The following is a 121,896-nucleotide window of genomic DNA, read 5'->3' on the forward strand; positions in this document are numbered from 1 at the left end:
AGTGGAGAGTTCTGTAGATGTCTATTAGGTCTGCTTGTTGCAGAGCTGAGTTCAGGTCCTGGATATCCTTGTTAACCTTCTGTCTTGTTTATCTGTCTAATATTGACAGTGGGGTGTTAAAGTCTCTTCTTCTTCTTCTTCTTCTTCTTCTTATTATTATTATTATTATTTCTTTGAGATGGAGTCTCACTCTGTGGCCCAGGCTGGAGTGCAGTGGTGTAATCTCGGCTCACTGCAAGCTCTGCCTCCCGGGTTTATGCCATTCTCCTGCCTCAGCCTCCTGAGTAGCTGGGACTACAGGTGCCTGCCACCACACACGGCTAATTTTTTGTATTTTTAGCAGAGATGGGGTTTCACCATGTTAGCCAGGATGGTCTTGATCTCTTGACCTCATGATCCACCTACCTGGGCCTCCCAAAGTACTGGGATTACAGGCGTGAGCCACTGTGCCTGGCCAAAGTCTCCCATTCTTATTGTTTGGGAGTCTAAGTCTCTTTGTAGGTCACTAAGGACTTGCTTTATGAAGCTGGGTGCTCCTGTATTGGGTGCATATATATTTAGGATAGTTAGCTCTTCTTGTTGCATTGATGCCTTTATGATTATGTGATGGCCTTTTTTGTCTCTTCTGATCTTTGTTGGTTTAAAGTCTGTTTTATCAGAGACTAGGATTGCAACCCCTGCTTTTTTTTGCTTTCCATTTGCTTGGTAGATCTTCTTCCATCTCTTTATTTTGAGCCTATGTGCATCTCTGCACTTGAGATGGGTCTTTTGAATACAGCACACTGATGGATCTTTCCTCTTTATCCAATTTGCCAGTTTGTGTCTTTTAACTGGGACACTTAGCTCATTTACATTTAAGGTTAATATTGTTATGTGCGAATTTGCTCCTGTCATTATGATGTTAGCTGGTGACTTTGCCCATCAATTAATGCAGTTTCTTCATAGTATTAATGTTGTTTACAATATGGCCTGTTTTTGCAATGGCTGGTACCAGTTGTTTCTTTCCATGTTTAGTGCTTCCTTCAGGAGCTCTTGTGAGGTAGGCCTGGTGGTGACAAAATCTCTCAGCATTTGCTTGTCTGTAAAGGATTTTATTTCTCCTTCACTTATGAAGCTTTGTTTGGCTGGATATGAAATTCTGGGTTGAAATTTATTTTCTTTTAGAATATTGAGGTCGGACGTGGTGGCTCACACCTGTAATCCCAGCACTTTGGGAGGCTAACGTGGATGGATCATGAGTTCAGGAGATCGAGACTGTCCTGGCTAACACAGCGAAACCCTGTCTCTACTAAAAATACAAAAAAAAAAAAAAAAAAAAAAATCACCAGGCATTTGGCAGGTGCCTGTAGTTCCAGCTACTCGGGAGGCTGAGGAAGGAGAATGGTGTGAACCCTGGAGGCAGAGCTTTCAGTGAGCCGAGATCATGCCACTGCACTCCAGCCTGGGTGATAGAGCAAGACTCTATCTCAAAAAAAAAAAAAAAAAAAAGAATGTTGAATATTGGCCACTTCTGTCTTCTGGTTTGTAGGATTTCTGCTGAGAGATCCACTGTTAGTCTGATGGGCTTCCCTTTGTGGGTAACTCAACCTTTCTCTCTGGCTGCCCTTAACACTATCCTTCATTTCAACCTTGGTGAATCTGGCAATTATGTGTCTTGGGGTTGCTCTTCTTGAGGAGTATCTTTGTGGTGTTCTCTGTATTTCCTGAATTTGAATGTTGGCCTGCCTTGCTAAGTTGGGGAAGTTCTCCTGGATAATATCCTGAAGAGTGTTTTCCAACTTGGTTCCATTCTCCCCATCACTCGCAGTTACAGTAATCAAATGTAGATTTGGTCTTTTCACATAGTCCCATATTTCTTGGAGGCTTTGTTTGCTTCTTTTTACTCTTTTTTCTCTAACCTTGTCTTCTCGCTGTATTTTATTAATTCGATCTTCAATCACTGATAGCCTTTCTTCCACTTAATCGAATCAGCTACTGAAGCTTATGCATGTGTCACGAAGTTCTCGTGCCATGGTTTTCAGCTCCATCAGGTCATTTATTGTCTTCTCTACACTGTTTATTCTAGTTAGCCATTCGTTTGATTTTTTTTTCAAGGTTTTTAGCTTCCTTGTGATAGGTTTGAACATCCTTCTTTAGCTGGGGGAAGTTTGTTATTACCGACCTTCTGAAGCCTACTTCTGCCACCTCATCAAAGTCATTCTCTGTCCAGCTTTGTTCTGTTGCTGGCGAGGAGCTGCAATCCTTTGGAGGAGAAGAGGCACTCTGAGTTTTAGAATTTTCAGCTTTTGTGCTCTGGTTTCTCCCCATCTTTGTGGTATTATCTACCTTTGGTCTTTGATGTTGGTATGTTGGTGACCTACAGATGGGGTTTTTGTGTAGATGACCTTTTTGTTGATGTTGATGCTATTCCTTTCTGTTTGTTAGTTTTCCTTCTTTTTTTTTTTTTTAAATGGAGTCTCGCTCTGTCACCCAGGCTGGAGTACCCTGGCGCGATCTTGGCTCACTGCAAGCTCCGCCTCCCAGGTTCATGCCATTCTCCTGCCTCAGCCTCCCTAGTAGCTGGGATTACAAGTACCTGCCACCACACCTGACTAATGTTTTGTATTTTTAGTAGAGACAGGGTTTCACTGTGTTAGCCAGGATGGTCTTGATCTCCTGACCTCGTGATCTGCCTGCCTTGGCCTCCGAAAGTGCTGGGATTATAGGCATGAGCCACCATGCCAGGCCCGAGCCACTGTGCCTGGCCAGTTTTCCTTCTAACAGTCAGGTCCCTCAGCTGCAGTTCTGTTGGAGTTTGCTGGAGTTCCACTCCAGACGCTGTTTGCCTGGATATCACCAGCGGAGGCTGCAGAACAGCAAATATTGCTGCCTGCTCCTTCCTCTGGAAGCTTCGTCCAAGATGGGCAGCCACCTAAATGAGGTGTCTGTTGGCCCTTACTGGGAGGTGTCTCCCATTTAGGCTACATGGGGGTCAGGGACCCACTTGAGGAGGCAATCTGTTCGTTCTCAGAGCTCAAACACCATGCTGGGAGAACCACTGCTCTCTTCAGAGCTGTCAGACAGGGACATTTAAGTCTGCAGAAGTTGTCTGCTGCCTTTAGTTCAGCTATGCCCTGCCCACAGAGGTGGAGGGAGTCTAGAGGCAGTAGGCCTTTTTGAGCTGTGGTGGGCTCCACCCAGTTCCAGCTTCCCGGCCACTTTGTTTACCTACTCAAGCCTCAGCAATGGCGGATGCCCCTCCCCCAGTCAGGCTGCCGTCCCGCAGATTGATCTCAGACTGCTGCACTAGCAGTGAGCAAGGCTCTGTGGGTGTGGGAGCTGCCAAGCCAGGCACATTAGAGAATCACCTTGTCTGCCGGTTGCTAAGACCTTGGGAAAAGCACAGTATTTGCGTGGGAATGTCCCGTCTTTCCAGGTAGCCTGTCACAGCTTCCCTTGGCTAGGAAAGGGAAATCCCCCAACCCCTTGTGCTTCCCGGGTGAGGCAATGCCCCTCCCTGCTTCAGCTCACCCTCCGTGGGCTGCACCCACTGTCCAACCTGTCCCAATTAGATGAACCAGCTACCTCAGTTGGAAATGCAGAAATCACCCATCTTCTGCGTTGATCACGCTGGGAGCTGCAGACCAGAGCTGTTCCTATTCGGCCATCTTGGAATGCCCCTCCTCCATAAGTGTATATCTTTTAGCTACTGAGCATCCATGAGTGAATTTTGACAGCTCAAGATACCTATAACAATCTTGCCAAGATTAGTGGTCTGAACATTTATGGTCTCGTGGTGAGGCAGTCCTAGGTTCCCAGGCATAAATTATTTAAAAATATGAAGAACACTTCTGACTCATCTACCTATTGAAGCCTACTGTCATTTTCTTCAAAGACATAATATCATTCCCTTTTTCCAAATTTCATTAGGTACCCACTGGGGTACTGAATAAAGTATATAACTTTATATTTACTATCCCAGCCTCACTGGAAGCCTCCCCTCCAGGCAAGATGGTTCACTCACTGTCTTCCAGATTTCAAGAGAGGCCTCAAGAATTCCCACTGCCATGCCTTTGCCAACAAACTTCTGCACTTGGTATGATCTATGCCCCTAGGCCCAGACAAATCCAGCATCTGTCAGGAATGCTCCCTTGGTACAGTCATGCTTCAATTCTGATCTTCTAGACATTTAATTTCTTGGAACATTCAGAATAATGAATTTGATACCAAGATCAAATTCCAAAAAAATTAAATGTCTAGAAGATCAGAAGTGAAGGAGTGAAATCTTGAGCAAGTGCAGTTTTCTTTTTTTTTTTTTTTCTTTTGAGACAGAGTCTCGCTCTGTCACCCAGGCTGGAGTGCAGTGGCATGATCTCGGCTCACTGCAACCTCTGCCTCCCAGGTTCAAGTGATTCTTGTGCCTCAGCCTCCTGAGTAGCTGGGATTACAGGCACCTGCCATCATGCCTGGCTAGTTTTTGTATTTTTGTAGAGACAGGGTTTCACCATGTTGGCCAGGCTTGTCTTGAACTCCTTACCTCAGGTGATCCGCCCACCTTGGCCTTCCAAAGTGCTGGAATTACAGGTGTGAGCCACCGCAACTGGCTTGTGCAGTTTTCTTAAATACCAATTTAGTCATCCATTGAATTGTGACAATAATGCCAAATTTGCAGAGCTGATGTGAATGTTAAACTTTGTAAACTCTAGAAAGTTATGGAAATATTAGGTGTATCATTATAATTCCTGTTCAATACCATGTATTATTTATATTACCTTATTTCTCCATCCATTATTCTAAAGTTTTTGAGAGTGCTGTATACTTCTTATAATTTGTTTGGCCAATATGCTTGGCCAAGTGTCCTTTCTATTCTATATGAACAAAAATATTTGTCAATTGATGACCTAGATTTGAAACAGTGATGAAATGCTTTCAGATTATTTCATATTTGACATCTTATTCATTGGTTAGTAATATGTGAAAATAGGGCTTGATTATTTTTGTTGTTGTTAATTACAGATTTTAGGTAATTTAAAACATAACCATTGTTACAAGAGCTATATATTCTGTATATGGATTTAAAAAAATGTGCAGTTCTCTTTTTCATCTCTCTGCTGTAAAACCAATGCTGAATTGGATCAAATGCCAGCTCTTATGCACTTTCAGCTTTGAAAGTAAGGACACAGCTTTGAGTCTCTCTGACCGCAGACCGACTTGTAATTTAACCTACCAGAGGCTGGGTGTGTATCAAAACACAGTGGCTTTACTCAGAGCTTTTAAACAGCTACAAAAGTGAAAAAGCTGAGGATGGAGTGGAAAAAGAGAAAGGATACTTTGTTTTAGGGACCTGTTTCGTTTATTTATTTTTTTGTATCCATTGATCACAGGACATCAGTGGCTGCTTCAGGGACCTGGGTTAGTAGTCTCCAGGGTTTACTTTACTCCGTAACTAGGGCAAACCTGACAGTCTGGAGTAGAGCAAGAAAAATATGTAATACAGTCAACTAGATTGTTTAAAAAGCCACCTTTCTGTTATTCTTATGGGGTTGAGCAAATTGTTTCTCTATATGAGTATAAAATTTATCACCCATGTTCAAGACTTTAAAGCAGAGTTGAAGGCAACCTGAGAATCACTCAGTATTCTTTCTTCCCTTATGTTTTATATGTGGTACTGAATTATTAGTGATGGCTCACTGTGCTTCCAGTGAGGGCAGAGGGTGTTGGGCTCCCCCTAAACAGGGAGAAAAAAGAACAACAAGGATATATATTTTTTTCATGCTGCCTACTGGTTTTGAATGTTTTAGGCTATTTAATTGGAAGAAGAAGGAATTGTTAGAGTTACTTTAAAACTCTACAATTGCTTGATTAACAAGGAGGAGAAAAACTATTGGATAAAACATAGAGTTATTTAAATAAGGTTTAGCAATTCAGCAACGTCTATCAAAATCTTTATTATTTTCATGTTTAAAAAATACTTTAGACTGGGCGTAGTGGCTCAGGCCTGTAATCCCAGAACTTGGGAGGCCGAGGCGAGCAGATCCCCTAAGGTTAGGAGTTCGAGACAAGCCTGACCAACATGGAGAAACCCCCTCTATACTAAAAATACAAAAATTAGCTGGGCATGGTGGCACACGCCTGTAATCCCAGCTACTCAGGAGGCTGAGGCAGGATAATTGCTTGAACCCAGGAGGCGGAGGTTGCGGTGGGCTGAGATCGCATCATTGCACTCCAGCCTGGGAAACGAGAGCGAAGCTCTGTCTCAAAATAAATAAATAAATAAATAACCAAACAAACCAACAAACAAACAAAAAAACAAAGCAAAACAAAAAAACTTTATATGGTAAAAAGACAGCAAAAATAGATTTTTGTTCAAAGAAGGAAAGATATACTGCCACTGTCGCGGTTCTGTAGATGATTTTAGTCTCTGGCTCCTCAACTGTGCACTGAAGTGTAGGTTGATTTCAACCATGGCTTCTCCAGCTTCAGTCATTTATCAAAGCTAAAACCATAGTTTAAAGATACGTGAAAAAACAGAGCGAGTGGAAATTAAGCTTGATTATGGTCTTTCATGTGTTACTTTTGCTGTCCTTGATTGTGTATTTCTGTTGGATCAAACACTCCTGTTACTGCTTGGCACCATAATGAATCAATATATATATTCCAAGTGGCAAGAGGTAAGTTGAGAAGGAAGATGAACCAGTGCAACAAAATGTGCATAATACAGTGACAATAGTATGGCCAATCAATCTTGGAATTACCCACGTGTTTAATTTTGAGCAACATGGTCTAGCATTAATGTAATCACACTCTAAATCAGACAATGTAATTATGAAGACTGAGAGAAAAATGAGCCTGCAACTGAGGAGAAAGAAGACAAAGACCATGTCTTCTTCCTCTACCTATCAAAAGCTTTAAAATGCTTATTTACTCAGAAATCCTATTCCTGATAATATTTCAAAAGAAAACAGTAGAAAAGGCTGGGCATTGTGGCTCACACCTGTAATCCCAGCACTTTGGGAGGCTGAGGTGGGCAAAACACGAGGTCAGGAGTTCAAGACCAGCCTGACCAGCATGGTGAAACCCTGTCTCTACTAAAAATACAAAAATTGGCCGTGCGTGGTGGCTCACGCCTGTAATCCCAGCACTTTGGGTGGCGGAGGCAGGCGGATCAGGAGGTCAGGAGATTGAGACCATCCTGGCAAACACTGTGAAACCCCGTCTCTACTAAAAATACAAAAAAAAAATTAGCCAGGTGTGGTGGCAGGTGCCTGTAGTCCCAGCTACTCGGGAGGCTGAGGCAGGAGAATGGCATGAACCCTGGGGGGCGGAGCTTGCAGTGAGCAGAGATCACGCCGCTGCATTCCAGCCTGGGCAACAAAGCAAGACTCCGTCTCAAAAAAAAGCAAAAAAACCACAAAAATTAGCCGGGTATGCTGGAACGCGCCTGTAGTTCCAGCTACTTGGGAGGCTGAGGCAGGAGAATCGCTTGAACTGGGGAGGTGGAGGACGCAATGAGCTGAGACCATGCCATTGCACTCCAAGCCTGGGTGACAGAGTGAGACTCCATCTCAAAAAAAAAAGAAAATATGTTATTTACCAAGATGTCATCTATCATATAACATGAAATATAACACAATCATTAAAATACTGCTGTTAAAGTGATATTAAACTAATAACATGGGGTAATGTTAAGAAAAAAAGTGAGACATAAAATTATGTGTATGTTGTATGTTGAAAGCTGTGAAAAACCAACATAATACATAAAATGTAAGAAAATATACAAAAATGCTAATCCAGATATAGGTAATATTGAATTTTCTCAACTTTTTTGTAGGTTTTGTAAGGACAATTAAAATTTTAAAATAAGAAGCATAATTATCCCTGCTGAAAGTAAGAGAAGAGATTTTCCTTCTCTTCTTTTTATCAGAGAATTTATTCTAGAAAGCTTGTAATTTTAAACATAATTATCCTCAGTATCTGTGAGTGGTTGGTTCCAGGCCCCCCATGACCCCCGGGATACCAAAATCCAAAGATGCTCAAGTTTATTCTATAAAATGGCATAGTATATGCATGTAACTTACACACATCCTCCTATAGACTTTAAAGCATCTCTAGATTACTTATAATACCTAATACAATGTCTACATATCACTTCTTTGCATGGACTGAATGTAGTACTTGGTATATGGCAAACTGAAGTTTTGCTTTTTGAAGCTTTGTGGAATGTTTTTTTTCCCCCCAAATATATTTGATCCATGGTTGATTGAATCCACAGATGAAAACTCCTGGATACAGAGGGCCCACTGTACTTTCTTGGTTCATTAAAATGTATATAAATCATTTTGAAGACTAGATAGGCCCTTTGTCAGCCCAGGAAGGTCTCTCTCAATAATCTAGGAACAATGCCATTGAAATGTACACAGCGAGGGAGATAGCATCCTTAATCTCCCAGTTTCTGTGGGAGGACAGGAATCTAACTTCAGTGGAAGCCAGGCTCCAGAACTACCTTCTGTCATAAAAATACGAGAAGTTTGTTTTTCCCCAGACAAGGTCAATTAGCTAACAGGAACGATCTCCTCAATTTCCAGGTAAAGTTAGGATGAATGATGTTTGCAAATGGGGCTGTCATGTTGTCTTACCTGAGAAATTGTTATTTATCTTGAAAACATGTATGTAATGAGTTGTATCTGCTGGGCGATATAAGGGGGTACGATTACTTTCTGCTTTTGGACTCTCTTAATGGATTACCTGTGATGCACCTCACATTCTGGCTTAATGTTTATTCAATAAAAAAAGTGCTTTCTTTACTACCTTTACGGAGAGAATTTCTGGGTTGGGAGAAGATTATCGTTCTAATTATATTTATAATCAAATAAGTTCACATTGATATAATGAGCTTTATTGTGTTTACAATGGGAAATATACTTTATAATTATTGCCTTTTTTCCTAGTTGATGATTTCTTTACCTTTTCATTGGCAATAACTATCACCACTTTATTGGTTTATTCTACTCTAAGCTGTAAGCTCCCTTCCACTTCCAATTCTTTTGACGTACAGACTGTCTGTTCCATTTTCTTCTCAGCTTCACAACATAGTTTTTAAGTCCGGGAAACACGTCTGTACTACCTTGTACAACTAGGAACCCTGCTAGTGTCCCATATAAGTCAACTGAAAGCCTTCCCTATTTTCTTTCTTTTTTTTGAGATGGAGTCTCGCAGTTGTCGCCCTAGCTGGAGTGCAATGGCGTGATCTTGGCTCACTGCAACCTCCGCCTCCCTGGTTCCAGCAATTCTCCTGTCTCAGCCTCCTGAGTAGCTGAGATTACAGGTGCACGCCACTATGCCTGGCTAATTTTTGTATATTTAGTAGAGACGGAGTTTCACCATGTTGGCCAGGCTGGTCTCGAACTCCTGACCTCAGGTGATCCACCCGCCTCGGCCTCCCAAAGTGCTGGGATTCCCGCTGTGAGTCATTGAACCCGGCCAGCCTTCCCTATTTTCAAAACAAGGACTTCATCACTAGTTCTAGTTAGCCCTTCCTTTGGTTTCTGCTTTCTGGTTTTAAACTATTCCTTTTTTTTCTTTTGTTTATCCTTTAATCCTCCTTTGAGTGCTTTGAGCTGCATTTTATACTTAATGTGCATAGATTTTTTTATATAATTTAATATTCAAACTGGGACACTTTTGAGAGTGAAAAGGTGGGGTAAATAATTACCGGGAAGTTATGCTGTAACCAAGACTGTCCTAGGCAAAACTGGATGTATATAGGCAAAAGAATCTGAGGTTGGGAGTACCTTTGACTCAAAGTAGTGATTTAGTGTAATAAATCAATCAAGTGGTTATGAACTGATTGTTAACACAAAGATAGGTAGGTAAAGAGATAGATAAATGCAATATTTGGAGTATGCTTATTTTAAAACATTTTTGTTGTTTATCTGAAATTAAAATTTAACTGGAGATTCCATATCCATATTTGTTAAATCTAGTAACCCCAGATGCACGGTCATCATAAATATGTTTATTGAAACTGTTTTCCTCAAGGATGGCAACTTCTTATTCATCAGTAGGGTGAATAGCTCAGCATTTACAGTATATTATTTAAAATAAGTTAATAGGATAAACACCATAAAACTAACAAATAAGGCTTATTAATTTAAATGACTAGAAAGAAATATATTTATACCATAAAAAACATAATTTCTTATTTTTAGGGGAAAATTAAGGTAGTCTAATTAGGAATCTAAAGGATAAACATAACTTGAATGGCTAAATAAAATAAATCATATTGTCTATATCTTTAAAATTTTGTGTTTCTCTTTTCATATATCTGTTCTCATAAACATTTTGAATAGAAAATACAAAAATATTATTACTATATAAAAGTGATCTCATTACTTTTTTGGCATTCTACAATATAGTAACTTTTTCCACTACAGTCAAAAGATGCGTATTTGCCAGTAAGTCTTCTAAAATTCTCAAAATTTTCTTTCTCTTTCTCTTGGCTGTAACAGTTCACAAGTACAATGAAAGACTAGGTCAGATGGCTGGTGTTGGTGACTCACTTCCTCCCTCTTTCGGTAGTTTAGCTAGACACCCATCTGAGTCAGCTTAACCAAAGAACAAACAAGCAGATACAGTGCCTGAGTTCTGGGGCTCCCCCTTTGTCACAAGGCTGTTTTCAGTGTCCCATGGCATTGTTAAAGAAAGCTCTCCTTGTTACATTGTCAAAATGAAGTAGCCTACCCCTCTTACTCTATCAATATGTAGAGTGTTAGTACCAGGTGAGGCATTCCTAGAACTCCTTCCAGGAAGCGTCTGGATCCCCCTTCTTCAGCATGTCTCTCTGCAAGATAACACAAGCCAATGGGATGGTATGTGCTTTGCTGTTTTCACTGCCGATATATTTGCTATATTCCCCAGGACACCTACTTTACTTTTATGCCTCTGATTGCTAATTTTGTGTGTGTGTTTGTGTCTGTGCTCTCATTACATGACATATACTGTCTGAATTAGGGGAAGATGGCAGTGGTGTAATTTCGGACCAGAGCTGCCTTTTAATTGGACTTTTATGAGACACAAAGGGCTTTTTACCCCATGTCCAGACTGAAATCAAAAAATTCAGTCACTTCATTACAATAATTTGTAAGTCATTCTTCTTTTCATTCTGAAAAATCTCCCTTTGCACTTTATAACATTTCAGAAAGTAGAACTGTTTTTGTTTGTTTATTTGTTTGTTTTTGAGATGGAGTCTTGCTCAGTAGCCCAGGCTGGAATGCAGTGGCATGATCTTGACTCACTGCAACCTCTGCCTCCCGGGTCCTGGTTCAAGTAATTCTCCTGCTTCAGCCTACCGAGTAGCTGGGATTACAGACGCATGCCACTATGCCCAGCTAATTTTTTGTATTTTTTAGTAGAGATGGGGTTTCACCATGTTGGCCAGGCTGGTCTTGAACTCCTGACCTCGGGATCTGCCCGCCTCGGCCTCCTAAAATCCTGGGATTATAGGTGTGAGCCACCAGGCCTGGCCCAGAAAGTTGAACTGTTAAGGAAAAACATACGTATTCATCTAAAATAGATATATATTTTTTACTTAATAATATATATATTTTGAGATAGGGTCTCACTTTGTCACCCAGGCTGGAGTGCAGTGGCATGATCACAGCTCATTGCAGCCTTGACCTACCAGGCTCAAGCGATCCTTTCATCTCAGCTTCCTGAGTAGCTGGGACTATATATAGGTGCATGTTCCCATACCCGGCTAAGTTAAAAAAAATTTTTTTTTTCTAGAGACAGGGTCTCTCTGTGTTGCCCAGGCTGATCTAAAATTCCTGGGCTGAAGCAATCCTCCCACCTGGGCCTTTCAAAGTGCTGGGATTACAGGTGTGATCCACTATGCTTGACCAAGGAAAATAATATGTATTTCCCTCTTAAAATGAATTCAAGAGATTTTTTGTTGTTGTTGTTGGAGTCTCACTCTATCACCCAGGCTGGAGTGCAGTGGTGTGATCTCGGCTCACCGCAACCTCTGTCTCCTGGGTTCAAGTGATTCTCCTGCCTCAGCCTCCCAAGCAGCTGGGATTACAGGCACATGCCACTACGCCCGGCTAATTTTTTTTTTTTTTTTTTTTTTGAGACAGAGTTTTGCTCTTATTGCCCAGGCTAGAGTGTAATGGCGAAATCTCAGCTCACTGCAACCTCTGCCTCCTGGGTTCAAGCGATTCTCCTGCCTCAGCCTCCCGAGTAGCTGGGATTGCAGGCCTGTGCCACCACATCTGGCTAATTTTGTATTTTTAATGGAGATGGGGTTTCTGCATGTTGGTCAGGCTGGTCTTGAACTCCCGACCTCACATGATCCGCTTGCCTCGGCCTCCCAAAGTGCTGGGATTACAGGTGTGAGCCACTGTGCCCGGCCTAATTTTTGGTATTTTTAGTAGAGATGGGGTTTCACCATGTTAGCCAGGATGGTCTCGATCCCCAAGGTGCTGGGATTACAGGCATGAGCCACCGAGCCTGGCCTATGATTTGAATAATTATGGAATCTTTGTTAAATAAGCATGAACATTTTAGAATGTAAATTTCAGAGTTAGAAAAGAAATATTAGGTAAGTGAACATATTTACTGGTTTTGTAAATTATTTCAGGATGACCTGGGTTACAGGTGCTTGCTTAAGGCACATATGTGAAATAAAACTTAAGGAATAGCCCTCAATGGTTTATGAATCTCCTATCCTTCCCCTTTCCTCTTTGGAATGGGTTGAGTACTTTTATGGTGAAAGTCTTATTCCTTGCTCTTTTCCTTCATATGACAAATTAATATCCTGAGCATAATACTAAAAAAAAGCAAACCAAACCTGTTTATTCTCTTCTCTGGCAGTTTGACATGTCTGTGTAGTACCGTCTGCCAAGTTAAGCTATAAATCCTCTTTGTTGATTTTACTGAGAGCTGTAAGTAAATGATACTTCTATATTTGGGGGATAATTTTATTTTGCTTTAAAATATTGAAATAAACAGAAAATCACCCAACAGACACTATCTTCTATCATTTTTCCTGTAGTTTAAGGCATTTTAAAATCAAATGTTGTTTTCGAATATGTTCTGCAGAAACACTTGGATTTTCCCCACTTGCCTTTACATACTTTGCTGTGTGTGATCAGGGCTGGGACATTGCAAATTATATTTCCTTGGCTCTTTTGGTACTGGCAGAAGATCAGAAGAATAAAGGAAAAGAGAAGCTTCTGGTTTCTAGCATATACCAGTGGGAAATGCTGGTAGTTGTTGTTATGGCATTGGAAGTCAGATGATTTCACACTTTTTTTTTTTTTTTTTTTTTTTTTTGAGACAGAGTCTTGCTCTCGCCCAGGCTGGAGTGCAATGGCGCGATCTCGGCTCACTGCAAGCTCTGCGTCCTGGGTTCATGCCATTTTCCTGCCTCAGCCTCTCAAGCAGCTGGGACTACAGGCGCCCGCTACCACGCCTGGCTAATTTTTTTGTATTTTTAGTAGAGACGGGGTTTCACCACGTTAGCCAGGATGGTCTCGATCTCCTGACCTCGTGATCTGCCCGCCTCGGCCTCTAAAAGTGCTGGGATTACAGGTGTGAGCCACTGCACCGGCCGATTTCACACTTTCAAATTGAAGCAGAACTTTTCCATGTGAATGATTCTTACTCCGTGTTCCAGAATCAGCCAACAGTGCAGCATCAGGTGTGTGTTCCAGGCCAGGATCATTAGCAGTTTCTAATCTCTAGGTATTATTTCCACTTCCTTCTTGCTCCCGTCTCCCATCATCATTTTGTTCTTCTAGATATTTTAGTACCTTTGTTTCCAATTTCCTGTTGTTATGTGTTTAAATTATTAGTGTTTCTCTGTTTTCCTAACTGGACTTTGACTGATAAAAGTACTGATAAAAAGCCACTAGAAATCCTACACTACAAATAGAACATATGTCTTTGACACCAGAAGAAAGAGGCACCTCAAAAATGATGCTCCTTTTCTAAGAAGGTATAGCGTTTCACAAAAGAATGAGGAACTACATTCATGTTTCTGAAATGAAAATGGGAGTGGTGTGTCATATTTTAAGCTTATCACGACTTCCTGGAACGTAAATTTTACTTGAAAATTTGTATTTAAAGGACAATATTTCTTTCAATCTTAAAATTTTGGGGGCAGATGATTTTACTAGTGAATTCTACCAAAGATTTAAAGAAAAGTTGATAATTTTACTAGTTTAAAATCCTTTACAAACTCTTCAAAAAATAGGAGGGGGGAACACTTCACATCTCATTCTGTGAGGTCAATATTACTCTCATAACAAAGCCAGACAAAGACATCACAAAAAATAAAACTAGAGACAGTACATATATATTCATATATATGTAAAAAATTTCAACAAAACATTATCAAACTGAAGCCATCAACATATACAAAGGATTATGCCATAACCAAGTGGGATTTATCACAGGAATGCAACATTGGTTTAATACATGAAATCATTCCATGTAATACACTGTATCAGTAGAATAAAAGACAAAATTAACATGATCACCTCAACAGATGCAAAAAAATATTTTGGTAAAATCCAACCCCCTTTTATGTTTAAAATACTCAACTAACTAGAAATACAAGGAAACATTTTCAAACTGATAAAGATCCATGAAAAACCTACAGTAAACTTCATAACTAATGGTGGAAGACTGAATTCTTCCCCCTAATATTAGGAATAAGACAAGGATATCCACTCTTGCTACTTCTATTCAACTTTGTGCTGGATGTTGTATGTCAATTAGTGCAGAAAGTGAAGAAAAGGTACCCAGATTAGATGGAAACTAGTAAAACTCTATTTGCAGATGTCATATTCTTGTATGTAAAAGATCTTAAGGAACCCTGCACAGAAAAATATTAGCACAAATGAGTTAATTCAGCAAGACTGCAGGCGACAAAGTCAATATACAAAATACATTGTAATATGAAATCAAGAAAAATATTCAGTTTATAATAGCATCAGCAAATTAAATACTTAGGATTTTCTTTTCTTTTCTTTTCTTTCTTTTTCTTTTCTTTTTTTTTTTTTTTTTTTTTTTTTGAGAGCATCACTCTGTCGCCCAAGCTCGAATGCAGTGGTGCAATCTTGGCTGACTGCAACCTCTGCCTCCTGGGTTCAAGCGATTCTCGTGCCTCGGCTTCCTCAGTAGCTGAGATTACTGGCACCCACCACCATGCCTAGCTAACTTTTGTGTTTTTAGTAGAGATGGGATTTCACCACATTGGCCAGGCTGGTCTCGAACTCCTGACCTCAAGTGATCTGCCCACCTCAGCCTCCCAAAGTGCTGGGATGACAGGCGTAAGCCACCACACCCAGCCAGATCAATTACTTTTTATCAGTGATTCTGGGGATATTGTGTATCCACATCCAAAATCATGTAGTTAGACCTGTACCTCACAGCATATGCAAAATTAACTAAAAATGGATCATAGGCCTAAATATAAGAGCTAAAACAACGAAATGCTTATAAGAAAGTATAGAAGTTATTCTTTATGACCTTGCTTTAGGAAATGGATTTTTTAAGATATGATATTAAATGCACAAGTGATAAAAGGAAAAAAAAAACATCAATTGCACTGCATCATAATTAAAAACTTTTTTTTAATTTTTTTTTTGAGATGGAGTCTTGCTCTGTCGCCCAGGCTGGAGTACAGTGACCCAATATTGGCTCACTGCAAGCTCCGCCTCCCAGGTTCACGCCATTTTCCTGCCTCAGCCTCCCAAGTAGCTGGGACTACAGGTGTCCACCACCATGCCCAGCTAATTTTTTGTATTTTAAGTAGAGATGGGGTTTCACTGTGTTAGCCAGGATGGTCTCGATCTCCTGACCTGGTGATCCACCCGCCTCGACCTCCCAACATAATTAAAAACTTTTGTGCTTCAAAGGACACAATAAAGAAAATGAAAAGAGAGCATACAGAATGAGAGAGAATATTTGCAAATTATATATCTGATATGGGATTTATGTCCAGCATATAAAATTTAAAAAGATAGGTTGGGCATGATGGCTCATGCCTGTATTCCCAGCACTTTGTTAGGCTGAGGCGGGCGGACATCAAGACAGGAGTTCGAGACCAGCCTGGCCAGCATGGTGAAACCCCATCTCTACTAAAAATACAAAAAATTAGCCAGGCATGGTGGTGCATGCCTGTAGTCCCAGCTACTCGGGAGGCTGAGGCAGGAGAATTGCTTGAGCCTGGCAGGCGGAGGTTGCAGTGAGCCAGGATAGCACCACTGTACTCCAGCCTGGGTGACAGAGCAAGAATGTGCCTCAAAAAAAAAAAAAAAAAAATTAAAAAAACAGACTTAAAGTACTAACATATCAATAATTACTTTAAATGTAAATGATGTAGTTACACCAATTAAAAGAGATTGGCAGTGTGGGTTTAAAAAATGAGCCAAGTTTATGTTGTCTACAACAAACTAACTTCAAATACAACAATGTAAGTAGGTTGAAAGTAAACAGATGGAAAAAGGTATGTACACATTAATTTAAAAAGAGCAGAAGTGGATATATTAATATGAGATAAACTAGAAGTCAGAGAAAAGAAAGTTACCAAGCACAAAGGGAGATTATATAATGATAAAAGGGTCAATACACAAAGGAGACATAGAAACTGACTTCAAAATACATGAAGCAAAAATTGATAGAACCTAATCCAAAATTATATTTGAGGATGTTAACACCACTCTCTCAACAGTTGATAGCAGGACTAGATAGAAGATCATCAAGGATATAGAAGACAGAACTACACAACCAATGAACAGGATCTAATAGAAATACACAGAACACTATACATCAAAAAGGAGAATACACATTCTTTTCAAGTGCTCATGAAACTTTCGTTGATATAGATTATATCCCAAGAAACTAGAAGAAAAATTAGCAAAATTGGCCCAAAGCAAATTGAAGAAATGAAATAATAAAGAGCAGAGATCATTGGAATTGAGAACAGAAAGTAGAGAAAATCAATGAAACAAAAAGCTGGTTATTTGAAAAGATCAACGAAATGAATAAACCTCTAGCAAGACTGATGAATATTAAAAAATAGACACAAATTAGCAGTATAAAAAACAAAACACGCAACATCTTTACACATTATGCAGTTGTTAAAATGGTATAAAGGAAGCACTATAAACAGCTCTGCATATACAAATACAGCAATTTAGATGAAATGGACCAAATCCTCTGAAAAGTCAAACTACCAAACATCCAACCTGAACATCATGATCTAATTAACCTAACAATTCCAAAAAAATTGAATCTATACTCTAAAAATATTTTTAAAAGACATCTCCAGGTTTATATTATTTCACTGGAGAATACTACCAAATATTTAAGTAAGAATTAGTATTAATTCCAATTCTACATAATCTCTTTGAGAAAACAGAAGTGGAGGAAACACTTCCCAACTCTTTTTTTTTTTTTTTGAGACAGGGTCTCACTCTGTTGCCCAGGCTGTAGTGCAGCGGCACGATTTGGGCTCACTACACCCTCTGCCTTCTGAGCTCAAGCAATCCTCCCATTTCAGCCTCCCAAGTAGCTGGGAATACAGGTGTGCCCCACCATGCCCGGCCAATTTTTGTATTTTTTTGTAGACATGGGGTTTTGCCATGTTGCCCAGGCTGGTCTCAAAGTCCTGGGCTCAAGAAATCCTCCTGCCTTAGCCTCCCAAGGTGCTGGGATTACAGGCATGAGCACTGCTTTCTGCCCCAACTCATTTTATGAGGCCAGTAGTATCCTAATGCCAAAACTACATAGCACAAAGAAGGAAAACAACCAACTGATCATTATCTCTCAACTTCTCAAGAATTTAGACACAATAATCCTCAACTACATACTAGCACACTGAATCTAGTGGTGTGTGTATATATATATATGATATTTTATACATATTAATATATAATAAATATATATGTAAAATGACCAAGAAGGATTTGTTCCAGAAATACAAGGCTGATTCAATATTAAAAGTTAATAAATATATCTATAAGATAATAACAAAAGATACATTTATATCACTATGTGTCCAGAATTGGCTCCTTCTGGTGGGTTCTTGGTCTCGCTGACTTCAAGAATGAAGCTGCGGACTCTTGCGGTGAGTGTTACAGTTCTTAAAGATGGTATGTCCAGAGTTTGTTCCTTCAGATGTTCAGATGTGTCTGGAGTTTCTTCCTTCTGGTGGGTTTGTGGTCTCGCTTGACTTCAGGACTGAAGCCGCAGGCCTTTGCAGCGAGTGTTACAGCTCTTAAAGATGGTGCGTCCGGAGTTGTTTGTTCCTCATGGTGGGTTCATGGTCTCCCTGACTTCAGGAGTGAAGCCGCAGACCTTAGCAGTGAGAGTTACAGCTTATAAAGGTGGTGTAGACCCAAACAGGGAGCAGCAGCAAGATTTATTGTGAAGAACGAAAGAACACAGTTTCCACAGCATGGAAGGTGACCCAACCAGGTTGTGGCTGCTGGCTCTGTGGCCAGCTTTTATTTACTTATTCGGCCCCGCCCACGTCCTGCTGATTGGTCCATTTTACAGAGTGCTGATTGGTCCGTTTTTACAGAGTGCTGATTGGTGTGTTTACAAACCTTTAGCTAGACACAGAGCACTGATTGGTGCGTTTTTACAGAGTGCTGGTTGGTGCGTTTACAAACCTTTAGCTAGACAAAGAGTGCTGATTGGTGCGTTTTTACAGAGTGCTGATTGGTGCATTTACAAACCTTTGGCTAGGCACAGAGTGCTGATTGGTGTGTTTACAATCCTTTAGCTAGACAGAAAAGTTCTCCAAGTCCCCACCCCATCCAGAAGCCCAGCCAACTTCACCTCTCAACTAGAGCCCTAGAAAATAAGCCTGGGTACTAAAGATTATTCAAAGAAATAATGGCTGAAAACTTCCCAAAGTTAGTGAAAGAAATAAACCTACCAGTTCAAAATATAGAGTGAAACTGAAACAAGATAAACTTATTAAAGAAATCTATGCCAAGACATATAATGAAACTTCTAAGAGCTAAATAAAAACAAAACAAAATGAAATAAAATCTTAGAACACACTGTAGAGAAGCACTACATTATCTATGGAGGGAAATTATTAAAGTGATTTTTTTATCTGAACCTATGAAAGCAAGGAGAAAGTGGTACAATGGTGTTCTGGTTTTAACCTCAGTAAAAATATCCACTGGAAGGAAGTAGAAGTAAAGACATTCTCAGATGAAAGTAACCTAAGAAAGTTTCTTGCCAGAAGAACTACCCTTAAAAAATGTCTAAAAGGGGCCAGGCGCGGTGGCTCACAGCTGTAATCCCAGCACTTTGGGAGGCTGAGGCGGGCAGATCACAAGGTCAGGATATCGAGACCATCCTGGCTAACACGGTGAAACTGGGTCTCTACTAAAAATTCAAAAAATTAGCCAGGTGTGGTAGTGGGTGCCTGTAGTCCCAGCTACTCGGGAGGCTGAGGCAGGAGAATGGAGTGAACCCGGGAGGCGGAGCTTGCAGTGAGCCGAAATCGCGCCACTGCACTCCAGCCTGGGGGACAGGGGGAGACTCCATCTCAAAAAAAAAAAAAAAAAAAAAATAGAAAAGAAAAAAAGTCTAAAAGTATATTCTCTAAGGAGAAAGGAAACAATAACAGAAGGAGGCTGGGATTTCAGGAGGAAGGAATTTAAAAAGGAAATGGGTAAAAAATAGGGGTAAAAATAATAGACTATATTTTTGTCTCATGAGTTTTTAAACCGTGTTTGAAGTTGAAATGAGAATTATAACATCATCTGATATGGTGCTTAAAATATGTAGAGAAAATATTGAAGACATTTATATTTAAAAGCATGGTGAGTAAAAGGATCTAAATAAAGCTATGGTTCCTACATTTCCCTCAAAGTGATAAGATGTTGATACTAGTAGACTGTAACATGCAATGTCTGAACACTGTAATGAGAGCATCCATTAAAAACTATACAAAGAGATACATTGAGAAACACTCTCGATAAACCAAAGTAGTGTTCTAAAATATTTGAAGAGAATAAGAAATGGGAAAAAGAGGAATAAGAATGAGAAAAAAAAATGAAACTCAACCTAAACTTCACAACTTAAAGAAATTAACTCAAAATGGATCATAGATATAAGTGTAAAATATGAAACTATAAAACTTTTAGAATATAATATAGGAGAAAATCTTTGGGACCTAGGGCAAGGTGAAAGGTTCTCAGACTTGACACTAGAAACATGATTCATAAGTGAAAAAAATTAATAAATTGGACTTCATTAAATTAAAACCTTTTCCCCACAAAACACTCTGTGAAGAGATTGAAAAGACAAACTACGGGCTGGGCAAGGTGGCTCACGCCTGTAATCCCAGCACTTTGGGAGGCTGAGGCGGGCGGATCACCAGCTTAGGAGATTGAGACCATCCTGGCTAACACGGTGAAACCCCATCTCTACTAAAAATACAAAAAATTAGCCGGGCGTGGTGGTGGGTGCCTGTAGTCCTAGCTACTCAGGAGGCTGAGGCAGGAGAATGGCGTGAACCTGGGGGGCAGAGCTTGCAGTGAGTGGAGATTGCGCCACTACACTCCAGCCTGGGCGACAGAGCGAGATTCTGTCTCAAAAAAAAAAAAAAAAAAAAAAAAAAAAAAAAAAAAAAGAAAAGAAAAGACAGACTACAGATTGGAATAAAATAACTGCAGGTCACATATCTGACAAAGGCCTTCTATCAAGAATCTATAAAGAACTCTCAAAGCTCAACATTAAAAAAAAATCCCGTTTGAAAATTGGCAAAAGAAATGTAAAAGCATTTTGTCAAAAATGACACATGAATTGCATGCAAATGAGCACATTTAAAGATGTTCAACATCATTAGCCATTAGAAAATGCAAATTAAAACCACAATGAGATAATACTATATATCTCTCAGAACATCTAAAACACAAAATAATTATATAGTTGGCCCTCCATATGCGAGATTTCTCATTTTATGTAAAGGACTTGAACATCAGTGGATATGGTATCAGTCAGAGGATGAGTCCTGGAACCAATCTTCTGTGAATAGGAAAGGCAGACTATAATAACAAATATTAGTGAGGATGTGGAGAAACTGGATTTCTCACACATTGCTGTTGGGAATGGAAAATGGTGCAGTCACTCTGAAAAATAGTCTGCCAGATTTTACAAACCTAAACATGTAGTTATAGTACAACCAGGAATTATTTTTTGGGCATTTATCCCAGAGAAATTAAAACATGTTCACACAAAACATTTGAATGTTAAGAACAGTTTATATAGTAAAATACTGGAAATTACACAAATGTCTTTAAATGAGTATATGGATGAAAAAGCTCTGGTACATCCATGCAATGGAATACTAATCAGCACTAAAAAGTAATGAACTATTGACACTATGTAATGATCTGAATGAACTCCAAAGGCATTTTGGTTACTGAAAAAAGTTAATTTCAAAATATTACATACTGTATGATTCTATTCATATAATACCCTCAAAAAGACAAAACTACAGAGATGGAGAACAGATCAGTGGCTGCCAGGACACAGGAACAGGTGTAGTGGGGAAGGGGGGACACAAAGAGGTAGTAGAAGGGAATTCTTTTGTGGTGCTAAAGAAATCTGTATTTTGACTATAGTGGTGATTACACAAATTTGTACATGGAAAAGGGTGCACAGAGACACATGCACTCACACACACAATGAATGCAGATTTTTAACCACTAATATGTTAATGTTTATTTCCCAGTTTTGATTTTGTACTACAGTGATATAAGATGTCATCATCAGAGGAAGCTGAGTGAAGGTTGCATGGGACTTTTCTATTTTTACAACCTCCCATGAGTTTATTCTCAGTTCATAACAAAAAGTTTAAAAAATGTGTTTGGAATAGCCAACTCAATGAACCTAAGAAAATTTTATTTTCTTTGTTGGTGAATATTGTGTTGCTTTTATTTAAGCCTGGAAAGCATAAATTTTTATGTGCAATTGCTGATTAGAAAATTTGGCACTTCTGTGCTTGGAGAATAAAGTGGCATTAACATTGCCTCCCAAACAGTTGATTTGGGCAAGCTGCCAGAGGAGGAACAGTGTGTGCTGAGGTTGCTCATGGCACTGGCTACCGGAGAAAAAGAGCTGAAAATTGTGATGTCTTCATGTAAACTCAGAGACCCATACAGCCAGTATTTTGATAAATTATTTTGCTACTGCAGGAATCACTGTTTTAGATTACACCCCACCAGAAGTCATCAATTCCAAAAGAGCTTAAAAGTTTCTAAGTTACTCTCATTGTAAACTTTGTTTACAAGCAAGTGATTCCAATTAGTTCTACTTCCTACTAATAGCAGATAAGTATCACCTTTGCCACCCACTAAATATTCTGTTTTGTGAATAGTTACCATTTTTCTCATTTACACATTTAAAGTGTAATAATTTTAAAATTATATTTCCAACGGGAAACATATATTGTGATTTAATACAGAAAGTTTGAACCATAAATTTGATATTGGGTAAAATAGGAAAGACAATTTAAAAATTTTAGTACAATTAGAAATCTGCAAAGATTGGAGAGATGAGACTTTCCCAAAGAAACTGATGGTGAAAAACATCACAGACAATTCTCTTTACTACTGGTAGTAGGTGGATGCCATCTAAAAATAGTAGATATACTCAGAGGCATATTTAAAATAGCTTTAATATTGTGTAACTGCCAAACGTTTGATTCTTTATATCTTTCAGTGGATAAAATCCTGAAAATAATTACATAAATCTTCATTGTTTTTTGTGGGTAACATAAAAATAAACTGTTCAAACAACGAGAAAACATTGTATTAACAAAAGAAAAAAATATTCGCTAGGAATGAAAACCACAATTGAAAAGCCAAAATTACTTGATAATTAATTTAAAGTCTATTTACAACAACAACAACAACAAACCCCAGTCAAACAAAAACTTGGTAAATTCCACACTGAAGTTAAGGTCAAACTTGTGTGGAGCTTAACAATAAACTAGTAAAGGCCGGGCGCGGTGGCTCACGCCTGTTATCTCAGCACTTTGGGAGGCCGAGATGGGGCGGATCACGAGGTCAGGAGATCGAGACCATCCTGGCTAACACAGTGAAACCCTGTCTGTACTAAAAGCACAAAAAAAAAAAAAAAAAAAATTAGCCAGGCATGGTGGCGGGTGCCTGTAGTCTTGGCTACTCGGGAGGCTGAGGCAGGAGAATGGCGTGAACCCGGGAAGCGATGTTTTCAGTGAGCAGAGACCGCGCCACGGCACTCCAGCCTGGGCGACAGAGCTAGAGTCCATCTCAAAAAAATAAAAAAATATAAAATAAAAAATAAACTGGTAAAGTGAAAAAGTCATACCTATTAAATGATACCCAACGAAACAATTCTAACATTGAAGAAGGATAACCTGGAATGATTGGCTGAGAGATGAATCATAACCTTGCTATTTAGTTTACATTGGAAATAATGGACAATAATAATTTAGGAATGTAGTTATTGATCTTTGTCCACTAATTTTAAAAGGATAATTTATACTGACATAACTGGTAAAAATAATTTTTAAAGATATTTGAGATTAAAAAAATGAATGTAATAACACATATAGATGGGTGTATGCATGGAAACAAATCTGTGATGCTGACATTGGCGGGAAAGGTAGCATTTCTGTATCCTGCGTGAATCAGCAGCCCTGCAGTCACTCACTAATAGTATCTCCTCTCAAAGAGTTTGTCTCTCGGTTTTCTTGCTTTTGTTTTGTTTTGTTTTGTTTTGGGACGGAGTCTTGCTCTGTCACCCAGGCTGGAGTGCAATGGCATGATCTCAGCTCACTGCAACCTCCACCTCCCAGGGTCAAGTGATTATCCTGCCTTAGCCTCCCAAGTAGCTGGGATTACAGGCGCCTGCCACTACACCCGGCTAATTTTTGTGTTTTTAGTAAAGACTGGGTTTCACCATGTTAGTTAGGCTAGTCACGAACGTCTCTTGGTTTTCTTTGTGCTTTACTGAGCTGGAAAGAAATGCTGGATTTTGTTTAATATTAGTAGAAAAAAATTTAGATGCTTATCTTTTTAGATTAATCCATAAGGAAATGGGAGATGAGGCCAGGTGTGGTGGCTCCTGCCTGTAATCCCAGCACTTTGGGAGGCCGAGGCGGGTGGATCACTTGAGGTCAGCAGTTCAGGACCAGCCTGGCCGACACGGTGAAACCCCATCTCTACTAAAAATACAAATAATTAGCCAGATGTGGTGGCTGGCGCCTGTAATCCCAGTTACTTAGGAGGCTGAGGTGGGAGAATCGCTTGAATCTGGGAGGTGGAGGTTGCAGTGAACTGAAATCTGGCCACTGCACTCCAGCCCGGACAGAGCAAGACTCTGTCTCAAAAAAAAAAAAAGAAATGGGAGATGAGTTTGAAAACTTGCTCTTTGACATATATATTTGTTGGCTTAGGCAGAGAAAAATTCTGATCAGATTTTCAATTATTGGTATTACTCTTTTTAAAGTGGAGAACTAAAAAACTTTTCATGACAATGCCTGAAACATAGGTTAAAATGACTAATTATTGTTTTGCCTAATGGTAAACTGGTTCTCAAAGTTGGCTTATTCAGCCAAGACATTTTAAGGGTAACTGCTCTGTGAAAGTGAAATTGTGAAAGCTTTCATTGGTGAATTACATTTCACTTTTAAATCTGTGCAACAAGATTGCAACAGAATTCTGTGCAATAAGATTGCAACAGAATTAAAGTGTGAGAGCTGTGAAGAGTTTTATCAACAATAAAATTTTGAACACTTAATTCAACGACATAAAATTAAAGTCTAGGTAATTTGTTATTTTTTCTCCTTCAAAAAGGCCCTTCAACTATTGTTTTCCTAAGACAATAGAAGAGACAGCCTTATGATATTTCACATGATGCAAGTCCTTTGACCTTTTGTTATTTAATTAATAATAAAATTAATTTTAAGCCTGTTAAATATTTAACAGGATTAAAATCCTTAATTCTTCTTTAATTCTGTTAAATAACAGAATTTCTACCAGTGGTCATCTGAAATATTACAGTGTGCTATCTCTTTAGTAGTATTCTGGTCATCTTGTCTTAGTGATTATATTATAACATTTTCAAAACAACAAGAAAACAGTTTCAATTTGTATGCACATTTTTCAGTGGATTCAGGTTCTCAAAATATGCTGACACCAGAACAGAAATTACTGTACCATATATATTCAGGTCAGCTCAAGTTTTTGAAATAAGTAAATTTAGTGCAGCAAAAATTAGGCATGTGCAGCAAAAAGTCTGCACTCGTAATCCAGCTATGACTAAACGAAGAGTCAGAGAAGAAAAACTTTTTTTTTTTTTTTTTGCTGATAACAAGTAATTAAAATATTTACAAATTTAATTAATTCACTGTTCTCCTAAGCGTCCTGAGGTGATCTATGAAAACGGTTTGCTATTCACTTGACCCAGAAAACTCCATAAAATCATGCAAACCAACAGGTTCAAATCTTTGTGTTCATTTTAAGAACACTCATGAGTCTGCCCAGGCCATCAAGGGTATGCACATACAAAAAGCCACTAAATATGTCACTTTATAGAAACAGTGTTCACTATTCTGATGTTACAAGGGTGGAGTTGATAAGTGTGTCCAGGACAAACAGTGGGGTTGGACACAGGGTCAGTGGTCCAAAAAGAGTGCTGAATTTTTGCTGCACGTGCTTAAAAATCCAGAGTTATGCTGAGTGAACTTAAGGTTGTAGACAGAGATTCTCTGGTCATCGAGCATATCCAGGTGAACAAAGCACTCAGGATGCGCTGCTGGACTTACAGAGCTCATGGTCTGATTAAATCCATACATTAACTCCCCTGCCACACTGAGATGATCCTTACACAAAAGAAACAGATTGTTCCTAAACCAGAAGAGGTGGATCCACCGGAGAAAAAGAGATCCCAGAAGAAACTGAAGAAACAAAAACTTATGGTGTGAGAATAATAAAATAAAATACATACAAACAAAAGTTAAAAAAAAAAGAAATCTTATTAATTCTTTTTTTGTTTTTTGAGACACAGTTTCATTCTGCCTCCCAGGCTGGAGTGCAGTGGCACGATCTCGGCTCACAGCAACCTCCGTCTCCTGGGTTCAAGTGATTCTCATACATCAACCTTCCCAGTAGCTGGGATTACAGGTATGTGCCACCACACTTGGCTAATTTTTGTATTTTTAGTAGAGACAGGGTTTCTCCATTTTGGCCAGGCTGGTCTCGAACTCCCGACCTCAACTGATCTGCCCGCCTCTGCCTTCCAAAATGCTGAGATTACAGGGGTGAGCCACTGTGCCCGGCTGAAATCTTAATTCATTCAACGTAATCTCTGCTGGCATTTTTCTAAGTGCTTGGCATAATCAGTGAATGAAGCAGATAGAATCCTGGTTTGTTTATAAACATTTTCAAGTTAAAACCCTTCAAAGTTAAAGAATTTTCTCTTAACAATGGGCTTCTTTAGATACTATCAGAGACCTTTGATTTCTTTTCTCTCCAATTAGAGAAAACTTACTGGAAACAGTCAAGAAACACTGATTTAGATGCTGTTTAATTTCTCTAAGGACCTAGGTAGTTAATCTGAGAATCAGAAAGCTCTTAGGATGAGTGTGAAAGAAGTCAGTTGATAGAACTGGGTGACCTCCAGGGCTATCTGTCTGGCACAGATCCATCTGGAGGCATCTCCTGTTCCCACAACAGAAGGAAGTAGCCCTGTGGCAGAAAGTTTCTGTTCTCAGAGCCTGGCCTTTCTTGCTGGAAGGTAGTGGGTCAACACTGGATATTCTTGCTCTTGGGGTCCCTTTTCCTGTGCTCAATGCAGCCCATCACCCCACCTGTAGATGGAGCTCAGGACTGGTTCATTCAGTTTCACCGCGTTTACTTATACTCACATGGCATTTCTTTCTCCATGAGACTGTATTTATTCTTACCAATGCAGTACAGATGTTCCCTATGCTCATCTATTTCATATTTATATAGACAATTTTAAGTAATTTTATTAGTTATAAAAATGGTCCTACTCTTTAATTATGTGCCTATTTTTTAATTGAAGAAAAATATATTTTCTAATTTTTGTTCTTATTGTCAATTATATGAAAGTATAGATGGTTTATTTATTACATTATCAGGTAAAGTTTTAGGTTCTAGGGATAGAGTCACAAGAAAATGACAATAAATGGAAAGTGGAGAGAAAAGAGGCTCAGTCCCCACCTCATCATCTTTGTGTCTTTTTCAGTCTCTCACAGTGAGGCCTTCTGATGGTTTCCTACAATTTTTTTTCTGAAAATATCCCAGATGAGGGCTCAAGTTGCATGGAGCCTCCATTTATTTCAGCTTAGTGGTGATTACTGTCCTAGTTGCCTGCAAATGGGTCCTCATTTGCTACTGTAGTCTTTTTAGGTTCCAACTTTAGTAAAGATGTGATGTGCTGGTAAAGACCTCTCAATTCCTATTTCCAATGGGCCTGCCTCCCTACCTCAGGCTGTATCTCTTAACTTTCCTACATGCTGGTCCCCAGGACTGGGATTCTTGATCTCAGATCTTGCATTTGCCAATTCCCCCCCCCCAACCCCCCCGCCGGACACTTTATTCTACCCTGGCCCAGAGTCAGGTCTCTGCTGTTTTAGGAAGAGATCTCCTTGAGGATGGACTGCCTATCTGACCTGCCTATCTGACAGTGTGAGCACTGTCCACCCTGGAGTCCTTGATGTAGTGCTTTTCCCAGCCCCTGGATCTGTCTGGGAAGCCTAGATGCTTGCTTTTGCTAAGTAGAATACCTCATAAATTCATTTAGCTCTGGCTCCGTGGGCTACATGGCCACCATCTTTAGCTAGGTGGCATGCCAGGTCTCAGTATCTTTCTCCTTACCTCTGCTTTTCTAGGAAGAATCTTTATTCCCAATCATTTAGCTCCTGAGTTTTCACAGATGGAGACTTTTGCCCCCTATTACTCCTACATGTAGCTTCCTCTAAAGAATATTGTGGGTGCTTCTCTGGCTTTCATTGCAAATGAACTATTTTACCGCAGATATCATTAACTCAAAAAACCCTTTACTGGGTTAATTTTTAACAGAAAATTTTAAGAAAATATTCAAATAAACAAATATATAATTCAGGTTAGACAATTTGGTGTTGAGACTGGTCAGCATTATGTAAGAAAAAATCTGCAGATCCCAAATAGCTGGATTAAATTTGTTTAATGATTCTTATAAAATTGCCATGAGTAAGTAATTGAAAAATAAAGCTTCAAACAAACTGGCAGCAGAGCACAGTTGCAGTCACATTGCTTAACAACAGGGATATGATCTGAGAAACGTGTTCTCAGGTGATTTCATCACTGAGCAAACATCACAGAGTGTACTTATATAAATCTAGATGATAGGCTTGATGGTATAATCTATTGCTCCTAGGCTACAAACCTGTACAGCATGTTACTGTACTGAATACTAAAGGCAATTGTAACACAATGGTATCTGTATACGTAAACATAGAAAAAGTATAGCAAAAATATTGTATTATAATCTTATCATATATGTGCATTGAACTGGTTTGTGCAGCATGTGACTATAATTTTGAGTGAGGTTTATATTGGAAATTACTGTATGCTTGCTATGGTTTGAATACGTACCTCCAAAATTCATGTTGAAACTTAATCTCCAATATTAAGAGGTAGGGCCTTTAGGAGGTGATTGGATTATGAAGGCTTCTCTTTCATGAATGGGATTTAAGGCCCTTATAAAAGAAACATCATAGAGCATTCAGCTGCTTCTTGCTATTCTGCTGTTTCTCCATTGTTGGCCCCTTCTGCCATATAAAGACACAGCAATAAGGCACCACCTTGAAAGCACACAGCAGGCCTCACCAGACACCGAATCTGCTTGCAGCTTGATCTTGGACTTCCCAGCCTCCAGAACTGTAGAGAAATAAATTTCTGTTCTTTATAAATAACCCAGTCTCAAGTGTTTTGTTATAGCAGCACAGATGAGCTAAGATAATACTTCAAGCAAACTGCTCTTATTTATTCTGGAGTATATGTAACTTACGAAGTGTGAAACTATTCTCTGATTCTTTTGAAGATTGAGGTCAGGATTCAGTTGATGCTATAGATGAATACTGCTTGGCTATTTATTGGTTTTACTTCAACATCATGTCCTACATACAAAATTTATACAAAATCAGAGCATAGGCATTAAAAGTGGAAATATTTTGTTAAAGCCTTGTTCACAACTTCTTGAATTTCATAAAACCATTCAAGTCAGGGGTGATGACTTCTGCTGATCATTGAAAGAGGGAATCAACAGAAACTCTCAATGAGAGCAAGATAAACAATTTGTGTCATGTAAAAAATGAACAAAACAAAAATGAAAAAGAGCTGTTCAATCTTTGTTTCTTTTTATCTTCTCTTCCTTGGGAAAAGAAGGCTGGAAAAAGAGCCTGAGCTAGGAGTCTGAAGAGCCATCTATTTAACTATCATCTTCAAAAATATTTATTCTAAATATTATCTTGACTACTTAATTTTTCCTTCTTACTTAGAAATCACAATGCCTGCCTTGTAGTTTGTTGTAAGAAGCAGACAAGTCGTGGAATATGAATGTGCTTTGCAAACAATGAAGTCATAGATGCACATGGGACATTTATACGTATAAGAGAGCAGAACATGAGTGAGCCCAGGCTTGGATTCTGTCCCTGTAACCTTGGCAGCCATGCAGACCTCTTTGAATCTCAGGTTTCCCACCTCTAAATGAACTTGTTCTGAGTTCATAGGTCCCTCAAAATCTAGACCATTACCTACTTTCTAGATTTCTCCATAGCTTCATATAAACAGATATTTTTCCTAAGAATTTGTTAATTTAACCTATTGGATTAATAAGATCATTGAAATGTATATCAGATTTTAAGTATCATGATTTTATTCTCACTAAAACAAAAAATTATTTTCTATGATAAATATACATACATTAAAAATGACAAATCATTTTTGGTACTTGTCTGAAGAACCCCTCATCCCCAATTTTTGCCTTTTTTGCTTTGCAAAGCACATTTTCTTGTAGGAACATATTTTCAGGGTAAGATGAACAAGTCATAGTTATAAGTTCTTTTTTTTTTTTTAGACAGAGTCTCACTCTGTCGCCCAGGCTGGAGTGCAGTAGCACGATCTCTGCTCACTGCAAGCTCTGCCTCCTGGGTTCACGCCATTCTCCTGCCTCAGCCTCCCGAGTAGCTGGGACTACAGGCGACCGCCACCACGCCTGGCTAATTTTTTGTATTTTTGGCAGAGACAGGGTTTCACCATGATGAAACAAGGATGGTCTCATCTCCTGACGTCGTGATCCGCCCACCTTGGCCTCCCAAAGTGCTGGGATTACAGGCATGAGCCACGGTGCCCAGCCAGTTGTAAGTTCTGATACATGTACTTGCTACTTAAGAAAAACATGCCGAATTTAAAGCAAATAGTACTGTAATAAAAAAAATCTAATTTTCCTGAAATGTTTTAATTTTATGATGTAAATGCAAATCTTAGAAATGAAAACTTTTTTCAAAGAAGACTTTTATCAGACTCAATTAGCAGTTAAATGGGTACAGAGAGGATGTCAGTGTACGAGAAGCCATATGGAGTTTTGGATGGCCAGGAGCAGGAAGTCAGGCAGGTTTGGCTTCAATTCTACTATCTAGAGATATTTTGGAAGAAGCTAGAGTGAACTGTATACATATTTGAGTTTAGATTTCATAAGACACTCAGCTTTACTAGAGTTCACTGCAGAAAAGGAGGGAAAGAAAAATGTTCTCGATGTATACAGATGGCACAGACAGTTGTTTTTACGCCTACTTTATTTGATAGCTTCTCATGGCTGAAGGAGATTTCAATATCAAGTAGTTGTTTATTGCAAATGTGCCTAAAAATAATTTTAAAGATCTTTGTAGGGAAGCAGAAACTCTTTTAAGTCCAGATGTTTTCTCAGGATAACTAAACCTGGTAAAATCACCTATGTAGAAGTAAATAATATTTTATGGCCACATCTGCAAAATGAAATATGATCATCTTCATTGTCGATATAAAAACAAATGAAAGTTATGGGTAATTTTTGATAAAATGAATTACACAAAGCATCATTTATATTTTTATATTTGGCTTTGGGACATAAGGCAATATGGAGAACTTATGTGACACTGACACAAACACAAACACACACACTCACACACACACAGAAACTCAAGTACTCCTCTCTGCCTCATCCTTATTCCTTTCTGAGATCAGCCCACATTAGTAATCCTCTGCTGAACTAAAATAATATTTTTGCTCCAAAAGTCTGCTAGAGAAAACATCTATTAATATATGTTTTTAAATGAAATATTTCCAGAAATGCTTACAAGTCCCTTTAAATCTAGCAATGATAGCATAATAAAGGGTATATTCTAGGGAAGAAAATGCCCACCTAAAGTAGAAATTTACCAGTTAAAAATCATAAAACATCAAAAACTATTTTCAAGGATTATTTCCATTTACTTAATAGGTTTTTCCATTTAAAAATTATAAAATATTTAAAAAGAGAAAACAGAACATTCAAATAACCTTAGTTTTTCAGTTTTACAATCAAGGAGTTGGACTAGATGCTAATTTTTTTTTCTCAGCTCTAACTATAATTTTAGTCAACATAAAAAGACGTTAAAATGTGTCCCACTGGTTCATTCAACTGTTAATAGAAAAAAGTGGCTTAAAATTGTGAAGTCTGAAATACAGCCGTTCTAATTTACAGATAACAAAGGCAAGTCCTAGGAAGAAAAGTGACCACCCAAGGGCATCCATCCATTCAGAGATCAATCAATGTCACTGTTTTCAAATCTGCCTGATCATCAATATTTTGTTTTGTTTTGTTTTGTTTTATTAATGGTTCTGGAGTCCCAGTCCCTATCCCTGGAAATTTTGCTTTAGTAATACGGGGTGAGATCAGAAATTTCATTTTTTTAAAGCGATCCTCAATATTCTAAGGAACCATAGATCATACCAGACTACTTGGGATACAGTGGTGGAGAGGAACAGATAGGTTGCACAGTCCTTGGGCAGGCTTTCCATTGCCACACAACAGCATTTTCCTAACAGGTCCGTCATTTTATGACCCAGAGTTCCACTTTCCTGGTGTTTTCTCCCCTCTAGCTGGAAAGCATATTATGAGAGTGATATTACTTGGTGTCTAGTTTACTTTCCTTTGATAGCTTCCTGTGGAAAAGGATCTTCCTGAAGGAAATAAGAATTAAAAGAGTAGATTTATAGACCTTAGTTACCATCCAATACAAATCACTCTAGACCTTTAATTCCACTTAACTACCAAAACTGTTCTTACAGCAAAGTATGAATCTAGACATCACCATGCTACAGTCTTGAGCCTTTCAAGTAAGTCTGCAATTTGAAAATTATTTTCTTTACCTCAGGTCATGGAGTACAATGAAGTGAATTTCTCTAAATGGTTCAAATACATCATAAGGAGATGGCTCTTGGAGTACATTTGGCATAAGAATTTCTTAGTAAAGGAAAAGCTTAAATAGAATTAATATCTAATAACATAACATAATTGGTTTTATATAGTGACAGTAGAGAGCAAAGTTCCTTCTAAAATCTTCCATTTAGAATTCCAAGCCCCATCAACATTCATATTTCTGTCAGTTTTCAATATAGATTTTATGTGTTCACTGTATGCAAACTGTAGCCAAAATATACATTTCTATTCCTGATGCTACTGTGGATGTCAAGGTTTAGTTTAAGCCTTTTTTTTTGTAGCAAACTGTGAGAAGTATAATTTCAGCTTTCAAAGAAATATTATTCCTGATCTTCCTTGTTAGTAAAAAAGTAACTTAGTTTGTTATCTATTAATTTTAAGGAAAAGTTTAGAAAAAGGAAAAAAATAATAAATGACTTACCTCTAAATATGTATGACTCCATGTTAAAGCAGCTAAACTAAAAGCTTACCACAACTTAAAGAAAAACTAAAATTCAATATCATTCAGTTTCTTTTTGCAACACATTTAGGAAATGTTTGTTGCTGAGGCTGACAAAATAAATTCATTATTTAATCATGTCATTTATAATGCAGTCTCATGATACTGTCTCTGAGGATCAAATATTCAGTTAAAGCCATACTAGACTACCAAATAATATATAAAACATTTATGAACATTTTATGCTTGCTTTACAAGGCTGATCTATTAAACTTGTGACATTTTTATTTAAAAAGAATAAACAAGGATATCAATGGTATTATTTTATCCTTATATGGGTTAAGAAATCATTTATGAGTTGTCTTTAGAAATCTACCAATGTTAGATGTGTGCATAATTCTTTTTCATTGTAGCTGGGGGCCAAGGAAGTGGTCAATTAATATTTGTACCACAAATGCCTTAAGTGGATACCTATTAAAAGGTATACAAAATATAAACAGTACTGCATATTTTCAAAACTTTTAAATAAACACAAAGAATATATAGGTATACATGTTATAATTTCAAAGTCAACACTAGCACATAAGTTTTTCATATCTAAATACATACTAGGATACTTCCTATTTCAACACATGCACCTACAAACACATGGCCATGCACATAACCTTACTTTCTGCCACTTGCAACAAAGAATATACAATATTGTACATTGTTTCAACTTATATTGTATTGGAAAATTAATGAGGATGGCATTAAAAAAGTCTGATCTAAGAAATCAAAATACAGGAAGATAATTATTCCTTAGATTAAAAACACTGAAGACTGATGGAAAGTTAAGATTTAAATTGCTTGTTGGAAGAGAACAGGTCCGCCTGTAAACACTCAGAATGCTCTGTTTGACAAGTGGGACTAGAACTTCTGTAATATAGCAATCCAGGCCAAAGACTTAAACCATCGATGCTTCGGATCGCAGAGAAATGGTATAGTTGTGGGTAGTTCTCCGCAAGGCAGGGGGTGCAGATGGAGATCTGGATGCCCATCTGGAGGGGAGACGACGATTTGCTGGTCTAGCAGGTCGGGAAAATCCTTTTCCATGTGAGGTGTTCACTGACATGGATTCCTAGGACACAAGTAAAAACATTCCTCTCACTCTCTGGGTACCAACAATAGGCTTAATATATGATGAGTCTCAACTATAGGATTAGTCCATTAGTAAATTTACAAGAAAGAAAAAGCATTGAAAACTAAAGAAGGTAGTTGTCTAATATTTGTGGCTTTGAATGTTTTAAAGCAATTCAATTTTAATATGGAATATGACATTTGATAATTTTGTACCTTTCCTCACACTGACAAATTTTAATACAGTTAATCTCTTTGTAGAACTAATGAGGAGCTCAGGATTTAAAACTTTTAAGTTAAATAACTTGAATATCATGGAAATACAAATGCTTCTTAGTGGTCTGTTAGTATGTTACAGTGTTATTTAAAAATAAAAAGATAATCTATAGAAGAAACTGTTCATTTATGTCAAATTATTGACACTTTTAGAGGTGATAAGCAAAAGGCACACAAACCAAATGATTAATCTGATGCTTTTTTTTCCACTATCACTGGCAATATCTATCAAAACCTTAAAATCATTAAAATACTTTTAAATACATCTTCATTCTAATTACTAATACAAAATTGCTGTCTCTTGGGCATGTTCTGATGAGAGAAAACCTTTTCCTTCACTTTTCTTCTCTTTCTTTTATTTTCTTCCTTCTTTCCTTTTATTTTAATGGAAAAAAAGCATTCCTTGGTCCTTAAAATTAAAACAAAAGTACAAAACTTCCATGATACACTTTATACACTTGGTTCTTATTGACCCTTCTTAGACCCCACAAAGCCTGTACTCTTTCATCTGAGCTAGGCAGTGAGGATGGCCTCCTATTTCTACTATTTTAGCCATGATCTGACAGTAAACTGCAGTTTCTTTTCTTTTTTTTTTTTTTTGGAGACTTATTTTCTAGATTTTTTCCTACAGGAGGAAGAACAAAAAACAAAAACAAAAACTGCTCCTAAGGATCTATGGTAGAGGACCTCCCTGCCAAACTCCCAGTGAATGCAAAAAGGGAAACCGCTTAGTATTATTTCTTGTTAGTTAACGAGAATTTTGTTTGGTTATTGTACAGATATATCTATTTCCCATCTTTAGCTACAGGACCTTGCGGGCATTGATGGGCTCAATTAAAAAGCAGAGAAATACAAAAGCAGGATACTTTCTGCACCTTATAAAAACAGGCAAGATTTCTCATAAGATGGATGAAAACTGATATTTTTGCAGGGTTTGAAATCCACATAGTAGTTTTCTACACCAGAAGGAAGCAACTTGCATAATAGTTTAAAACCATGCTGCATACCCACTGCATTCTATGAAACTAGGAGTTCTGAAGTATTGGTTAATAATAACAATATGTCACCTTGTAACTTTTTGTTAGGTTCTTAAAAATTATATGAGTAAAAGAGAGTGTTGTATAACTCTTCTTTGTAAATACCAATTTCTTTGACCTCTTTTTCTCTTATAACTAATGAAGATTAAACTCTTTCATAAATAGACAGGAACAAAAAAGATAATAGTTTACTTAAAATGTCCATTTGAGTGGGGTTTTTTTTGGTCAATTTCTATGCTAAGAATACATACAAATAAGAATAACCTTATTTATATATACTATCTTTTAGTTCCACAGATAAAAGGACTCTATTAGGCACTGTTTTAAATGATGTGTATTTCCCATATTCATATTAATGTGATTACTCCTATGAGAAAGAATATGAGTCAAATGCTGAGAATGACTGAACCAATCATAGTTAATAACTGAAAAGTGAAAACGATTTTTAAAATATTTTCCACACACTTAAAAAAGAACCTTTAGAATAATGAAATTCTATAAATCGAGAAATGTCCATTCTGAGTATTTTTTCAAGAAAGAACAAACATTTGATCTTCTTCAGTTTCCTAAATCCACTTACTGTATTTATGTTATCCCATTTCAGAATTTTTCAAGTTACAATGTACTATTCTCAGTCTTAAAAACTACACCTTCAAGGTTCATGTTGAGTTATATTTATTTACAAACAGGGTCAAGAGGTTAAGAAGAGTCCAAAACTTGTGCCCTCATTTGGACATATAAACATGATTCAGAGCCATTGCTAATATGGATGCTACCAAATTATGTTATATTTGCTTTCTCACCTCTGTTATCTTTTTTGGATCTATTCCTTGCTTCACTTCCTGTCCCCCCCATACAGCTGTCTTTTGCTGAAACTCTTGTTCCATTTGGAGCATTTCTAAATGCTGACTTAATGTGGCACCACCACTGACATCAGAATTACATGTGGTCCAATTATCCTGGAAGCACTTAGAATTTTGCAATGCAGACTCTGTTGCTGTCTCATAGGTTTTCAGCAGCTTTTCCACAACACCGTAATTCGACCTGGGATCAGCTGACCTCGGACGGCCAGACAAATTACTCGGTCTCCAGTCATGCTCGTGGAGCATATTCCGATAACTGCGGGGACTTAGGTATCCCTGCATTTGTCTTACTAGGCCTGTTGTGGATTTCTTGGTGGGATTATCAGGCACATTCTCCATGGGCACAGGCATGTAGGCATTGGTTTTCCAAATACCAGACACATCGTTACTTTGTGATATGCTACCTGTGTGAGTAGATGAGGTATCACAGGGCTTGAGATCCTCTGATGATTTTGAGCAGCTGTGATTTTGCTGTATTGCCTGACCATTTCTATCTGTTCTAAATACAGTTCTGTTGAATTCATCAGTCTTTGCTGCCAGCTTCTCATTCCTTGTAGTCCTTTCAAAGCCACAATTGAAATTTCTAAGTGGGCTACTGCTCTCTGCTACTGAGGAGCTACAGTCATTACTTATATGAAGATCAGGATGAGATTTAGCAGGGTGATCTGGGATCACCATTTCATATTTTAGATTACTGGGGGTAGAGCAGGTTTTCTGAAACCACGAAGTAGAGGGGCTCCTTTTTGCACCTATCCCAATGTCACATGACCACATGCTAAGTCCAACATCTTCATTACTTGGAGGCTTGCTATCTATTTTGACTTCTGGTACCAAAGAGGAAAAGATAATACCATCTTTCAAAGTTTTCCCTTCATTTCGATACAACATAGACATCTCATGTTGTCTCAAAGGGAAGTGAGGGTTGCAATTCCTTTCACTTTGACCCTCATGGGGCACCCAGCTGTTGTGGTCTAACCTTTCCTTCCATCTTTCATAGGCTTGTTCAGAATCCGAGCTGGGAAAATTTCGAGAGGTGCTTCTTGGAGGAGGAACTGGTGGAGTTTCATTTCTTTTCAAATCGATTGTATCAATTCCACATTTTTTCATAGAATTGCTCTGGAGCACATTGGTACAGCTCAGATTCTTCCTATTTTTCTGTTTTACTTTTTCTAAACTGATTGGAAGAATGCACTGGTCATTGTTGATCGTGGGGTCCCCATGAGGTATATTAGTTACATTTGGCATTTCCTGGAGAAAAGAATCTGACTTCATCCTAAACAATGATAAAACATGGTGTATTGGTTATAACTTTATTTAGAATAAGCTCTCAAAAGCAACCGTAGCTAAAATGAGTTTCTGCTATAAGAAAAGGATTCACAACTCCCTCATACATCATTTTTTTATAAATCTCCCAATCAAAAACTTCAAGTCCTTTTATGGTGGAATGAAGTCTACCTCTCAGTTTTATATTCAATGCTCTACATACTCTGACTCAAACTCTTTCCAAACTCGTCTCTCATTTTCACTATTACCTGAGACTTCACTTACCCTCAGATTAAACTATGTAGTCTCCTGGGTTTCTGCTACTGGCATTTCCCTTTCTGTAGCTTTTATCTTGCCATTCCCTTACCTCCTCTCTGCCTGCTGAATTCTTATTCATTATGTAATGTGAGCTCAAGTTCTTCTCCCTGAATTTGAAATAGCACTTTAAGTAGTCAGATAGAAATCTGAATAAAAGTGCAATGAGACATGAGTAATTCCAAATGGAAAGTGTCATTTGGGCTTGAAAAAAAGTAAAATTTTTTTGGATTACTTGAGTAAAAGGCATATAGGATTGAAGTAAAAGGCAAAAGGATTAAATACTATGGCTACTCAAAGGAAAATGAGTACTTTGATATGGATTAATTATAAAGCAGAGTGGGGAGGATAATGAAAAATGAGAAACATTAGGTCATGTCAAATTGTAATGTCTTTGAATTACAAATATCTTGAACCTTGTTCTAAAGTCCATGGGGTGACAATAAGAACTTTATATTAGGTGTGATTTGTAAAAGAAAATTGGCAAGTAAGTCTTTTCTGAGTTATATTAAATAAAAAGCTAAGTATCCCAATTCAAACTTAATCACACTGATAACTATAAATCATATTTATACCTCTTCAAATTATAAAAGATTATAGGATAGCTTACAATAAAATGTGGATAAATACCTATTAATAGAGAATAGAAACAAAGGTAAATAGGCAAATAGAGGACAAAGTTATGTTTAAAACATGATTGGCTAAGAAAATCTATTGCAAGTCAGCACAAAAATTCTTTCTGAGCTTCCTAACAACTAATGAAAAATAAGGGAATGTAGGAAGCACACTGAACCATGAGGAGAGATAAATGTTGATCCTAGAATAATCCATCTTTACTAAACTTGTAGAGAATTCCAATGTATTTGTTAATTTGGCTAAAACTTACTGTTATATACTGTTTCCAAATGGAAACAGCATTTTTTGTGGCACACGTACATGTGTACATATTTACAATATGTTGTTCTGAAAAGTATGTAGGCCTCCATTACATAAATACAAATTGAAGCAAAATAAAGTGCTCTTAAGCATTAAATATTTTAGTAGAACATGATTATATAAGCAAAACGCCACACCGTTAATTCTGACGTCGTTTAATGATACATTTAACTGAATTAGCCCAGTTGCACACTTTCATTGTCCAAATGCTCAGAATGAGAAAGAACTACTTTAGAGGTTACTTACTGATTTTTTTATGGAGGGTCTACCTTAATTAAACACGAAAAAGAGTAAAGTATTACTAATAGTCAGATTACAAAGAGAATTGGAAGATTTGCTTTAAGAATTAGTGAACAGAGAAAGATACAATTACAGTTTCTGGCCTGGTGTGGTGGCTCACGCCTGTAATCCCAGCACTTTGGGAGGCTGAGGCAGGGGGATTATTTGAGGTCAGGAGTTCAAGACCATGCTGGCCAACATGGTGAAATCCCGTCTCTACTAAAAATACAAAAAAACTAGCTGGGCGTGGTGGTGTGCGCCGTTAGTCCCAGCTACTTGGGAGGCTGAGGTAGGAGAACTGCTTGAACCTGGGAGGTGGAGGTTGCAGTGAGCCGAGATCATGCCACTGCTTTCCAGCCTGGGAGACAGAGCGAGATTCCACCTCAAAAACAAACAAGCAAACAAAAAATTAAAATTTCTATCTCCCACCCTAGATAATACATTTTAATAACTCATTAGTTCTTACATGTAAGGAGGAGGCAGTTTGGAGTCATTAACTAAAAACAATATTCTTTTTTATTTACCCATCTAAAATAATCAGAAGTACCAGCCTACCTTCTATGGTTAGACCGTTTTCGAATTTCCTCTTGAAAGCTGCATAATTCTTCACTAACCTTCGCAAGTTCTTCAAGAGCCTTTACACATATAAGCAACAGCCCGTTAGCACTTTGAAATGTAAATATTTCTTTAGAAACAGTTCTAGACCAATCACATCTTACTTACTGTATTGAGGGCGCCAGAACAGCTCTTGCTCTCTTCCTCAGAAGTCCTCAGGTCAGGCCAGGCCTCACATTCCTCTTGGTTGTCTGTAGCCAAAGGATCCAAAAACCCTACTTTTGATTTTTTTGTTGCTTTTTGTCCCTTACACATTTGATTTCCTCCACTGACTAAGCTCTGCTCTGTTTTATTTTCTTTTCTCAGATCATCTTTGTGATTCGTCTTTATAAATTCACATTGTCCTAAATCAGGGTAATTTGGGGAAGATTCTATCACTTTGTCTGGAATGGTCTTCTCATGGTAAAGATCAATGATCTTAGCACATTCATTCATATTGATTTTCCTCCGAAGCTTTACTTCCTGGCAAAGCTGTAAGAAAAAGAAAACAAAATTAAAACTTCTTTTCCCCTAATTCACTTTGTTAATATTCTTGATACTAAGCAAACCGCTTTGAGTTCTCTTTGCCATATTAAAATATACTTCCTGGGTATTAATGCTTCGGCCTCCAAATAGTGCCTCTAAAATATGGATTAGCTGGAACAAGTTTGATGAAACATAAAGGCTACTTTTAGTAGTGCAACACATGGATGCTAATTCTTTTGACTAACAATCAATCATTCAAAAATAAAATAAATCTGTATCTGCATATAAACACAGAAACACTGTCACAAAATTAGAATGACCTGAATCAATTACTGGCCATATTATATAATTGCTTTCAGAGAGATGCAAGAATTTAACATTAAAGTCATAGTTTTCAAATGTCTGGTCCTACTTGTACACTAACATTTAACTGTCTAAATGCTTGACAATCTCAGATAGCAAGTCAACTTATTCTTGTTCCCTAAATAGTCACTTATCAGTCAAAAGATGTTTCCTTTAGGTCAATTACATTGATGAGGGCTAGATATTACTGAGATTTTTGAAAAATGTCAAAGTGATACACATTTTTTAAATGTTTCTCATCCAGATTAAAACAAATATGACAATACCCTATGTGATATAATAGAACTGCGAGGCTTTGATCATCTATTAGTTTGTATTAAGGTAGAACCCAGATTACTTCTTTATGAGATCTTAGTTGAAACTGCACACACTCATTCAGTTCACTTCTGAATAGAGGAAAGAAATGGCTTTCTCTTTAGGCTTGAGTCAGGTAAAAGCTTGTCAAACTTCAAAAGGGACTGTCAGATGACTATCAAAGCAAATGACTCTATATTTAACAGCCACAATCAATATCTACACTACATGTATTATTCAAATAATATAATAGATTTATTGCTGCTTAATACATACCGATAACTCAGCTGAGAGAAGCACTAGAGTTGATGCCTGAAAAATATAGTGTATTTATTTTTCTAATGCTTATAAATTTATTAGTATTTATTGTATGAAGTCAGGATAGCATCAAACTGCAGCCATGAATCGATTGTTTGGTCCCTGCCAAATTGTTTGTACTGAACTTCTGTGGGCATTATGGTTTGAGCTGACCTTGAGGGATATAAGGAGGAACTCTAAAAAGTGACATGTTAAATCTAAGGATGCTGTTGGTGACACTGTCCTGTTTTTGAGAAGTCATGAAAACAAAATTGCTTTAGTTGCAAAAAGGTGGGAAAATGTGCTATTCCTGGGAAATAAGTTTGCCTTATCATTTGAATTTGAAGTTATATGCACCTGATAATTTTTGTTAGTTACTAGAAAGACTCACTGGTACATTTCATATATGATCCTTCCTCCTGTCTTCAGCTCATCTTTCCATTTTTGTTTTTGCATATTTTATATCATACCTAATTTTATGCCATTTTAAATTTTCTTGACTTAGGTGAGGTATGAATCAACAAATAACAATGTTACTGATGGAAAACTATTTTGTACAAAGGAATCTATGTTACTTGGTACCCAGCCCTTGTCAATGGTTATCTGATTATTCTACCAAAGGATACAGGCAGGAGACTACAGTGTGAAAAAAAAAAAAAAAAACCCCAGATGTCTATAAGTTCTATCCAGAATTTCTATCTGTATTTTTTCAAATTTCAAATGATCCAAGTATGAACATCTTGGTTTTGCCACAGCAAATGCAATGACTGTGGATAGTGGCTGAACAGGGAACTATGAGCATCTTAATAGCCAATACTGCATCCTCTCATCAGATATTATCACTTAAAATCACTGAAGATATATGTGCATACCTAGGAATCTACAGTTCTCTAGTACATGGCTTAATAATTTACATCTGATTTAACATACAGAACTTTGTGATAAATGTTTAACAAATACAGTCTTTTCTGCTTGTGGCATGAGATTACTTTTCCAAGTGTTGATTTCTTAATTTTAGTTTAGTTATGGAGCTGTAGAACACAGGCAGCAAAACATAAACAGCAGTACAGCTACTCTCCAAGATAAAAAAATATGACAGCCCTTTTGTCTCCCTGATACAGAAAGGGATGTTATCTCTATGAGGTATAATTTGATGTTTAAAGCATATTTCATGCCTGCTAATTGATGAGGCTAATATTTACCATAGATGAACTCTATAGAATTGTCAGAATAATTACTGGACAGTAATAAATTTAATCAGACAGCAGCTTCTTTTAACTACATGGCTTTAAAAATTGGCTAGACTAGGCCAGGTGCGGTGGCTCACGCCTGTAATCCCAGCACTTTGGGAGACCGAGGCGGGCGAATCACCAGGTCAGGAGATCTAGACCATCCTGGCTAACACGGTGAAACCCCGTCTCTACTAAAAAATACAAAAAATTAGCCAGGCGTAGTGGCGGCTGCCTGTAGTCCCAGCTACTTGGGAGGCTGAGGCAGGAGAATGGCGTGAACCCGGGAGGCAGAGCTTGCAGTGAGCCGAGATCACGCCACTGCACTCCAGCCTGGGCGACAAAGCGAGACTCCGTCTCAAAAAAAAAAAAAAATTGGCTAGACTAATCCTGCATCCCTTAGTTATTTTGCTTGGATGCTAGAATTTCCTGAGACTGTTACGAACTGAACTTCCCAAACATTTGGAAGGCAGTGACGTGGGACTACAGGTCAGTTTCTGATTGCACTGGAGTTTTGGATTCTGATTTGACCAGGGAATCTCTTTGTTGATCCAATCTGAGTATGGCTAGAGGGGTTAAAGGAGCAAGCAGGACACATTTTCCAAACTATAGAGGGACAAGAAGTATATATTCTCCTACAATCCCTGATCATATACTACATGCCTGCCTTCTCAGCTCTATTTTAGAGGAAGGGCTTAATAGTTAACTTTTCTTCAGCTTTCTTCCTACTATCCCAATTCATATTTTATTCACAGTCAATTACATGGCTGTTAATAAGAAACATGACTGTACTATAAACACATAAAGCACTTACTTTGCCTGCAAAAAAGGCCAAGAAGTCTTAAAATAACAACTTTGGTAATGCGCATAAAACCATATAAAGTCAATAGTAAGGATGTTACCAAAAGAAAGCAAGATAAGCATAAATTATTTCCAGTTGGTGCAAAAGCTTGAATATACATCAGTGCAAATGCTTGAAGGAAATATTTCAGGGTCAATGGACTGAGGGACGGTTAACGGGAACAAAATGACTGTGTCAGAGTTGTGATATGTCATTTTTCATAACTCCTTTTCCAATAAATATGCCACTAAATGTGCACACCTTGACTGAATAAATCTCATGTCTACTGCCATTTTCTGTTTGATATATGATACTCCTTTTGATTATACTGAGTTATCTAACATGTAATTTCCTTTAATAGACATTACTCATAAATCTTCTTAGGAAAGATCTATGTTCTAATGCCCAACTATAATTTTGCTAATCTATGTCCCACCAAGTATATCTTTCTTGCATTTTACTCCTGGCCCTGGTATTTGAAAATTCATGCAAAATACATACCTCACTTTTGATAAAAAAGCTGTCTAGCCAGAAAATAAGTTGAAACATTTTAGAGTGACATTTCAAATGCTTAATTTTCATGCAATGATATAAAATAATCCTTACAATACCATTGGATAAGATTATTCTATTTTTGTTCTAGTAAATGTCACTGAGAAATGTACCTCTTAGGTGGAATAAGGAAAACAAAAAGTTTCCAATACAGAACAGTCAACAGAATTTTCATCTTGCACTTAAACGTTACAGTACATCCACAACAAATTGAAGTGTACCTCTTCTATTTTCTTCTGCATGATCTTCCATTGACTTTCCCATTCCTTTCTTTCATTGTCAAACTGGTCCAGTAATTCCATCTTTTCCTTATGCCAGTTAGTCTCTGTGTTCTCCCACTGCTTATGTAGGTCCATGGCAACAGTGTAAGTGTCGGCGAAGAAGTGTTTCTGCTCCTCTCTGCCTTCTCTTAACTGTTTCTTGGAAGCTTGAAGTTGTTTTATTTGAAGCAGTCTCACTTGCCTTTAAAATAAAGCCTAATATAAACATAACAAGAGAGAGTTCCAGATCCATGTGCTTTCTGGAAATATATTTTATCATTTTGTCAAGCCACTGACATAAACAAACTATAGGAAAATTGGACTCAAAAGAAAAGAGATGAAAACAGTCTACTTAAGAAGAAGAAACTAACACAGTCAATAAAGTAATAAGTATTGTCCAAAGTTTTTTTTTCCCTTTCTGAGACCAGACAGCAAAATTATAGTGGACAAGATGATTAAAAGCACATGTGAGATATAATCATCCCTTTTACCACTTACTCTAAAAATAGATTTTTTCATGAATATCTAAGAGTGTAAGTATACAATTCAAATGTATGGTCACATCTACACACTGTGACAGATTCTGCTGCAATAAAATTATTCTTTCTGTTCTGATGCAACCTGAATATATATTCTTATGACTTAAATTCCTGAAACAGAGCTGGTTTGCAGTCTTAATTCTATATTCAGAGATCAAGCCTGTGCCAAATGTCATTACTGTGTTACTTATTAAGACCCCAAAGTTGGTAGTCAACTTAGGACTGATGTATCATCCAGAAACTAATCTAAATTATAAAAAATACATTCATTATGTCACTTCATCAAGGAAAATCTAGAAGCATCAAAACTATCCTGTGAAATATACGTTAAAATTTATCCATGCTCTCTTTTCCTTTGAATAGGCTATATACCATAAACTGCTTAGGATATTGAATACAGGGAACTGAAGAATACATTTTGCTCAGTTTTCAGGGAATCCTCTATTACATTAAGCAGTGACTGAAATAATTAATTTTCTACCTTCAGGGATGTGTATTTAAGGTTTGAAGTCACAATTTAAAATACCAGCTATGTAACTGGTATAAGTCTAAAATTTCTGAGATTTAGTTTTTTGCATTAAAATGGGGATAGTCATAGAACTGTTAAAAAGATTAAATGGCATACTGAATGCAAAGTAGTTTGAGAAATTTAAGAAAGTTTTCGATTTTTTGCTTTACAAAACTTCATTTTGACTTCAATTAAGAATAATTTTGTATTAAATACGTCATGTGCCTTTTTAGGAGGTAGAAACGCATGTTTAAAATGTTTGAATCTCTGTTTAAGATAATTATGCCTATAAGATGTCTAACTCTTCAGTCACTAAGCCATTATCAAGATGCTATAACTTACTGGTGGCAGCTAATGCTAATTATGGACAAAGATCCCAACAGTCAACAGCTTTGTGGGTGCTGGCACTGCCGAATTAAGCCCACATACCCAAGCAGCAAGCGCCAATTTTGTATTCACAGAAGATAACTGCATATTTCATATCCTAAATATAAGCTAAATATCGAAGACTAATTTTATTTTTGTCAGACTGTTGTGAACATACATATCTAACTGGTCAACAGTTTTGAATATATATTTTTTGAGTCACGATCAATGAATTAGAATAGAGTGAGAATGAAAAATGTTAGCTATATTTGCAGGGTTCTACCTTCAAAACACCCTAATAATTTTGGGGTCTATATTGTTACTTTACTCTCAAACTATTTACTAAAGATACTTTGATAATTTTTTCCCATGTCTTTGGCACTAGCACTATTATGATTAATTCAGTCACGAAAAATACATAATTTCAGATCTGGCTATTAAAGGTGCTATCATATCTCATTTTATCCATTTGGCCATGCTCAGTTTCTGACGTCATTTCTCCACCTCCTCTGTCACCCCTTTCTTTGCTATCTTTCCCACATATAAACCAGTAACCACAAGTACTTGCCATAATAAATGTCAGTGAAGAACAAATAAAACGAAGATGGTAAAGAACATACAGAGTTTTGGTTTCTGTTTGTTTTGGCTAATCTAATTTCCATTGATCTTGATCTTGAATACCTAGTAATCTTTTAGGTTCATCTAACAATTCTTCATAGGAAATGCAGACAGTGCTTGTCTTGAAACTAGCAGACTGCTTTAAAACTATATGTAATTAACTGTGTGGTGAAACTACCTTGCTGACTAGAAAGTATTTGCCACAGGAACTTCTTAGGAAGAGTGATGTGGTTTGAGATAATAAGAGATAAATGCAGATTTAACCAAAGAAACTAAAAAAGGATGCAGACTAATTTCAAGCTACCTGGAAAAGAGGAGCTATGATAAATTCATGTTTTATCCCAACTGTCTTTAAACACTGGAAATGTTCAGAAATCACCATAAAGTCTTTTCTACAATTATGTAGCAAATGGCTCCAATTTTTCCCTCTATTCTTAACTCTTCTTGAATCGCTTCCACACTACTGTTGAAAGATGCCAGGCCTTTCTCCTTTTAACCTACCAGAAGATCATTCAGGAATACCCTAAAACAGTCTTGCTCTTGATAACAAGACTATATTTAAACCCAGGTAACAGTCCTGAAGCAGACTGAATCCTGTACCTATTTGCAAAGAGCCAAACTCATCCCTTAATATGGAGAAGGACCAGTGTATGGAGCTTTTCCTTTCCAGGCCCAGAGCAATTGCTAGTGCCAAAAAATGTAATAGTTATGGATCAGAAACAAGCCTTTGCAAGAACATTTCTATAGAGCAGTATCTGTGCCAATTTTTTGTGGAAGGATTTGGCCTTCTTAGCATCTCAGCCTTGTCGTAAATATAATGTTAGATGTAACGCAGCCAAACATATTGCTTCCACCTCTAAATATAAAGTGGGGGGAGGGGGCATATAATTGTTTTGGAGATTAAATGAGCAAAAGGGAAAAATGCTTAAAAGAGGTGCCTAAACACTGCTCTGGATCATAGCAAATGCCTGATAAATACTTGCTTCTTGTTTTCTTCCTTCTGTCCCTTGTTCCCTCCCTTCCTCTTCTTGTCTTTCCTCCCTCCTTCCCTTTCTCCTCTCTTTTCTTCATCTATCCCTCTCCCTGTTGTTCTCTAGAAAAAAAAACTGATTATTTTCATCTTTATTTTAAAACGAGATACAAGCAAGTGTAATTGTGTGAACTCTCATATTCTCCATGATCTTCTTTTGCCTTTTTTCAAATATTTTAAAGATACATGTCACGTATTTAAAGAAAAAAGTTTTATTGTTAGTAAAAATGTGAACAAATCTTATGTAAAACTGCTTTTGTTATAAATCTGACTTAAATATTACAAAAAATATCAAACTGAAGGGGCAACTTTGTAGAGACAGAATGTTTCGTAATGAGAAGTTATGGGGTAAAGTGGTTCAGCAGATTCAAAAACTCAATTTAAGTGCTCTCTACTGGGGCAAAAATAAAAGTTCTTTTTGTTCCTAGTTGTCACTCATTTTCTCCCACCGATACTGGCATCTATGTGGGAGAGAAGGAAGGATTTCTGCTATCTGTGTCCCCTACCCCATATCTCTTTGGCTCTCCAGTTTATGTTGTTGCTTCTAGAATTCCATTTCAGAATAAAAATTTATTAGAGCAAATGTAAGAGGACAGAGTGAGCTGCATTACTTAGTCACACACCCCAACTCTAAACCAGCATTGCATAATCCCTTTTAACTTACTTCCCCTTTCCAGGGCTGAAAGCCAGAATTATAAAGAGTTGTGAGTGGGTTGCCTAAGTATGGTGATGGGAGGCAAATAGTTCTGCTAGCCTTCCGGTCCTACCAGTAAGCAAAGTTTAAGAGTAACATAGAAGTCTCACAAGGAATTATTTTCATCCCCCAAATTAGCCTCAGTTTGGTCATGGCAGCAATTCTTTCTCTGAGGGGTGCTCCATTCTTAGGACACCCTGGTCACTACCCTTTCAACCTCCATCTTGCCCATTGAAAACTGGACTGCAGCCAAACAAACTAAACAGCGTTCCTTAGGGGCAGCTGCTTCATTGCTACTTCTCTCTTTTTAGATTATTGTTTAGAGTACTTGTTTCTTGCTCTCCTTATTTCCTTTTGCTAAACATATCACTTTTCATACAATTAAAGATTTTTCATTTATAAGAGGTTACATATTCCAATAGAAATGCCACGCACAGTAGGTACTGCTAATCTCATAATTCCTAGAAGACTAATTTGGCCTGAAGATGCTTTGCTTCTGCTTAACTTTGATGGATTAGGAATTCCCCAGCTTATAACCTATCAGAGTAATGTACCATTTACCTCCTAAATTCTCTATCCCTTTCTCCAGGCAATTACAATCACTTGAATTATTTCAATGAATTAATAAATCTCATTCCTCTCTATTGTTCACTTGCAATTGAATCTTTCCAAAGACCACCATGATTTGATTTTGTTACAGGGTAAAAGGGAAATTTTTTTCATTGCTGTTTATTGCTGTTTTAGCACATTCCTCATGCTCCAACAAGGTCAAAGAGACACTACCACATGCAATTCCGAATGAATCAACTTTACCGTTTCATTTAATTATCTTCTTCCTTGTTTTCTTTACAGTTATTTACTCAAATTAGAAAACATCCAAGCTGTATGCACACTGATTTTACTTATAAAATGCAAACTTTAAAAGCAAACATTTGGTTTGAGTAAACAAATGTCTAAAACTAACCATCGTGAACAAAAGACATAGTGGAAGTTTCCCTCCTAACCGTAGATTATTCAATTATGAATGGCATAGACTTCAGCTCAAATTACAGAAACACTAACTCGACAGTGAGTCCACCACCACCTTAGATAAAACTAAAATTTATTTTTCACCGCAATTTTCAAATACCAACAGTCTCCAGGATTGTGAACTTTAATTTGCAAATGTTAAAAGTCTTTATATGAATAAAAAAATCACATTTGAATAAATATACTTAGTGAAAATCAATGATGGGCAAAGTACTTTTCAAACAACTGAGAAGCAGTGTTGGAAAAACAGTCTCAAAGAGCGGATGGTACTGTCAGTCCAGAGTTGGGAAATCCACCCTGAGCAGCTGAACAGCCTTTTTCCTAGGAGTCAGTACAATCTGTTATGCACCCCGCCCACTGTTTTTAAGCCCAGACACAGACAACAGCAAAGACAGATGTTGAAATTACACTCCACTTAAACAGTATCCATAGTTTAAAACATCTCAACAGCAGCGCAGCCCCTTTGTATCCTGCCATAATTAGTCACTTCCTTGTAACCTTGCCGGAAAGAAACATACCTTTCGCACTGGGGAGAAATCCTATGGATGCTCGACCACTGGTCAATTAGCAATGGAAGAAAGTGGATGGCTAGCTGTCTTAAAGAGAAAGTCTCAGCTCGGTGAATCTCGATTCTTTACAAGAAAAGGGGATGCAAAATAAGTCCAGCCATTCCACAGAGCAGTACTGACAAGACCCTTTGAAACCTTCACCACTTTTACAAGTCAAAAAGCTGCTCAGCTTAGTGTCACAGCAGCAGCTGAGACTACTGTGACGTCAGTTACTTGGAGGCGGCCTTCAAGCCACCTCTTCCAACCAGAGCTCTGTAACTTTAGAGCAGCTCATGCTCTGGGTAAACAACTCCAGGTCCAGGACATTTTTAGCTTTTATAATGGAGCCCAGTATTTTCAAACTTGCCAAAAGAGCTAGTTGTTAACATCATGCGATGACAATGGCCAATTTTAGATTTATTTTATTAGGAAAGTAAGCTCATTTTTTTATAGGCAAGAATTATCTCCCTCCTTCCATACTTCTTTCTCCTCAGCTGGTGGCAGGATGTACACTGCTAGGCCTTTAGAAGTTTGCATCTGGATGTGGCAGAACAATATGCGTAGCATAATTATATGTATTATGCACTCTCAAAAGATCTATGAAAGTTATCAAACTTCTATCTTCAAATAAAATAGAAATGGAACATGAAGTCCAACCTCTTAGCTCTCTGTGATTCTGACAGTGTGTTGCTTTTATCTACAGTGGTAGCGATGTCTTTACGTTAGAGAAAATCAGAGCCCATGGGAAAGGATGAGATTTCTTATTGTGGGAGGACAAAACACACACACACACACCCCAAAAATTAGACACCTATGGGCTTATTTTCCACTAAAGTGTGCTGCAGCCATAGGAAGAGAAAGCAGCCTAAGTGTATGGAAAAGCTCTCTAAATCATGATCAAATCAGCCTGTTCTGAAATGCTAGGAGATCTTGCCTCCCCAGCGACATTTTCAGGTTTATTGTGGCTTTGTACACACATGCATCTGATAATATTTGGTTTAATTTAGTCAAAAAAGTCTCTAGAGCAATTTTTTGCCTAACTTAGCAAATACACAGGTTTAAACAATAAGGTCTCATCTTCAAGTCTGAAGAGCTTCCCTGGTATGGTCTTTAAAGTAATACATATTCACTCACATTATTTTTACCTGCTTCCAGAAAAACATTTCATGAGGAGCTAAAGTTTAGTAATAGTAACCTGCTCATAGTAGGACTTTAATACATGTAGGACAATCAAATGAAACCGTACTCTGTGTCTGGAAAGCCTGACATCATAATCTCAACAGCAATAATAACAATAACAGTGATAGTTATAGTAATAATAGTGATTATTCACTGAGGGCCAACTCTCTACAAGGTTCTGTGCTAAGTACTTTGAACAGACCTTTATCTGAGTTCACTCTCAGAGCAATTCTGTCTCTAGATACTGATAATCTGATCTTACTGATAAAACCCAAGCAAGGCTCATAGTGGCAAAGCATCCTGCAAAAGTTCATAGAAATGCACCCATGTGGAGGAAAAGGGTTTGAAACTGTTTTTTCTGATTGCAAACCATGGAATTTTGTCATAGAGATCTAGGTTTCAATTCTGCTGCCACCACTTATCTGTGTGATCTTGCAGACCCTCCTTCTTCCCTAAAGACATAATTATATTTACTTTAAGAGGCCATAAGAATATGAGGGAATATATATAGCGCCAAGCACACAATAAAGGGTAGCTCATGTCTGCCTCCATACTTATGAGGCTAGGAAGAAGATTCTTTTAGAGCGGGAAAGGGAGGAGGGAGTTGCACAAAAACATCAATACAGAATTATCTTAACATTGTTTCTGGCCGGGTGTGGTTGCTCACACCTGTAATCCCAACACTTCTGGAGGCGGAGGCAGGTGGATCACTTGATGTCAGGAGTTCGAGACAAGCCTGGCCAACATGGTGAAACCCTGTGTCTACTAAAAATAAAAAAATTAGCCAGGCATGGTGGCGCAGGCCTGTAATCCCAGCTACTCGGGAGGCTGAGGCAGGAGAATTGCTTGAACCCGGGAGGCGGAGGTTGTAGTGAGCGGAGATAGTGTCACTGCACTGGATCCAGCCTGGTTGACAGAGCAAGACTGTCTCAGAGAAACAAAACAAAAATCATTGTTTCCTTTACCTTTTCTTCTACTCTAAACTTCTTAACTTCTATGTATCACTTGTAAATCAAACTAAGACTATTTTCTAAATCCTGTTGAAAATTCAGATAGTATGTGTCTAAGTTACAAGAGATGTTAGGTTGGACTATACTTCCTAAGTGTCCCTCAGTAGTACCCATTTCAATCTCTTTTTTCATGGCTGTCCCAGTGTGATTGTCCCAGGGCAATCACAAATAATTGCCCTATGTTTTAGAAAGAATTATGTCATTCATACCTGATGACATACTAATTTATTTCAATGTATAACAGATTCAAGTGCTTCATCTGCTTCTTGTCATGGTAAAGCTGATCTTAAATTGTACACAGAATCAAATAATAATGAAAGTCTTTGACAAAAAGTTTACTCCAAGTTTACCACTTATTCTAGTATTTACCAACCTTTTCTGTTGAATTATATATATAATTTATATTATATGTTATTTATATATAACATATAATTTATATTATATGTTATTTATATATAACATATAATTTATATTATATTTTATTTATATATTTTTATTTATTTATTTATATATAACATATAATTTATATTATATGTTATTTATATATAACATATAATTTATATTATATGTTATTTATATATAACATATAATTTATATTATATGTTATTTATATATAACATATAATATAAATTATATGTTATATATATAACATATAATTTATATTATATGTTATATATATATAACACATATATATAACATATGTTATATATATATAACATATATATATAACATATGTTATATATATATAACATATAATTTATATTATATGTTATTTATATATAACATATGTTATATATATATAACATATATATATTATATGTTATTTATATATAACATATAATTTCCATGCCATATTTCATACCCAAAAGATAGAAAGTAAGTCAATTAGATGATATGGTGCAAAGTCAAGAAATGTTCAGCACAGCTTTTGAGATTTTCCCTTGAAAACTTTTTGTTTTTTTAAGAAAACTTTTAAAAGAAAATTTACCACAATTATATACATCAAATGCATTTAAAAGACTGATGCTGGTATACTCAGCCCTACAGTTATATTCAGACATCTTGAACTGCCTGAGGTTTTCAAGCAGGTGTCAGAATGACTGAAAATCTTATGGAAAAAAATGCAATTTGTTTCATAATGCAGTTTATCTTTAAACCATTTGAACATTTAAATCTTCAAATATGAAATTCACAAATGATTGCCCTATGTTTTAGAAAGAATTACATCATTCATACATATGACATACTAATCTTATTTCAATGTATAACAGATATGTAAAGAAATGTACATAATAACACTTAATGGAAAATAAATGTAGAAACACTGCCTGCTGTCAAGAAACAAAAAAGAAAATTCTAAAAAGAAATGGAAAAGATCTATATTAATAATAATATAAGGCACAATCAAAAACATTTTGAAAAGGGTAAAAGAGAAATAATGCGTGCATAAATGTCACTAGCAGGTGTTTCCAGACTTACAGAATTTTAGAGCCAGAAAGAACTTCTGAAATCATCTAGCCTAACCTTCTCATTTTACAGTTGAGGGAAGAGGCCCTGAGGGTAACTCATCTGCTCAAGGTCACAAAGCCACTTACTGGCCATTCCAAGAATAGAATCCAGGTCTACTCATTCCTGGTGGAGTGCCTTGAAGTTCAAAATTCCAAGAAGTGCAAGGGAAGAAAATCGAAATAAGAATGCTGGATATGAGAGGAGACTGAGAAGTTGATTTCTGGCTTTGGCAAATTTTAAATTCAGTTTTCTTCTATGTCCAAATGAGAGAGATGATACTCTATCTTCCAAGTATGACATAAGAATCATATAGCTGAGTATTTATTTATTTTTGAGATGGAGTCTTGCTCTGTCACTCAGGCTGGAGTGCAGTGGCACGATCTCAGCTCACTGCAACCTCCGCCTCCCAGGTTCAAGTGATCTTTCTGCCTCAGCCTCCTGAGTAGCTGGAACTACAGGGGCACGCGACCATGCCCGGCTAATTTTTGTATTTTTAGTAGAGACAGGGTGTCACCATATTGGCCAGTCTGGTCTCGAACTTCTGATCTCATGATCCGCCCGCCTCGGCATCCCAAAGTGCTGGGATTACAGACATGAGCCACTGTGCCCAGCCAGCTGAGTATTTATTACTATCTAAAGAGGCTCGTGTCCTTAGCTAATTGTAAACACTGGGTCAAAATAAAAAGGCAAATGGATTTTACCTTATCAGTTAAAAAATCTGAAGATAAACACGGCAACATGGCCTTAAGCATGCCAGTACATATTTAATCTATGGTTTTGTTTGCAGAATGATCCTGAGGTGTTACAAAGCAGTTACTCATTTGTTCTCTTTATGCTATGACAACCTGGTTGTTATGAGACTGGAGAGCTTCTGATTTCTTGTTTATATCGTTTTTCCATTGCTTATTCTTTTACCCTTTAAACATATTTAACAATAAAAGGGGTACTGTGTTCTATTTTCATTGGAAAGAAGATAGAAAAGATTTAAAAAGAGAACTTTTAAAAAACTAAACTTGTTCTTTTTTGTTTGTTTTAGTTTAGTTTTGTTTTTGAGATCGTCTTGTTCTGTTACCCAGGCTGGAGTGCAGTGGTGTGATCATGGCTTACTATAACCTCAACCTCTGGGGCTCAAGCAGTCTTCCAGCCTCAGAGTCCCGAGTAGGTGACCATAGGAACTTGCCACCATGCCCACGTAATTTATTTTTTTATTTTTTTTTTGAGATAAGGTCTTGCCATGTTGCCCAGGCTGGTTTTGAACTTCTGAGCTCAAATGATCCTCCCTCCTTTGCCTCCCAAAGTGCCGAGATTATAGGCCTGAAACACTGTGCCCCGCCTAAACTCATTCTTCTGCATGTTAAAGTTCGAAGGCTACTATAAGGGACGTATTTTAAGAAATCCTTCCTTCTTGAATAATGTCTGCCCCTTGCAATTTTCAAAGTACTTTAAGATCATGAGATCTCAGTTGTTTAGCAGAACTCTTGAATCTTAAATTATCTTCAATTCCTAAGGTCTTGGGTACTTCAATTAACATTCCATTTAACAAATATTTGTGAATACCAATTCTGTGCCAAGTTAGACCAAGAGGACTCAAAGAAGAGGAAGAAATCCTTGTCTTCAACAGGTCTGGTCAGCTCTGAAGATTCCCTAAAATGTGACATGTAGCGTGACTATTTGCATCCTAAGTAGCCCACTATTGGTATAAATTCACAAATTTGGAGAGTCTCTCCTAGGAGTACCCACAGCATTCCACCAAGGAGATCATGGTGTAGTCTTACTCTCACTCAGCCCTAGCTGCATACTATAATCACACAGAGAATGAAGAAGAAAAATAGTAATGCTGGAACTCTCCCCAGACTTCTGACTCAGACCATCCAGTGGTGAGGTCCTGGCTTCAGACTTTTGATAAAGTTCCACAGCTGATTCTGTCAAATTTGGTCCTGTGTTATTTGAGTTCTAGAATGGCAATTTCAACTGTGTGTTAATAAATATAATTTTGATCCTCCTAAAATACTGTTTTGGGGTATAAAATTATGAGGATCACACGCAGAATATTTACTATCCATAGAAGTTACATGTTTGGATTATTACTTGCCAGCTAATGTACTATTTTTCCAGTGGGGGATGTTTATCCTTAGAATCATGGGACACTGGCTGTCTCTTCTATTCTGAAGGCTGATGACACGTCAACAGGTTTTTTAGCCAAGCACATCCGTCATGGGGCTTATGCACAGGCATTTCCAGATGACAGAAATATTCAAAAGACACACGTTTGAATGATCTGTTCTTTTTAGGTAGTGGTCCAAATTCTGAACCAAACAGTAACATATTTGAGAAATGTGGGCTATTTTAAAACTAGAAACAGACCTTGCTCACATTTTTCAAACTTGTTTTTAGCATCTCATTGTATTATTTACAGATTCTTGACTTGGAGGATACTGATAATGATGACAATAAAATCAAAATAATAAAAAGGACTGTTTGAGGGCTACCTTTTCTTTAGTGACCAGCAGAGTCCTGGGAATGCTTGTCCACCACAAGAGGGCCACCCTGAGCCACTTCTCTCTGCTAGGATGTTTCAGCAGTAAAGCATGGCTCAGGCTTGGTGAGTGTAATTTGAAGGACACAGGAACTAATCCATATTCCCCCAGGGAGTAACTAATCCACCTATATCTTCTACGAGAAATGTTAGATTTATCACTACTGGGTGGCAGCATTCTATTTGCAATAATTGCCTACTAAAATACCACTGGTAGAGGAAATAACTATTGGCTACTCACACTTCGGCACAGAAAAGGAGAAGAGGTAGCACATACTAAGGACTAGAAGGAACACATCAATATGTGTAGGCTTTGATTAGAGGTCGGGAAAGCCATCTGTTTCATTCACAGGGCATGGAGTGGGGAAACAGGTGGAAGATCTGAATGGGGAACTGCATAGGTGGGTGTTAGATTTTGAGCACTTGGAGTTCAGGTCAAAAGGAATGTGGCATCATGATATGAGAGGGATACAGTAAGGGATCTGGAGGTAAAGTTACAGAAAAGGAGGCCCAAAGTCATACTTCAGTGTAGCTCCTAGGCCCACTCTGCAGAACCAGCCAGACCCGTTTTCAGGGTCTTCTGCAGAACCATCCAGACCCATTTTCCATGGCCAAGGTCCCTCAGTAAGTCCATATTAGCCTGTAAGCACATGATGGGTAATTTGCCCATGAACATCTCAAAAATTCATAAAGGAAAGGGAGTTAGGAAGAGAGAGTTACAAAATGGTGGTATCATGTAGGGCAAAAGCTATTCAAGTGCAGGAAGGAAACAGTAGCTATTTAGTACAACCTCAAAAGCAGCTGTGTCTGACCCTTCCACTGTATTCTGATGTTGTTGATGCTATCAATATATATTGCAAAATAAGATTTCTGTAACCTTATTCTTTTTTTTTGAGACAGAGTTTCGCTCTTGTTGCCCAGGCTGGAGTGCAATGTCACAATCTCAGCTCACTGCAACCTCTGCCTCCCGGGTTCAAGCGATTCTCCTGCCTCAGCCTCCCAAATAGCTGGGATTACAGGCACCCACCACCAGGCCCAGCTGATTTCTGTATTTTTAGTAGAGACGGGGTTTTGCCATGCTGGCCAGGCTGGTCTCGAACTCCTGACCTCAGGTGATCCACTCAACTCAGCCTCTCAAAGTGCTGGGATTACAGACATGAGCCACCGTGCCCAGCCAACCTCACTGTTTCTTTATCCAACTCTTTTTAATCCACACTACTATTTTGGATCCAGTCACTTTCTACCAATATCAGGTATCTTGAAACAAATGGCTGCATCTGAATCAATTACATTCCCTCTGAAGTAAGGAGGCTGAACAGAGATTCAGTTTCCCCTCTTGGACAGTTTTTTCACATCAAGATGAGGTCCAAGGCCAGGGAGTCCTCATTTTCCTTGACTACCTCAACTAGCTTCACTATGGCTTTTTCCACTAGATGTAATCTAAGCTTGTTTACAAATGCTAAGGCCCTCTATGCAGTGGGCCGACAGCCTCAGCAGGTACACATTTCCTTTCAGGCAAAGGCTCAGTAGATACTCATTTCCTTTCCTGCTTGGATTCCCAGGAGTCACCTAATGTCCAGAAAAAAATTAATTTCAGTAACTTGTCATGCTGAAACCCAGTTATAAATGACTGATCTAGGCCAATACACAGGATGTTCTATTTAAGAAGTCTAACTCTATTTTGTCTGTCCAGGAGTCAGTGATACAAAAGGAATAACACAGAATGTGAAAAAAACTGTTTATAAGAAAGATGGAAGGGAGTTATAAACTACAAACTAAACTGAGTGTCCTGACTTTAAGAAATAAGAGCATATAAGTCATTTCCTTATAAAAGCTGTTAAATTATCTTCCCTTACTAAATCACTTGAGGCAAGTAAGTAAACTGATGAGCTGCTCTCTGCCCCTCATACTCCCTTAATATTTGAATGCACAGGTTAAGGCAGGTACTTCTGACATAAACTTCAAGAGCTGACTTTAAAGGTACATCATGTTGGACAACCTCAAAAAGAAGTGATGCCGTTTCCCAGCCTTCAATAATCACCTATGCATATGCTTGTTAACATAAGCAGCTCAACTCAAAACATTCAGAAGAGACTACAGAAAATAAATGCATAAAGCACACTTTTTCAGAGTCAGTAATTTCCATAGCTCCATATCTGGAGCATGCATGACATTGTAACACTTCAAATAGTCAAGGTATTGCACCACTCCTGAATACCTCAGGGTGGTTTCCCATTTTCTTAAGTGAGTTGATGTTCTAAACTTTTCTGAAAAGTTCTAGTTCTTAAATTAGCATAATGCTCTACACTGTTACTGTTTATTTAATGTTTATTTTAGTAAAAAATAACAATCATTTAAAATCATTTGTAAAATATATCTAAAACTTTACTGATAATTTAAATAAAAATCATCAAAACAAAGGCAAATTTTTATTATCTGAGTTTAATATATGCTAAATAGGAATTTGGATTCAAAAACATTGAGAAAAACATTCAAATATGCAAGTCAATAAAATTTTATGAACATTTTTGTAAAGGCTGAATAACTGCTAACAACCACTGATTATCTATTCTTATCTTAAACTAAATGTTTGCAATTTTATCTTCAGATGTTGAGTTTTGTTGGTACCTTATTTTGAAAAATAGCTACAGAAAAATACATACAACTCTGAACTAAAAAAGTTTTATAATGGTAACAGTGAAATTTAATAATCAGGAAATGTCAATAGACTTAAGTTTATTAATCATAAATATCTGGGATATAAGATCAGATGGGGCTCTTTAAGACAACACAGCCTGGGCCAGGCGCGGTGGCTCACACCTGTAATCCCTGCACTTTGGGAGCCCGAGGCGGGCGGATCATGAGGTCAGGAAATCGAAACCACCCTGGCTAACACGGTGAAACCCCGTCTCTACTAAAAATACAAAAAATTAGCCGGGTGTGGTGGTGGGCGCCTGTAGTCCCAGCTACTTGGGAGGCTGAGGCAGGAGAATGGCATGAAACCCGGGAGGCAGAGCTTGCAGTGGGCCGAATTCGTGCCACTGCACTCCAGCCTGGGCGACAGAGCAAGACTCTGTCTCAAAAAAAAAAAAAGAGACAAAACAGCCTGGCTGAACAGTGAGCAGTGCAAGGTAGAGATTTCTGAGGTTTCTCTTTACACCTAAAAAGTGTTATATTTGCTGCTTTTATTCTTTGATCAAGTGGGTTATAACAATATTCTACTCAAAAGGTGCCCCCAGAAATATTTAAAATATTACCCACAACTTCACTAGGACAGACACAGACTAGAACTGCCTTGTGAGTACAGAAAATACACCTTTAAGCAGGGAAGACATGGATGAAAATATATTTAAGTTACATGGAAAGGACCTTTAGAGATTCTATGATTTGCACACACTTTCAAAATGGCAAACATGTAAAACAGCCACTACCACTTTCCCTTCTCTCAACTGATCAACTCAAAAGTACAGTTTAGAAGCATTACCACATTTAAGATATTACCACATTTTTTACTGTAACTACAAAGATGTTCTGCCATGTCCAGGCCATGAAACGTTCTATTTTGTATGAGTTTCTATCTGAAATTCTACAAGTAGACTGCTGAGAATATCAGGACCTACCTATAAAATGTGTTTCATCAAAATATGAATGAAATTACTTTACCTATCAAAAACCAGATCAAAATTAAAAATGTAGAATGAAATCTATCTTTCATTAGACCTAATTGGTTTACAACTAGGGTTTAAGCAGTTATGTCTTCATGCATACTATGTTTTAACTGTACCATATCCCAGTAGTTTAATAAATGGTCGACTTTTCTTACTTTCTGGTACTATTCTCCACTACCTTCTCTTCAATCTCTACATTCAGCTATGGTGTCTGACCCAAAGCATGACTCTACTAGATGAACTGGACTGTAGCTCTATCAGAATGCAGTTATAAACACTGCATGAATATTTGGAATTAAGGCTGAGCTACCAAATTGACACTCCAAACTTTGTTGGCAGCTGATTAAATAACCATATCCCATTCTATCATACAAACTAAAGTGAAGATTGGAGAATGCAGGCCAAAACACATTCCAGGCTCAGGACTGATTTTCCTTTGTTTTATGAGTTTAGTTACTTATGCCTAAAAATAGCCAACTGAATTCCTTTTTTTTTAGATCTAGGCCAAATTAACAAGAAGACACTTCTTCCTATGGCCAAGAATGTGCATACAAGGGAATTTTCTAGAATAAGGCTTGCTCTGTTTAGTTTGGTGTGATGTTTAAATAGCACAACTTCAAAGGTCCAAACAAAAGATGATGCCTTGAGAGTCTTTGCTCTCTTGGTGAATCAAGAAGCCTGGTTGTTCCTCTTTCAGAAACAGCTTAATACAACAAAAATAATGCAAGCAACAGGATCAAAGGGGAAGATGCTGGGGACTCTCTTTCTGAGGTTTTGGGCACTATCTTTGTTAACTTATCTTCCCAGGTCTATGTTCTACGCTTTAAGAGATAGGTGCACCCTGGATACTGGGCGCCCACTGAACAGCTTGAAGTTATAGGGAAAAGACGGCAAGGAAAAAGGTCACTTTGTGCCTGCTGGCAATTTTCTGACCCCACCTTCCACCAACTGGTCCCCAGCATGTCCCCTAAGATAGAGGCAGGTCTGAATGCCCTGACCCTGGATGCATTTCTCATTATACACCACAGTGTGATGGAGCTGTGTGTGTACACACAGGCACAACTGAGAAGCTGGTCTATGCAGTGAGTGGGGCAGAGTGGAAAAGAGCCTCCCTGGAATTCAACTGTTCAGTAAAGTTGATTTGCTAACTTCAGAGGAGCTGTTGGAATGATCCCATATCCCCCAGAATCTGTGAGCAGCAGTCAAGTCAGTCCTGCTTCAGCCTACTTTCCTCTCCCCAGTATTTCACGGGAGTTTCACATATGGAGGATCTGGATGAGGTTTAAGAGTCTCATGAAATTCTATAAAATCACTGCCTGTATTAGTCCACTTTCACACTGCTATAAAGAGCTTCCCTGAGACTGGGTAATTAATAAAGGAAAGAGGTTTGACTCACAGTTCTGTATGGTTAGGGAGGCCTCGGGAATCTTACAATCATGGTGGAAGGGGAAGCAGGCACCTTCTTCACAAGGCAGCAGTGGAGAGGAGTGAAGGAGGAACTTCCAAACACTTATAAAACCATCAGATCTCCTGAGGACTCACTCGCTATCATGAGAACAGCATGGGGGAAACCACCCCCATGATCCAATCACCTGCCTCCCTCTACATGTGGGGATTACAGGTCCCTCCCTCAACCCGTGAGGATTACAATTGAAGATGAGATTTGAGTGGGACACAGAGTCAAACCTTATCACTGCTTTAGGAGTTCATTGGTAAGATTAATATCCCTGTTGCCAGAAGGGCAACATAGGGAACATGACCATAGTTCCTAAAATGAGATCTATAGTTGAGGCTCGTGTTTTGGTTAGCCCAGACATCTCTCCTTTCCTATTCAGGTCACCAGTTATCACTGAGGTGTTTGCACCATCTTTGCATGTATTTAGGCTGTCAGCCCATCTAAGAATGCCTAGGGATTTTGTTGTAATAACATGTTAGATCACTGTGGGATCATCTTGAGTCTTGAATCCAGTGCACACGTGCCTGTGTCTCTCAGTGGGTGTGTGACCCTGTACCCACACACTATTCATCTTGGTTCTCTTTTCTGTTAGGAATTACTCCTATTTACCTTTGAGTTTGTGTTTTTGAGAACTTGTATTAATGCAAGCCAAGTTTTCTGGCACCACCACCAGTGCAGAAATATAATTGCTTTATCACTGGAGGTGATATCCCTTCTGGCAAAGGCTGTACAACTAAGTGGAAATGCTCTAGAGAGAATTCAGACATCCACAGAGCAGCTGAAACTTTAAAGTCTACTCAAACCTAGACAACTAATGATCCTATATCTTAGTATCACATAGTTACTGTAAGCTTTGTTGGGGCTATATAGAATGTGTATTTTAGATAATTCAAATATGTAAAAGTAGTGGTTCTGGGGCGTTTTTAAAAATACAAATGCCTAGGTCCGTACATTTTATTTCAATTAGTATGGAGTAGGTCCCCAATTAAAAACATCCCAGAAATTCTGATGTGCACTAGCATTGATAACTACTGATCTAGTTATTTCATTTTTGATTCCTCTCATGATAAAGAAAGCTAAAATCTAAAGCCAGTTTCTTAAAGTCACACAGGGTGGTGAATACACATGATGCTTCTGAAGTGAATAAGTGCATACCATATCACATTTCTCCACAAAGACAACATCAGCAATTTGGACAAGCCAATTATTTGTGATGTGGGATTTCAGGGACCTTGAAGTTCTGATCCCTCCCTCCTAAATGCCAGTGAGCTTCCCAGTCATTGTAATAACCTGCAACACTCCACACACTTTCAAATGCTCTGTAGGTGGCTGAGAACCTTTTAACAGATATAACTGGCTCCAAAGACAATAAATGTTTCAGCTACATTTCAGCCCTCAAACATTTACTTTCAGTTTCTGAAATGGTGGCCTGGAAACTTACCACGGATCTAACAGACAAACTTTAGGTTTTAAAGTGTTCATTATCTCTGAGATGAAAAATTTTAAAAAGCAAACACCTGAATTATATATAATTGATTAAACATGGCATTTATCTCATTTCATTCATTTTTGTAATGAAGCTTTACCTAGCTCTCAGAATCTTTAAAATGAGAAGCCAGAAGTGCATACTGACAGATTCCAACTGTTGGGTAACCACTCTTCACTCCAAGTCTCTCCTCCCCCTATCAAAAAACAAACAGAACCGAAAACCAAAACCAAACAAACCCTATAGAGAGTAAGAGCAGTTATTCTAAACTAAAGTTTTAGACTATTGTGAAGGTTTGTTTGTTTGTTTAATTAATACTCAAATGGATGTGTGGGAGGATGAGACCATAAATAAATCACAGTCCCTTGAAAGTTAAATTCCTGGGATTCCAAGGACCATTACCAATAGCAACTTTTATAACAAAGTTTTTCCACGTATTCTTTTTGCAGACGTGCAAGATACTTCACTTTCCACAGATTTTCATATCCATCAACCAACCTGTGAATATTTACAAGTATATGACTTCAACAAGTGCGGAGATTGCTGACTCTTGGGTGGCACTGGATAAACTATCAATGAGATGGACAGAATAGGTCCTTTGGGTAGATGGAGTCTATCCAGGCCACTTTAGGTTTGAAGAGAAAGGGGGATGCTCAGGTTTATTGAAGTTAGTTTATATCTCGAGAGCACCTCCTGCCAGAACTATGCTACCAGTCTTGGATTGATCTAATGAAATTCTAGAAAATGACCATACTTTAATGAAATTCTAGAGAATGACTGTATTTTTTCCCTATTCAAAACAATTCACATATCATATTTATAGAGTATTTCCTACTCTGGAGGCAATCTATTATGGAGGATAGGACTCCAAGCAATAAGTTCGATTAGCAATACACGACTTCAAGTATAATAAGTAAAAGCAGGAGTGGCAGGTTTGGTGGGAATCTGGTCAAATAGAGTAGGATGGGGATAATTATTTCCTAGATGAACTAAGACCTAATCCAATCTCATGCTTCCAAGCATATCTCTGTAGACAAAACACATCGACATTACAACACATTACTTAGTTTTCGTGACGGTCACATTTCATTTATTTCCCATTTTTTTTCAGACATTTATTGGATGTCAAAATTATCTTGTTAGTTTGATGCAACCTGGCAAAGGTAATTTACAAATGTATATACTTTTCGGAAATGTGACCAAATTGTGAATGTCCATCCAGCTTTTGAATAATAATAGTGAACTACTGAGAAATAATTATGAGACATGTAGCCCATTTTTATATTCAAGATGCCAATTATTTATCAAGAGGAGACAAACAGGATGAAAAAAAGAAGTAAAAATTAAAACAATTCATACAGAAAAATGTCACATTTTCTTACCTGAAATATTTTAGTGCTTGGGCTTCTTATTGAATTTGGTCTTGGTAAGATGAGTTGTGTCTTTTTAAAGAAATAAGCAGTCTTCAGTGTTTTTATAGCATTGGTTACTACAGAAATTATACTTCTTTTACTTCTTGTCTTGAAGGGTGAACAAAATAAACAAACTGAAAATACTACAATGAATGGTAAATGATGAAAGATTTACAGTACAAAAAACAGTGTAAAAAGGAAGACAAGTTTAAATATTGTTGTGTAAGAAAGTGATGAAAATAATACAAGAATGAGAATAAGTAAAATGATAGGCTGGAACATCTGGGAAGGTAAATGCAAAGACAAAGAGAAGAGTTAATTAATAATAATCTTTAAAACTTAAATTCACATCAACAAATTTAAGTATTCATTCAACTTAAAAAAGAACCTCCACCCTCCCTTAAGCCTGTATCTATAAAATCTGAAAGCCTAATATTATACATAGCACTTTCTCGCACTCTAATTTCTATTATATTCCCTAAGGCTATAACTGAATACATATCAAAATTCAACAAGTTTTATCATAAAACGATATTTTTCATAGCAAAGCGCAGCAACATGCAAGATAAATAAGCGATAGGGCTGCAATGTTTCTAGCTGTACCAACAGGCAGTTAATCTAAAACCATGCTTGTGTACGTAAACTGGCTTTTAAATGTCTTGCGTGTCGTAAAAGCCATGCATGCTGTTGTACTTCCGTGGGTTCTCCAATGGAAACAGGACACCAGGCTTGCCAGAGGAAACAGCATTGCCTGTTTTGTTTCATAAATTATCTTTCATGTGGTTAACTCTGACAAAATGCATTGGTCTTTAAATGGCCACCATACCTGGCCAAAGCAGCTCAGTCCAATTCATCCGGTGTGCCTCTACAAATCAGGATGGAGGAAAAATGCTGGTTTTCCCTGTTCTGGAATAGTTATTACTATTTCTTTGAATTAGTGTTGCCTTCAAGCTACCGTATAGACTCCTTCCCCAGTCCTGAGATTCTCCACTATACAACTGAGAGTGATTTTCTCTGGAAATAATGATGCTGTTATTTCAACTTACAGTAAAAAAGTGGCTTTCATTTGTTCCTTTCCTGGGGGTTGTAGACACAAAATCATGTCTCTTTACCACCGGTTTCCACATTTACCAGTAGTTATCCATCAGTTCTGTTTTATTTAATTAAATTTTTTTTTTCTTATTGAGACAGAGTCTCACTCTGTCGCCTAGGCTGGAGGGCAGTGGTGCAATCTTGGCTCACTGCAACCTTCCTCTCCCGGGTTCAAGTGATTCTCCTGCTTCAGCCTCCCGAGTAGGTGGGATTACAGAAGTGCGACACCACACTAGGCTAATTTTTGTATTTTTAGTATACACGGGGTTTCGCCATGTTGGCCAGGCTGGTCTCGAACTCCTGACTTCCTGCCCTCTTTGGCCTCTGGGATTACAGGCATGAGCCACAGTGCCCTGCCATCAATTCTGTTTTGGTTTTATTCTTTTTTTTTTTGAGACAGGGTTTCACTCTTGCCCAGGCTGGAGTGCAGTAGTGCAATCACCATTCACTGCAGCCTCGACCTGCCTGGGCTCAGGTGATCCTCCCACATCAGCCTCCGGAGTAGCTTGGATTACAGGTGCGTACCACCACACCCAGCTAATTTTTCATATGTTTTGGAGAGACGGATCTCGCCTTGCTGACCAGGCTGGACTTGAACTCCTGAACTCAAGCGATCCACCCTCCTCGGCCTCCTAGTCTAGTCATTTTTTAAAAATCCTAAACTCAATATGAATCTTGGCTCAAAAACCACATATCAGCAGTTAAATATTCCTATCCAGGACCATCTTGCTAGCAGAGTAACAGATAAAAATATTGACCTTCTAAAATAATAATGTGCCTCAAAATCCTTTACTCTTTCCACAACAATTGAGGGTAATGGTGTTAAGTTTTACTTTTAAACAAAACAGAGGAAGAAATGATGACTACGTGATGGAGTCACAAAAACCTCAGCCCTGCAGTAGGACAGTGTGACAGAACTGGTGGACCGGCCGGGGTTTTCAGGCCCCAGCGCGGCCCTGAGCGGGGGCTTCCCTCAAGCGGGGCGCGGCAGTCCGGGCGCCGAGACGCCCCCCAGGGACGCGGCTCCACGGGCCAGCCTGGCCACCGCCGTGGCTCGCAATAGGCAGAACTGTACCTGACTCACGGAAATGGGCTCCTCGGCGCCGCGGTCGTCCGCAGACTTGGGCACCTCGAGGCGGTCGATGAAGTTCTGCAGCTCCTTGCGGAAGGCCTTCATCTGCGCGTTGATGCGGTAGAGCAGCTCGTGCTCGCGGATGCGGCTGCCGTCGTCCTCCTCGTCCATGAGTCCGAACAGGTCCCCGTTGGCCACGTAGATGCGCGCCTCGGTGATGATGGTGCTCGTGTCGGCGATGAGCCGGTCGATGGTCTTGCCCAGGCGCTCGGCCTCCGAGCGGATGTCCTTCATCTGCTGCCGATCAGAGAAGCTCTTGGGCCAGGGCCCGGGCGCCGGGTAGAAGGAGCGAGTGGGCGTGAGGCAGCGGATGTTGCGCACCTCCTCCGAGTCGCTCTCGCCGCCGATGGGCCCTTCGCGCTTGCGGTGCGGCGGCCGCGAGTCGTCGTCGCTCTCCTTCTTGCCCGCGTCGCTCTCGGCGTCGCTGTCGCGGGGGCTGCCGCGGATGCCCAGGTGCGAGGCCAGGTCGTAGCGCTGCATGTTGGACATAAGCACGCGGTTCTCGTACTGCAGCTGCATGACCTTGCCGCTGAGCTCGTTGATCTGCAGGCGCGCCGCCTTCAGCTCCTCCTGCAGGGCCTCAGTCTTGGCGTTGTCGTGGTGCCGCGCGCTGTCGTGGCCGCCGGACTTGTACTTGTACTTGTTGAGCTCCGCCGTGATGCGCTTGTTCTGCTCCTCCAGGTCGGCCACGTTCCTCCGCAGCAGCTCCGTCTCGTCTTCCACCAGCTGCAGGTGCTGCCGCAGCTCCGACAGGGATTCGCTCTGCTCCCTCATGAGCGGGTTGGCCGAGCCGTTGAAGTCATCGCCCCTAAGGTCGTCCAGTTCCGCCTTCAAGCCTCTGTTCTCCACCTCCAGTTCGACAATTTTCCTGCCCAGGATGTTGGCTTCTTCCTCCACCAGCCTTAGCCGTAGCTTGAGCTCAGCCTCCCTGGTGCTGGGAGGGCCTCCGGCTTCTCCTTTGGGCAAAGGACTGTCCAGATCCCCATAAAAGGATCTGTACTTCTGGAGCTCGTGTTCAAATCTGTCCTTTTCTTTATCAATCTTGGCCATTTTCTTTCTCATCAAAGCGGCTTCTTCCTTAACAAACTGCAGCTGGCACTTCAGATCTTCATTGTCCTCCTCATTTGGGGGAAAAGAGGGAAAAGGATAGGAGATCATTTTTATGTAAATCAAGGAAACAACCAAAAGAGGGCACCTGGAAAAATAATTTCTCTTTCTTGCAATCCAGATTTAATGACAGAAAGAAACAGAAGCAGATACTGTGTATTTTCTTCAGATCACTTAAATTCTCTGGCAAATTAAAGATTAGAACAATGTTACATCCTGGAAGCAAAAAGGAAAAGGAATATGAAAAGAGAAAAACTGTGGTCATCACTATTCAGAGATTATTATATGTTGTAACTGCATACAACTGTTGGGTGATCATTTCAGCAGTGTTTCTTTTGTTTCATTATTGCAGTAATAAATATAAAATCTGTTCAAGGAGCATGTGGTTCATATGCATTCGCTGCCACTTTTTTGTCACACTGAGCCAAGTGCTGAAAACTGTTTTACAAATATGAACCTAATTTAATATTCAGAGTACACTTAGGAGTAGGTATTACAGTTCCTGGTTTAATGTTCAGTAACTGTTCGGAGGTTACACAGCTAATGAATAGCAAAGGACAAAGGTGAAATTTGAATCCAGTTCTGTCTGAAACGAATGCTCAGGCTCTTGATTTCTGTGTCACTTAGGAAGTAATCTGCCCCCTGTTTTTATTCAAAGGAAAATTGTTTTAGAGGCCTGTAAGTCAGGAAAGTTTGACACTGGAATGGTCCATCCAAGGAGAAACTGTTAGGTTTTCCATCTAGATCACATTTAAAATAGGTTGTACTCCCATCAGTCTGAAATGGATAAAGTTGGTTCAGCCTGGCAAAAGGATAGTGGAACTATAGAAGTTCTTCTCACACATTCTTACGACAACCTCAGAGCCCAATCATTAACTAAATTGAAAAGTACAAAAGGAGGAATGGAAATCTTTCTCTGAGGGATATTACAGAAGCATGTTATTATGTCTAAGGACATTTCTCCCAAGGACAATTTCTCAAAATTCTCTTTTAAGTGTGTACTTTGAGCTAATCATGTAACTTCTGTGAACTTTGGTTTCTTCGTTAAAAAAACAAAAATTAAAATTCTTTCCTTATCCAGTACTCAGTCATCTGTGTTTGAGATGCATTCTGGTAAAGAAGGAGCAACCACTGGTGAGAAGGTGAGGAGAATAATGAGCTTCTGCCAGAGATGCTCAGTAAATACCACACAGAGCCTTTGAGATGGAAGAGATGGAGAACAGGGCACAGGTCTCCTGTCTTCCTATCTACTAATGGGAATATGAAGGGTTTAAGAGCTGCTGGGTGTGCAGAGCCTGAACATTACATTCCGTATAGTATTAAATACTTGTATCGGTCCTTCAAGATAGGTGATGCTATCTCCCCTTTACCGATAGGAGAGATTTATTAACATTGCAGTGCACAAGTTAATAAGTGACAGAGCACAGTCTATATTCTGGCTGAGTCCGAAACTCATATTCCTTCCACTGCACATGCTGCCTCTAGAAAAGAAGCATAAAAGAAAAAAAAATAGAGCAATGTGGTAAAATCAAAGAAGATGTGTTGCCTTATACACTTTCCTCTAGGAGAGGTTTAGAAGAAAGAAGAGAAGGACTACCAGAAGAGATGAGAGAGCCTTAGCAGCATCCAGAGAGGAGAAGAGGGTATGTCATGGAAAGCTTTGATGGAAGCTTTTTTGAGGATGAGACCAAGGACATGTTGCAATGTTTTGGATCACATCAGCAGAGGAATCAAAGATGACCCTGAAGTTTTGAGTTGAGGGGTCTCATTGGATTGTATGGCCAATAGCAAGGATAGAGAATGAATAAAGAGGAGCATTCCATTTAGATCACTTTTAAAATAGGATGTACTCCCATCAATCTGAAATGGATAAAGTTGGTTCTGCCTGCTGAAAGGATAGTGGAATGAAACTTACAGAAGTTCTTCTCATACATTCTCATGAAATTCTCATGACAACCTCAAAGCCCAGTCATTAACTAAATTGAAAAGTACAAAAGGAGAAATGGAAATGGTTTTGTGTGAAGAATGTGGGTTTAAGGTTTTAAGAATGCTGTCTGTGAGGTGTTCCAGTGGAGGGATACAGGGTGGAAACATCCATCAACAGTCATGTAGAATCTCAGGCTCATGATTAGATTACTAAGATTACACCTTGGCACTTAGAGCTCAGGTCTAGAAGTGAGGACATGTGGATGAGATGTGTAGAGGTGATGGTTGAAACTATCATAATGGTAACAGACACAACCAATGAGGAGAAGAAAAGAAAGGTAGACAGATGGCTGGGCGCGGTCATCTCATGCCTGTAATTCTAGCACTTTGGGAGGCTGAGGCGGGTGGATCATGAGGTCAGGAGCTCGAAACCAGCCTGGCCAATATGGTGAAACCCCATCTCTATTAAAAATAGAAAAATTAGCTGGGCATGGTGGCAGGCGCCTGTAGTCCCAGCTGCTCTGGAAGCTGAGGGAGGAGAATTGCTTGAACCCGGGAGGCGGAGGTTGCAGTAAGCCGAGATTGCACCACCACACTCCAGCCTGGGTGATAGAGCGAGACTCCATCTAAAAAAAAAAAAAAGAAAGAAAAGAAAGGGGAGACAGGTAAGAAATAGTCAAAGGTTTGGGAGGGGAAATCTAAGGTCATGTAGGCCAATAATTAGAAACAATGTTTGAACAGAAATATGACCAACAATGATATGCTAAACAAGGGGTGGATTATTCATGCCTCCCCTTTTTAGACCATATAGGGTAACTTCCTGATGTTGTCATGGCATTCGTAAACTGTCATGGCACTGGTGGGATTGTAGCAGTTAAGACGACCAGAGGTCACTCTCGTGGCCATCTTGGTTTTGGTGAGTTTTAGCTGGTTTTTTTTACTGGAACACGTTTTATCAGCACAAATAAATGTCAAATATGCTTTTACATAGGCTAGGTTTTATTTGACATGCAAGAGTAGATGAGACTGAGAAGCCAGGTAGGGTTGCATGTGTGGTGGAAGTTCTTGATTGCAAGGCAAGCCTTTATTTGCTAGTATAGTTGGCATATACTGCAAATTGAATCTAACCAAAACAGCAGTGGGTGTGATACAAGGCACAAACTGAAGCAGAATAACACTTCACTGGGTTATATTAAGCAAATAAAAAAGAGAATATCTGATTTGTGTGTATGTAAGCTCTCCTGCCCAAAGGAATGAAAACAACAATTATTTTAACACTTGGACACAGACTGAATATAATAGAGTCATTATGAGGGAAGGAGCTGCATCAAGGGCTAATGGGCATGGTAATTATTTTATTTATTTAAAAATAAATATTTTCAAGATACAAAATGTGCTAGTTTCTGCAATGCCAAGAGTTTACTACCCTGTATGCCAATATGCCTTGCATCCTGATCTTGTAACCCAACTATTGTAGGCTGCATTGGAAACTTGGCATAGAAATATCATACATAATTATTGACAAAAAAAGGAAATTGCATACAAAGTGCCTGGTCCACAGTAATTGAGCAGTAAATACTTTCTCCTATTTTCCACAGTGAAGGGTAGGCAAGAAAAATTAAAATGCTCTGAGGTGTGAAGCAAGTTATTTCTTATTTTTGTGTATGTTAAAGACTCACTCAATTGAAGATGCAAATTACATGTGAAGAGGGAAACATAAAGATATGATGATGATGAAGGCCAGTAAGAAATGAGCTAAGCCTGGCCTTCACTTTAAGAGCCACTACTAGAAACTAAATTGCATTCTAATCGATTACATATATTAACTCATTTAGTCTGTACAACAACTCTCTATTATGATTCCCATTTTATAAATGAAGAAAAGAGGCACTAAAAAGAATAAGTAATGGGCCCAAGTTCATACAGCCGGTATATGCCAGAGATTTCAACCTAGGCAGACTGGCCCTAGAGCTACAGTTCTTAATTGCTGTGCAGTATCATTTCTCTATAAATAAAGTCACTGTGCTGCTGGAGGAACATGTGAGGAAGAGATCAAAGAAGCTGAAGCAAATTAACAAAATGAAATACAAAGCTAAATGAATAATAGAGAGTTGGACCATATGAAATTGCCACTTCTGTAGATCAAATTCAATAGCATGTTGGCAATTTTGTGTGATTTCACATAGAAAAAGGAGACACGGGAGTATTTAAAAGCATGTATTGAACATGTGCAGAGTGCCAGTCACTAGATACAGATGATTCAAAGCTGAATAAGATGGCTCCTGTCTACAAAACTGCCCTGGCTAAGTAGGAGAGATGAATGCGTAAACAAGAATTACAATAGAATGGTATATTTTCAGTAATACAAATATGTGGATCGATGGTTTGCAACCTTGACTGAGCATTGGAATCGTGTTATAATTTTGTAAAAATGGACCATTTTATAATTGAGGTATCCCATCAGAGATAGCCTGATCAATCTTCTGAGGTGGGTTTTTGAAAAGTGACAGGTCATAACCTCTGAAAATAAATGTGTTGGAAATGATAGCAGAAACTTCAAATGCTACAGTATACTTATACATAAGGAAGTTTTTGCCCATGAAATAAAATCTGGTAGATTGCATGGCATCTTGACTTTTGTAAGGTCGCTGACCTCACTGAGAAACTAATTAAAGTTGTGGATGTTTTTGCAGAAAGTTGCCCACATGCATAGTGAGTGGAGGTCCGTAAAGCCAAGACTAAACAGTTAAGAATTCCTGCATCAGAGACTATGGTTGAAAAGAATAAATAAACTTTTAACACAGGAAGTGTAAGAATAGGACAAATGTAGATACAGCGTCTACTCCATAAACAAGGTAGGAAAGAAGATTCATGGCAACACGTGAAATGATTCACAACAAAATATTTAGAGCGAGTTGAATAAAGTGACAGCAAAGACAGAGTGGAAAAGCTGTAGTGACAGAGTATATTTGGACTTACTAAAGGAACAGAGAGAAAGGTATAAAAAATGATATCATGGTCTTGGCTGTGAGACTCTCTGGGATTCTAAAAATGCTGAGGTCCATACAGGTTCTGGTGCAAGTGCCAGGAGAAAACAGAGCAGGAACAGAGGAGGTACAGAGAGGAAAAAGGAAAATAATATATAGTTAATATGTTATGCTTTAAAAAAGTCTGAGATCAAATTTTGAATGTTTAAAATCACTTTAGTTAAATTATCTATCTAATGTGAAAAAAACCTTGTAATCATAAAAGTATACTACAGTACCATAGATTCCAACTGACATAGTTTAAAGGTTAATATCTAGCCAAGTGTTTTTGGAGAGTCATAATGTCAGAGGCGTGTGACCCGGAACAACTATATCTTGAATAGGAGCTGGGTAAAATGAGGCTGAAACCTATTGGGCTGCATTCCCAGATGGTTAAGGATTCTGAGTCACAGGATGAGATAGGAGGTCGGCACAAGATACAGGTCATAAAGACCTTGCTGATGAAACGCGTTCCAGTAAAAAAGCCAGCTAAAACTCACCAAAACTGAGAGTGACCTCTGGTCGTCTTCACTGCTACAATCACACCAGTGCCATGACAATTTACAAATGCCATGACAACATCAGGAAGTTACTCTATATGGTCTAAAAAGGGGAGGCATGAATAATCCACCCCTTGTTTAGCATATCAAGAAATAACCATAACATGGGTAACCAGCAGCCCTCGGGGCTGTTCTGCTTATGGAGTAGCCATTCTTTTATTCCTTTACTTTCCTAATAAACTTGCTTTCACTTTACTCTATGGGTTCGCCCTGAATTTTTTCTTGCATGAGATCCAAGAACCCTCTCTTGGGGTCTGGATTGGGATCCCCTTCCTTAACAATAGTGTCATTTTTATCCCAAATGTTTCCTCTTCCATTTTAAAATCTTCTTCATTACAACCATTGGCACCTCTTTTTGCCTTGAAAGCAAAGCTAGTCTTTACTGTGGCTGTGTTTCTCGGGTTTTTAACAAGCCCATGTTGAGTACATCTTTCAACTTTCATTTTTATTCTTTTGTCTCCTTTCTTTTGCTTCTCCAATCACTGGTATGGAGAATTACTTCATTCCAGGGCTCTCTAAAGATATAACAAGCCTTTCTCTCCTTTCTGACTTCCCTCTGCAACATTCCTTTCTTTACTTTCTCCTGATACTATAGGAACAGCCTTTCTATTGACCTTATTAATTATAAAAGGACAAGATTAGCATCATGAGTATAGTTCTCAAATATAGCAGCGTATAAAGTACAAATGACATTTTTCTGTGTGCTTACAATGTAAAGCAATTATAATAGGGATGTTATGACTGGCTTTATAAGTAAATATTCTGATTTATACTACCTGTATCTACAGCTACATAATTGATATGCAAATTTGACTTTCTTTTGCGTAAGTTTATCTGGCCATTATATCTATTTATAAATGTAGCTTGTGATTATATACACTTAGAGGTACTTGATGTACTAGTTGAAATTTTATTTCCACATACCTCTGTGGGAGTCTGTTGAGCCTTTTTTTCGGATTTTGGCAAATCTTTGCTTCCTCTTCTTTTTAAGGATAACTGAAACAAAGCACGAATATATTTAGTTGGATAAACTATAATTTTAATTCAATTTTATGTTTTTAAGTATTCTAGTCTCAAATGACAAAACCAAGACAAATAAAAAGAGTTAGTTCAATAATCATAAAAGGAGAAAAAAAATCCTAAACCAGATAGATTTAGATATGTTTTTACTTTGGACTAGGATACACATCACAGTAGAATGTAACTGGCAATTATTTAATTTGAGAAATACAGGAAACTACTGTGAAAATGCAGAAAAACAACAGACAAAATTGATTGTTGACTCAATATGATATATAGTTCAAATGTAAACAAATGCTTGTTAGCATCCCACATCACTGAAGGAAAAAAAGTTAAGTTATTATCTCCAATGTTGGGAGTTAGGTTGCTATAAGCTTATGAACACACACTTTCAGTGAATTTATGTAGAAACACAAATTCATTCACTTCATTCTCCCCTCACCACACATCACCCCCTTGCTCCTCCCCGACACGTGCAAAATGATAGGGCATGGTAGGGGTTATAGTGAAATGGAGAAGGCATGCCCCATCTCAAGAAGCAGGTGGACCAGCCACAGCTTCAGCTCATTGTGTGCTACAGGAATGTGGGTTTTTACAAGAGAAGCTGGAAATCTGGATTCTTATGTAAAATCTCCCACATTTTACTGGCTGATCCTAATTAAAATTCAAACTAACACTTTTGAAGTCAAAGAATTCACAGCTAGTGCCAAACTGTTTGAAGGACAAGCATTATATGATCTCTGGTGCTCAGTTCCATTTCTCACACCAATATAATAAGAAGGGTCTCTGCATGTAAACAATAATTATCCATATGTATGAATGTCTACCATATACTAGACATTGAGGGGGAGACTCAAATTTCAATTAGATACTGCATCTGCCATCAGGAGGCTGAAACTTAACAGGAGAGGAGACAGAGAAGCAAACAATTACAGTGCAAGTTGATAAATGCTATGCTTTAGGTTCTGTGAAGCAGGGGTTTTGTTTTAGTGTGGCATCATCACCATAAAAATAGTGCTTGCCACATGGCAGGTGGTGAAAAAAATACTTGCTGAACTAATAATGTATGAATACCAAATACGAGGTTCTGAGGTCAAAGAGAAGGACGGGGTATAGACTGACAGTAAAAATAGGAAAGCCTTTTCCAAAGAGGAGTCTTCATAAATTTGCAAAGAAATGAAAATTAAATTCTTCACATGTTAATTTCTAACCCATATCCACTGTTAAGTAAAGGCATATGTTCAAACACAGAAGGCAGGGGAATACTTTGATGCAACTGCTTTCATTCAGTATGAAACTGAAACTACAGAGACAAATGAATAGCCCACGTGGTTATTCATTTCTAGTTCTTTACAGGAAGAAGTTCTTTCTGTTGCTTGTATAATCTTCTTAGAAAGGAAAGCTTGGGGACTGACTCACCATAACCAAAAAGTAATTTAGGAAGTAATCAACAAAACAGTCCCAAGAATACCAAGAATAAAATGAGCTAAACTAAGAAACCTGGAACATTCCAGGTAGGGGCTACCTACAAGAAGCATTAAATTTGTTTCACTAAATACTTATTGAATGCTTGTATTTGAATTCACTCAATTATATGTTTATTTAGTGACTACCAATGCACTTCATAACATACCTGTGACACAATAATAATAAAACCAATGTGATCTTTGCTCTTTTGGGGGTTCTCAGCTTACTTGGCATCATCTGTTCAGTCTGGAATTCAACATAGTGTTATGAAAGCAATGATAATATAAGAACAATATTAACTGTCATTGAGCCCTAATTCATGTCAACCCCTTCACATACATTATCTCAGCTAATTTTTAAACACTCCTTTTAGCCTCACTTTGCAGGTGCTGAAACTAAAGTTTACAGGGGTAAACAGAAGTAGATGAATAAATTATCGAAAGCATCAGTTATCTCTGTGCTCCTCAGAACAGCATCGTCAGTGTCACCCAGAAAGCTGTTGGAAAAGCAAATTCTCGAGATTCATCCCAGACCCACTGATTCAGAAACTCTGAGGATGGCGCCTAGTGATCTATGATTTAATAAGCTAAAATTTGCAAATGTCTGAAGTTACTAGTTGGTAACAATAACTTCAGACCTTGACCCAAGACTTTCTGATATCTAACCGTTAGCTATTAGATCACTAAGGAGAAAGAATTTATCTAATCTAGGGCTAGAGATGGTGTGGGGAGCTAGGGATAATTTCCGAAATGAGTAGCATCATATCTAGAATCTGGTGCATGAGTAGTCAGCCAATGGAAGATGAAGAGGAGGAAAAGGGAAAAAAAAGGCATTCCACACAGAAAACCCATTTGTGGGACAGAAATTCCATATGGGTGTTACAGAGTGAGAGGAGAGGAGTGACATGAGATTTGCTGGTGGCATAAGTCAGATCCTGAAGGACATTGAATAAAGATTGAATTTTATCTTATTCAGGTCAAATTATTGTCCTAGGGTCAACTTGGAGCACTAAATGCTCCTATTGAGCAAGAAATGTCATAATTAGACTGTCACAGAGACATACAAAGACACAAGGGTGGCAGTACAAATGGCTGTGAGATAAAGAGATGACATGCAGGGGTTTCGAGGGAAAGTATATTCTAGTTCTGGAAATGTTTTTTGGTCTTTGTGTTTCATTCATTTCATAGGTATTTAGTTTCTGGTCTATATGTGGTACTGTATATATGCCAAACACATATGACTAAGAAATATTGTACTCTTTCCCCAAAGAACTAACTGTTTATAATGATAAAAAGGGTGCAATTAGCAAAAACAGTGGGCAGAACTAACTCAGGGCAATAAATGAAGAAAAAGGGACTGAGAGGGCAAACGAAGAAGCTCTAATTCCAGATCTGGGGAATCAGAGAAAATCATCCAAGAGAACTGACTTTTGAAGGATATGCAAAATTTCAACAGAAATAAAACTGAACAGACTGTTGTAGGAGTAAAGATATAGAGGAACGAGTGTGCCTTTCAGATGCACTAACTCCTGAAAAGAAGTGATGGAGGTAGAGATGGGGTAAAAGAAGATGCAGAAAAGATTGAGGTCAGCTTGTGCAGCTGAGAAATTTAGACTTTATCCTGTGGGCAATGTTAAAATGAGACCTCTAAATTAATATAAGAGAAATGCTGAAATTAGGGCATTCTTTCCTAAGAGGCATTTTCTATTTTGCTTTTATTTAAATATCACTCAGGTGGGGTGTTAAGCTCAAATAAAGCTCTGAAGTAAAGCCTTCCCCTTGAATAAAGATACATTAGCTTTCAGGTGCCTTTAGGGCTGCTAGTATGTGTAAGCATCACATTTGCATTTTCAATAAATATTTCATCATATTTTCATATTCCAGTAAGTTTATATTAACTTTCTGAATCCTATGAAACAAAGATGAGACATTTCTATGGATACAGAAAGTTAGAGAAATAATGTGAGTCCAAGTAATGCCTTTCCTGTGAGGATGGAACTGTGTAACCTCCCCCCTTGTCATCCTCCCCCACCATCATCCACTAAATCTTGTAACCTCTGCTAGGGGAGCAGTTGGGGAGGCCACAATGAAATCTCAGATTTTCATATTTGCTGGCAAAGCGGCACTTCTCTAGATGGTTCTCTAGATAAATATGTTGAAAACATTTCTTGTCCACTTCTTAATTCTTTACATTCCCAGCCTCAGCTTGTCCAAAAGAGGCTGCTGTTCTTTTTGATCATGAGAAGGCCAGGAATTAGAGAGTTTTGCCAGTAATTATTTTTGCACAGCAATGACATAAAATGGGTTGTTTGTTTTCTAAAAATGTTTTGAGATTACCTTCCTTTTCTCAATTAAAATGTACTCCACTTAATATGTAGCATCTTTATGTTTTCAGCAGTTAAACCACAGAGAAGAATGTTCCTAACATGCTACCAAAAGACGTATTATGCATATAGAAATCTCCTATGCTGTTGATAAAATTAAAGAGAGATTCATTTGTGTGGTAATTAAATCAAGAAGGAAACTATAGAGACATTAATATTTAGATTTTTTTGAGCCCTAAATATGTGTCATGCACTTTTCTAAGCACTTTATATGTATCTACCCATTCAGACTGACAACAGCCTTATTGACACCATTGTCTGAAGCACACAATGGATTTATCACTCAACTAGCTAATGTTAGAACCAGGATGCAAATTAGCCAGTTTCAGAGTTCCCACTCTGAACAACTACATTATACTGTTACTTCGACAGGAAAAAGGTGCAATTTAGATGGCAGGCTTATATTATTTCTGAGCATATCCTTTATGGTAACAGAGCATGGCTGCAAGTTTGGGGTACTAGGTTACATATATAACACATGTGCAGAAGTTTTAATATTTTCAACATAGGGATCAGCAGAAGTGACATACACCATTTACTGGTTCTTAAATCAATCTGTAAATACTGTGACTATAGGGTAACACTGGGAGGGAGGCCCAGGGATTGCCTGCTGGAAGGAAACTGAAAAAGGTAGAAGCTCTGTCTCCAACTTGTCTTGGAAGGGGACAGAAGGGGCTCTTCTTCCTAAAAGTCTTCCTGTTTTCCTTCTATTACATCCTTGACATTTACCCAGACAGACTGGCAGAGGCAGAACAGGTGAAGTGCCCAGAGAGCTTGCTTAGGACCACATTCACTCTCTTCCCTAAAAGGGTGAGGCAGGATCCCAAGCTTCATACTAAGGCATGATCTTAAGGTCCAGAGGGGAATGTGGGTGAAGAAGAGGCACATGCCAGGGTGATCAAGCTGTGTCATTCTGTGCAAAATCTTTCAGCGGCTTCCCATCTCACTGAGTCAGAGTCATGCTTTACTAAGGTATACCAGACCCTGACTACACACTAGATTTATTCTGGTAATGTTTTATAAAGACTTGACCAGATTTCAACCCAGACCAATTAAAACAGATTTTGGGATTGGGCCCAGACATTTTTTCAAAGCTCCCAGAGTGACTAGAATGTGTAGCTGGTTCTGTCAACCACCAGCCCACTCTATGTGGTCACCCCACCCCCCAATCCCACATCCCAAAAAAGCACTTCAACCTCATCTCACACCACACTCCTCACTGCTTTCTTTGCTTTAGTGTCACAGACATCCTTGCATTTCCTCAAACATGCCAAGTATGCCCCTGTTTAGGGCCTTTGGACTATGGCTTCCTCTGCCTGCAACATTCTTCCCTCATATACTCTCATGACCCACTTCCATAGTCTCTTCAGGGTCCCTAATCAGAGAGACCTTCCCAGGCCATTTAATATCAAAAAGCAAATCCTTCCCCCATTCTCTTCCTTTGCATATTCTTTGTTTTCCTAATTCTGCTTTTTTATTTTTCCCCATAGCTCCTCTAATCTCACCAATTAGAGGTTTGTTTGTTTCATGTCTGTTTTCTCATTCTGCAATGTGAGCTCCACAAGAGCAGGCTCCTAGAATTGGTCTCTGTTATAGCTCCTGCTCTTGGAAATATACCTGACACAAAGTAGTTGTTCAGTCTATGTCAGTTCAATGAGGAAACAGCTACTGTAGCTTTATTTCTTACCTAGATTTGTTTTGGAAGTGTTACTAAAAGTTGATAAATGATAAAAACAGGTAAACAAAAGCCCATTTGAAAAGGTCTACCTTAAAAGTAGACCTTTAAAAAGCTGGAATATAAAATGGAAAGAAGCTGGAAAAATAAAAATGTCTTAGGCTTTTCAACAAAAAGACTAGAGAGTGAAAATTGTATGAGCTGAAAAGTATTTAAAACAGGACGTATAGGCCGGGCACGGTGGCTCACGCTTATAATCCCAGCACTTTGGGAGGCCGAGGCGGGCGGATCATGAGGTCAGGAGATCGAGACCACAGTGAAACCCCGTCTCTACTAAAAATACAAAAAATTAGCCAGGCGTGGTGGCGGGCGCCTGTAGTCCCAGCTACTCGGAGAGGCTGAGGCAGGAGAATGGCGTGAACCCGGGAGGCGGAGCTTGCAGTGAGCCGAGATCGTGCCACCGCACTCCAGCCTGGGTGACAGAGCAAGACTCCGTCTCAAAAAAAAAAAAAAAAAAAACAGGACGTATCACATATAGCTGACCCTCTGTATCAACCACAGATTGAATTTTTTTTTTAAGTACAACAATAAAAAATAATGCAAACTTAAAAGTGATACAGTAAAACCACTATTCACATAACATTTACATTGTATTATGTATCATAAGTAATCTACAGTTGATATAAAGCACAGGCATGCCTTGATTTATTGAGCTTCACTGTATTGTACTTCACAGATACCATAATTTTTACAAATTTAAGGTTTGTGGAAACTCTGCATTGAGCAGATCTATTGGTGCAATTTTTCTAAAAGCATGTGCTCATTTTGTGTCTTTGTGTTACATTTTGGTAATTCTCCCAATATCTCAGACTTTCTCATTATTATTATATCCATTATGATACTGTGATGAATGATCTTTGATGTTACTCTTTTAATTGTTTTGGGGCACGATGAACTGTGCTGATATAAATTGGATAACTTGAATGTTGTGTGTGTTCTATCTGCTCCACCAACTGGCTGTTCTCCCATCTCTCTCCCTCTCAAGCCTATTCCCTGAGACACAACAGTATTGAAATAGGCCAATTAATAACCCTACAATGGCCTCTAAATTTTCAAGTGAAAGGAAGAGTCAGATGTCTCTCACTTTAAATCAAAAGCTAGAAATAATTAAGCTTGGTGAGGTAGGCCTGTCCAAAGCCAAGATAAACCAAAAGTTAGGCCTCTTGTGACAAACACCTAGGCCTCTTAGCCAAGTTGTGAATGCAAAGTAAAAGTTCTAGAAATAAATTAAAAGTGCCACTCTAGTGAACACACAAATAATAAGAAAGCAAAATAGCCTTATTGCTGATATGCAAAAAGTTTTAGTGGCCTGGATAAAAGATCAAACAACCCACAACATCCCCTTAAGCCAAAGCTTAATCCAGGGCAAGGTCCTAACTCTTCAATTCTATGGAAGTGAAGGAAGAGAGGTGAGGAAGCTGCAGAAGAAATGTTAGAAGCTAGTGGGCGTTGGTACATGAGGTTTAAGGAAAGAAGCCATCTCCATAGCACAAAAGGGCAAGGTTCAGCAGCAAGTGCTGATATAGAAGCTGCAGCATGCTATTCGGAAGATCTAGGTAAGATGATTGGTGAAGGTGGCTACACTAAATAATAGATTTTCAATGTAGATAAAACAGCCTTCTATTGGAAGAAGATGCCATCTAGAACTTTCATAGCTAAAAAGGAGAAGTCAATGCCTAGCTTCAAAGCTTCAAAGACAGGCTCTCTTGTTGGGGGCCAAAATAGCTGATAACTTTAAGTTGAAACCAATGTTCATTTACCATTCTGAAAATCCTAGGGTCATTAAGAATTATGCTAACCCTATTCTGCCTCTGTTCTATAAATGAAAGAACAAAGCCTTTATGACAGCATATCAGTTTACAGCACAGTTTACCAAATATTTTAAGCCCACTTTTGAGGCCTACTGCTCAGAAGAAAGGATCCCTTTCAAAAGATTACTGCTCATTGATAATGCACTTGGTCAAACAGGAGCTCTGATGGAGATGTGCAAGGAGACTAATGTTCTTTTCATGCCTGCTAACACAAAATCCATTCTGCAGCCCATAGATCATGGAGTAACTTTAACTTTCAAGTCTTATTATTTTAGAAATGTACTTTGTAAGGCTATAGCTGCCAGGTAATGATTCTTATGATGAATCTGGGCAAAGTAAATTGAAAATCTTCTGGAAAGAAATGGCATTCTAGATGCCATTAAGAATATTCATGATTGGGCCAGGCGCAGTGGCTCACGCCTGTAATCCAAGCACTTTGGGAACCTGGGGCGGGTGGATCACAAGGTCAAGAGATGGAGACAATCCTGGCCAACATGGTGAAACTCCGTCTCTACTAAAAATACAAAAATTAGCCTAGTGTATTGATGCGTGCCTGTAGTCCCAGCTACTCGGGAGGCTGAGGCAGAAGAATTGCTAGAACCTGGGAGGCGGAGGTTGCAGTGAGCTGTGATCGCGCCACTACACTCCAGCCTGGGGGACAGAGCAAGACTCCATCTCAAACAAACAAACAAAAACACACGCAAAAAGGAATATTTATGATTGATTGGAGAAGGTCAAAACATTAACAGGAGTTTGGAAGAAGTTGATTCCAACCCTCAGGGATGACTTGAGGGGTTCAAGACATCAGTTGAGGAAATAAATGCAAACGTGGTGACAATAGCAAGAGAACTAGAAGTATAGCCTGATTGTGACTGACTTGCTGCAAGCTCCTGATACAACTTTAATGGATGAGGAGTTGTTTCTTATGGATGAGCAAAGGAAGTGATTTCTTGAAATGAACTGTATTCCTTGTGAAGATGATATGAACTTTGCTGAAATAACAACAAAAGGTTTAGAATATTCCATAAACTTCCTTCATAAAACAGTGGCAAAGTTTGCAAGAATTTATTCCAATTTTTTAAGAGATTCTACTGTGGGTAAAATGCTGTCAAACAGCATTGCATGCTACAGGACAAGCTTTCATAAAAGGAAGAGTCAACTGATGTGGCAAATCACATTGTTGCCTTATTTTAGGGAATTGTCATAGCCACCCCAACCTTTGGCAACCACCACCCTGATCAGTCAGCAGCCATCAACATCCAGGGAAGTCCCACCACCCAACTAGATGATGACTCATTGAAGGCTAAGGTGATCCTTAGGATGTTTTAGCAATAAAGTATTTTAAAATTCAGGTATATACATTTTTTTAGATATCATGCTATTGCACACTTAACAGACTACAGTATAATATAAACATAACTTTTACATGTACTGGGAAACCAAACAATAGTGTGATTTGCTTTACTGCCGTGGTCTAGAACAGAACCTGCAATATCTCTGAGGTATGCCTATAAATGGGAATATGTGAATAGAACAGCCTGGGCAATACAGTGAGACTTAATCTCTACAAAAATTTTTTAAAAGTTAGCCAGGCATGGTGGCATGCAGCTAGTCCTAGCTACTTAGGAAGCTGAGCCAGGAGGATAGCTTGAGCCCAGGAGTTCGAGGCTGCAGTAAACTATAAACCCACCACTGTACTCCAACCTAGGTGACCCTAGACTCCAGCAGGACCCTGTCTCAAAAAAAAAAAAAAGATGGAGACTACTTCTGTACCTCTTCTAACTGAACTGGCCTTGTGACTTGCTTTGACCTGTAAAATCTGGTGGCAGAAATGGCATGCTGGTTCTGAGTCTACCCTTGAGAGATTGTACAATTCTTCTCACTCTCTCTTGGAAATCTGCTACCCTGTGTTTTAAGTCTGGGCTGGCCTGCTCCATGAAAAGTCATGTGGCCCAGTTGCTCCTATTGCCCCAGTGAACAGCCAGTTAATCCTCAATGCAGAGCCTTCTAGCTGTTAGCTGACCATAAATACATGCATGGACCTACCTGAGACCAGAATGGACCACAGAATTATGAGCCACATAAATGTTGTTTTAAGCCACAAAGTTTTGGGATGGTTTGCTACACAGCAAAAACCCACTGACACATCTACCCAACATTCTTCATCACTGGGATTAAAAAATACATTAGGCTAATGAATTTAGCTCATATCTATAAAAAATATGCCTTATTCAAATTCCATAAAAGCGAAAAAAAAAAAAGAATGTAAAAGGCTAAGAGGAAGAGTTGGGAAAGTTACCAAACATAAGAAAAGTAAAGCTTAATGTATTTTCCTTGTTTTTATTTCTTCCTTGCCTTTGCCACTATTTTGATTCCAGAAATTTTTTTTTTTTTTTTTTTTGAGATGGAGTCTCACTCTGTCGCCCAGGCTGGAGTGCAGTGGAGCGATCTCGGCTCACTGCAAGCTCCCCCTCCCGGGTTCACGACATTCTCCTGCCGCAGCCTCCCTACTAGCTGGGACTACAGGTGCCCACTACCACACCCGGCTAATTTTTTGTATTTTTTTAGTAGAGGCGGGGTTTCACTGTGTTAGCCAGGATGGTCTCAATCTCCTGACCTCATGATCTGCCCACCTCGGCCTCCCAAAGTGCTGGGTTTACAAGCGTGAGCCACAGCACCCGGCCTATAGTTTTTCTAGGCAAGAAAAATAACTTTAATTTTTCCAAAATTCCCTACTTATGTAAATTTACAGAGTTGAAGCACAAAGACAAATACAAAGTGAACTATACCCAGAAAATTCTCAATTTTAATTTAAGGATTCGATTTTCCAAACTTACAGTGATAGTTTAAAAAGCCAGACTTTAAAAAAGAATAGAGAAGGGAAGAAAAGAAACATTATTACTTCATTGATTCTAATAAATAATATTGGAAGATATGGGAAGGAAAGTTGACTGGCAGTTTAAATCTGGAAATTGTTTGCAGAAGGTAATAATAAATTTTAAAAGTCCTGGATTTTTCACTCTGACTCCCTTCTAAAGATGGTCATAGAGGTACATGTCAGAGGTGAGGAGGTATATGGTATATCTGGAATACAGATGTTTATGTCATGAAGGCAGAGACCTGAATTTGCCAATAAATCAGCCAGCCCTCTTCTGCTAGACAGCTAAACCCTTTCTCCATCCCATAAGGCCAGGTACCATTCCTATCTTCTGAGTTATGAGGCTGCCAAACTTATTTCATCCTATCTCCAGTGAATGCCTAAATAAAAGCAAATTTCAAAAGCTGAGAAAACGATTTTTCTGCTCTAAAAACTGATACAATGCCAAACTAAAATAGCTGTGATCATGGTATTATTTTGTTTTTTTTTAAATTAAAGAATCCAATAAATTTTCCTTTTCTTAGCTCCTCTATTCTCTTCCCATGTGATACAGTAGATATCTACAGCAGAGGTCAGATTGATGACAGAGTTATGCGAATTCTTTATTGTTAAGGAATATTAAGGAGTCAATTTGTAGAGCATACCCTTGAACCAGGCTACCAATAAAAGAGAAAACTTCTAAGTTTTTTTCAGTTTGGGAATCAGAATTCTCTTCACAGGGCCAAATAGGTTAGCATAGCCCTTCAATTGTACAGTGTCTTTTTAAGCCATTCTTTGGTGCCAGGAATTACTTTAGAACATCTCTGTCTTTTTCCTAGTGTATTATTTGGTAATAATGCTTAAATGTCTTTAAATTGGAACCCATGCTTTGTAACTATTAGTGGCATTAAACATTAAAATGGCAAAACCGCAATTACTTTTGCACCAACCTAGGAGTACAGTGAAATTTAGGTATGTCAGAAACTTAGAAGGTAAAATGCTAAACTTAACTCCAGAAAATCTAAGAGAGCTTAAAAGCCATGGGATATCAGAAAGAAGAAAAAAAAATAGAGGCTTCTCTTGTTAATGGGATGTGGTTACAACAGAACTGGAGGAAATAGCACTGACAAAAAACTGTAATAGTTGAGGCCTACAAGATCTTTGTGAAAACATCCCCTTTAAAAGTCAGGTTAGAACTCTATATGGGCTGCCTTGCATTATGTAGTTCATATCATATGATCAAAATATTTCCTGGATCCTTAGGAAGAATTGGCCTCTGTATTTTCTAAGCTTCTCTGGGATTCATCAAGGGACTCAAGGCTACCACTGAAATAGTTTATGATACAATTAACTCTTTCATCATTGTAGAACCTTCTTTTGGAGCAGGGTATGGGTTATTAGAGGGTCTGTCAAACTGCCAATAATAAACTGATCACAAAGCAAGACCACCTTGCTTTAAAAAGTCAAAGCCAACATGGTAAGTGCTTCTTTAATATATCATGTATTATACTTGGTTGGCACCATGCAAACGCCTCAGAGAACTCCACCCAAGCAAATGGATTTAAGACTGGGATATTTCTCAGCTTAAGGTTTTAAAAAATCTAAGAACCTGGTGGCTCACGCCTGTAATCCCAGCACTTTGGGAGGCCGAGGCAGGCAGATCACGAGGTCAGGAGATCAAGACCATCCTGGCTAACACAGTGAGACCCCGTCTCTACTAAAAATACAAAAAAGTAGCCAGGCATGGTGGTGGGCGCCTGTAGTCCCAGCTACTAGGGAGGCTCAGGCAGGAGAATGGCGTGAACCCGGGAGGCGGAGCTTGCAGTGAGCCAAGATCGAGCCCCTGCACTCCAACCTGGGCAACAGAGCATGACTCCATCTCAAAAAATATATATATATAATTTTATATGTTAGATCCACAGTAAAGATATGTTTATTAAACTATGGATGACAACAACAAATGCAGAGATGTATTCTAATTTACTCTTGTTAATGGATTGGGTTCTAACCATCATTGCATTGAGTAATTAAAAGACACTTAGAAAATTATGTCTGGGTAGTGACCACAGTTCCTTAAGGCCTTTGTTTATAATGCAGGCAAAGAAAAAAAACTGTGGCCAACATTTATAAGGTGAAAGGATGAGCTGTCCAGTCTATTCTACATTGCATCTCAGCCAGCTTTGAACTCATTAATGCAGTGAAATTAGCAACATTGTTTTATCACAATTAGAATCTTGTAAGAAATATTCTTGAATGTGCCATTACAAGATGGCAGGACACTAAGGGGTGGGCATTACATGAGTGTTTTAAAATTATTCTTTACACAATTACATATTTAAGATATTTCATAATACAAATTTAAAGGTCAGAGTATTCATTCATTTCCAAAATGCACTGAAAGGATATAGAAGCACGTTTCTGAGGGTAATTCCTGGACTGGGTTAAATGTGATAGCCCACAATTATGCTTTAAAATTTTTGGAATTAGATACCAAATTTAACAATGTAAACCATTTACATTTGAAAGATCCAAATTTCCAGTTTCACTTGAAACACTTGAAGAACGGGTAAAGTTGGGTCTAGATTATGGCATGGCAACGCTGGGTTAAATTGAATATTAAGACACACACTCTCAGCTGAGCATGGTGGCTCATGCCTGTAATCCTAGCACTTCGGGAGGCTGAGGCGGGTGGACTGCCTGAGCTCAGGAGTTTGAGACCAGCCTGGACAACATGGTGAAATCCTATCTCTACTAAAATACAAAAAAAATAGCTGGGGGAAATAAATGCATGTATACAAGAGCATGAGATACCACTGCCATAGGAATAAAATATTCCACATATTAATGAAGTTAAGGAAAGTAATCAAAGATGAACCAGACTTCTTTCCTAAAGTATTATTTTTTTAAAGAAAATTTACCCTGTTCATATTGTTACTCAAATTGACAGAATTCTGAGTTAATATAGTATAAAGCTACCATTTACTTCTGATTAAAAGATGTCTGAAGACCAAGACAAATATGTAAACACAGTAATATCAAAAACTAACGTGGTAGTCAACCATTAACCAGAATCTGAGAAAATTTTCTTTTAACAATAACATCAGTGGAATTCAAACAAGAAATATAAGCTATCTAATGTATGGCCTTCAATGTCTGAAACAGAAGGATTGCACATACAGACCAATAAAAACTAGAAATCCTGTTTCTTAAAAGTCTAAATGTAAATTTGCCATATGACCCAGCCATTCCAATCTTAGGTACATACTCAAGAGAAATAAAAACATATATCCACAAAGGACTTGTACAGTAATATTCCTAGCAGCATTGTTCATAATAACCAAAAGTTGGAAACAACCCAAAATTCCACCTACTGGTGAGTGAATAGATAAAATATATTTGCCCAATGGAATATTATTTGGCAATTTACAAAAGGAATGAACTACGGATACATGATATGGCACAGATGAACTTGAAAAACACTACGTTAAGTAAAAGAAGCCAAACCTAAGAGACCACATACAGTGTAATTTCATTTATATGAAATGTCTAGAAAAGGTAAATTCATAGATAAAAGAAGTAGATTAGTAATTGCCTGGAGGTAGTCAAAGGGAAGAAAGAAATAGGAATTAACAGTAAATGGGCATGAAGAATCTCACTACTATGGTAATGAAAATGTACTAAAACTGATTTATGGTCATTGTTGCACAACTTGGAAGTTTACTACAAAATCACTGAATTGTACCATTGGAAATGGATTAATTATATTACATGTAAAATATGATTCAACAAAGTTATTTAAAAAATCAATCAGGCAGCTAAAACTTCTGCATCCCAATCATATTTTCCCCAGTACATGCATAAGTATTGCACAGACAATACTGTAGCTCTCTGGTGGTTAAATATTCAAACAAGTAGGAATTAGGCAAGGAAAAAGAGCTAGGTGACTAGCTGTGCAATGAATCATGGGATATATTCTTTCCTTATCCAAACATTCAGGGGAAGAAACATAGGTAGAAAAGGCTTGGGAGCACCTATGTTGAGGTTTATTGTTTTTCATATATTAAAGGTAGTTAAAGAACAGCTACAAACTTCTTCAAATATTTCTAAGATATGTCTCCCTCAGAGTCAGTGTACCTGAGTGCTGCAGTAGCAGCCTTTCCTACTTCAAACAGGCCAGAACTAGCTGAATGTTTACTATCATCAGTAATTGAGCTGGAATTGTGCACACAAGCTGTTCTATACCTTGGCTCTGAGAAGGGGCAACTAATAGCAAATGGATAGTGAGAGGAACTAAGAAAAAAAGCCACACAGTGAGTATCTAAAGCCAACATTCAATCTATAAAGAATGTTTGACATTCAATGATGATATTTTCTAAGAGAAAGAAAAAGGAAAAAAGAAGATAAAATTGCATTGAGTCAAAACAAATCAATGAGGAAAGGATAGTCTTTTCGACAAACGGTGATGGGGCAATCCGAGATCCACATGCATAAAGATGAATTTAGACTCCCAACTCACTCTATACATGAAAATGACTCAAATTGGATTGTAGATCTGAATGTAAGAGCTAGATCCATGAAAGTCTTAGGAAAAGAAAAAACATTGAAGTGAATCTTCCTGTAGGTTAGGCAAAGATTTCTTAGATGTGACACCAAAAACATAAGTGATGAAACAAAAAAATACAAATTGGACTTGATCAAAATTGCAAACTTTTGCACTTCAAAAGACACTATTAAGAAACTAAAAAGACAAGCCTAAGAAGAAAACATTTTCAAATCATATATCTGATAAAAGACTTATATCCAAAATACAGATAGAGCTTAAATTGGAACTCAAAAATAAGTAGACAACCCAATTAAAAATAGGCTAAACATTGTGAATAGACATGGCACAAAATAAGATATATGAGTGCACAATAAGCAGATGAAAAGATACTCAACATCATTAGGGAAACAAATTAAAACCACAATGATGTATCATTTGATGCCCAGTGGACTAACAATAATAAAAAAGATATACAATCAGTATTGACAAGGGTGTGGATAAATTGGAATCCTCATCCATTGCTGGTGGGAATGGAAAATGGTGCAGCCCCTTTGGAAAATAGTTGGCAGTTTCTTTAAAAAGTTAAACACACATTCACCATATGACCCCCAAATTCTAATCTTAGCTATCTACCCAAGAGAAATGAAAACATATATCCACACAAAAACTTGCATGTGTGTGTTTATAACAGCATTATTTATAAAATTAGAAAGTATCCACTGTCCAAAAACTGCTGAATGGATAAACAAAATGTGGTATATACATACAATTGAATATTATTTGGAAATAAAAAGAAATGAATTACTGATACACGCTACAGGGTGAACCTCAAAAACACTGGTCTAGGTGAAAGAAGCCAGATACAAAAGGTTACATATTTTATGATTGTAATTATATGAGATATTCAGAAAATAAAAGCTATAGATTCCAAAAATAGATTAGTGGCTGATTGGGGTTAGGGCTAAAAACAGAAGGTGACTGCAAATGGACATGAGAGATCTTTATGAAGTGATGGAAATGTCCTAAATTTGGGTTATGATGATGGTTGCATAACTGCATATTTACTAAAAACCATTAAATTGTAAAATTAAGTGAATTTATGGTATGTAAATCAAACCTCAAAGCTGTAAAAGTAAAATGCATCAGGATGATTTAAAAAGTCAGCTAAAAAAAGAAAAAAGATCCCCCATGTATTTCTGAAAACTATTTGCTATGAGAAATAGAAGATAGCTTTAAAAATATTGTATTCTTAAAAAGATAACAAAGGTGGCCTCTATGAACTAAAAGAAGGTCATAAGAGGAGATTAAGCTCTGAAGACTAGGAAGCTATCAGGAACAAGAAAACTCAAAAAGGTCTTTAAAATTCAACACAAGAATGAAATTTTGCACTGATGTCTTTAAGGAGCACAAATGACATCGCAGAAAATTGATTCAATAACACTGAAAACAAACTTGAAAATTATCTAAGGCCACAGAGGAAAAGGATTAAAAAACGAAAGGATGAGAAGGTAGTAAGGAATACAAAGCAAAGAAAATCCTAAGAAGAAAAAATAGAGCACATACGATTATCAAATCTATAATACAAGAAGGCTTTTCTGAAATAATGAATACACAAGTGTTAATTTTCAGAGTAAAAGGTCTGTATGTTCTGGACATGTTATAAACAAAGACCATCACCTAGATATGCCCAGGTGGTATTTCTGAACGGGGTATTCTTCTTTAGCTACCCAGATTCATGCTCGCTCCTTCTCTGCCCTGCTCTGTGCTCCAGGAGGCTGACTTCTGCAAACTTTACCCAGGCTTTCTTCCCATCAGTTGACTCCTCCTTGAGTTTGGCCAATAGAAGGCACTGGCAGGCACGCTGACAGATGGAAGGTGGGAGAAGAGATGGTTCAGAGTATTTCCCCTCACTTCCTTTCTTTTACAACACCACATTTTTAGGCAGTAGCTAAGTCCCCTTCAGGCGATAGATCCCACTGGGAGGACCCTACTCGACGGTTAGTTTTCACTGCCTCTATAATACTATTTCCTCAGCTGCGTCTTCATTTCTTGGGGTGGTGGTGGTTTCCAAGAGTAGCAAGTTTTTTCTGAATGCCTTGTCAGCCCTGGTTTGTTCCCATAATCCTGCCCACACCACTGTGAGTAATAATCTCTTCTCATTTGAACCATCTTGGGTGAATTCTGTTTTCCCATTGCGGAACTCAGATTAATATAAATGATGAAGAAAAATATCCATAAATACGTAGAGAGAAAATAGTCTGACCTACAAAGGAATAAAAGTCAGGCTGATCTCTTACTTCTCCATTGCAAAATGAATGCCAGGGCTAATATATAATAAGACATATTTTTTTTGACTCAATAATTTCATTCTGCCATTCCTGTGTGAAATCAACCAAAGGCTATTTTCAAAAATACAAAGGTTCAGAAAATATTTATAAGCTTTTTCCTGAAAAATAATGTCAAGTATTATCTAATCAATGAAAGATTAGTTAAAACTATGATCTCAGAATTGTAGAAGTTGTGGTTTAAAATCGATAGCATTGAATTGTTTGAATACCTACAATTTTTTTTATTTTTTTTAACTTTTAAGTTCAGTTGTACATGTGCAGGTTTGTTATATAGGTAAACTTGTGTCATGGGAGTTTGTTGTACAGATTATTTTATCACCCAGGTATTAAGCCTAGTGTCCATTAGTTATTTTTCCTGATCTTCTCCTTCTCCCACCTTTCACCTTCCCACAGGATTTAAAATGGAAAGTATATACTATAACAATGAAACATTTAGTAGTAACAATTTCATCTATAATCTCACATTAAATTAACAAAGAACAGGCTGTAGTGTAAGGAGTTAAACTAACTGAAAGAATTTTTTTTTTTTTTTTTTTGAGAGGGAGTCTCATTCTGTTGCCAGGCCGGAGTGCAGTGGTGCGATCTCAGCTCACTGCAATCTCCACCTCCTGGGTTCAAGCAATTCTCCTGCCTCAGCCTCCCGAGTAGCTGGGATTACAGGTGCATGACATTACACATGGCTAATTTTTTTGTATTTTTAGTAGAGACGGGGTTTCACCATGTTAGCCAGGATGGTCTTGATCTCCTGACCTTGTGATCTGTCCGCCTTGGCCTCCCAAAGTGTTGGGACTACAGGCGTGAGCCACTGCTCCCGGCCAAGAATTTTTTAAGTTTCATTTTTTATTTTGGCAATTGGGAAAACTGAGAACTGTACATGTATTATAAAATTAACACTAGTAGAATTAAAAATAGGATAACTACTTTCAGAACGACTCTAGAACATAATTATTCTAATTTAAACTTAGCCATACCGTTAAATGAATAAACCCAATAGCTATATTTTACTCTTGATAGATAATACTTTGCATATAACAGATATTCCTAAATACACACAGATGGATCACTTGATAAAGTTCTATGAAAATTTTTCTTTTCTTCATATGCAAAGAGGCAGTGGATACAACTACATACTAACATATTAGTTGCTCATTATGTACCTGAATAAATAAGCAATTGGTCTAATTATTTCTACTATTATTCAAGGTTCTTGGCTAATGTAATGGTAAGAAACTGTTACTCTGTGAAGGAAAAAAAATTAACAGTTAATTGTATTAACCACTTACCCCCATGATTAATTGGCTACACAAATTTAAATAACTGAGCTAGCCAGCAGATCAATGTAGAATACTCTGCATTTTTAATTTTAAGTGCTTCTAAGTTGAATCATGCTGAATATAAATGCTCCAATTAAGTGAAATATGTAAGTACAAAATGGAAAATGTTAGGAAAGGCTAAATGACAACTTCAAATGTCATCTTCAAATGTCATTTACCATCTGGATAAAGATCAATTTAACTGACCCTGAAATGTAAAAATGGAATTAGGACAGAAGCATCAAATAAATAATTGTATTTCCATTCAAATTCAGTCAAGTCTAACTGAAATTTTAATTTGGAAAATACTTTCCAATATACAGTAAAATTGGATATTATATTTACTCAAAAGTAATATCACAAGTATTTGGAAACAAAAGAACTGAGTAAATTATAATTTAAGAAGCTAAAGATGAGCTCCTATGACAGCAATCTTATCTTTCTAAACCTCTTCTCTTGCCCATTTATTGATAATTTTTATATGTATCACTGTGTGTGTAAGTGAATTAAATAGAAATATAATTCTTAAATTCAGAGAACATTAAATTTAGCTGTGGAGTCAATAAAAACTACAATGCAAACTAAATCATCTTGTGCTTGACCACTTTTGATCAAAGAACAGTTCTTCTTTCTCTGCTACTCTGTTTCTTTTTAGGAAGCATATTTATCTAGCAGTAAGGTAGAAGAGAGATATTTAACAGGACAAATCAACATAGTCAGCACTGTTGCCCTGTTGATGAATGCAGTGGCAGGTAATGCAGCCGGATTATCTCCCTGTCCATCAAAACATTTGCAAATGTGAGCTAATGGATCCTGAAGCAGTAAAGACTAAATACAGGCCTAGTGGAAGAGGCAAAGGGTCAGATGGAAGAAGTTAGCATGGCTTCATAATGAAGTGAGATTTAAAGGGGAATTTCAGAGAGTAATAGACATTCATGAAAAAATGGAAAGCAAAAGCATTTCAAAGTTCTGTAGAAAAAGTTGGGGTCCTAGATAGCTCTAAAATTTTATTCTGATGGACTTCAAAATTCTTTCTAGGAACTGTCTTAATCAGCTAACCCACAGCTACGTGATAATAATAACAATAACATCTGATATGGTACCGTACAATTTATAAAGCACCTTCACATATGTTATCTCATGTTACCCTTGTGAATAGACTGGGTAGGAAAAATATTTATTTTCCTTTAAAAGGTGATTAAATTGAGAGTCAGCTATTACGTGACTTATCTGAAGTAACATAGCTATTACATTTGTAAAAAGTGAGATAGAATTGGCAGACCTGAAAACATTTTTCTAGCCCTATGTTTCTAGTTTTTGCTCCAAAGATTCCTTTTCTGTAAGATAAAATAGATTTTTCCCTACAGCCACCTTGGAAGTCTTCTCTCAGTGTTTACTCAAAACATTCTCTGATAGACCCTAAAGTATTACAGAGGATTATAGATTCTAGGAGTACTGAGGTTCCCTAAAGAGGGTAGGTTATTTGTGGGTCAGGAAGAACATGAAAGTGGCAGTGGAGGGGCAGCCTGAGTCCTTGCAGTGAGGCCACACAGCACTGATGACTGGAGACCACGTGTTGGAGGCAGACAGACGTGGGTGTGGGCCTGGCCTGCTAACTGGTGACATTAACCTCTCTGAGCCTTAGAGTCTTTATCTCTAAAATGAGGCTATTAACAACATAATTATACATAAACTATCTAGTTCAGCCACTGGCATGTAATTAGCACCCAACATTGGTGGCTACTGAGCCACTGCAGCCCTGGGGTAATTTTCCATATGTCTCCAGCCAAATTAGCTGCTAAATCCATTGTCTCAGACATTGAAGATATAAAGCAAATTCCAACGGATAGTCTTTGGGAGTGACAGGATCTGCAGTCTTCTCTCTTTCCTTAAACCCGCATTTTACATTTTTTCACCAAAGCACAAAGAAGTTAAACTGCAGAGCTGATGCCCAAGATGTCAGAGTTGTCTTCTTGTTCTTGGGTGCCTGTCCCCATTCCCTTTCTCAAGAATCCAGTGGCACCTTGTTTCAGGGAAGACCTGTTTCTGGGGGATAAATGGAATTTGAGAGATGCAAAGTAAAGTGCTGGAAGTTTCTAGAAGGTAGTAAGGTCTTGGGAGACCTCTATTTCTGGAAGTGGGTGAGGCTGGAGTTACCCATCTACTTCCTTTTCATTGTGTTTGCACTGTACTAATCACCATGGAAAGAGCCCTGGTTCACAGCCACTTTCTTTTTTTCTTTCTGCAAAATCGGGCATGAAACACCTTGCTTAATTACCATTTATTCTCTTTTCGAAATTACTTACTGTTATCAACTTTGTGCCCTGTTCTCTTTTGGTTGTTGTGGACACAGTTAATAACATGGACTCAGTCTTTAGTCTCAAGGAGTTTACAGTCAGGAAACTGTAAACAGTTTCAGCAGGAAAAAGTTACATACAAATCAAGTAAGAAATAATTATTGTAATATTACAGAAGAAGGTAGTCTCATTGCCTATATGCTGGGTACTGAACTAGATGCTGAGGGTGCCACAGGGACCAACACAAGAGGGGCTCTCGTCCTCTTAGAACTCAGTCTGGTTGGTCTTGTGAGGACTTCATGAGAAGTATTTGGTATAGTGATGTGTATGTGCAGCTATAGTCGAAGTACAACCTGTATGAGGCTGTCTTTCCTATTAGAAAATAATGAACTTGTGGGCAATGACTACCCACCTTGTGACATTATCTGTTATTCCTTATACATATTATATATATGCTTCATAAATAGTTGCTAAGTGAAAGTCAGGTCCAAGTTAATATGTTTTTATTTTTATGTAAAAGGCTGAGACAGAAATAAGATGTTATTTCTGCCACTACTGGGAGCAAGGCCATTCACAGGCAGCCAAGGGTGGCCATGGTAGAGGGGAGTGGTGGAGAATAGTGTCGTTTATTACTGTCCCAAAACCTGAATGCACCACATGGACTATTTAAGTTAAAACTGTGCCCTGAGAATCTCTTAAGGAAGGGATTGAGTTAATTGAGGTCTTTTCTGCATGAGGTTGATGTCTGTCACACACAGAAAGGCCAAGTAATCTCAAAAAATTTTTTATTATGCTCTTGAAAACATAAAGATTTGCAACTTTAAAAAACATCAGAGAAGTCATAGGGAATAAAAATAAATTTCAATAATAACAAAATACAAACATTTGGATGTTTAGCTGAGGATCAGTGCTGGTTACTGGCCACATTCTGTGGTGAGAGCCTGGCAGCCTTCCAGGGGCAGGAAGCAGGGGCAGATTTCATGCTAAGAATCATATGGTTAAAAACCCCACCTCAAGACTTTCTGCAGAAATTAGAATGTTTAGGGGCCATCATTCAACACCCTGGTTTATTTACTGGAATAGATGATGAATTCTTTTGTTACCACATGGTCTTTGTAGCTTCCTAGAGTATAGAGCCAAGGCCACATCAAAAGGCATGGCTGGATTATTAGGGAGGTTCAACTTGTACTCATTCCCACATATCAGGTCTTCAGTTGTAATTTCTACAGCACTGACACAGGCGCTGAATGCTGAGTAGCAACAGAGAGATAACTGTGGGTCTTACTTCCTGTGTTAAAAATGGAATCAACCTAAATGCCTATCAGTTATAGACTGGATAAAGAAAAATGTGGTACCTGTACACCATGGAATACTATGCAGCCATAAAAAGAAACAGATCACATCCTTTGCAGGGACATGAATGGAGCTGGAGGCCGTTATCCTTAGCAAACTAACATAGGAACAGAAAACCAAATACTGCGTGTTCTCACTTACAAGTGGGCGCTAAATGATGAGAATACCTTGACACATGGAGGGGAACAACACTCATTGGGGTTTTTCAGAGGATGGAGGGTGGGAGGAGGGAGAGGATTCAGGAAAAATAATTAATGGGCACTAGGCTTAATACCTGAGTGATGAAATAATCTGTGCAACAAACCTCCATGACACAAGTTTACCTATGTAACAAAGTTACACTTGTACCCCTAAACTTAAAAGTTAAAAAACAAAAAAAGACATATGTTCCTCAAATGTCCATTTTTTTAAATTAAAAAATATGTATCTGGAAAAAAACTTTCAGTAGGGACCTTCAGTGGGTGCAAACTTAGAGTTTAATACAACGCTTTGCCATCTATATCTTTATATCCTCTGTGTTATCTACATGGCCACACTACACCAGGCATTCAAGAAATAGCTGCTAACTGACTATATGAAAAACTAATTATAGTATTTAAATAGTAGTAATGAAACTGAATTTTATACCTATGAAACTTTCAGGGAGAACAGAGATGGATAACTGACAAAGTAGAAAATGATATATTTATAGGAAGCTTCGGGAGCACTCAGTTTAATTTCTGCATTTACATATTAAAAACTGAGGCCTATAAATTTTAAGTTATTTGCTCAAGGTCATAGGGAAAGACAGATGAGGTCTCAAAGCTAGTTTCTAGACTCCATTATATGTGTACTTTCTAACAATCACACTCAAATTCATGGCTAATGAAAAAATGACTATTATCTTTTCTGTAAAATTTTAACTCATAATTTGTTGATTCCATAGAAAAGACCTGTCAAGTATTTAGAAGACTCATTTATCCATGATGGTTGCATGTAGAGTCTGTGTATAACTGCAACTTTTTGTTGTACTATATTGATTTTCTTCATGATTGCCCCAGAGGCCTCACATAAAACTCAGTGTTGCTTCTGTATCTGGTCACAGCTAGGAAATGATTTCTTTCAATATTTGCTCCCCAGCCTTGAGTGATACTAAACTCAGAGCTGTTTCATAAAAATGTACATCCCTTGGATTAAGTTTTTCTTCATCTTCCCAGCGTTTTTACCTAATTTTAAAACCCTTATTTCAATAGTTTTATGGCTTTATTGTGAACCATTTCAAATCCCCTGCCCCCGTCTTTATTTATTTATTTTGTTTGATACGGAGACTCGCTCTGTCGCTCAGGCTGGAGTGCAGCGGCGATCTTGGCTCACTGCAAGCTCCACCTCCCGGGTTCATGCCATTCTCCTGCCTCAGCCTCCCGAGTAGCTGGGACTACAGGCGCTCACCACCACGCCCGGCTAATTTTTTGTATTTTTAGTAGAGACAGAGGTTTCACCGTGTTAGCCAGGATGGTCTCGATCTCCTGACATCATGATCCACCCACCTCAGCCTCCCAAAGTGCTGAGATTACAGGCATGAGCCACCACGCCCGGCCTCAAATCCCCTTTTAAGGTAGGTTGGATACAGAAGTCAGAGAAGTAAACAACACTTCAGTAACTATATAAGTAATATACTTCCATGGAGATACTTAACATGGATAAATTGCTAATCTCACAGAGGTGAGTCACTCAAAGTTCAGCCTTGAGCCCTTGGACCAAGTTAAACTGGCCTCAAAGAGTTCAGGGTTGGAGACTTAACTCTTATGCAAAAATTTAAATATACATGTATTAAACAATTTTAAGGAAGCCCATTACGTTGCACATATCAAAATCAATAGATATTTTAGATGGGAACTGGAAATGTACTCAATAGGAGATGCTTAATCAGGTAAAAACCTGTATTTGTTCAGCACTTTACAGTTTCAATAATATGAAGTGCAAAATATCAGCCAAGAAAGGAACTGGAATCTGATCAACAATGTGGGGGTGTGTCATGCTGTCCTGTATTTCTATGTAAATAAGAAATTTGAAATTTATAATAAAAGCTCATTATATTGCACAAAAATAATCCACCAATTTCTGATCCGTGTACTACTTTGCTTCTAATGGGGGCTTGGCATCTGGGTAAAAGAGTCATTTACATGTAACTGAATATTAAAGATCACTTCAGAGTACATGGTACTGTATATCTAATTTCATTTAAAAATCCAATAAAATTTATAATGCCTACATAAATACATCTTTAAAAATGCATTCATAGGCCGAGGTGGGCAGATCACAAGGTCAGGAGATTGAGACCATCCTGGCTAACACAGTGAAACCCTGTCTCTACTAAAAATACAAAAAATTAGCCAGGCGTGGCGGTGTGTGCCTGTAGTCCCAGCTGCTAGGGAGGCCAAGGCAGGAGAATGGCGTGAACCCGGGAGGTAGAGCTTGCAGTGAGCCGAGATCGCGCCACTGCACTCCAGCCTGGGCGACAGAGCGATACTACGTCTCAAAAAAAAAAAAAAAAAAAAGAAAAAAAATGCATTCATAACACATGGCAACTTCCTGGAAGAAAAGCTTTTCTATGCTTACCTGACACACTCTTCCTTTTTTTAAATTTAGTCTCTTATTCCTGCCCATGTTATTCAACAAACTATTGGCTCTGAGAAGATATGACTAAAATAATAATGTTTAATTGATGCATCTAAATATATGTGTGGCCATTTCATTTTAAAATATCAATGACTACTGTTTTATTTTAAAATGTTAAGTAAACTACCAGAACCAGGGGAAAATATTTGCAAGAAATGCCCCATTAAACTGTCTCTTGGAATGCTTCTTTGCTGATTTATCACTAAACATTTCTTTTTCACATTTTATTATTCAGGTAAACATTCCCTATTAGAACCAAGTGTGGCTATGATCAGTTCTTTATTTTATATAAGAAAATAAATAGGTAATTCTGAATATATAGTACAGAATTTGCCTATTAAAATGTTCCATTTGTAAAGAGAATCTGGGTATACAGATATGCTCTCAAGGGACTCTATAAAACAAGAAAAACAGAGACGCTGTTAAAATTTATAGTACTAATTATTTTTGTGTTCTAGAATGAAAGTTCATTGTAATAGATAAGATCTATTATACCAAGTGCACAAAAAATAAAAGTCCAAGATAGATGGTGCTATTTCAGTAGGCCAGTTAAGAACCCTTTGGAGCAAAGACTGGGAAAAGTTAAGAAAATTATTTTCTTTTAAGAATCTTGTGCATGGGTGAGGTATGAGACAATATAAGGAGTACAGATTCTGAAAAGAAAAAAGATCTGATAAACAGTTCTCATCATCGTCATCTTACTCTTTTTCTTTGCTCCTGTGTTGGTGAATTCTTTGCTCAAATGTCTCTTATCAACACTTCAACAAGCACCAGACCTTAAAAGTGACACCAGATGACCCTTCTTCTCTTGATGATTACAAGGAGTTTCAAAGCTTTGAAAATAAAGTTCACTGCTACAGCAGCAGAACCTCATGACAGACAGTGATCCTCAATTTAACTGGAGCAAAAACTCACCTCTCACAGAGAATGCATTGTCCAAAGCCTCCTCCACAACCTCACTTTATCCTATTTGTGTATGAACCCATTCTGGCGTTCAAAGAGCTAGTTGTTGTTTACATGACATAACTTTAATTAAAAACCTCTGTCTCTTTGATCATTTGCAATGTTGAAAGATAGAATGCCATTTTCTACAGGTTACAGAAAGGTAAAGGCATTCTTCTACAGCAAGAAAGCATAGTGCTGGTAGCAATCAATGTTTTATAATTGGGATGAAAATGCTATTAAGATTCGAAGGCAGCATTCGAAGAGGTCCCTCTTGTTTGCAGTTGGTCAAACATCAGCTATTTCAATACAAGCAATGAGATGCAATAGATGCAGCTAATTACCTCCATCCTGCCTCTACTCAATTCTTCTTACTCCCAGGTGCCTACTCCATCCTCTCAGGGGGGAGAAGATAGACAGATAGATGTGAGGAGGTGCACAAGACCTTGTGCAGCCACCAGTCCTGAGAGCAACTGGTCAATACCCTTGAAGCTAATTAAATTTTTAGCAAACAGTTCTAAACTGTAGCAGATGGTCTATTGGTCCCAGTGGTGCTGTTCAACATCTATATGACTCCATATAAAGATCTAAAATCTTGGAATTGGAAGATTGCTTCTCTCAAGTATATTCTATGATTTTTTAACTTTATAACTAGTGTCTTTTCTCTTAATGGAGAGCTTGGTCTGGTTCTACCTTTCTCCTTTAAAAGAATGACACAAAGGGATGACAATTCATCACCCACCAAATTAACCAAGTTGGTTAACAGTCACTAAGGGCTTAAATATGTTTTCATTTTACAACCAGTGAAGCAGAGGGTTAACTGAAGTTTTTGCAAGTCATCCAAGGAGTAACTTACAACCCTTATCCACAGAGTAATTGCAGCTCAGTTTTAATATTTACCATCTTAGAGCATCATAAAATTACCATTGCAAAAATCTTATCTGAATGAAACATTTCTGATTTCTAAACATATTGTTAAACTACTTTTTCTATTTCTGACATTTTTCTGAACACTATGAAGGTCAACCTCAAATGGATAATTATAGAGCACCCCTACCAGAATATTATTTGGTTTTCCTTTATTATATTTAGTATCCTCTAGATCTTTATCTTCCACTCTTTCTCCCTTCCTGTTTTTTCTATTTCTGTTCCCCACCACCTTCCATCTTCTCAAATCATGAATGCCATTTTCCTAATAAAAGATTACTTTAAAGGCTGATGTTCTCCATATATACTCCTAAATTATTTTTACTTTTATTGTTGTATTCCCTAATCAGGCATTGACATTTGGTTTTTTATAAGTTCAAGAATTAAATTGCCTCTTTGGTATGAACATATATACCCACACTGCTTGGTGCTGGAACAGCATTCTCCCAACCCAGAATTAGAGCCCTGAAGGAGGAAATAGTCACAGGGAAGAGTGTGAGCAAAAGAATGAAGGAAATGCATCTTTACAATCTCCTGAGGACGTTCCCAAGCTCTACCCTTTCCTCCTGGTGGCCAGATTATTTTGGCTTTTATTTTAAGATGGGAGAGGTCCCATCGTTCTGGCTAATGGATAGACAGTCTATGCATATCTTCCCCTTTAATGGAAGTAAAATGAAAATCAGAAAGCTCTTATGCCATTCTTAAGTACAATTTTTCAGGTATCCACTTAAAACATTCACATGACACCAAATTACAAGGCATTTCTTTTTTATCTCTGGTAATCAAGTGAAGTTTGTTTGTACTTGAATGTTTACAATTTAAAATATTCAAGGAATATGAGAGAGCACAAGTAACGTATGAATAGGGAATGGAGCCTATGAGAGTGACAATGAACTTTCTCTTTGCTTGCTCACAGGAAGCTATTAGATTGTTGCTGCTGTGGGTTGAATTCTGTTCTCTCCTTCTACCCTCCCTGTCAAATTCATATATTGAAGTTCTAACCCCCAGTTGCTCAGGATGAAATCTCATTTGGAGACAGAGGTATTTACAGAGGTAATGAAATTAAAATGAGGGTCGGCTGTGATGGCTCATGCCTGTAATCCCAGCTCTTAGGGAGGCAGAGGTGGGAGAATAGTTTGAGCCCAGGCAGGTCAAATGAGGTCCTTAGGGAAGACCCTAATCTAATATCACTGATATCCTTACAAAAAGGGGAAGTCTGGAAACAGAGCTACAGGGAGAATGCCATGTGACCATGAAGATGGCCATCTACAAGCCATAGAGGGAGGCCTGGAACATATCCTGCCTTCACAGCCCTCAGAAAGAACCGGCCCTACTAACACCGTGATTCCGGACTTCTAGACTGCAGAACTGTGAGACGATACATTTTTTTGCTGTTTAAGCCACCCAGTTTTTGGTATTTTGTTACAGCTACTCTAGAGAACTAATACAGTTACCTACTTTACTTTTTTTTCTATAAATGAAAGTCAATTTTTGACATACCTTCAACTGTACATTATTGTTGAAGAAATATATACTTATATCTACATTAATTTCATATTTGATCTCTTAACTTTAGGGAAAAAATCTTTGCCATTCCTTAAATGGCAATGTTCTGAATTTCACGAGAAAAGTCTTACATACCAGAAAAAGATGTTGAGAATCATCAAAAACAACCTTTCAGTGTAGAACTGGATAAAAGTAGACAAGTACAAGTTACAGGCCTTTTAAAGTCACCCAGTTACTGGTGAAAATAGATCACACAGCTCCCTGTCTCCATATTTTTCTACTATAGCACAGAGCGACTCCTAGCTAGTAGCCAAGAATTTCATATCATTAAAATATTTTTTACTATTTTCTTATGCTAAAAATGTTTAAAGTCAGGATAATATAAGTAAACAGGTCACAAAAAATAGTTTACTCCATTGAAACTGTATTCTGCAAAGTCCTAATCAGACTGTTGATATTTGCACTGTTATTTGCACTATATTTTTGTAACATTTTGAGATAAGCACAGCAATGACAGGTGGGTCAATACCTCAGTCTGTGGAAAGATTAGAATTTTCTTTAGAATTCTGCTTATCCAAGCAGAGGAAATTTTTCAGAAGACAACTTGTGCATTTGCTATTTCTCAATGGTAGTTTTCACAAGTTGCATTGTACATGTTCAGGTAGCTATCAAAGAAAAGTATAATTTAATTCTAATTAAATTGTTATTTATCTTAAAGCTAATCATTTCTTTTTTTTTTTTTTTTTTTTTTTGAGACAGAGTCTCACTGTCACCCAGGCTGGAGTGCAGTGGCATGATCTCGGCTCACTGCAGGCTCCGCCCCCTGGGGTTCATGCCATTCTCCTGCCTCAGCCTCCCGAGTAGCTGGGACTACAGGCGCCCACCACCTTGCCCGGCTTATTTTTTGTATTTTTAGTAGAGACGGGGTTTCACTGTGTTAGCCAGGATGGTCTCAATCTCCTGACCTCGTGATCTGCCCGCCTCAGCCTCCCAAAGTGCTAGGATTACAGGCGTGAGCCACCACGCCCAGCCGCTAATCATTTCTTGATAGATGTTTCTGTCTCTTTTCTCCTCCATTTCTTTATCTTGATTCTGTTCTTTTAGAAGACTTATGGTAAATACATTTGGAATCTTCAAATAGCTGACATGAAGGAGAACTTTGACTCTTCTACCCTAAAGGGTATAACTCGGATGAGCTGGCTCAAGTTGCAATTAAATACATATCATGTAAAAAAAAAAAAAGGAAAATCTTTAAACAGAGCTATGATATGATAAAATTGGCTGCTGTGAAAGATCTTCAGGGATAGTCACTGGTGATATTCTAAGCATTAGAACATTGTGGGAAGGGCTGGCTTTGCTATAGAGAGACTTCAAGCAAGGAATGAATTAGATCAAATGGACCTTAGAGTCTTTTCCATCCTAAAAATTCATGGTTCTATGAACTCAATAGTAAGTAATCTCATGGGGCTAATTATTCCCCTAAACTATCACAAGGCTCATTCCTTCACACTTTTGACACTCTGCATTTAGTATGCTGTGGCATTTATTTAATTAACATACATTTAGAAGACACAGAGATGAAACACAGAGATCAGTCAAAGCTCGTACATGTCGAGTTAGATACCGTGTTTAGGTCAGAATCTTTTGTTGCTACTCATTTATTAGTATGAAATCATGTATTTTTTACTATTTGGGTAAGAGTAAAAAATTGTCCTGCAATCATAAAAGAAATTTTTTAACAGTCATATTAGTCATTGGGATTCTTTTTTAAAGGGCTAAAAATACATAGTACACCATGAAATAATCAAATACTAACCTCTTTCATTTTTTCCAGTTCATTCTGTAAAGCTTGCTTTGCAATTTCAACTTCTATGAGCTGTTGCCTCAGTTTCTCATTTTCATCTTCTGTTGTTGTTCTCTTTTCTTCCACATTTTCTAATTCATGGTGAAGTCTCACAGATACATCCTTTGCAACCTGAATTAAGGTGTTTGTAACAATAAAATATAATTAATGACAATATAATAAGGGCTAAAATTGTATTCCTATTGAAAGCATTAAAACCCAATATTTATATGGCGTTTACCATGTGCCAGGCATTATTCCACAAACTATACATATAAGCCATTCACATATATCAATCATTTAACCCTATAAAAATCCCATGAGATAGGTACTATTATTACTTCTATTTTGTAGATGAGGAAACTGAGTCTCAGAGAGGTCAAGGTCACACAGCTAATGAGTAGACACTGCTGGGCTAAGAGGCCTGGCAATCTGGCTCTAAATTTTGTTCCCTTAACTTCTGCACTACTCTGTGGTAACAAATGTTCTATTGCATTTTATCACATGTAGAGAAATTTCACAAATCTCCTTTACTTCAACAAAACTATGAGGTAGATGTTTCCATTATAATCTATGTTAAAGAATGAAAAATTGAAGTTTTTACAAGTAGTGGGTTGGGCTTGAATTTCAATCTTATAACTAGAATTCCAGTTGCTTAATCTTAGAAAAGTTTTAGTCCTTGAGATTATTATTTTTTTGAATGACTGTGCATTTTTGCCTCATATTTTGAGATTATCCTGGAAATTCTAGGGTTTGGAGGAAAAGTGGAGCAGTCTGGTATAGAGGCTTAGGACACAGGTTGTGATTTGGGACTGAGTGGAGAGTGAGTCTGGCACCTATTAGCTGTTTTCCAGGCCTGGGCACTTAACCTCTGTAAAAGGTGTAGCTTCTGCACCTGTAAACTGGTGCCTTAATAATCCCTACATTGTAGGATTATTTTTCCCTTGAGAATTAAATGAAATAATAATGTATGTAACAGTGTTTGCTACAGTGCTTAGCACATACTAAGCACTCAACAAATGTTAAGAAAAAAAGTAATATGTCTTTCATAAAATGTTTACACATAGCTTTCTTTAAAACAAAGATTACACGTGATCTTTAAATCCTAATGAAGTTAATGCAATGAACAGTATACTTATTTGGTTGTGCAAGGAGATTAAGTTAATATCTAGTTTACATTGTCAATGAATCTGCCTACAGTCAAACTGAACTGGAGACCACACCTGTCTAGAAAATGCACTTCAAGGTTGAGATTTTTCCACTGGAAGAAATTCTGAAGGAAAAATTGCATTTTTAAAAAAATGAGATTATTTCATTTACCTCACACAAAACAGGCTGCAAGTTGGTTAGCTGGTTTTTGGGTTTTTTTTGTTTTGTTTTGTTTTGTTTTCCTCGGAGTCACCTAAGTGGCAAGTGCAGAAAGGAAGAAGTCCTGGAAGAAGGAGGTGGAGTGGACACTTGCTGAAAGAAATCTTAACTCTAGTATCTTCCCAGTGCAGTTCCTATTTTGGGTTTCAACTCCCCCAGAGGAGTCCTTTTAGTGCAGCTCCTGACTGCCGGATTCCACCGGCCTTCTCTCAGTAGACAGACTGAAGGGCAGATCAAAGGCTAGAGCCTGCGCTCTGCCACGCCCTTGCTTCTGCCCAGAAGGGAGCCTTCTTCTCATCACCTCTTGAAGAGCCACCGTTGCTCCCAGGAGAGCACACTTAGCTCGTTTGCTGCCAGGCCCTCCACACACTCTGCACTCTTTAGAGCCACCTGCCAGTTCTCTCCCTTCTGAGACCCTTGTATTTTGTGGTTAGCGCTACGAAACTGTATCCCTAAGGCTCCTTGCCAGTCGCCACTGAAGACTTCTCAGCCTAAAGAGCCCTTGGCCAAAGTCCCCACCCGCCGCCCCTGCCGCGCGCCATTGAGCCCCCGCGCCGCAGACCTTGAGGTCCTGCTCCAGGCTGCGCAACAGCTCCCCGTCGATTTCCCCGGTCTGGGCGTAACGGAGCCTTTTGCGCTCGGCTTTGCGGAGGCGGTACTGCAGGATCCGGCAGTTTTTGTTGGCTCTCTCCAACTCGTGGCGCATTTCCTGCAGTTGACAGGCATCCTCCTCGAAGAAAGTGTCCCTCATCTCGTCCATCTCGGTTCTCAGCTCATCGATCTCGTTCTGAGGCGGTGACAGGCCGCGTGTCAAAATCAAACTCGCTTCCAGCCCTTCCGACACACACCGTGCACACCCCATTCCAATTCCAAATTCTCAGCTTTAATTGCCCTCTCTCCACGAGACAGGAGTGACAACGAGCTGAGTACAGAAGAGGAAACTGGGAAAAAAAGGCCCACTTTAGGCCCTCTCTCATTCTCTTACTCTACCTCTCTCCAGGAAGAAGTGTGACAAACCATTATAATTAGAGAAACGGAGGCCCAGATTTGAATTTAAATGAAAACCTCGCGTTACTGAGAGCAGATTCAAATTCAGACAAGGCCTAGGAAACCCCCTCCCTCCTTTCTTGTTCTCCTCCCTCTTCAAGGCTCCCTAACAGGTTAGCAGCCTCTCATCCCCGCCGGGACACGCCCTAATCCTCCCAGGCCCACTCTTCCCATCCCCCAGCAGGGTCCCCCCACCCTCCTCACCTTGAGAGTCTCGTTTTCCTCTCGCAGCTTCTCCATCTCCTCCTGCATTTCTTCCTGCTCTTGGAGCTGCTGCGGGTGCGGCTGCGACGAAGGGGGCGCTGCCGCCTGCATGCCCCCGCCGCTCGCGCTGCCCTCTGCGCTCTGCTGGGGGCCCTCCGCCGCCGCCGCCATTGGGGAGGCGGAGGGGACGGCCAGGGTCTCGCAAATGGCAGGGGGGCCAGAGACCGGGGAGCTGCGGCTACTGCTGCCGCCGCCGTTCTTAGTGTGCATCTGAGCCGCGGCCGCCGCCGCTGCCGCCCGCTCCTTCTTGAGATGGAACTGGATGAGCTCAGACTGCAGACATCCTTCCTTCCAGTAGCTCCCTCCACCACCGCTGCCGCCCCCCGCAACGCCGCTTCCGGAGTTTCTGCTGCCGGGTCCTGGGGTTTTGCCCGCAGAAGAGGAGGATGGAGAAGGGGAGGCCCCCTCCCCGCCGCTGCCGCCCCTCTGCTGAGCGCGTACGCCTTTCCCTCGCCAGCCCCTGGGCGGCGGCGGCTGCGGAGCGCCCCCCTCCCTTTCCCCGGAGCCGCAGCCGGCTCCTCCTCCTTCCCCGCCCCCTCCTCCCCCTTCTCCGAGTGGAGGGGGTTCCCCGAGTTTCGAGGGCACGGACTCTAGCTCCCGAGGCGGCTCCTCGGGCGGTCCGGGCCTCCTGCCGCCCAGAGCGGCCAGGGTCGCGGCGGGGGCCGCTTCAGCACCAGCCACGGGCTGGACAGCTCCCGGAGCGGCCCCTTTGGGCGCCAGGGGCGTCGCCTTCTCGGCCCCACCTCCGCCTCCTCGGACGCTGGCGGGCGGCCCCGTGCGACTCCCGGTCTTGTTACCCTGCTGTTGCTGCTGCTGCAGCTGCTGCTGCCGAACAGAATTGAGTTTAGTGCCGGCCCCCACTGGGGACCGGGTGGCCGGGATTGTCTGTCGCAGCGAACTGTCCCTCGGTCTAGCGGGTGACTGAGCTCGCTGCTGCTTTCTGCTGCTGCCCTCCGGGTGCAGACGAGCCTCAGTGGCTGCAGCGGCGGGAGAAGCTGCTGCTGTGGCAGGGGCAGCGCCCCCGGTTGGTGGCTGACTCATGGCTAAGAAGAACCTACCAGATGCGATTTGGAAGAGCCCATTACTAGATCATCCTCTCCGTCTTCACCGCCGCCAACCTTCCTTCCTAAGCTGGGACAGAAACAAAAGGAGAGAAGAACACAGCATGTCTGCGTTGTTGCAGAGCAAAGGGTGATATTACTCTACAAGAGAAGTCCTCAGAAAATGACGAGATTTGGAAGACGCTTAATAGAAGCTTTGACTTTAGGAATAGGATGCACGGCTGTCTTTAGGAATAGGATGGAGGGCTGTGAATTCTCATTTTGCCCAGGGTGGCGCTGTCTCCATCTCACCCCACCTCAGCAAAATGACGGATCTGAAAGCAGCTGAACCTTACATTCTCATGGTAGCAGCCTTTGGAGAGGGTGAGATACAGAGTCAGACAGGAATTGATGGGAAGGGAGATATAGAAAGAAAAGAGGATAAAGTGGAAAAGAAGCTTCAGAAAGAAAAGATGTCCATATATTAGAGTTGTCAACTCTCTGCTTTTACAACTTTGGCTTTTCTCACCATCAAATCCATATGTAAAGCCTAGTTTAGTGGAGAAAGTTTTCATTTAATTAGTATTCCCAAGTTCAATTGGAGGAAAAGGATTATGATGTAGGGCTCCTAGAGAAAATTTTCTATTGATAAATGACACTTTCCCCAGGCAGCTCCGACCCTTAATGTTGTTTTTGGGAAAATGCACCCAACTTCCTTTATAATAAAACTAAAAGAAAATATAAATAATGAATGCCTTTAAATCAATCTCAGTTTCAAGAAAATAATAGCATTAAGAATTGCCTATATGGGTTAGTTATTAGCAACCCCAAAACGTATTTTTTCCCTTTTGGGAAATAATTTATAAAATACACTTGGAAAAGTTGTGGTCAGTTCTGCAGTTTCCTAAGTTTCTGGTGATGAATTTTCCTATGCTTACCCAATTTTGTAGTCTTAGGAATCACTTTAGTTTGAAGTGTAATTGCTAGATAGAAAATATTTTCATTCTTAGCCATCTTCTTACATCTCATATCATAAGCAAAAGTTGTACTTTTTAAAGTGCCCATTTTCTCCTATGTAGCAATTCTGAGACAGAACCCAAAAGGCTGGTGCATCTTCCTTCATGGTGGTAAGATCAATTTCCAGTATGTATATTTCCAAGATAAATCCGTCACTAGCTTCTTTAATCTGAAAAATAGCAAGCTACTGCCTCATGGGTTCCTCTCCCTAGGGATCCAGGCAGCTAGTCAATTAGTTGCCTTTTCCTTAAAATTATTTCTGTCTAAAGCACTGAAAGGGGCATGACTAGGCGTAAATTTCTGCTTTAAATATACTTGTCCTATACAGAGAGGAGATTACTTTACTGCCAGTTATTTTACTTGCATTATTCTTGTTAACATCTATTGTTAGCATCACAACTTAGCATGCAGTAATTCCTCATTTTATAAAGAAATATTACCGAAGGTTTCCTAATCCACCTCCCTTTCTGTTTCTGGCACCTCCTTCCAACTCACTTTGAAATATAAAGGTGAACAAAGAAGACATCAGGGGAAAACTGCCCACCAACTCGTTTTCTACATCTTCTCTCCCAGCCATGATACTACTAGAATGTCTGGCCTAGTTTATCATCAGGGGTGGCACTAACATGGGCTATCTAACTTATATTGCCAATGCAAACTTATTTTTATTTTTAATCAGGCAGAATAATTCCAGAGCTGAGAAGCCAATGTTTAAACTCAGCCCCCAGACAGCATTAACCCAGGCGAAAGCTTGTGTTCCAGTAACTGGGCTCCACAATCAAAGGTATCCGGCTGCTGTCACGTGGTTCCCACAAAGTGACAAGATGCTGCATCTCTTCAAGGCTTTCCCGGTGAAAATTATCACCCAACCAACCCCGGCACGGCTTAGACCAACACTTTTAATCTCAAGTTTTATCCGCCTGCTAACCCACCCCATCATTCATCCCCAACCCTTTAGAAATCCAGAACTTGCTCACTTCTCAGCAGAGGCGAGGTTTCCAAGTAGTTGAACAAATCAACAGCACTTTCCTTCTGATATTCCGGGGATCTCAGGGTTTATTATTGTGCCTTTCTGCGCCGAGGAAAGTTCAACTTCGTATTATTGTATGCGACTTTCCGGCTGAGCATGACTTTGGGTTCGCTCGCCGCAGTTCCACACCCACTCGATTTCTCCAAACAATGGCGGTAACGTCAAGATTCCGCTGCCCCCAGAGCCGGTGACTTCCCAACGGTCCGCGGTTGGGCTGGAGCTGCAGCCCTCAGCAGGCTAACACGCGAGGTACCAAGCTGGGCCACACGCTTCCCAGGAAGTGCAGAGATATTCGTGAGCTGACCTCACCGAACTGGGCAGGAGAGAGGGCGGGATTGCAAGGGACGATAGGGTAGAAATAACCAAAGAGAGGTTACTTTCAAGAGGAAAGAGAAGAAGGCGGGGAGGGGGACGGGGAACAGGGGTGGGGAGTGGCGGGATAAAGAGACAAAAAGGCCAGAGCCACGCCCGAGATGGAAGATTGACAGCAGCGCTCAAACTCCTTGCTCTATTCTCTTATCCCGTACTTGGCAGAGGATTCCAAAACCGCTCGAACACGGATGCACTGGTTTCCTGCAAAGCTTTGTCCTGGGTTCGGTCAATCTCCATCAATTATTTACTTGAGCTTCTTTTCCAAGGAGGCGGACTCGAACAGCCTTCCGGGCGTGACTAACATCTCCTGATGCAGCTGGCGGGCGGCTGCTGGGAGTTCTCTTTGTTCACTCACTTTAATTCTCAGTCGAGCTCTCCACGCGGTGCTCCCTCCCCACCCCCAGCCCGGGCGGAGTCATCAGATGTCGTTTCCACGAATAGATAATGGTTGCCATGATGAGACCCACCGTCCCACAGACAAAGGGTTCTTGCGAAGCGACGACTAATTTAGTGCAAACCGAAATAAATATCGGCCCACAGAGATCCTTTACAGAACGGTTTGCCCTCAGTACATTTTCCTGTTTTCTATTGAGTGCCGGTTTCTACCGTGAAAATAAGGAGTAATTGCTGGGATCCATAATCTTTATAGTAGTGCATGCGAACAATAACAGAAACCAGGAAGAATATATTATATCAGCCTAAAAGGGAATTCATTTAAAAAGAGGAGTTTAGAATATACATGTCTTTACAATTTACACTAACCCATACTGTTTCACAGTAATAATATTTTTAAAAATTAAGTGGAATTTTCTCTTTTTCTTTTCAGTCTCTTCTTTGAGTGGGGGGCGGGGGTCATGGGAGCCTCCCTTCTACCTCTAAGAATTCCTTTGTGAGCTTGAATATGAGAATAAAAGTAAGCATTGCTTTTGAAAGGGCATTTTAAAATTTAATTTGTCTTACATTTATATGGTGATTTTGTAAGTAAAAGGAAGAAGATATCTTGAAATAATAATAACTTTTTGTGCTAACATGAATTTTAGCTTAAGAGATTCAATTTTCTAAGTGTTGATCTTGCATTAAAAGTGAAATAAAAACAACTTAGGAGTAGTTTGCATAAAAGCAATTATTACAGCAAAATAAAAACATGCTCAAGCTCTGGTGATTCTTATCTTTAGAGACATATAAAACAAATATGATATCACGATAAAATCATTCATGTTCCAAAATAGGTATTAAAAGCCAATTTTGAGCCTGGCACTGTCCAAGGTGCTGGGATGCAAAGCTGAATCAAGAAATTGTCCCTGTGCTAGGGACACTCAAGCATACTGGTGAAAACTGAGATAATTTCCTTATTTTCTTTCAAATGCCTTTGGGAAGAGGAAAAGTGACATCTGTGACATTTATAATAAAAAGCTCACACCTCGACTAGCATACCAAAAATAAAGGAAAAAAAAAAGCAAGTGAAAATGTAATCACAAGTTAGTTTGAATTTATATTAGGCAATTTCTTATTATGTAACCAAACTTGAGATGTAATATCCTTAAGAAATATCAAGATGCACATGTCTCATCCAATCAAAATGGATAAAGTAGATACAAATATTTTTCAGCTCCATCTTTACCAATGAAATATTGATACTGTAAACATAGTCTAAAGACACAAAATATGCATAGTCCTGCTTCTCTAAGAATTTTTACTCTGCTCAGGCATCTATGTTTTGATTTTTTTTTCCTAAAGCGGTATCATTTATTTCAGTGCAAATAGTAACTTTAAAAAGTAAAATAAAAATTAAGAATGGATTATTATGTATCCTTAAATCAATGTGTCTAAATGTTTCATTTTATAAGTTAGTATTATGCAATTTCAACGTTGAAAACTGTAATAATACAGAATAAGTATAAGCAATATTTAACATGCTTGTTTACCCATAAGTATGCCATAAGAAAAATAACTTCTGAATTGGAGATTTTCCTGATTTATTCTTTTATTTGCTGGTTAAAATTATATTGCTTCAACTAAGCAAAACTTAAAGATGATTATTCAAAGACTTTTTCCAAGATTTAGAAAGATTGCAGTATTATTTTTACTGTGTTTCAGAAGCAGACAGGCCAATCAGCCTTCTAATGTTTGCTTATAATAATGAGTTATCCACTTCATGGCACAGCAAAATGTGAATCTTCGATCAAGGGAAGAAGGCTAAAGTCTCAACTTGGAAACCCTTAAGAAATACGTAGTTTAAAATTTCCAACCTCCTATTCTCACGACTTTACATCACAATATCTTTTTTTTTTTTTTCCCCGAGACGGAGTCTCGCTTTGTTGCCCAGGCTGCAGTGCAGTGGCGCGATCTCGGCTCACTGCAAGCTCCGCCTCCGGGGTTCACGCCATTCTCCTGCCTCAGCCTCCCGAGTAGCTGGGACTACAGGTGCCTGCCACCACACCCGGCTAATTTTTAGTATTTTTAGTAGAGACGGGGTTTCACCGTGTTAGCCAGGAAGGTCGCGATCTCCTGATCTCATGATCCGCCCGCCTCGGCCTCCCAAAGTGCTGGGATTACAGGCTTGAGCCACCGCGCCCGGCCTACATCACAATATCTTAATTTATATAGCTTTATATTTTGCAAGGCCCTTTCATTTTGTTTGCTCAAAACAAAGTGTGTGAAGTAGACACTATCTTCTCCATTAAACATGGAATAACTGAGTTTCGGAGATGTTAAGTGACTTCTTCTAGTTAAATTTCAGAATCATAACTTAAACTTGGTTCCTCTTCTTCACCAGTTGTGCTTATTATATTGGCCTTAAGTGCCTCACCTCTTTTTCATATCATGATGTAAAACTCTGCATCTCAAAGCCAGATTTTGCACCTGTATCCTAGTTCAATCTTTTCACCAATGCATAGAATATCTACATTTGGAGATAACAGTGTCACCTCAAACTCATGTAATTTTTTTCTTTTTTCCAACTCTTATCTATTTATCTTTTAGTAAAGAAAAACACTATATTCTGTATCTATTTTTCTTTTAGTGAAACTATCATTTGATATACTTTCCCACTAAACATGGGCTTCTTCATTGCTTTGTCTTTTCCCTTCACTTCTATAATCATATTTTCTTTCAAAATATCTTATATTCATCATTTCTTCTTTATCTCCCTTGCAATCAACTGCCAAAATGCAGATCCTTATAATTCTAGTTTAGACTGTTACAAATGCTTCCTCTGTTAATGATAGACTTTTTTCTCTCAGATCTGCACTGCTTAATGCTTCCTGTTTACACCTTTATTAAACAACACTTTCCTCATGTCATTCTATTTACAGTCATATCTACATTGTTACATCGCATCCAGACTCTTCTTCCTAGACCGCAAGTAAGTGTACTGTCCCCATTCTATCAGATGTACTCTCTAATACATCACTCTGTCCTCGTCAGACTGTTTCTTTTTCTCATTAACATACAGGCTTATTCTGCTTCTGTACCTTTCCTCTTTCCAGTCCCCATACTTGGTATTTCTCTCTTCCTTTCTAGCCCGAAATCTGCTCATATTTTCAGGTTTAGCTTAAGTTTCAAATCTTTCTGTCTCATGAACTTAGGCAAGTTATTTAAACTTTCAGAGCCCCAGTTTTTTTCACTTACTTCTTCACTTGTTTATTCATACATGTATGATATATTGTTGACTTTTTGTCATTAATAATACCTAGTTTATGTGATTATTATTATGAAATGGCAAAGTTAATTTTTATCACAGTGCATGGAACACAGTAATCATAACTAATGGTAAATGATGATTACTATATGCTTGGCATTGTAGGCTATCCGTATGAATTAACTATTATTGTTGTTATTATTATCATTAATTTAACCAAATTCTACCATTCCTGAATTTCTACAAAACTATGTCACACTATTTAAAAATACTTGGTTAGTCTTGGCTTATGTTATAATTTTTCACCCAGAGAGTAAATATTTTAAGATAATATTTCTGTTTTTCTCATTATCTCCAGCGGGGAATTGGATACATAGAAGCTAGTCAATACAAATTGATTAGTAGAGTCATAACTGAGAAAAGCTGATGTGTTTGGGTTCATTTTGTTTTTGGAGAGTAACTTAGCTTGGAGATGTGCCATTGTCCTGACCTTTATTGACATATGTATGCAGTCACATGCTGTATTTGTTCTCTGGGTGACACTTTAGATAATCATTAATGAATCATAGAGTCCTCGAGGTGTAAACGTCATGATTCATCTTTTTATCTCTAGGCAGGGTGACCAAACTGTATTATACATTGGGATTAGCCTAATTTCAGCCATCTCAATAAAGGCTGTTCTACAATCTCTCTGAGTACATGTACACATGTTATAACTTAACTTTATAAGCAATAACTTACAGTTTAATTCATATATTGGAAGAAGGATGTTTTGTGAATGACACAAATTGCTATTTTATCATGGCTGCCTTAGTTACTTATGCCTTTACTGTTGTGTATATTTGCAGTTAGGCTTTGAATAGACTTCTATTCAAGACTATTGAGTAGTCTTGAATAACTTTACATCTGTAAGTAGTCTTAGTAATTCAACCCAATGTCTAGCCACTCATTATAGCCAACATATTGTTGGATTCCTGATTTCAATCTAAACCCATTCTCATTCTAGTCTTAATCTTGGTGAAAACTTTTAACAACTCTGGTACTTATTATATAAATGCATTATACATATTTAGAATCACCATTAAACTTCCCCTAATATCTCTACTTTAATAACTCAGAGTCATTAAATTGCCTCTATCTGCATTTTAATAATCCTTTATCTTACCTATTGTGGATCGTCTTGCTAGTTTCAGAATTCATCACTAACTATTATGCCTTAAAATGAGCACAGTAGACCAAGTTTCATTATGCCAGACCAACAAGGATGGCATCCTAAGTTACCAACTTTACAGTTCTAGCTCCTCTCTTCCCCTATGCTGTCTGAAAAAAAGTCAAATAGTCCTCTGCATAGACATAATCTAAGGAAGATCCTAGTAACTATAAATGGATCTGACAGATATTTATATTATTATATACTGAATATCTGTTCAGCAAACTTCAAATGTAAGGTCTTGATATTCAGTTGATCCAGTTATGAAAATGTAAGCAAACTGCCACTTATATGTTACACTTCAATATCTTGCTTTTCTTGTTATTGTTCTTAGATATCAGTAGGATTTAAATTCAATTTGTAGTCACTAAAGTTTTGGATATTGTAATATGCTATGCAAAATCAGAGTACTTTCTTCTGACAGGATGCTAGATTGCTTTGCTTGATTCGTTCTTCACCCAGTGATATTTGTTATACATGAGTAATTTTTAGGGTCCTTCAAGGAAATACATAGCACATTCAATGTAAAATAATTTGAAAAATGTTTATTTACAAAGGGACTACTTACAAGATGTGGATCAGATGTCGGAGAAACCACAATGGAGAGTTCAGTAAACTGGAGTTAAGTACCAGGATGGTGCTATCACCACACTTAGGCAGAAAAGAGGATACTATTGACAATGGGATTAAAAAGATGAGAGAATAGAGTGGTCACTGTACCCAGAAAAAGATGTGCAGAGCATGCTACTTTGAGAAGAGTGATTTCCTATTGGATGACATAGCTAGCCCAAGATTATCTTGCTGTGAGGGATTCAGTGTTACAATTATCATTACTGCAATTCTCATCCCTGTCTCTGGTGTCCTGCTGGTGCTGTCCATTGCTTGGTCCCTTGAAGTCCAGAAGGCTATAGAACCATCTGATTTGGCCCATAAAGGCCACCTCCTGGTTTGAGATTAGATCTTAAGATGTGAAATGTAAAATATTCAGCACAATAAGCAACAATATGATCAATAATGCAAAGTCTTTAAATTTACAATGTCCCTCACAAACTCTTTTTTTTTTGAGACAGAGTCTTGCCCTGTTGCCCAGGCTGGAGTGCAGTGGCACTATCTCAGCTCACTGCAAGCTCCGCCTCCCGGGTTCACGCCATTCTCCTGCCTCAGCCTCCCGAGTAGCTGGGACTATAGGCGCCTGCCACCATGCCTGGCTAATTTTTTTTTTGTATTTTTATTAGAGACAGGGTTTCACTGTGTTAGCCAGGATGGTCTCGATCTCCTGACCTTGTGATCCGCCCACCTCAGCCTCCCAAAGTACTGGGATTACAGGCGTGAGCCACTGCGCCCGGCCTTCAGACTCATTTTTATATATGGTGGTGATCTAAAAATTTCAGTAAAAGCATGCATGTTGAGTTATTTCTTATAATTCTAGTAATGAATTTTCTGTGCGTATTTTCATTGGAACTGCACATTAATCAGTTGGAGAATTACAATTTTATGGTATTAAATTTACGTATATATCCACATGATATGTCTTTTTATTTAATTAGGTTGCCTTTCTAAATATCAACATTTTTTTCTCAAAGATCTGGCACACCCTTTGCTAGATTTGTTCCTAGGTGCTTGATATTTTTACGCTGTTGTCAAAGGTATCTTTTAAAGCACATTTGCTAATTATTTCTTGTTAGCATATAGAATCACAATGGACTTCTTTGCAATGATCTTATGTCCACTAACCTTGCTTTATTCTTTGATCATTTCTGATAATTTTTTTGAAGATTAGTTTTTAAGTAGATAATTATATCATGTGAAAATAATGACATCTATTTCCTCCTTTCCAAATTTTTTGTCTTAAATATATGTTTCTTGTTTTATGGTACTGGCTAGGATCTGTGGTACCATATATATAGAAATAGTGACAAATGGCTGTATTAGTCTGTTCTCATGCTGCTAATAAAGACATACCTGAGACTGGGTAATTTATAAAGGAAAGAGAGGTTCAATAGACTCACAGTTCCACATGGGCTGAGGAGGCCTCACAATCATGGTGGAAGGCGAAGGAGGAGCAAAGGCATGACCTACATGGCAGCAGGCAAGAGAAGTGCTGAGCAAAAGCGGGGAAAGCCCGTTATAAAACCATCAGATCTCATGAGAACTCACTCACTATCATGAGGACAGCATGAAGCTAACCACCCCCATGATTTAATTACTTCCCACCAGGTCCCTCCCATGACATGTGGGGATTATGAGAACTACAATTCAAGATGAAATTTGGGTGGGGATACAGCCAAACCATATCACTGGCTATTACTAAATTAAGAATACGTGATAACTTTCTTATCGTAATACAGTATATCCACTAAAAGTATCCAGAGTAAGCAGCATACTTTATGATTGACTAGAAACATTCAGTTAAAAATTAGAACCAAACATGGAGACATACTCTCACTACTTTTATTCAATATTGTGCTGAAGGTTCTATAGGGAAGCAAAGAGAATAAAAGTTTAAGGATTGAAATGGAAGCAAAATTGGTTTTTATTTTAGATGCTGTATTGGTGTGATTAACTATCAAAAATCTTAAGGATCTACAGATAAGTTATGGATGCTGGAGTTAGGAAATATTGTTATATAATAAAAAGTCAACTTATAAGTCATGCCGACACACCAGTAACAAACAAAAATATGGTTTTAAAAGTCTCTAAGATGCCTAGTTGAGTTCTGACCGGAAATTAGCAGATGGGAAGACAGACCACTGGATATGTTTGACAAGACACCATGCCACTGTGCAATACCCTCTGGAAAGTCTGACTCAATTGGAGCAAGTTATGAGTAAAATTTGCACCAACTTGTTACTGAGGAAGCTGAGACTTCATTAAAGATCCAAAGGACTCCCCCAGATTCTCACCATTTATGTAGTTATTACGGTAAGAAAGGAGAACAGATTGGATGCTCTCAGGTAACAGAACTAAATTATGGGGTCAGATTTGAGTTATAAATTCATATTTGGAGAACTGGAGCTCATACAACCTCTACAAGTGGAATTCCTGATAAGCATAGGCCCAAGGAGTGGACACTGCTAATAAGAAGGGTCCTGAGTGGAGACTTTCAGAATGGGGGGCCTGGGACTCAGCCAGACAGCTGGGACCACTTAGACACACACTTCTAGCTTTCCCCATCTGTCTTATCCACATAGAGCAGGGATAGAAAAAAAACATTCAATATAATGTTTTAACTTTAAACCTGTACAGTGAAAATACCACGTGCTGATTTGTTTTGGTCATGGTGGTGTGTGTGTGTGTGTGTGTGTGTGTGTGTGTATACATATATATATAATTATCCCTGGGACTGCCTAACTCTGGAAATCTACAGGTAAAAAATATCCTAATGTATAAAATATGTTTATATATTAGCATATTATATATTAATATATTAGGATATTCTGTCACATATTACTTATATTAATATATGAATATATAATTAAATATTAGTTATATTAATATGTTGTATTAATACATATATTAATACATATGTGTTAAAATAACTAATAATATATTAATATATTAGATATGAATATGTATGTATTATTTATTATATATTAATTTATTGTATATTAAAGAAATATATATTTTCTATTACTATATAGCTAACAAATTAATATATACATATATAATATGTTTATATACTAGTATATAACAAATATATTAGTATGCATTATGATATTTTTTACCTGTAGATTTCCAGAGTTAGCCAGTCTAGGGAAAATTTTATAGCTCAACAATGTTAAGGTTTTGATTCTCATCTTCTAATATTTTCTTGGCTTTACATCTTGAGGTAGTGGACTGTTGTCCTGGCTTGAAGTATCACATCCTCATAGTACAAAATCTAAAAGGAAAGGAAGTGAGTTGAGGGTTCTTCAGCGGGTGGATTAGTCTATTATAAACTTATAATGTTAGTGGTACCAAGACACCTTCAGTGTAGTTATGAGACATCTCAACTAAATGCTTTTAAACAAGGGATTATACTACAACTCTGTATTTCCACACATTGGGTTTGGAGTACAAAATGGGGCAAAGTTCAATTGTTCTGCATTATAGTTGGCAGAGGAGGGAGGTTAAAAATCCTTGGGTGGTAGAAAATCTTAGAGAAATAGAAATCAGTAAGGCTGGGCATTCTGTGGTGTATTAGTTCATTTTCTGTTGCTCATTATGTAATACCTAATACTGGATAATTTATAAAGAAAAGGAATCTATTTCTTGTAGTTATGAAAGCTGAGAAGCCTAAGGTTGAGTGAGTGCATCTGGTTGAGGGCCTTCTTGCTGGTAGGGACCCTCTGCAGAGTCCCAAGGATGCACAAGACATCACATGGTGAGGGAGCTGAGCTTGCTAGTTCAGGTCTCTCTTTTCTCATAAGGCCACTAGTCCCATTCCCATGATAACCCATGAATCCATTAATCTATGAATGGATTAATTCATTCTTCAGGGTAGAACCCTTATGACTCAATCACTTCTGATGACTCAATCACTTCTGATGACTCAATCACCTTTAAAGCTCCCACGTCTCGGGCCGGGCGTGATGGCTCATGCCTGTAATCCCAGCACTTCGGGAGGCCAAGGCAGGTGGATCACCTGAGGGCAGGAGTTCAAGACCAGCCTCACCAACATGGTGAAACCCCGCCTCTACAAAAAATACAAAAAATTAGCTAGGCTTGGTGGTGGGTGCCTGTAATCCCAGATATTCGGGAGGCTGAGGCAGGAGAATCGCTTGAACCAGCGAGACGGAGGTTGCAGTGAGCCGAAATCACGCCATTGTACTCCAGGTTGGGCGACGAGGGAAACTCCGTCTCAAAAAAAAAAAAAAAAAAAAAAAAAAAAAGTCCCACGTCTCAATACTGCTACATTGGGGATTAAGCTTCAACATGAATTTTGGAGGGGACAAAAATTCAAACCATAGCAAAAGATCACATAATTGACTGAAAAGGAGCCTCGTACGATAGGGGTGTCTACTATGGATTCTTTATTTTATTTACATAAGTGATGCCTACATATTTTACTGTGAAACATTTTTAAAATAGAGAAGTATAGACTAAAAACTGAAAGTCTACTTTCACATCTCTTTTGTTTCATTATTCAACACAGAATTGATCACTGTTGAGAGTTTAGTGCATGCACTTGCTGGCCTTTCCTATGAATTTGTATTAGAAATAAATGAATTAAATATAAAATGTGAACATACCACTTGTATAGTCCTGCAATATACTTTATTTTAACTTAACAATATGAGTTGGATATCTTCTCTTACGAGTCATATGAATTTGCCTTATTCTCTAGTTGCTGCTTAGTACACCATACTAGAAATATTCCAATATATTTAAGACATTTATATTGTTAATGACTTTTTATTGTAGGTAAAAATATAAAAAGCCCACTTTGTACATATGCCCTTGTGCACCTCTGTTTTTCTGTAGAGTAGACATTCAGAAATGAATTACGGATTGAAATATATGCTCCTTTAATATTTTAAGAATTTGCCCTTTTACTTTCTAGAACATCATTATTAATGCATTTTCCTACTAAGAGTGCATGACAGGACTTGTTTTTCCTCTTTTTGTCAAAACTAGGTATCTTTTAAATAGTTTACAATATATTTGATTAAAAACTATATGTAGGGGGTGTGAAGCAAGGGGAGGGAGAGCATTAGTAAAAATACCTAATGTATGCGGGGCTTAAAACCTAGATGACAAGTTGATAGGTGCAGCAAATCACCATGGCACATGTATACCAGTGTAACAAACCTGCACATTCTGCACATGTATCCCAGAACTTAAGGTTAAGAAAAAGTAAAAAAGAAAACTATATATAATTTTTATTCGATATATGTTTTCCTGATTATTGGTGATACTGGGCATCTTTTTATATCTCATTTGTATTTGAATTGCTCTTCATCTCCTTTACTTATTTTTCAATTGGAGTCAAGCTTTCTTTTTAATATTTAGGATTTTAAAAATATTCTAGATAATATACCTTTCTATAGTTTACTCATAATTTTTTCTCCAGACTGTCCTTTGCTCTTTGACTTTATAGTGTTTTGGACAAAATTTTAAATTCGTATGCAGGCACTTTTCAAATCATTATATTTATAGTGCTTAGATTTGCATCTAGCTTAGAAAGGTCTTCTCAATGAAAAAAAGAGCTTAATTTTATATATGAGTAGATATTGTTATTATCTCCATTTTATACATATCAAAATTTAGGTTAAGTGAGATTAAGTAATTTTTTCAAGGTGACCCAGCCGATTAGTGTGAGGATCAAATTTGAACACAGGCACTCTGGCTCCAGAATACATGCTCTTAACTCTATACTAATTATTTAATATGCTAAATTCCAATATTAATATGAGTCTTTTTCGTACTATCTAGTCTGTTGATTAATCTATTATTATGCTAATATATGGTATGCTAATTACCATGAATTCATACACCATGTTGATATCTGGTAGGGCATTCCCTCTTATTTATTTAAATCTTTTCTTGTTTATTTTCATTTTATCTCTCAAATGAACTTTAAAGTTGGTTTGTCAAGTTTCATGAAAATCTTGCTGTGATTAACTGACTTTATACATTTGTTTAGGAAAATTAATGTCCTTAAAATATTAGAGTATTTTTGCATAATCTATACATTGATTTAGGCTTTTAAAAAATGGTCCTTAATAATGTTTCAGGTTTCTTTGTTATACTGTTGCACTTTTCTTCTACTTTTATGTCCAGGTATTCCAGAATATTTGTTTCAATTATAAGCAAACTATTTTTCAGCTTTATTTTCCAATTATTTGTTGCCATGTATGGAAACTAAAACTAGTTGATTTTTGTCTATCTATCACAAAGCTGAATGCTTTTATAAATTCTAATTCTAATTGTTATTTCATATATTAAATTTCTTTTACAAATAAAGAATATTAAAAGCCTTTTATGCTTCCTTTAGAAATGAAGAATATAAAAGGGTTACAGAAATGAATAAACAGAGGAAGAAGGCAAGGAGAACTATAATGTTCACTGAATCTACCCATCAAAGTAACTAACTACATTTTATGTATTTTCAGCTATTTGATCTATGTTTGAAGCAATTTCCTTCACTTCAATGTTTTTTCTCTTTGCTATCTTTTTTTGGCTTTTTCTTTTCCTTTTACGTAAAAAGTACAATAAAAATGATATGTCAATTTACGTTATGATAATCTGAAATATTGCTTAAGAAACTCAAGTGTGGCTGACAAATGGAAAACATCAGCATTGTGCAATAATTTCTTTCATCATGTTTTGCCAATCTTGGCATCTTTAAAAACAAAAACTTCATACTATGAATGTCAATGATGGCCTGAGACAATCTAAAGGATAGTTTGTTTGAAATACACACACACAGTTCCTAAAGTGTGAGAAACAAAATCAGTAAAGTAACAAACTGCTGTCCTCCATTTTAGATAAATGCCCCATTTTGACCAAAAGCATCTTGC

The 121,896-nt window shown here is 38.2% G+C and overlaps 2 protein-coding genes and 1 pseudogene across 3 annotated transcripts; all 3 read right to left on the reverse strand.

Moving 5' to 3' along the window:
- Positions 1-6,308: 6,308 nt before the first annotated feature.
- LOC100593607 lies at positions 6,309-6,878 on the reverse strand (annotated as a pseudogene).
- A 21,336-nt stretch (positions 6,879-28,214) lies between these two features.
- On the reverse strand, positions 28,215-63,617 carry KIAA0408 (KIAA0408 ortholog). The gene is made up of 6 exons (XM_004087649.3): positions 63,531-63,617; positions 43,934-44,188; positions 39,780-40,142; positions 39,612-39,691; positions 36,204-37,536; positions 28,215-34,088 (listed from the first exon to the last, which is right to left on the reverse strand). The coding sequence occupies exons 2-6, from the start codon at positions 44,066-44,068 to the stop codon at positions 33,915-33,917; spliced, it is 2,085 nt and encodes a 694-aa protein (XP_004087697.2). The 5' UTR covers positions 44,069-44,188; positions 63,531-63,617; the 3' UTR covers positions 28,215-33,914.
- Positions 63,618-63,624: 7 nt separating this feature from the next.
- Positions 63,625-110,260, reverse strand: SOGA3 (SOGA family member 3). Of its 2 annotated transcripts, none has more exons than XM_030809651.1 (7): positions 109,120-110,260; positions 106,026-107,216; positions 105,337-105,561; positions 103,380-103,538; positions 73,328-73,399; positions 65,728-66,903; positions 63,625-63,842 (listed from the first exon to the last, which is right to left on the reverse strand). In XM_030809651.1, exons 2-7 carry the CDS (start codon positions 107,124-107,126, stop codon positions 63,732-63,734), a joined length of 2,844 nt encoding a protein of 947 aa, XP_030665511.1. In that variant the 5' UTR covers positions 107,127-107,216; positions 109,120-110,260; the 3' UTR covers positions 63,625-63,731. The 2 variants fall into 2 exon arrangements, with proteins under 2 accessions (XP_030665511.1, XP_030665512.1); XM_030809652.1 differs by lacking the exon at positions 63,625-63,842 and adding an exon at positions 64,159-64,425 and having other exon boundaries at positions 65,737-66,903.
- Positions 110,261-121,896: the final 11,636 nt, after the last annotated feature.

Source organism: Nomascus leucogenys, chromosome 3, assembly GCF_006542625.1.
Source record: "Nomascus leucogenys isolate Asia chromosome 3, Asia_NLE_v1, whole genome shotgun sequence".
NCBI lineage: Eukaryota > Metazoa > Chordata > Mammalia > Primates > Hylobatidae > Nomascus > Nomascus leucogenys.

Excerpts from the sequence above, each read along its gene's own strand:
- KIAA0408 (XM_004087649.3), bottom strand. The coding sequence starts at position 44,068 with ATGGACCTACATAAGCAGTGGGAGAACACAGAGACTAACTGGCATAAG. Across the intron at positions 39,692-39,779 it reads GTTCTGGCGCCCTCAATACA|GCTCTTGAAGAACTTGCGAA; the intron begins GTAAGTAAGATG and ends ATATGTGTAAAG. Across the intron at positions 34,089-36,203 it reads ATCCAAAAAAGATAACAGAG|GAATCCATGTCAGTGAACAC; the intron begins GTGAGAAAGCAA and ends CTTGTGTCCTAG.
- SOGA3 (XM_030809651.1), bottom strand. The coding sequence starts at position 107,126 with ATGAGTCAGCCACCAACCGGGGGCGCTGCCCCTGCCACAGCAGCAGCT. Across the intron at positions 105,562-106,025 it reads AGGAAAACGAGACTCTCAAG|AACGAGATCGATGAGCTGAG; the intron begins GTGAGGAGGGTG and ends TCACCGCCTCAG. Across the intron at positions 103,539-105,336 it reads GCCTGGAGCAGGACCTCAAG|GTTGCAAAGGATGTATCTGT; the intron begins GTCTGCGGCGCG and ends ACCTTAATTCAG.